General features: G+C 29.7%; 1 long non-coding RNA gene across 3 annotated transcripts; it reads right to left on the bottom strand.

The window, feature by feature from the left end:
- Positions 1-2,097: 2,097 nt before the first annotated feature.
- Positions 2,098-104,759, bottom strand: LOC132740477 (uncharacterized). Of its 3 annotated transcripts, none has more exons than XR_009627167.1 (4): positions 104,703-104,759; positions 54,156-54,196; positions 46,926-47,075; positions 2,098-2,177 (listed from the first exon to the last, which is right to left on the bottom strand). It is a non-coding gene; the product is annotated as an uncharacterized LOC132740477 (long non-coding RNA). The 3 variants fall into 3 exon arrangements; XR_009627165.1 differs by lacking the exon at positions 104,703-104,759 and adding an exon at positions 85,036-85,210; XR_009627166.1 differs by lacking the exon at positions 104,703-104,759 and adding an exon at positions 81,158-81,222.
- Positions 104,760-123,411: the final 18,652 nt, after the last annotated feature.

The raw sequence follows: 123,411 nt of genomic DNA, 5'->3' as shown, positions 1-123,411 counted from the left end.
AGCTAATCTTTTGAATTTTTTTAAATTATTTTGATAAATTTAAAATTCAAATTCACATTGACCGATCTATCTTAGCATTTATTGCATTTGTGATTAATAGTTCTCTTTGGAAGCAATTTAAAAGTAGATTATAAGTTAACCATCAGATTCTATTATTCAACTGTAAGTAAAACATCATCTTTCTCAACTATATCAAATACAAAAATAAATGGCAGGATGCCTTACAGCTTCGTTTAAGTACTAACTTAATCTTACTAGTGCATTAGGCATAATACTCAAAAACATTATTAACCCAATAGAGTTAATGACAGAAGTTTAAACAAATAATTTGCAATTTCATAAATGCGACAAAAGGCGAAAAATTATAAATAACTTCCCCACCCCCTTTGCTGAATAAGCAGCGCATCGGGAAAATAATCCAGGAACAGCTGTTTTGATTCTCTGACGATTGGCAGTTGTATATGACTTTGAGTTTAATGGTCATTTGTCCTTAACCACTGATAAATATGATTCATATATCACGCAAATTTGGTATCCGGTCATTTGCAGAGAAGTTGGTCAGTACTGGTTAGTTATTTGGCAACGCGGTTAGATGGATGATAAACAAAAAGAACATGTGATAAAATCGGAGTAAAATCATGAAAACAAAAAAACAAACAAAACCTAAAGATATCTGGCATATTTAAGCATATTTGTCAGTTGGTAAAAAACTGCGGGCTTCACTGTCATTAATTAATTGCAATAATTATAATATTATCACATTTATGTTAAAATCTGCGTACAGTCGGGAATTCAAATATAGAAACAAAAGCTAAAGATACCAGGCATTTTAAGCATATATTTCTATTAGTTTGAGTATTGGAAGAAAATCCTGCTGGTTTTAGTGTCATAAATTAATTGAAAAAATAATATTTGGTACTTACTTTGTTAACATTAAATTTGGAAAACAACCCTTTAATCGATATGTCTCAATAAGTTTAAACACACATTTATCAATGCATTTTACAACGATTACATTATTATCAAAATGCTTTTTGAAAACCAAAACAAGCGATTCTAGATGGACTGTAAGATAGACTACTACAAGTAGTAGAGTAAGTGGTATTATTTTATTTCAAAGAAAGAAAATCTTACGCAGACAACGGGTCTAGACTGAACATTTCCCATGTAACTTATTCTATGAATTTTATGATATCTTAAATGTAATGCAATTCTTAGCAAAATAAGACAATTTGTGTAATTTGCCTTTTGACATTCCAAGAATTTAATTTCAGAGCAAATGACCGAAGTGGTTAAATGTCTTAAATGGAATGCAGCATTTAAAGCAGCATGCCTCCAGATTCATGTTAATTTTCATGAAAAATTTAGAAATGTATTGAATTGTAAAATATGGTGCGCAGTGAACAAATAAAGTAATTAACATATTACAATCAGCACTTACAATCAAAGAAAATTACCAAAAAATCGTCAACATATGAATAACAGCCATTACCGCGTTAGCAACGCAGTGGAAATACGGTAATACAATATTGCAAAACCAGTCTTAAACTGCACATAACATGTAAAATATAACCCGGATCTTGGATAGTTTTTACATTTCATTAAAATGTATTACTATATATTGATTTCCTTGAAATATTTTGGCTCATCTGGAGGCGTGCATCTTTAATTGTTTACAATAATTTGAGACATTTCTGTGTCTACAAATGTACCATTTGACACTCTGATATTATTACTTCTGTGAATAACTAACGTGATTAGATTTTCTAATGTAACTAATAATGAACATTTGACAACGCAACCTCTTCTGTTCTATACACAAACTGACAGCTAATTTCCGCAGAATAGATCTTTATCTAGCGGCAGACAAAAACATGTAATTTTCTATAAGACGAAACTAAATTCCCCCCTTATCTAAAACAATTTTAATTCTAAAGAAATAGTAAACAAAAACGTTTTCTCTAAATTCTCACGTTAAAAATACGTATATTTTTACAGATTCTTGACCTAATATAAACATAATTTCAATATTTTGTTTTGTTTAAAGAATTAATAAGACTTTTAAATCTGCAAAAATGTTTAAATATGATAACAATATTTACCAATTAGGAAGGTACCGATACAATGTTTTCACCCAAGGGCAGCTTCTACATTCACCAAGTTTAAATTGTCACTATCTGGAAAAGAAGAGGGAAAATTTCAATTAATACAACATGTTTTCGATTTAATTATCTCATGAATGATTTTTGCTACATAAAAACAGAAATTATTTTGAAATGTTTAAAATAAAGCCAATGATACAAAAGATAATTTCATCTCTTTATGTTACAGTAGCGATTGAAATACGTACGGATCTTTCACTTCACATCATTTGCTTTCATGAACGTATTGCATTTTAGTCATCCACAAATAATAGATAGTTATACTAGTAACATTTGCTTTGTTGCCCGCAAAATTTAAAATTTTAGAATTACAGATTTCTCGATAAACTTTCTTTGTCTTTTCTATATATTGCCTTTTTGTGTAACGTCAAACGATCATATTTAAAATCGCAAAAAAGAACACATTACCCCGTCATAGATTAGAGTGAATGTAAATTTGTATTTCAAGAAGGAAAATAAATTATACAACAAGCATGGACTCTTCACTCTTTTTTGTAAAGTTCCTTTCATATTCATTTAAAAGGTTGCCTAAATTTGTTTATTTTTACAATGTGACCAACGTTTAATTTAATATAAACTTTATAAGACTGTTTCAGTGTTTATAAGCACCGCAGGGACAGTGTTCTGTTATAATTTAAGTGGATAATTTGGACCCACACTCATCAAATATTTACATAACAATTTGAAGTTGAAAAATTTTAGGGTGTTAGCCTCAATAACCGAACATTACAGGTTTTATATATCACACTGTGATACAACAACATAAAGCAAACAAAGTCAATCTGATCTAATGATAGTATCATATATAAATCAGGAAGATAATATACAAATTTATTGCATTATTCTTACAATTATTTGAAATATAAAGAACACAAAATCAGTAGTCTGTAAGCAAAATTTGTCTCGAATATTAGACACATTTTTGCCATTATCGGCGGTTGATATACCTAAGCGGCTATCCTGGATACTAAACCAGTAATTACCAATTCCTCTCCAAAGTAACACAATACAATCCAATATGATTTCTAAATCAGCGATAAGAGAAAGAAATACTATAAAACTCAATACCTAAGGTGAAGTAACACCGAGTAAAATCTCGCCCAAGGACCAAAATGACGACCCCGAAACATTAGATATCTAAACATTAATAACAATTCTTTTAGTCAGTTTCTTTTGATGTCGAGAATTCAATGCAGTCGAAATTTGCATTGTAATATATCAAATACATTCTCACATATCATATTTAAGCCAAAGGAAATTGATATATGATCAATAAAAACAAAAAGAAAACGGAGTGACATTTCTGTATAACAACAACCGTATGTAGCGCAATAAACTCATATCAGAAAAACATTCACATTTTGATCTCGCTAAAATAACAGATGATGATAACAAGCATGTGTTAGGCATAGTGACATGTCAGAAAATCTTAGAAAAAAAAAGTTTGTTTCCAATAGAAAGTAGTCGAGTGTTCATGCATTGTTTGTGTGATGTATTTTAAATCTGCGTTAGTTCAGGAAAGTTTTTACATAAAACATAAGAGTAAACAGTGATTAAAGCAAGTTTTATAAATCACCTGCTGTTATCCAATTAATGTCGATTACTCAACATTACAAATGGGCTTAACAAGGAAATTTTCAGACATTTTACAAAATGCTTTTGAACTCGACATTCATTTTAAAAACATATACTGTTGTTGATTAAATGGAAATATCTATAGAACACTTCATGCACTCCTATTTGCCAAGAGAAGATATAGTTAACAAAAAGAAAGAGAAAGTGCATCATGTACATATAACATATGATTGGAAGAGATCTGTGAAAGGAATATCAATATCCAAAAACAGATATTCCATAAATCTAATTATTTAAGAAATCACATGCATTTCATTACCATCTATTTAGATATAAATTTTACAAGTATAATACTCATAACTTAAGTTTAAAGAAAAACAATTTTGATTATTGCTTCAAATTGTAAGTGAAGAGTCACTTAATACGCGTAAGTAGGACCAACATATACTAGCAGGAAAGCCGAAAAAGTCTTCCTTAATTCAATGCTTTTTACATGCTTTTGTGCAATATTTTTATGTTTGTTTGTTTTTTAAAAATCATTTTTCAAAAATATTTAAGTCCAATTTAAACTGTTTTCTTGATTTCCAAATGAAAAGTCTTAAATAATTACAATTAGTATCGATTAATACATTATGTCACTGCACTCACTAAATGGTACAAATTACTATAACTACTGTTATTGTAGAATTATGGTTTTAATTGAGACACAATTTGACTAACCAATAGTTATAATATGACCATATACTTATTTTATTAACGAAATTCCACTGAGGTCCTGATTTTTTGCAGTTCTTTTTATTTTACACAATAAAAACGATTGTTATGGTAGTACGAGGTATGGGAATGACCTGAAAATTTGCACATACGTTATTGGGTCTAGACCTGCATTAAATTGTACAAAAATGATTCCAGTCCTGACACGTCAAACCATCTGCGGAGTCCCTTTTTCCGATGTATCGTTTAAACAAAATGAATAAAACGAAGCTTGAAAACATAATAGTGACACAATGAATGCCTACAGTTTATAGAAATAATTCGTGGGAACAAAATGCATACTTGAAAGCATTTTAATAAACACTTCTTCACAATTATTCGAAATTGAGGTTGACATTATTTCTTTCACTCACCAAAAATGAAGTGCACTGTCTGATTTAACATTCGTAAAAAATATTTTTCTCTACAAAATATAAGTATACTTTGTCACGATTCTTATTCATTAGTTGGACTTTTATAAATTTCTTATTCTTTGGTATCGATCGGATATTTGAAATATGGTATTGGTCTCTTTCGTTTTCGTCATAAGACGTTCATTCACAACAATGGCTATGTACATAACAAAAACATTTAGTTAACTTAATGCACATGTTTTCATTGTCAAGTTGAGCTGAATAAATTATATATTTTAAAAGATGGACTGTTATATTGGTAATTTACCAACATTTAATATTTGAAAATGTTTCGGATGAAAAATTAATCTGCCTAAAATATAAAAATACTACCCCACAATTTTTGTAAAATGAAAGTTTCTGGTAAAATCAAATGGATATTATTTACGAAATTATTCATTTATTAAATTATACATGTGCAATAATATTATACATGCATATGATAATAAAATGGAGTTGATCGAACTACATAAGTCGTAAATTCATTAGTTCATTGAACTTTTACTTCTTATCTCGGTTCTTAAGCACGGTCCTAAATTTTACGTAAAGAAATGTCAAGTTTTATTAATCACATGACTGAATAAAATAACAAAGATGGAAATTAAAAGTTATTTTCGTCCATAAACAGATACTCTTCGAAGGTTTTACGTTATGGGAAAAGTTCCAACAAATATTAACAATTTCCCAAGGCATATTTCATCCAAATCTGATCTGAAACTGTTCATTAATAAGGCCAAGAAGAGTACCATTTGCCTCAGTAAAGTGAAGTACTGTTGAAACTTTTGATAAAACTTATAAAACTTTTTTTTTTTATTTATTTTTTGTTTGTTTTTTTTTGCGTCTGTTTTTTTATCTGTTAAGTTAAAGTCACACAGGCACAATTAAGGTCATAATGCTATTTTCCAGCTCTACAAGAGAAGATAGGTCAGATAATTTCAGTTATCAGATAGTCATAATTGGTCAAGTAGAACAATTTACACTTAAAATTATTTGGATAACTTACACAGTGATCAAATATTTATAAACAGTTTGTGGTTAATCTATTTGCATAGGATACGACTCTATGAAATTAGATACAATATCTAAATATAACAATTTAAGTCTTCAATAATATAATGTCATTAAAGTCGGTCTGACCTGATGAGAACAAACAGAAATATTAAAGAGAAAGATACGCAAAGTTGAGACCATTTGCAGTACAAAGATTACGAAATAAAGTGTTCAGCTAACCAATATTGTCAGTCAAACCAATAGATAAAAACATCAAATAGTGAGATTCGATTAAGTAATCTTTACAAATAATCTAAACAACTTTGCAATCCGTATCATTTGTGTCATTATATGAATAAATTTTAGATGTTCATATCTAATATTAATCAAATTATTTTAGGTAAACACAGAAATACATTTGACATCTAAATATTTACATCGTTTATCAACAGACATATAATGTCAATTTACTTATTGAATGTTACTTTAGAAAAAGGAATGTAAGAAAACAATGACACCAGTCCATTGAAAAAAATGATACATGTCTATTCTTTACTGCTCATTTTAATATATTCCAAAAATATAAATTTTAAACAAACATCAACCTTATAAAAGAGAACAAATGCCAAAGGGCACAGTGCATACTTATAGTCTCATTGACGGAAAATAGATCTACGTATTTAAGTAGACATCTGATTATGCACATCATTATTTTGGACCATCAATGAGATTGTTTCCTTAAATAAACCCTTTGGAAAGAATAATTTTAATGGTTGATTTTAAAAAGACGTAAATAAATGTAATAATGTACAACCTAACATTGTACTGCATCATTTTTCCAGTCTTACAAGAGCATATAAAGAAATAATTTGATATTCTAAAGTACGATAACCAACTCCTTTAAATTCAAAAGCATATCAAAATCTTTTATTCTCACATTGATCTACTATCATATGTTATCATGAAAATATGGGACAAGATGACCAGAATTAAGTCAACAAAGGATTCCATGTACAAATATTTGCACAAAAATTATTGGCTTAACCAATTTCGAGGGGTAAATATCTGGAAAAAGCCTATATCTATCAAGCGTATATCATTTGACTTATATTATAAACTTAGGTCTTAATAACATACATGTACTTTATCCAGAAAAACGTATCTTACCAAACAATGGTTTAGAGAGCTATCATATATTCATATCTCATGTGTCTTTCATAAGGAATGAATCCTGTTAGCAGACGGTTCGATAACAAGCAATGCGACCTGAGGCTAAAGGAACTTCAATAACATATTTACAAGGAACACAAATAAATGAAAATTGAAAGTTTTTTAATGGATCTTTATCAGTCTTATGGAATTGGAGCCAGAATATATAAATCATTCAGCTAGAAGCGTACTTATGGACTGAATATATCAGTAAATAAAATGAATAAGAAAAAATAATAATTTCTCATGTTAAAAAAGTATTGCAACATTCAGAAGTAAAATGCTCTTTTCAATGGCATGAGTTTTTATATCAAACTATTTCCAAAAGACAATGCAAAAATCAATGAAACTTCAAACTTAGAAATGCACGTAAATCAACAATGCTTTTAAGAGTGAAATTGTGTAACTCATGTGAACGTACTATTATACGTGGATAAAACTAGTTTCCGAAATAAATTTATTTTAAAACTGCCTTTGTTTATTCCAATTGGAAAAAAATATGATTTTCAAATAAGAAATCATAAAAAATGGATGGCATTTAATTTCTGATTGCAGAATGATTTTCACAACTTATCAATCTTTATTTGCCAATTAAATAGAAATACCTGAATGAAAACAGTAAGCTAGCTTCTTTCATTCATGTACCATATATACCAAAAGGCGTTTTCGTACAGACTCATGTACAGACTCAATCAAACCGAGTCTGCAATTCTTATGTGATTTTGTTGTGATTAATGCTTCTGAGTGATCACTTTGTTTCCAGATTTTAATACTTAACAATAGCAGGTGTCAATTGCTGTGTGGCAGCTGTAAAAGGTTGCCCCGTACTTCAATTCACTGTTGTAATATTTTTCTGGTCCTTCAGGATCATTGATGCCAGCACTATTAAGTGTTGAGAATTGAGTACCGCTAGGGGCGTGAGGGATGTTGCACGCATTTATTATCCCTCATTTACAGACTCAATCAAACCGAGTCTGCAATTCTTATGTGATTTTGTTGTGATTAATGCTTCTAAGGGATCACTGTGTTTCCAGACATAACCGCCTCCGTGGTCGAGGGGTTAGAGTCGATGACTTCTAATCCAGTTACCTCTCTGGCGTGGGTTCGATCCCCGGGAGATGCTTTGGTAGTTTAGCGCGGAGGAAGGTAGTCTAGTACTGGTGTAACTCTCCAGGAACGATGGTTAGGAAACTACCCGCCTATATGACTGAAATACTGTTGAAAAAGGCGTAAAATGAAACAAACAAACAAACAAGTGTTTCCAGACTTTTATCCTTCAACATACACTATATTAAATACCAAAAAGTATTGATGTTGATTCTACATGTAATGCCAATAATGTATCAATTACTGTTATAAAATCACAGACAATGCAAGAATCAATATCTCTTCAAAGAAAAAACTACGAACTTCGAAAAGCACGTAAATCAACAATGCTTTAAAGAATAAATCTGTGTCACTCATGGGAAGGTTCTATTATGCGTGGATATAACTAGTTTCCTTTAAAACTGCCTTTGTTTATTCCAATTGAAAAAAATATGTTTTTCAAATAAGAAATCATTAAAAATGGAAGGCTTTTAATTTCTGATTGCAGCTTGATTTTAACAACTTATTAATCTTTATTTGCCAATAAAATAGAAAATACCTGAATGAAAACATAAAGCTATCTTCTTTCATGTAACATCTATACCAATAGGCGTTTTTGTAAAGACTCATGTACAGACTCAATCAAACCGAGTCTGTAATTTTTATGGGATTTTGGTGTGATTAATGCTTCTGAGCGATCACTTTGTTTCCAGATTTTAATACTTAACAAAAGCAGGTGTCTAGTGCTGTGTGACTGCTGTAAAAAGTTCACTGTTTTTAAAATATTTTAGTCCTTCAAGATCATTGATGCCAGCAATACTAAGTGTTGAAAATTAAGTACTGCTTAAGTCGATGCTAGGGGGCGTGAGGGATGTTGCACTCATTCATTATCCCTCATGTACAGACTTAATCAAACCGAGTCTGCAATTCTTATGTGATTTTGTTGTGATTAATGCTTGTGGGTGATCACTTTGTTTCTAGATTTTTATCCTTCAACATACACTATATTAAATACAAAAAAGTATTGATGTTGATTCTACATATGATGCCAATAATGTATCAATTACTGTTTTACAATCACAGTCAATGCATTTACATTTAATCGACGTGTGCAAACAATTTAGAGAGGGATACCTTTGCATTTTAGTAGCCAGGGGCTGCTGTTAAAACCTCTACATTAAAGAACAGTAACAATTTTACAAATTTGTTCATAAAATGTCTTAATCTTAAATAAGAATAAAATATCCAAATGTAGAATCCATACAAGACAGACATGATTCTTTTTAAAAATAATTAATTTGCCCATAATCATTTTCAAAAATGTCTATCTTTGTTTAGATAAAAGTGTGTTAAGTGTTTTAAATTAAAGACCACTTACTTATCCTGCAATCATTACAGTTATCCGTTCGCACTTTCTAATGAAAGGTCAGTCTTCTCGTTTTCTAAAATATTCGTTTAGTATCATTAATGCTTACAAGTCAGGGATCTAATGATTTCTTTAAGGTTCACTTTTTATTTTTTTTATTTTTTATTATTATATGTTTTTTCAAATATTAAATATATGAGTCATAATATACCTAGAGCTTAGACAGCAATTCTAAGCTAATTCACTGATAATTTTCCTTACAATGATATGAATAATAGTGTGAATCATACCATTACAATTTGTCTGCCACTATTGATGGCTTATGGGAGTTTAAAACATTAGAGAAAATGTGGCTGTTCATTCAACTCAATTCTTACCAAAAAGACATTAATTGACAGTAATCAATAACTGGCTTGCAGTCTCAGTTTTACGTCAAACAAAAATCAAATAGATCTAATTGAATATTATATGTCATCAACTATTATTTAATATTAATATTAATGGAACAAGGCATGAACAAATTAATTGAATGAGTTTCAGGAGATGGTCAGATTTGTTCTACCCCTCGGATTAATGTTAATACATGTAAAAGATCGGGGACTACATTTATGTCGGTGAATGTGCTATACAAAAAGCGGTGATGATCATTATTACAATAGTTCCAAAATATGGAATATATTTTATCTATTGTTTACATTTCGCATCCTAACTCTGTCCCTAAGGAAATTACCTTAAACTTAGATAAACATATGTAGTTTTTCACAAGTTTAAGAATAAAACAGTAATATGGCTTGTGAAAATGATATATTTGTTTATAATTCATTCATGATATGTACTTAAATAATAATAAGGTGGCGCGTATAATATAAGTGTAAGAATTTTTCAACCATTTACACATTTCTTTTCAATAAACATTATTTTTTATTTTGTTTTGTATTCACTGTACAACTTTAGTAGAGCCTATTCATTGTCAGACATTTTCTATCATAATTATCATAATGCATGTGTAATAAAATTTGTGATGTTATTACATATGTACAATCAAGGCTTCTTGTGATTGAATAATTTATGTGCAATATTTGATAATAGTAATTAATTTGCCTTTCTATTGTCATATGATAAATGCTAAGGATCACCATGCAAATAAGTCAGCTTTATGCCTTCTTTTTGTGCTATCATTAGTTTTTTTAAACTTAAATAGTTACTTTCTCAGAATATATTTACATGTTACAATTTACACTATACAGAAAGCAATTAAAATATTAAAAAAGAAAAAAGAATTAGAATGAAAGACAACGTGTCTTATGAAATTATTCTCCTGTCATACTTGGTATTGAATACAATATGGCATCAACACATGCACTTTCATGTTCACGTGTATTTCTTAATTAATGTTGACATTGAAATTGTATCTACAAGTTTTAATAAAAAAATCACATATCATTCAAAAAAATATTTGCAATAATTTACTTTTATGTAAATATTTTCATGCAAATACTACTAAGAGTACGAAACAAAACAAACTGTGGCAAGTTTGACATGAGCGGTAATTTGCATTTATAATATACATGCATATACATAAATGAACAGGCTCAATTATACGGATCTTGCACCATTTTAAATATTGTTGCTTTGGTCGTCCCCAAGGGTTTCCGTTTTAACCCTACCGATAGCCTGTAATTTGCTAATACAGAATAATAATGGATAAGTGTATTTACAAACAGGTATGAAAAAAAAAATACAAAATTGTATGTACATCGTATTTTTACCAAATCATCAACTGAAACTGTCTTCATTACTCGACATTATGAAATCATTCAAATGATGAATGAACTCTTCGGATGTTAGCGTAAATAAATTACTAAAATATGTCAAAAGCATAATGACAGACATGTCTACACATATATTCAGTTCATCAAAACTTCATACAGACGGCTGTTTAAAATTGGCAATCCTTTAAGTAACAAGGACTACACTAAAACACAAGACCATTTTACAAATTGAGCATAATAAGGATTAGTTTAACTATGGGTCAATTACTTACACAAACAACTAATTATTGAACCCCAATAACTCTTAACACATAAACTCACCTACTTAACGCTTACATCAGATAAATTTACTCTTCAGATAAAAAGTCAATTTAATCAATTATGTTCAGAGATGCAATAAATGGATGAGCATAGTTTGTACTTATATTCATATTCATGTGGTGATCACGCTCGTTTTAAATTTGATACATTTGTACATATCTTACATAGGTTAATCAGAAATAATGAATTGTATATACGTAAATGATGCATTTTCACTTGTGCTGGGAAGTTAACGTGACTCAACATGTGCCGACTTAATGTAATAATGCACAAATGACATTCCTGAAAAAAATTAGCTTATTTCACAGCAACATTAGGTGTTCATTAATTGTGTTTGAAAACTTCACTATTCGATCTGAGTTGAATGCATTTTGATAAATAATAATTCTCGTTGGGTTTTCTTCCTTTAATAGTCTTTTTAGATGTCATTAACTGAAATAGATCATGTTGAGGGTTTTTTTCAAGCTTGAAAAATATAATTTGTTCAAAGGATGTCTTAAAATTCATACTTCATTAATCACGCAACATGTTGTTTAATGAGAGACATAGCCAACCAAAAACAAAAAATAGTGTTAAATTAATGGAATAATTATGTTAACATGAAATATAATAAGTTTTAACCCAACTTACGTGTTATGTCACAACAAAATCATAACGTGATGTCATCCATTTTGCAAACAAAAACGACTTAGAAATCACTAATTTCTACCTAAATGTTTACTCAATAGAATAAAACCGTATATTTTAAACTGTATTTATCCAGCGAATCTAGCAATCCTTAATTGTATCGATGAAAACGTTTTAATTGCCATTGAGAATAAAGTTTGTCCTGTGTTTTCCTATTAGACAGTATCTCATGATTGACATTCCATTTCCAAGTGGTTAGGGTCAAGATGTAAATGTATCGAATCGGAAGAAATATCTGACTTGACTGATACAGTTTCATTGCATACAATCTTTCTTGACCGTCAGTTATAGTCATAGGAATGTTCAATATTTTGAATGAAATATTTTCAATTATTATACAACAAATCAAAGTATATTATAGCTGAAAGAACAACCATTTTGTCTGTACTTGATATAACATCATAAGCATTATTACATTGAAAACTGCTTACTTCTCATCCCCCGTGTGATTATTTATTTATGAAAACCTAAAATTGAAAAATGACATTCAGCAAGGTTGTTATCTTAATGAATGAATATTTTTTATAACGTTGTTAATTCTCCTGGTAAAACATAACGGTGTAACAATAATGTAATATAAATTGCATTTCTGTAGAACAGGCTCAATCAAACAGAGCCTGCATTATATTCAATTTTGTCGTTTTAGCCATTATTTAAGGATTCCGTTTTATCTTCTTCTGTATTTTACTTATCTGTCTTAATTTAAAGTAAATTGGTCTACAGTCGTCCATCAAGCATTTCAAATGTTGATAAAAATCTGAATGTTTTCATCAAATAATATTTTTGAAAAACAATGTTGGCAGACTTATATGTGATTTATAATGAATAATTTTATTACGAAAACGTTTTTTGTTTGTTTTAATAATAAAAACTAATTATATTCATCTGCTATGTATAGATATATTTTATGGGATTGTATATCTCACACCAACAGCATCATTATATTATTTTTTCTCGTTTTTATTTTGTCATGTCTGATACTTAATCATTTCAATATAACTATTTATGGTATTACAGATGTACTATAATTATAAATTCTATTTGAAATTATTTGTTAAGTTAAGTGTTTAATTAATCTGATAATATTTAATCTATATAATATCTATATATAATATATCATATAATATATAATATTATCAGATTTATTAAACACTTAACTTAACAAATAATTTCAAATAACAATTTCTAACTAATATGGAACTTGGCATGAAATCTGAAAATGAGATATATATATTATTCGGTCACTTATCAAGGGGGGTTAGTCTGACCCATTTAGTGGAAATACTAATATTATTATCAGAACATTTATTAAAGATGTAAGTTAAACCAATATTATATTAACTCTCTCAACTGATCAAAATATGATAGTTACTTTGATTTCAATGACCAATATTTCACATTTGATGTGCAGAGTGAGTAATGGCATTTCTGAATTGTGAATAATTATTAAATATTAGCTAGATGAAGGAAGGCTGAAGAAGTCTTTATAATGCTAATTTATATTTTTGTCAGTGTGATTGCATTTTTGGCTATGTTATCATTTCGATGCATGAACGCGTCGCAGTTTAAACACATATCAAATTGTGAGATTTGATAAATGAATAATTTCCATTTACCTACGATATCACTACTTGCAATGTGTTAATGTTGAAAAAATAAATACTTGTAAACATATAATGTAAATAAAACAATTTGTCTGATTTGGTACAATAAAATTATTTTTATATGCTTATATAAACAAGGTAAAGATATATTTAAATTACAATGTATTACGAAGGATGTTCGGAAAAACGTAGACTTTTTTCATAAAAACCAAACAGACACAGGAGAATCAAAAACAGTTACACTGATATGTTTTCAATGTACATAGATACGTACCATAAAGTTAGTATTAGGGTTGCAGATGACAGTGTCGTATATAATAATCAACACCTTATAATATATTTATATGTCATGCAAATAAATGATTTGCATGACTGCAATGTGATAAAATTCAATTTCAAACCAACTTCATTGTTACAGAAATCAGAGAAAATTAAAGAAAATTTGATAATGGTGGCGTGTTTTAAATCTTGTGTCTTTCAGGCAGTTTTATGATTTTCACTTACCGTATCCGTAATTTACAATTGCCATAAATCTATAATATATTTAAGTTGTTATATTATTGAGATGAATCTAATAATCAAAGCGATGGTTGAATTTACTTACTGTGATAAATTACATGTAATAATATTCGCGTGTTCATGGTTTATCTTGTCCTGACATTTCGATTTCAGACTTGAAATGCTTCAATTTTATCAAGATTTATCAACAAAATTTTAAATAAATTTGATTTATTGAAAATATACTAAATTGATCTTTAAAACATCATTCAATTTTATCATTAGATAAATTAATTTCATTAGCTACACCAAAGACATTATCATTATGTCCAATAACTGTGATTCGTCAAATAAAACAGAATAGCAATATGTTACCGAATTTATATCAAAGACAATTGCAAAGCTAATCTTTTGAATTTTTTAAAATTATTTTGATAAATTTAAAATTCAAATTCACATTGACGATCTATCTTAGCATTTATTGCATTTGTGATTAATAGTTCTCTCTGGAAGCAATTTAAAAGTAGATTATAAGTTAACCATCAGATTCTACTATTCAACTGTAAGTAAAAAATCATCTTTCTCAACTATATCAAATACAAAAATAAATGGCTGGATGCCTAACAGCTTCGTTTAAGTACTAACTTAATCTTACTAGTGCATTAGGCATAATACTCAAAAACATTATTAACCCAATAGAGTTAATGACAGAAGTTTAAACAAATAATTTGCAATTTCATAAATACGACAAAAGGCGAAAAATTATAAATAACTTCCCCACCCCCTTTGCTGAATAAGCAGCGCATCGGGAAAATAATCCAGGAACAGCTGTTTTGATTCTCTGACGATTGGCAGTTGTATATGACTTTGAGTGTAATGGTCATTTGTCCTTAACCACTGATAAATATGATTCATATATCACGCAAATTTGGTATCCGGTCATTTGCGAAGTTGGTCAGTACTGGTTAGTTATTTGGCAACGCGGTTAGATGGATGATAAACAAAAAGAACATGTGATAAAATCGGAGTAAAATCATGAAAACAAAAAAACAAACAAAACCTAAAGATATCTGGCATATTTAAGCATATTTGTCAGTTGGTAAAAAACTGCGGGCTTCACTGTCATTAATTAATTGCAATAATTATAATATTATCACATTTATGTTAAAATCTGCGTACAGTCGGGAATTCAAATATAGAAACAAAAGCTAAAGATACCAGGCATTTTAAGCATATATTTCTATTAGTTTGAGTATTGGAAGAAAATCCTGCTGGTTTTAGTGTCATAAATTAATTGAAAAAATAATATTTGGTACTTACTTTGTTAACATTAAATTTGGAAAACAACCCTTTGATCAATATGTCTCAATAAGTTTTAACACACATTGTCTTTTATAACGTCAACAGTCACAAGTTCTCAATGCATTTTACAACGATCACATAATTATCAAAATGCTTTTGAAAACCAAAACAAGCGCTTCTAGATGGACTGTAAGATAGACTACTACAAGTAGTAGAGTAAGTGGTATTATTCTATTTCAAAGAAAGAAAATCTTACGCAGACAACGTGTCTAGACTGAACGTTTCCCATGTAACTTATTCTATGAATTTTATGATATCTTAAATGTAATGCAATTCTTAGCAAAATAAGACATTTTGTGTAATTTGCCTTTTGACATTCCAAGAATTTAATTTCAGAGCAAATGACCGAAGTGGTTAAATGTCTTAAATGGAATGCAGCATTTAAAGCAGCATGCCTCCAGATTCATGTTAATTTTCATGAAAAATTTAGAAATGTATTGAATTGTAAAATATGGTGCGCAGTGAACAAATAAAGTAATTAACATATTACAATCAGCACTTACAATCAAAGAAAATTACCAAAAAATCGTCAACATAGGAATAACAGCCATTACCGTGTTAGCAACGCAGTGGAAATACGGTAATACAAATTGCAAAACCAGTCTTAAACTGCACATAACATGTAAAATATAACCCGGATCTTGGATAGATTTTACATTTCATTAAAATGTATTACTATATATTGATTTCCTTGAAATATTTTGGCTCATCTGGAGGCGTGCATCTTAAATTGTTTACAATAATTTGAGACATTTCTATGTCTACAATTGACCATTTGACATCAGTGAATAACTAAAGAGATAAGATTTTCTATGTAACTAATAATGAACATTTGACAACATAACCTCTTCAGTTCTATACACAAACTGACAGCTAATTTCCGCAGAATTGATCTTTATCTAGCGGCAGACAAAAACATGTAAACAAAAGCCCACCTTATCTAAAACAATTTTAATTCTAAAGAAATAGTAAACAAAAAAACGTTTTCTCCAAATTATGACGTTCAAAAATACGTATATGTTTACAGATTTTTGACCTAGTTAATCTAAACATAATTTCAATATTTTGTTTTGTTTAAAGAATTAATAAGACTTTTAAATCTGCAAAACTGTTTAAATATGATAGAAATAATTACCAATTATAAAGGTACCGATACAAGGTTTTCACCCAAGGGCAGCTTCTACATTCACATAGTTTAAATTGTCACTTTCTGGAAAAGAAGAGGGAAAATTTCAATTAATACAATTTGTCCTCGATTTAATTATCTCATGAATGATTTTTTTGCTACATAAAATCGGAATGGTTTTCAAATGTTTAAAATAAAGCTAATGATACAAAAGATAATTTCATCTCTTTATGTTACAGTAGCGATTGAAATACGTACAGATCTTTCACTTCACATCATTTGCTTTCATGAACGTATTGCATTTGAGCTATACTAGTAACCTTTGCTTGGTTGCCCGCAAAATTTAAAATTTCAGAATTACAGATTTCTCGATAAACTTTCTTTTTCTTTTGTATATATTGCTCTATTGTTTTTGTAACGTCAAACGATTATTTTTTAAATCACAAAAATCCCACATTACCCCGTCAAAGATTAGAGTGAATATAAATTTGTATTTCTAATATCCTGTACAAGAAGGAAAATGAATTATACATCAAGCATGGACTTTTTCACCCTTTTTGTAAAGTCCTTTCATATCATTTAAAAGGTGCTAAATTTGTATTTTTACAATGTACACGTTTACTAAAATAATATAACTTATAAGACTGTCAGTGTTTAGCATGCAGGACAGTGTTCTATTATAATTAAGTGGATAGTTGACACACTCATCAAATATTTACATAACAATTTGAAGTTTAAACATTTGAGGGTGTTAGCCTCAATAACCGAACATTACAAGTTTTATATATCACACTGTGATATAATAGTGTTTATGTTAAACAACATAAAGTAAACAAAGTCAATCTGACCTAAAGATAATATCATATATAAATCAGGAAGAGAATATACAAATTTATTGCATTATACTTACAATTATTTAAAATATAAAGAACACAAAATCAGTAGTCTGTAAGCAAGATTTGTCTCGAATATTAGACACATGTTTGCCGTATTTCGGCGGTTTATATACCTAACCGGCTATCCTGGAAACCAAACCAGTAATTACATATTTCTCGACATAGTAACACAAAACAATCAAATATGATTTCTACATCAGCAATAAGAGAAAGAAAGACTATGAAATTCAATGCCTAAGGTGAAGTAACAGCGAGTAAAATCTCGCCCAAGGACCAAAAAGGCGACCCAGAGACATTAGATATCTAAACATTAATAACAATTCTTTTAGTCAGTTTCTTTTAATGTCGAGAATTCAATGCAGTCGAAATTTGCATTATAATATTTATCATACATTCTCACATAATCATATTTAAACCAAAGCAACTTAATATATGATCAATAAAAACAAAAAGAAACGGAGTGACAATTTCTGTATTTCAACAACCGTATTTATCGCAATAAACTCATATAAGGTAAACATTCACATTTTGATCTCGCTAAAATAACAGATGATGATAACAAGCATGTGTTAGGCATATTGATATGTCAGAACATCTTAGAGAAAAAACTGTTTGTCTCCAATAGAAAGTAGTCGAGTGTTCACGCATTGTTTGTGTGATGTATTTTAAATCTGCGTTATTTCAGGAAAATTTTTACATAAATAATAAGAGTAAACAGTGATTAAAGCAGATTTTATAAATCACCTGCTCTTATCCAATTAATGTCGATTACTCAACATTACAAATGGGCTTAAGCAGGCAATTTTCTGACATTTACAAATACTTTTGAACTCGACATTCATCTTACACAACAAATAATGTTGTTGATTAAATGGAAATATATATAGAACAATTCATGAACTCCTATCTGCCAAGAGCAGATTTGTTTACAAGAAAGTGAAAGTCCATAAAACACGTATTTGTTTGTTTGTTTCATTTTACGCCTTTTCACAGCATTTCAGTCATGTAGGCGGGTAGTTTCCTAACCATTGTGCCTGGATAGTTACACCAGTACTAGGCTACCTTCCTCCATGCTAAACTACCAAAGCATCTCCCGGGGATCGAGCCCTCGCTAGAGAGGTAACTGGATTTGAAGTCATCGTCTCTAACCCCTCGATCATACACATATAAATGTAAGATATGTCTGGAACTAAATCTGTGAAAGGAATATCAATATCCGAAAACAGTCTTTCCATAAATCAAATTATTTTAAAAATCACATGCATTTAATTACCATCTATTTACATGTATATTCTATCGATATAATACTGACAACTTAATTCTTAACAAAAACTTTTTTAATTATTGTAACATGTAATCAAGTCGAGCTTTAAGTTAATATCATTTTATAAACAAAAGTACGATCGATGCATCCTAAAAGGCAAGCCACTGAGTTCTTCCGTTAATTCAATGTCTTTAACATGCTTTTTGCAATCTCTTTGGTTTTGTTTTTTTAATCTGTTTTTAGTATAAAATCAATTTGTAAATTTAAGTCCAATTTAAACTCATTTCTTGATTTCAAATTTAGAGCCGGATAAATTGTTTGCGCTGAGACATCCAATAAATTAAAGGCCATAATTGAAAACGGTAGACGGGTTTCTTTACCATTGTAGGACATTTAAAGGACACATTTTGCGGTACTTATCATTTAATTATTAGAAATTTCTTGAAAAATAGATTGCATATTCTAATGAGTATATGCATTCAATAAGATCTCCCTTGTCTGAAAATAAATCCACTTTCCTGTTTAACTGATATTTATAGAAAGTTATTCCCTATATTATAATACATCTTTCTCACATGTCTTTGTCTGTAAAAAAACACTAAGGAATAGCACACTTTAAAGATTAAAATAAATTGAATATTACTAAACGAATGAATTAAAAACGATAACAAAAAACACACACTTTAATATTGGATTTAGAGAATGTAAGGAATGTAAAATGTTTAGCAACTAAAGCTGAAGGTGCAGTTATATGTGTTGTAAAAGTAACGAAATATGAACAAAGAAGTATTTTGTCATCCATACAAAATACTAACTCACTATTATAAATATACCAATTGCCTAAATAACAAAATCAGTAAAAGAAAGTTCATGAGTATCTTTTGAAAACTGTTACAAGATACAAAAATGAAATAAGTTTTTGAGAAAAAACAATGATATCGTTTTCGGGGCCTCTACTGAAAATAATTCATTCAATTTTGAGAAAAACGTATTGTAGTTACCAACATTGATAGACCATGAATTTCGTAAACGAGAATACCAAAATCGTTGAAACTTATTTTCCGTCTTGAGCATTTTGGAAGATTTTCTTTATTTATTGGATATCTCTACAAAGTCTTCTTAAAGATAACTTAATGTTGACAGATTCAGTACTGATATTCTTTTGAAATAGTCAATAACTGACACAGAACGTTTATTTTATTAAGTAGCATTTGGAACATAAATGCCAAAATAAAATACTAGCACAATTAGACATACAATCATAACGAAAATATTACTTTTGAATTTCAGCTATTTTTATCATTTACGTCATTGATTAATAAAATATGACGTATTCCTTCGTAGGTCTACGTAAATAATAAGTAGGATTGTGATTGATTTTGTTAATGTGTGTATACCACACCTGCAACAAAAGTTATATATGTATATAACTATGCAAATAAAACAATTTTCAAACATCAAAGAATATGTAAAATTTTGTTCACACTATATTTAATCAGTAAATTATATGCATTCATTTCTTATTGGAAAATTTGACTTAGAACTTATAGAAAATAAATTTCTAATTACCTCCCTTTATTTACATGAAGTTTTAAATTCGGTAATATCTTTATCAATAATGCTTACTGGAACTTACAAAATATTGACAAATCTTAATGTGAGCATCATATTTATGAAATAAAACAATGAAAAAAAAAGTGCTACATGATCTTTTACTCAGCATTTTAGCACAATAAATGATAAATGAAAATTGGTCGGAAATGTATTGTTTTTTTCATACCATAAAAATTATATACGCATATGAAAGTATAATGTGTCACATATAATAACAGGACGGCCCTTGATCGCTCACCTAAGAAATAAGCCAAAAGGTCATAGTTGTTATAATTGTTCAGAAAAACTCACCCAGAACACTAAGAACTATTTCATATTGAAAGAATGACCAAATGATACATTTCGTTGTTGTTATTGATATCTGAAATCAGATATGGAGGATGTGCAAATAATAGAACAATCCTCTATAAAAAATACACAGCAATGGGGTAGTCTTTATTTGTGTGCACTGTCTGATTTAACATTCGTAAAAAGAATTTTTCTCTACAAAATATAAATATACTTTGTCACGATTCTTATTCCTTAGGTGGGCTTTTTTAAATTTCTCATTATTTGTTATCGATGGGTTATTAGAAATATTGTTTACTTCATAAGACGTTCATTCACAACAATGACAATGTACAAAATAAAATCAGTTAACTAACTTAATGCACTTTATTTTCATTGTCAAGTTGAGCTGAATAAATTATATATTTTACGAAAGGATTACTGCAGTACTAAATTTTACGTTAAAGAAATGTCAAGTTTTATTTATCGCATGACTGAATAAAATAACAAAGATGGGAAATAAAAGTTATTTTCGTCCATAAACAGATAATCTACGAGGGTTTTACATCTTTGGGAAAACTTCCAACGAATAAAAGCAATTTTCAAAAGCATATTTCTTCTAAATCTGATCTGAAACTGTTCATTAAGAGGTCATGAAGAGAACCATTTGACTGAGGAAAGTGAAGTACAGTCAAAACTTTTGATAAGAATGATAAAACATTTATTTTTGTTTTGTTGTCGTTGTTTTTGTGTGTTTTTTTCTGTTTAGTCACACTGGGACACACTTAAGGTCAAAATGGTATTTGCAGCTCTACTAGAGGTAAGATAATTTCAGTTATCAGATAGTCATAACTGGTCAAGTAGAACAATTTACATTTAAATTTATTTGGATATCTTACACAGTGATCAAATATTTGTAAACAGTTTGTGGTTAGTCTATTGGCAAATGATACAGCTCTATGAAATTAGATACAACATTTAAATATAACAGTGTTAGTTTTCAATAATATAAAGTCAGCAGAGTCGGTCTGACCTGTCGAGAACGTCAACCAGAAATATTAATAAAAAGGAAACTCAGAGTTGGGACCTTTGTACTTGTTATCTGTCGTAATAACGAAATATAGTGTCCAGCTAGCCAACATTGTCCGTCGAGCAAAAGCTAACTTAAAATAACTCTAAATGATATTTTTGTAAGTGTAATAGTAACAGAAAGAGCAAAAGAAGTCGGAAATCCGGGTGGTTTGATGTGCTTGCCATTTATGGTGTCAAAGCCAAAATAGATAACACTTTCCATGTCGGCATAATATGTATACCGAATAAATAATGTAGCTAACCTTTGACAATGTAAATATGAATACCAGATTTTGTTTAGCCCTCCCTTTTAAAAGAACTCCAATGAAGGCGAAAAACATAAAGTATAACATTTGAAAAATCGTACGTTCTTGAAACGAAAAAATGAAAAAAATACTATAGAAAACATAAAAGAAATGAATTGAAAATCGATGTTGCCCGATTTGAAATCAATTCGATAAAAATATACTTTACATAAAATATGGCTTTCAAAATTCTGTTTATTGATGGATTCAATGTAGTTATCAAAACAACACACTTTACAATCCGTATTTAACGTGTCGATTCTTTGAAACTTGTTTGCATGTAGTTATTTTACATTCATCAAATTACTTTAGATACATACAGAAATACAATTTTCAAGTTAATATCTACATCATTTTTCAAAAGACAGATACTGTCCTTTTACTTATTGAATATGAATTGGAATTTGCAGAAATATAGGTAGTTAAAGGACACAATGGTGCCAGAACATTAAACAATATTATGATACTTATCTATTCTTAACTGCTCATTTTAATATATTCCAAAATACAAGGGGGTTAATCCATGCGCGCGCATCCTTAAAGTTCTGATACCGCGAACACTTCATCGGCCGGTATTTCGAAGAAAAATGAGTGGTGTAAAGAAATCAGAAAAGGTATGACTTTAATTTGTTTTGCAAAGATGTCCTAACTTCTAGTTTTTATTATACAAAATGTCTTGAAGTAAGTCTTTCCTGTTTTGTCTGTATTTCGCGTTGAATGCGATTTTGATTCTGGATAGTGCGTACACCCGGCGTTGAAATGTTACAGAAAATGAGCAAATATCGATTAAACTGGCCGTTTTAAACGGCTGGAAGTTATTCTGTTGTAAAATCCTTTTCAAAAATATATTTTCAACCTTCGTTCCAATTCATTTGTACTAAAAAGTATTTAAACGCACTATTTACAGAAAACAGAGATTATGATATTGCGTACACTTTTAAAAAAAATCCAGATACTGCGTACACATGCAATTGATAGAAAGTACATTTTATTCGAAACAGTCTAAGGTTTATAAAATGATAAAACGGATTGCATGTGTGTCCCATTTGAAGATTTATTTAAAATCTACATCCTAGAAAATGTTTAGAATTAACATTTATTTATGCAATTTGTTTTGGTATTTATGTAAAACCTGGTGAATAATTGTCTATCTTGATAATGTTTTTATACTCTACATTTCAAAATAAATTACTTCTTACAGTCAAATTTATATTTATTTTCAGAAAATGAATGTGTGTCGATTTTGTGGTGAATTCTTTGCCATTGAATCTTCTCTCAGACAGCATGAGGCACGACATCGGCAAGATGGCCCCTACAAATGTGATATATGTAGTCAAGTGGCTTTTTCGGAGTACCATTACAAAACACACATGCAGCGCCATTCCTCTAAACGCAAGTACGAATGTAAATGCGGCAAATAGTTCAAGACATCTCATTATTTAAAACGCCATGAACAAAGAAAGAGCCAAACAAAGGAATTCAAATGTGATGAATGTGGCTTGGCCTTCTTTAATAATAAAGATCTTAGTGATCACAAAGATAAGCACGTAATAGAAAACGTCATAAATGCGGAAAGTGTGGCAAAACATTCAGGTATAAATGCAATCTTTACAGACACTTCATAGGCAAAAACATGGTAAATTAAATTGCACAAGAAAATAGCATATATTTGTAACTTGAAGTAAAAACGCTTGCAGCAAGTTATTTCTTTGGAATGCGTTCATGTTACACGAACTTTTAACTGTCTTTCCTTTTCATGTGTTCCCTAAGAGTTTTGATATGACTGAATAGTTTTTTACAAATACTGCACTTGAGAGGATCTTTACTTGCATATGAGAGATGGGACGAAATAGCTGCTTTGCTTTGAAACTTTTTCCCACAATGTTCATATGTAAATTCATTTCCATCGTGCATTTTGGAGTGTCTGTAAAGATTACATTTATACATGAATGCTTTGCCACACTTTCCACATTTATGACGTTTTCTATTCTCGTGCTTATCTTTGTGATCACTAAGATCTTTATTATTAAAGAAGGCCAAGCCACATTCATCACATTTGAATTCCTTTGTTTGGCTCTTTCTTTGTTCATGGCGTTTTAAATCATGAGATGTCTTGAACTATTTGCCGCATTTACATTCGTACTTGCGTTCAGAGGAATGGCGCTGCATGTGTGTTTTGTAATGGTACTCCGAAAAAGCCACTTAACTACATATATCAAATTTGTAGGGACCATCTTGCCGATGTCGTGCCCAATGCTGTCTGAGAGAAGATTCAATGGCAAAGAATTTACCACAAAACCGACACACATTCATTTTCTGAATTAAGATATAAATTTTACTGTAAGAAGTAATTTATTTTGAAATGTAGAGTATAAGAACATTATCAAGATAGACAATTATTCACCAGGTTTTACATAAATACCTAAACAAATTGCATAAATAAATGTTAATTCTAAACATTTTCTAGGATGTAGATTTTAAATAATTCTTCAAATGGGACACCCGTGCAATCCGCTTTATCATTTTATAACCTTAGACTGCTTCGAATAAAATGTACTTTCTATCAATTGCATAGTTATGTGTACGCAGTATCTGGATTTTTTAGAGTGTTCGCAGTATCATAATCTCTGTTTTCTGTAAATAGTGCGTTTAAATACTTTTTTAGTACAAATGAATTGGAACGTAGGTTGAAAATATATTTTTGAAAAGGATTCTACAACAGAATAACTTCCAGCCGTTTAAAACGGCCAGTTTAATCGATATTTGCTCATTTTCTGTAACATTCAACGCCGGGTGTACGCACTATCCAGAATCAAAATCGCATTCAACGCGAAATACTGACAAAACAGGTAAGAGTAACTTCAAGACATTTTGTATATAAAAACTAGAAGTTAGGACATCTTCTTTGCAAAACAAATTAAATTCAAACCTTTATCTGGTTTCTTCACACCACTCGTTTTTCTTCGAAATACCGGCCGATGAAGTGTTCGCTGTATCAGAACTTTAAGGATGCGCGCGCATGGATTAACCCCCTTGAAATAGATTTCTCATGAATAAGAACAAATGCCATATGGCACAGTGCAAACTTATAGTCTCAATTATGGAAATAGATCCATAGAAACAAGACGAATTCATTTTAAGTAGTCGTCTGATTACGTACATCATTAGTTTGTACCGTCAGTGAGATTCTTTCCGTAAATGAATCAAATAAATCAAATGGTTGATTTTAGAAAGAAAAAAAACTTTATCTTTGAAAAATATTAACATTAAACAATTTCTTTTGTAACATTTCAGGCAATAACACGCTTAACGCTGATATCACGTTTATTGCATTTTGTTTGAAATGTTATTGAAAAATAAGTTTAACAATGTAAGTGTGACAAAACACAGCAGAATTCAAGCAGTAGTCATTTACTGTACAATCACGTTTTTTATAGCTTTAATTCCACTTTATTATTTTCATCATTATTTTTGGTCTTACGAGAGCAAATAAAGGTATCACTCGCAAGAGTACTTTTTATTACAATTAATATTACAAAAAGAAATATTTAAAGACAATAAAATATCAGCTTTGTAATAACAACATTCATTTTACTGTAAAGTTTTGATTGCTTTGAAGAGTAAAGTACACACATACATGAATGTCAAATAGAGCGAAAAAAAGACCTGGCTTAAAACAAGTATGCAAAGCTGCCAAATACAAATCAATACTAATAAATTGAATTTAAGGTTAAAATGATAAAATAAAATAACAATATTAACCCTTTCCCCCATGAGCATATTTTGAAAAATGGCCGTTTTCACTGAAAAGCCTCCTGTTACAAGTTCAAACTGCTATGAAACTATGAAAAATGCTTCAATACTAATCAAACTTGGCACAAATGTTGACTGGACCATTGCCTTTGTAACTACATGCTCAGTCTTTAATTTCCTGTTACCATGGCAACGAGGGGACATCTCAAAATTGCCAAAAATCACTATTTTGCCTCGATTTTTTCCATCAAAATTTATTTCAAAGTGCTGCAACTGTTCAAGGGATTGAGATAGTGTCAAAGGCTTTTCAGCGTTGGTTAAACGTTACATTATGATCGACCTGGTTTCATTTTTACCCTCTCACAAGTCTAAAATTTTCTTGGCGATGAGGGGTACTCCGCCCCCCTTCAAACCCCCCTAACAGAAGGGGGCCACACCTTCTGGCAACACCCTGATGTATCTTTTGGATGGGGGGCGGCGCCGAAAAAGTGCTCATTTTTTTAAGCAACATTTCTCAAACGAAAACTTATGTTTGGGGTCCAAATAGGACATTTTTTCACTATTTGAGGCTTTAAAGGGGGGGGGGGGTCGAAAGTGCGTTGTTTCGCGTATATATGTGGTAAAGGGTTAACAAAAAATGATGAAAAACTTTGGAATCACCTAAAAACTAGTTTTTCCATGTTAACATGTCGTATTTCACCCAATTTTGGTGAAAAATCGATGTTTTGTAACATTTATAATTTTTTAGTTAACCCTTTCCCCCATGAGCATAGTTTGAAAAATGGCCGTTTTCACTGAAAAGCCTCCTGTTACAAGTTCAAACTGCTATGAAACTATGAAAAATGCTTCAATACTAATCAAACTTGGCACAAATGTTGACTGGACCATTGCCTTTGTAACTACATCCTCAGTCTTTAATTTCCTGTTACCATGGCAACGAGGGGACATCTCAAAATTGCCAAAAATCACTATTTTGCCTCGATTTTTTCCATCAAAATTTATTTCAAAGTGCTGCAACTGTTCAAGGGATTGAGATAGAGTCAAAGGCTTTTCAGCGTTGGTTAAACGTTACATTATGATCAGCCCTGGGTCATTTTTACCCTCTCACAAGTCCAAAATTTTCTTGGCGATGAGGGGTACTCCGCCCCCATTCAAACCCCCCTAACAGAAGGGGTCACATCCCCCTTCTGGCAACACCCTGATGTATCTTTTGGATGGGGGGCGGCGCCGAAAAAGTGCTCATTTTTTTAAGCAACATTTCTCAAACGAAAACTTATGTTTGGGGTCCAAATAGGACATTTTTTCACTATTTGAGGCCTTAAAGGGGGGGGGGGGGTCGAAAGTGCGTTGTTTCGCGTATATATGTGGTAAAGGGTTAATATATTTATACATTTATGGAAAAATAAACAAATTTTGATGCGAAAACCAATAAGCATAAGTCTAGGGACTCGTAAACATATTTGAGACTGAAACACGTGGCATTTCAGAAATGCATCAATGACAGATGAAATGTGTGCATGCCTATTCAATATCCATTAACTTTTTAATGTCAACATTTTCTGTCTAGGCTTATGGCATTATATTGTCATTCGTTTTAAAACCTTCACTTTCCATGTCTATGATTATATGAACCATTAAGACGTAAAAACAAATTTAGTAAATAAATAATTCCCTTATTCTTAAATAATTGTTTAGATTGGCTTTCCAAGCATGATTTTCAGTCATAATTTAAGTAATACGTTTTGTATTATTTAAAATATGTTTATTTTTTCACATGCACGTTACAATAATCAAACAAAAATATTTAAGAAAATATCGTAAAATATTAACATATTTTGTTGCAAACTGTCGTATGATCAAAGTGAAGCCCCTGAAAGTTAATTTTTAGTGCAAAACGGAGCAAGATATTAAATGAAACATATTTTGTTTACGAAAAATATTAAAACTTTTAAAACTCACGGTATAATCCATTCGGGGCAACATATTCTATAAAAGCTCTAAGAATCAGTGTTGGAATTGGCAGTTACATGAGATAAGTCCCATGATAACGATTTGTACACATTGTTGTACAATATGAATTCAGTGAAAGTAATTTAATTGTTATAATGAAATAAATAAACAATTACAACAACTTACTAGAAAATAATACAAATGACTTGTTTATCTATTGTTGACTGAAAAAAAAAGTTGTACAATACTGAACAATGATCAAAGAATAAACAATAAATTCTGTCAAATTGAACTATTATAGAAACCTGACAATTAAAAGGCAATAAGCCATATACTTGTCAATTAAATCTACATTTTGATACTAATGAGTATTTGTATTAATTCTAAAGATTGCTTTTTAATTTTTATAGCAACATAAATGCTAACATTTATCTTCAGTATGTCAATTTAAAGTGTCTGCTTTATTCAAATATAACCATCACAAAGTTAATCTGAACCCCCAAAAATGAAAGTCTGTAAAAGCAAGAACGAATACATAAATCATAAATATGGATGTGCAAATATTGCTTAATATGTGTGGAATAGATGGATTAAGTCCATGCAAATACTGATTTATAGAAGCATTATTTGGTAATAATAATCAAAAATGTGCATTTTGCCTCATCCATTCTAGTTAAGTAATATTTTATATAAGTATGTCAAGAATTTGTATCAATTGCTTGTCATTTTAATGCTAATCTAAATGATATTTGCATGTGTGATTAACATGCTCTTTTGCTTTAACTAGCATATATATATTTGTTTGTACTTTTTGTAGACGTGGAACTGGCTAATCAAGACATGCAATAACACAAGCAAAATGGTGATTGATATCAAACCACATCCTTGATTTTATACTCCAGGTCATTCAAACGAAAATCTAGGAAGCGGCTTAATGTTGAAATTGTTGCAGTAAGAAACGATGAGATAATTCGATAAGCTATATGCATATCTTGTACAACATATATTCGACATTCATTCTTTAATTCTTGTGTAACTATGATAGTCAGAAATGATGAGAAAATTCGATTACCTAAACGCATATCTATTTCAATAGTAATTGTATAAACACAATGAAATTCTAGTGACACATCGGCAATTAAATGAACAATATTATCTTCAAAGAGTAAAATTTTCAAAATATTGTATTTTTTTAGAAAATATGCAGTTAGCACTTTTATATTGGGTTAAGTATCGCATGTTCGTATGCTATTGAATGTGAAAGGTCATTGTCAATAAATCGAACATTTTTATAGTTTTAACTTGCACTTTCTAGTATCGTTCATGAACGGGCTCAATCAATTTTTATTTTTTGTCGTGTTGGACTTTATTTAGGGATTTTGTTTTTCTCTATTTTAGCATTGACCTTATTAACGACTTCGAATAGTAAAGGCTTTAAACAGATTTTGTTTAAAAAAAACAATAAGAATTAAGAAATAAACGATTTGAACAACATCGTTTTCTTAATACCGACTACTAAAAGGAAAATTAATGTTAAAGAGAAAACATTGTTTGAAGAGAGGCTTTATCCCAAGTCTAAGATTTTGGGACCCGTCGTGTAAACAACACTTAAGTATTATTCTTCTAACAAAAATGCTTCTTTGTCAAAATGAAATGCACCATTTATAAATGTCAATATTGACATATATGTAGTACTAATAATATTGTTTTGATGAAAGAGAAATCTCTTTTCTGGGTTATACGTTAACGCTCCATTTAAACAGAAGTGTTTTTTTACGGTTTGTTGCTTTCTATAATGCCGCTTTTCAGATGATATGCTAAGATAGCAAAAACGTTTCATCATTACATATTGGGAAAAAGTACATCTTAAACTTTGGTCAGCTTAGGAAAAATTTCCCCTGTAATTTATTATTTAATTAATCTGAAAATAGTACTGTTTATAAATGTTCTATTTTTAAGGCCAACTTCTGTATCAGAAATCAGTAAAATCTGGCTAATATTGAGTTAGTATTACGCTAAGACTTTGACGCGAGACCTTCACTGTGGCACTTTAATGCAATTCAATGAAAAGCTGTGTAGGTCAGTCATAAGAATTGATATGTGATTTATTTCTTAAAGTTTACTTTTGAAACGTAAATGTGATTTATGATTTCAGAATGGAAAGAATACACGGCAAAAAAACAACATTAATTTAATATTTACTTTACATATTATTTAAGGATGCTTATGCTACTCACGTAATTAATATTGTTTAAATTAAATCAATAGTGTACCGATTTTAATCCTTCATAGATCAACTTTATGTCAAATGACAAGTAAATTATCATGTTCTGAACCTAAAGCCAGAAAAAAACAACAGAAAAACAAGAGCTGTCACAGGAGACAGCGAGGCTCGACTACTAAAATACTGGACAAAACTATGAAATTATGTTGAATAATGTTTTAAATTAAAACCCATTAAATTCCAAGATCAAGGGGAATACTTCAAGAAATAGTCTCGCTAGAGTTATGAACCTTGTCACACAACATGTGTGTAATGATAAGAAATATATATTTGAAGTTTTAAGTAGATACCTTAAAAAGTAAAGAAGTTATAATGTTTCGTAAAGAAAATCCTAAGTTCAAAGAGAGATAAATCTGTAAATATTGCTTCAAAAGTTTTGAACATTGTCACATAAAATGTCACTGATGATCAGGAATAAGTATTTGAAGATTGAGGTAGATACCTTTAAAACTTCAAAAGTCATAGTAAAAATAACATTTTTCTATTAAATAATCTAAGTTTATGGGGAGATAATTCTTGCAATATTGGTGCTAGAGTTATGAATCTTGTCACATAAGATGTTGATGATAATAAGGTACATATATTTGAAGTATTAGAATGATCCCTTAAGAAATAAAGAAGTAACAGTAAAAAAAGTATTTTTTCAGGAAATTTCTAAGTTCAAGGGGAGATAAACCTGAAAATATTGATGCTAGAGTTATGAACCTTGTCACATAAGATGTGGTTGATGATAAAAAACATATATTTGAAGTATGAAGTTTATCCCTAAAGAAAAAACGAAGAGGTATCCGAAAAACATAGTAATTTTAAGAAAAATTCTAAGTTCAAGGGGGATAAATCTGAAAATATTGGCGCTAGAGTTATAAAACTTGTCACATAAGATGTGGTTGATGATAAGGAGCATGTATTTGAAGTTTGAAGCTGATACCTTAAGAAATGACAAAGTTATAATGAAAAATATTTCATTGCACCAAAACTTTAAACTGAAATCTGGACCCGGACGCCCACTTCACCGCCGACGCCGGGGCGAATAGGACAGCTCTCCATATACTAGTACTTCGTATAGTCGAGCTAAAAATAAAGCAATAATTTCGCTTACAGTACAAAAACAATTGAATCAATAAAGATATTACTAAAAATAATTGTAAGCAAGAACATTTCTGTCTATGATACGTATATCTTTATATCAGTTAATTTTTTTTAAATAATATAAATACCTAATTTTCTGTAAATGCCATATACACTTTTCTCATTTTAATTGAGTTTTACACGCATTATGTGATAAATCAAAAATTTGATTTGGTCCCTTTGAACAAACGGTGTATTATGGAATAAACTTATAAGTAAAAAAGTAAAATCAAAAAAGTAAATTATAACTATAATCCTTATTCAACAATTTGATTTATTTGAATTAAGATTAAAAAGAAAATTCTTACGACATATGTTTTTCTGGAACATAATAAATGTATATCAACCTCTTAGGCTTATGTCCTTACAAAATTGAAGAGAATTTTCCTGAGATCTAATAAAAATTGCTGCATATCACTGATATTTAAATTCTGAAACAGTTGCAGTACGCGCAAATTCTCTTTATTTCACCCTGGGCAGTTGCAATGCTATATGTGCTAATTCATTTTATGTCACCCAAGACAGCTGCAATGCTGCAAAACTCTATCTCTCATAAAAGATGGCATTGATAATTATCCTTGCTCAATGTCATTTAGATCTAATGCACGATAAGCAACTAACTTTTCGACACTATTGACAATTTGTGTTAAGTCTTACTTTTAACTTCTACAAGAATTATGCATCTCCCTCCAGTATCTTGTATTTGTTGACATTTCCAATTGTAAGAAATAAATGACTTGCTCCATTAAGATAGAGGGAAGTATCGCATAGATTACGGCAAAGTGACAGAGGCTGTTTATCTGGAATAATTGACCCACATTTTGGTCACGTCAATGACTATCTATTTAACACGGTTAAAAAGCTTATGAAAGGTGGAATTGTTTGTGATAATTTATTCAAATGGAAAAGGAATATTATTTCCGAAAAATGCCATATTTTTATACTGTTTGTATCATAAAAGAATCAGACGTCTAACCAGATATAAGAATGATTTCTAAACAATGGAAGTAGGACATCATAAAGTAAATAATGTCTTCGTGCATAAAGTTGTATAACGATTTTAGCCGATTTTCTTGAATTCCGATATTGCGTTTGGTGACAGCATTGTTCCATCTCAGGTTACAAATTAAAAGAAGTGAAGTGTTTGACAGATTTGTAATTTCGGTAGTGTAAAATTTCTGAAAAAATGATCCGTAATTATTTCAGTCAAATCAAGTTAAACTTAACGAATTGCAAAAATTGTTGTTCATAAAATCTTCAAAATGCAAAACAATGTGAAAAGGTTCAGCTGATAAACTGTAAATTTGGGGTTATTCCTTTTTTTAAAAAATTTATTTTTACATCTTTTTTTTGATTGAGGAAAGGGAGCTTTTTATCATTTAAAAAAATAAAAAAAAAAGTATGTTTTTTCCTTGAAACTAATTGAAAAAAAGAAGTTTATGCATGTTTAAAAAAGCTAAAGTTTTTTGTTTTTTGCAGAAAAATTACAATTTTACCTTACAACAAGGGAAACAGCTTAAAAAATTTTAAATTAAATAACAACAATAAGGGAATAAAAAATTGTTGTTTTTTTTATGAAATTTTATAAAAAATTAAGGTGCAAAAATTTTTTAGAAAGGGTTTATATATTTTGTTCTTTAGAAATGACAAACATTTCTTTATTTCTATTCTTAAATGAATTAAGAGCATGTTTAACAATTATTATCACCTGAAAAAAGTACGGATTGATTTGAAATTATATTGCCATATGTAAGAAAGTGGTAATATGACTTCGGTACAAATTACACAGTCACCATAACTGTACTTAATTCCAATATGCAAAAGAAGCAAAAACTTGCTCAGCTCTATGGCCAATGTGTTACTTTAGGAAACGACACTATAATGGGAAAGTTTTAAAGCAATAATAGTTGAATCATTTTTTGGCGTTCCATGGGCCTTAAAGTAATAACCAAAACACTTTGAAACAAATTGAGTAAAATGAAAAATTACACTAGTTTTAAGGCATTATCAAACATCCAGTTTAAACACTATCTAAACACCTTATATTATTTGCCGTAGCACTATGCTAGTTGAAAAATAAGTCATGTTTTAATTAACAAAAACATTAGTTATATCTAAAATAGTGTAAAAATACAGTTAACTCTTATTATAACGATATCGATTAAAATTATACACCGCTTATGATGTTGCCGCGGCCCCAACACTTGTATTCAAAATGGTTGCTTTTCGGATACAACGATATAAATTTGTATCCAGATTTGTAAACACCATCGATATTAAGTATTATAAAGTATTAAGTCTTAAAGATTAGATAATTTTCTTTATACCATTTTCTAAGAAGGTTTCATTCAATTCAAGAATTTCGGAACTCCTCCTTTTTAAATTGTTAACAAACATAGATATAGTTTTTCTGACAGAAAAGCTCCTTTGTCCAAATATAGTATTCCATTAATAAAATGTCAAATGAAGAAATAGATGTGAAATGACATTGCGTTGCTGAAACAAAAACTCTTATCTGGGTGATACGTAAATGCTCCATTTAAATGGAAGTGTTTTTACGGTATGACGCTTTCTATAATACTGCTCCTAAGAAAATTTTCTAAGATAATAAAACGTTTCATCATTACCTATTGGGAAGAAGTACATCTTTAACTTTGGTCAGCTTAAAAACTATCCTCTTTAATTCATCATGATTTAAAAATGGTACTCCGTATAAAGTGTGTGTATATTCAAACTGCTACCATGATATATATAAAAAAAATAAGGTATTCTATTTTAAAGGCCAACTCCTGTCATATTAATCAGTCAAAATTGGCTTTTATTGAGTTTCTTTTAGCCGCTTTGACCGCGCCACCTTCACTGACATACTTTCAATCCATTCAATGAAAAGCAATGTAAGTCAGACAATACAATAATCAAGCGGTTTACTTCTTAATGTTTTCTTTTGAAAAATATATGTGATATATAGCTTAAGAATAGAAAACAATACACGGCAAAGTAAACGAATTAATTGTAAAATTAAAAATTTACTTTACAGATTAATAAAAGATGCTCCTCGTGTAACCAATATTGTTCACATTAAACCAATATGACATATCTAAATCTTTAGAAGAATAAACAGATGCTGTTTATTAGTAAATCGATTTTAATCATTAGTATCTAGCTGATAAATGTGATTGACTGTCAATATGCATATTGTCTCGCGTCTTATACATGTACTTATAAGAGATATATTACAGATAAAATGAAGTATTTAGTGGACCGAGTTTGAAATATATCTGTTGACAAGTTATAAATACGGAACCCTTAAGCAAATGAAAAAAAAATGTAATAGTTCATCTAATTTGAGGGAAAGATGAAGATATGATATTTTATTAAAATAACCTCGGCAAATATGTACTGATAATGTACTTTATAGAATGAATGTTATTTCTTGCGGCAAACATCAGCTTTATATCAACTGACAAGTTGATTCTAGTGTACTTTATCTTAAGTCAGAATGAAATAAAACAAGGTCGAATGTAAATAGTTCATCAAATGGAGGGATTGATGAAGATTGACATTTTATAAGAATTATCTCGTCAGATATGTATCGATAATGCATTTAATAGAATGAATTGCACAATGTTGCATTAATTTGTTAGATATTTCTTACGTCAACCAACTGACAGGCTGATTCTAGTGGACTTAACCTAAAGAAAGAAAGAAATAAAGCAAAATGTCGCTTACAGTACACAAACAATTTGGATCAATAAAATTATTGCTCAAAAATATTTTTAAGCATGCACATTTCTGCTAACGATATGCATTTCTAAAATTCATTTCAATACTTTGTCAACGTTAAGGTAATCATTAAACCCTCCTCTTCTGTTAATACCAAATACACTTATTTCATTTTTAAATTAATTCATTTTTTACATTTCAGCATTTTGTGATAAATAAGGAATTTGCTTTGCTATCTTCGAACAATTTAAATACAAACGTACTATTATGGAATAAAGTTATAAGTCACTTGCACGGATGTAAGTAAATAATTACTTTACTCATTATTCAATAATTTGATTTGTTTGAATTAAAATAAAAAAAAAATACTTACGACAGGTGTTTTTCTGGTGGAAATTAAATCAATATCAACCTCTAAGGCCTGTCCTTACAAAAAGAATTATCCTGAGATCTAATACGAATTGCTGCGTATCACTGGTATTAAAATTATGAAACTGTTGCTGCAATGCGCGCAAATTCTCTTTATTTTACCCTGGGCAGCTGCAAGTGCTGCATTTGCTAATTCATTTTATGTAACTCAAGACAGCTGCAAAACTGCAAAATTCTGTCTCTCAGAAAAGATGTCATTGATGATTGTCCTGACTTAATGTCATTTAGATCTTATGCCCAAAAAGTAACTTACACTATTGACAGTTTGTGTCAATTCTTACATTTGACTTCTACAAGAATTATGCATCTCCCATCAGTGACTTGTATTTGTTGACATTTCCAATTGTAAGAAATAGATGACTTGCTCCATTATCTTAGAAGGAAGTAACGCATAAGATTACAGCACAGTGATAGAGGCTGATTATGTGGAATAATTGACCCACATTTTGGTCACGTTACTGACTATCTATTTATTTAACACGTTTTAAAAAGCTAATAATAGGCGTACTTGATTGTGATGATTAATTCAAATGAAAAAAGAATATTTTTTTCGAATAAGAGAGAATATTTTTATACAGTACGTATCATAAAAGAATCAGATATCGAACCAGATATAAGAATGGAAGTAGGTCATCATAAAGTAAATCATGTCTTCGTACATAAAGTTGTAAAACAATTTTAGCCGATTTTCTTGAATTCCGATCTTGTGTTTGATGACAGCATTGTTCTATCTCATATTACACATTAAAAAAGTGTTGTGTTTGACAGAATTGAATTGTCATTTTAGCAGTGATATATTTCAGAGAAAAAAAACCGTAATTATTTAAGTCTAATCAAGTTAAACTTAACCCAATGCAAATGATGTTGTTCATAAAATCATCAAAATGCACAAAAGTATGAAAGGATTCAGCAGATGAACTGGTCAGTTGGTTATTTCCGATTAAATTAGGTTACATACATTCTTTGACTGCGAGTAATGGCAGCTTAATCATTTCAAAACAACGAATTCGCAGGTCATGCTTTACCCTCGAAATCTAACTAAAACAAGAAAGATTATGCATGTCTTGAAATGCTTAGTTATTTTCTTTTGCTATAATATTATAAATTGTGCCTTACAACAATGATACACCTTCACGATATTTAATATCATAACAATATAAAAAGGAATAAAAACAATTAAGTGTTATTCTCATTAACAGGACACATGCATATCTTAAAGGTTCTTAAACCTTTAGAAATGAGGGCAATGTTTTCTTTTTAGAAATGACAAAAACTGTTGAGTTCTTTTTAAAAAAACCGGATTCAGAGTATGTTTAACGTTCATTACCTGAAAAAGTGGGGAGATATGAAATAATGTGTCTTGGAAATTGCCATATGTAACAATTTGGTATTTTAACTTCCGTACTTAAGCTAAAGATTGTTCAGCTCTAGGGCTATATTTGTAACTTAAGGAAACGACACTAAAATGTGAAAGTTTTAAAACAATTATGGTTAAATCAATGTTTGGCGTTCAATGGACATTTCAATTACTAGTATAACCAAGGCACTTTTCATACAAACTAAGTAAAATGACAAATTACATTTAAAATTTAGTTTTAGGGCATTATCAAACATCCAATTTTAAGAGGTAAAAATAGTTGAATAGCTTGTTATACTATTTTGAACTAAGCAAGATAAAAATCATTTCTGATATACATTTGATTGTTATAACTTAAGAATATACGAGGAGCACATAATAAAGATGCAACATTCGTACCTGTTAAAACTATTCGTATTCCAGTGCGCAATTCTTTCTAAGACATATCTAACATGTCTTTGATTGATCAAATCAGTACAATCTTTCTGCCCATTGTTAAAGATCTCTAATATAGAGTCTTATTTGGTTAATAACTTACCAACATCATATCCTAATTAGGCAAATCAGTCAAATTAATTAAACAAAAGATGTTAAAAAAGGCAAGATTCAGCTAATGAAAATGGTCAATTGGTTATTTTCGATTGAATTTGTTTCTATGCATTCTTTGATTGCGAGCAATGGCAGCTTAATTATCATTTCAAATTATTAAAAACACACATCATGCTCCCCCCAATAAAAGAAACTTTAAAGGGTTATACATGTCTTGAAAGGCATAGATAATTGCTTTTGCTATAATATTACGAATTTTGCCTTACAACAATGATACAACTTTAAGCTATTTCATGTCATAACAATATGATAATGGAATAAAAATAATTGTTATTCTAATAAACAGTACATATGCATATCTTAAAGGTACTTAAACTTTTAGAAATGAGGACATGTTACGGACAAACATACATTTATTGTGTTCTATTTTAAAAATGGATTTAGAATATATTTAACGATAATCATCTTAAGAAAGTAGGGCTGGATATGAAATACTTTGTCTTAAAAGATGCCATATGTAACAAATTTAAAGTAGTATTTTGACTTCCATTCAAAATACTCAATCACTATTAATGTAAATACTAAATTCCAAAATGCAAAAAAAGCAAGATATTTTTCAGTTCTATGGTCAATTAGTAACTTTCGGGATACTGTAAAACAGCACTAAAATGGAAACAGGTTTGGAGCATTAATGGTTGAATCATTGATGGGACTGAAAGGGCTTTAAAAGTTATACCAAAATACTTTTGAAGAAAAACCTTATACATGTATTATTATAATGACGAAATACATTTAAGGCATTATCAAACAACCAATACTAATATATGAACATTTTTATTAAATTTCTTTCGTTGTTTATTTTTATCTATCATAAATTCATAATTTAGCAACATAGTTTTTATATAAGAGATTTCCGTTCAATCCTAATTTATGATTAGATAGAAATGATGTGATTAAAATAAGGTAGAGAACGTTCACAATTGCAAAATTTTAGTAGTTACAATTTTTTATATATTTGTACTAGAGGTTATAAGTATTTAATCTGCATCCAATTACTTACTAAGAAAGAAAGAATAAATTTTGTGTTTTAACATATTAGATGGAATTTTAAACAGAAAGTTTCATTATATATCTGTAGACAAAATCTTACTTTTGAATCTGATTGCTTAACAATATAGAATTAAAGAGGTAAACAATATTCAAATAGTTTGTCATTCTATTTTGAACTAAGAACTATGTTAGTAGAAAAGTAATTCATGTTTAACAAAATTAAAAATAATAATCAAAAATAGTTCTTTCAGGTCAAGTACATAATAATTGTTTTATTTTATTAAAAATAGTGCGGAATATAATAGAATAATCTAGTATAAAAATGCGTTTCAGTAAGAAACTAGTGTAACAGTAAACTTCACTTATAACTATAAACTGCTTATAACGATATACCGCATATAACAATGATGTTGCCACGGTCCCGACTCTTGTTTTAAAATTGGTTGCCTCTTGGATATAACGATATAGATTTGGCGGTCCCCTGAATATCTTTATAAGCAGAGTTTACTTAAATAAAATTTGAATGAGTGTCTCATAAAAAATAAATATTTTTATCATTTGTGATAAATAATTTAAGAATATTCGATCAAATTGGAGCACATATTAACGATCCAACGTTCGTGCCCGTTAAAACTATTCGTATTCCAGTGTGCAGTTCTTTCTGAGACATATCTAACACGTCTTTGATTGATCAAATCAGTACGATCGTTCAGCTCACTCTTAAAGATCTCTTTAATTGCTTAAAACAATATAGAAGAACCTAATTTGATTAATAACCTACCAATATTATATCCCAATTAAGCTAACAGCACAGCATCATCCATGTCTTCGGTTAATATATTTCTACTATTTTTAAACCAAATTCAATCAAATTCCTATAATCCTTCTGCGAACTACATGTTACTTTACAGTTTACTAGTTTAAGCGGTAACAACTTTGCCGTTATCAAGTAAATTCTCTGTTTACGGCTGCAACTGAAAAGATGTTCCTCTCTATGAAATACTATTGTTACTTCTCGTCTACACGTAATCTATCTCGTTACAAACATTAACCACCGACTTGTAAACACCATCGATAATTATTATCAATATTTTATATCCTGTTGCTGCAAGAACTAATGTACTTTTTATACATATAAATAATAAAAGTGTGTGCAAACTTATTTTCAATGACAGAAAGAATAAGCTATCGGCAAAAGAAATAATATAGAAGCAATAATATACGTAAAACACAAATAATTAAAATACAAAGGGTACATGCGGATAAACGGTGACAAATGATGTTTTTCTTTGATATAACTAATATATCCATTTGCAATCCTGACTATTGTGTTTTCTTTTTTGTTTAATTGACTGTTTGAACATTTATTGTAAATGAATATTTACTTTAAATTTTCAATAATACTAAAAAATAAAAGCCTTTGAAAAATGCAAATGAAAAATAAAAATAAAAAAAGAAAATTGAAAATTTCCTTTGAATCGTCAATTATAAAATACTAAATTTGATTACTTTTAAAAGGTATTTCATTTCAATGTTGTAAATAACATAAATATTTAGCTTGCAGACAATTACATAATTCAGAATAAATACCTCATTCACAAGTTCATTATTGGTTTAAACAAAGGTATTGTGATTTAGATGTCTCATTGACATTTAACAGACAACAGTGATATAAAATATGTTTGTTTTGTTTGTTTTTACGGCGTACCAACACAATTTAGGTTATATGGCGCAGAAACAGGAACTATGATTTTGGCTAAACTCGTGTGTTACACATAAAAACACACCAGGGGGTCAAGGTCACCTTGCCTGCTGGAGCTAAGAGGTTCATGGACTCAAGTTGTTCGAACCAATTTAATTGCCTCTGACGATCACGCAGGGGTAAGCGATATAAATAAGGCTTTTGTTAGATTATGCTTTTGTCATATACAGGAATTGTACAAAACATTGTTGTAGTATTCACCTATTCGTTGATTTTCTTGACAATGGAAGGTTAGATATGTTATCAATGTTATTGTACGGGGTATGTTATAACGTTTGTCGTAGAAAACCTTTATTTAATGTAAAATACGTGATATTTCATTTTATAGATGGAACTATCTATAGATTTTTTATTTAAAATTATCGTCGTAGAAAACAAGTTGATTGCTTTCTTAATATACTTTGATATTTTAGTGACGCACTCAGAAACATCATTCATCATATTCAAACACGCCAGACTAATGTAGTAGAGTATTGCATTGATGGCAAAAAGCATTTTCTATAATGCGACAAATAGTTTCTGGTTAAATTAAAAAGGAAGCATTCAAAGATAGACAACATTATGAAAAGGAAATAATACAACTTAGGTAATGTAAACATCTTTTGAATAAAAGGTGACATATTAATATTGAGCTAAATGTTCTAAAGGGTATTAAGCTATATCTTATGTAATATTTATATGAAATTTATAAACATTAAAAAAATGTTGTTTTTATAATATCTTTGTCGATTCTACAAAATGTTTTAACGTAAAATGTCTCTGAAATTTAACACACATGAATATTACATGTAAAAAGAATAATATATTCCGAACCAAATAAGTATGCTGCTATTGTAAAAAGGCTTTAACAATTACATCGCGCATGTGCCATTCTATGTTATTTTCTACGAACATGTTTTTTTTATACAGGCATTCGGAAGTATTATTTTTTTTCTTTTTTAAACAAGCCCGGCTAATAATTCTTAGAGCAGATATACTCGTATAGCTTTTTATATACATGTAACTTAAAGACATGTAAACTACTTTAGAAAGTAATGTCAAATAGTGATAGAAAATCGACAAGACTTTAAATTGAGTACTTGCTTTTATATGAGTTAAGAAGAGCGGAATAAACTAGGAATTGATGCATGGTTTTATGTTCAGAAATGCATTTGCCTTGATTTGATGAATAGAGAGAAGTTACGCAGTAAATTGAAGCAGTGTTCTCGCAAAGTTCAAAGTTTTCAATACGCATAAAACAAGATATAATAACAAACAACATGCAATAATAAACAACATATAACAGCTTTCATGGGATATGCATTGAAAAAAATGTAATGAGTTCCACTGTGATATATATGTTCAAATGTAAGTCACAATGCGAGAAGTGACAGACAGTTATCGGAATTTAAATCGTGGTATCAGTCTAAGAATGTCGCATCCAATTGATATTTTTAGGCCAAAACATTCCAGTCCCATAATTCATTTTGACTCAAACATACAAGTCGAAAGTAAATTACAATAAAATTATTGTGTTTTTTTTTCATATCTACCATACCTATTTTGCACCATGTTATCGTGACCTCAATATTATATCCATTTGTCCGAATATATCAATATAATATGTATTGAACAAAATGACAAACAGGGGCAATGAAATCATGGCATAAAACAAACAGGACCTCTGTATTGGGTCAAACAGTAATTCTAATTCGATTCAGGGGTAGGTTTAATTAGATAATCATGTGGCAAAGCAAATTCAAATGTATCTTTAAACTAAGTAATTTTGATACTCTTTAATGCCTAGAAATTATACTTTCTAACTTGCTAGTTTAAAAAAATCAAAGGAAGTTCATTTTGTTAGAAAAATTATTTGTACACAGTAAGTATAACTGTAGAGCACTATCGACATCATAAAAGTTTAGCGATAAACAAAAGGTTAGTCACTTGTGTGTACAATTTTACCCGATTCACCTGATAATAATAACACCAGCTCAACAAATAGTCAATATAAATGTAAACTCAGCAGAATAAATTTTCGTAAATTAAACTATAACTGTTTCAATCAAATCATGATAAAAATCCACCATAAAACAATGTTGTGCATTCAAATGAACGAAAAGGAAAACCATTAGTTCTTTGACAAGCTCTTTCCTATTCTCGTTTCATATGATAAACTGTTCGATTGATTATTTCCGATTAAACTATGTTATACAAATTATTTGATTGCGAGCAATGACTACTTGATTACAAAATGAAGAAGCACACGCCATGCTTATCCCTGACAATTAATCTAAACTTTAATGAAAAGATGAACCTTTAAACATGTTAACATCTGTAAGACTTTTAGTAATTTCTTTTTGTTACAATTTACGTAGTATCTCAAAGATACTATGTCAAGATATTTATTATTTTAAATACATGTATATATATATATTATATATACATGTATTATTGTTCTTTAAACAAGGAATTTCCATTTACAGTAACAATACATTGTCTATATTGAGACATACAAAAAACCAAATGTGATGAAATTCGATTCACATCGTAATGAAAAAGAAAAAGAAAAAAAGATTTAAGTGAGGATTTAGAGAATGCTTTTGTTTTACTTCGGGTTCGTACACCAAATGCTATATGTACATTGTCTTTATGTGTTTGCTTTGTCACGACTTGTTATGTGCTTTTAACCTTCTCGAACATTTAAAAAAAAGAACTTAATACATATTTTATGTTTCATTTGTAAAAATATATATGACGTTAAAAAGTTAACACAAGGTTTAAAAAATACAGAAGGAATTTTGACAGGTTTAAAACTTTTTCGACATACTCGGTATTTTGAGTAAAGCGAGTTTGAGCTACAAAATGGCAGCTGATTTGTTCTGTTTTCAGACCAACCGTGTTAAATACTCATTTGAATTGAAGGACGTCACAATACTTGACACCGACTTGTGAAAAGATTTTTTTATCTGAGTCAAAGGGTAGAACACCATAATAATATAAAGTTCAAGTTCAAAATAGAAGAAAATACTCTTTAAGACAAATAATCAAACTGAAGCTTTGCACGCAATGTGGCACCTAAAATTACATTGAGGACATTATCAAACATCTTATTTGTGAACATTTAATTAATTTTTGTTCTTTTCTCTATTATAATTCTTTGAAAACACAGGGATCAGATCATATATATATTTTTATCTTTGTACGATATTGTATAATTATGGCAGAGAAAAATCATGGTTACTTCTATCTACCTGTGCAGCAGAATACAAATATTTTATCAACTACCTTTTATCGAATTTCGTACTTAGACTAATGGACTTGCTGTTTTGGTATAATTATTTAGTCACACGAAACGTCATTTCCAACATTTCATCAGGTTCCCTAACATAAGATCTTCCTTCCAAATATCATTTTAATTCCCCGTTTTTGGACACCCTATTCAGTGTTCATGGAATGGTATGGAAATGTAGCATTGACTATTAAACCGTAGGAATACATCTTTGCCTGTTTTTGATATTATGTCTTAAAGATGAATTTTGCAAACACCGGCGCTAGAATGCATGTACGACAGAGTGCACACACTAATGCCAACAATTAAATGTTGAATTGAATCGAACCTGAAATATTTTCAATTTTGCCATGTTTGGCAATCTTTGCGGTTTCCATTTTGATATATGCTTAAATATTTGGCTAAATATGACCATGAGATAAATATTTGCTTCCGTGTTTGTAGACTATAATTTAATAGTACGACAACCAAGTCTCACAAAATCAGGTGACTACATACCAAAACAATCTCTTTTATTCAGAAATGAAAATGTATCCAATGATTCGTCTACTAATCTTTTAAAAAGATATAAACCAAACACAAGTTGTCCGATTACTTACTACATACAGTCCAGAACTTTTAAAATCGTGAAACCTCTGAAATCTAAACTTATGGCTAGCCCTACAGGTGTTCGGTTTGAATTTTCTTTGTAAATCATAAACTACGTTTACCGATATCAACGTTAAGATATTATATTTTAAAACTCTAAAAAGCTCAGTCTATAAACACAAATGCAGCTGAAAGCTTTGAATACAGTTTAACTATACGTAAGTAAGCTCGTAACTAACATATAAACACTATGGTTAATTATATACGAAAGACCGGTAGGGCCATTTCAACTTCATGAATTCCGGATTTCAATCTTCATGAATCTTCATGAATCCACAATTTAAACTTCGTGAATTCCCGTTTTCAACATACGGAATTCACGAATTCACGATTTCAGCTTCATGTATTCACGATTTCAACTTCACGAATTTACGATTTCAACTTCAAGATTTCACGATTTCAACTTCACGAATTGACGATTTCAACTTCAAGAATTCACGATTTCAACTTCACGAATTCACGATTTCAATTTCGTGAATTCACGATTTCAACTTCGAAAAAATCAATTTCATATTTTTATCTTTCATTTCTTTTATAAATAAAATTGTGTGTTTTTTCCATGATACAATGAAATAATAAAATTTAAAATATAAGATCTAGATAATTCAGAAAAAAATGTTTCATTCACTAGTGTTTTTTTTGGATTATAAAAAAAAATGTAGTATTGTTATTTTTATGTCTCATTTGGTCCTTTTAAGACAATAATAGTAATGATGCCTTTTAGATAAGACTACCATGACTGTGACAGAGCACAAATCATAACTGTTGAATTATCTCTTTCTGAGATTGTATTGATAACGGGAAGGAATGAGATGTTATCATACGTTATTAAATGATGTGGTATTTATAGGGCTCTACCAAACAGAAACCAAATTTTTATAGTTGTTATTCTCATTTGATAGATTGGGATATCTTTTGTTTAATTAACTAGTGTCGAGATGGACGACATGTTGATTGTTTTGATTAAAATGCATTAATATCTAAAGGCACATTAGCCCTAAGAAATGCTAACGTTCATTGTTACTATCGTGTTACAACTTTTAAGTTACTCATTGGTCATAAATTTAAAGATGAACTATATTTTGCTTATTTTGCCCTTTTGCAATTGGAATATAACTTTTGTGGAGTCTTTCGTTTGCATTTTGCTACCTTTTCAACAGATTATTACACATTTAGTGAAAATTTCTTTCATTAAATAATAACTTATATTCTCTAAATCAATTACTTAGACATTACTAAACATATTTTTGACCCTCCTTTAGATTTTTGTTTAAATTCTGTGGCATGATGTGCCTTTAAGTGATACAGAAAAGACCACCTACTTCAAAGTGTCTCCCAAAAATAAAAAATAAAACTTCAACCAATTTTTTATTTACCCAAAACAAATAGTGAACGTAATAAAATACAAGGCAAAAAAGGGAATATTAATAAAAAATAATAACCCGTGAAATAAAACGTGACGTTTTAGTCATGAGCAAAATGATATAATACAAAATTTATGCAAATGTAAAGCTTATAGTCTTCTATATCGTTTGCTTATTCATATTACTTTATGTTTACATTGCAATTCTCTTTCTTATCAATTGCACACGGAGAAAAGTGTATCAAGTCATGTATACGAGCAGAATATTCTATCAGGTTTAATAGCAAGTAGAGTATTCAACAAGTTACAAATGCCCGCAATATCAAGAACAGATATCCTCATTCACTTACAGCAATTTCTTAGTTTTACATTTGCTTAAAATATTAAAATTACTTCCGCAATATAAAATTACATTAACCAATAGAATCACTTTAACTTTTAATGTATTCCTTACTTTTTCTATTTTTGAGAAAAATAAGAAATTGGATTGTTTAGCACGTACGATTGAAATATATTTCACAGAATGAACTGAATATTTTCAAGAATGGAACTAGCTACGACTGCAAATATAACAGCAGTATGTTGACGAGTGAAATATATTTTTATCTCACATGTAAAAATAATCGAATGTTCTTATTAAAAGTCTTTTTTATCATTTCATTTTGACAAACATATGTACTTTCCTTCACGATTTTAATTCGCCAGAGTTCCAATGATGAAAAGTAAATTTTTAAAAATTTCTCGAATTGTGCTACATTTTTAGCACGATATGTCCAAATATTCATGAGTTACCATAATCATGTACATTTTACTAACAATGATGTTTTTTGAGGAAATTTCATTTATACATGATAAATTATTTTCACCCGCATTCAAATAAATTTTTGTTACTGCAAAATTATATTTTGATAGTTTCACTGTGAAATCATCAAAACATGATTGCAACTATTCTAAAGCGTGTAATAAATGCAAATCAGTAAAATCTTTCAAATATTTTATTTCTTTTTTATTTGTGGTGTTATACAACATATCTCAAGTGATTCAAGAATAACATAAGCCGCGTCACGACAAAACCAACATAATGGGTTTGCGACCAGCATGGATCCAGACCAGCCTGCGCATCCGCGCAGTCTGATCTCGATCCATTCTGTTCGCTTACAAACCCTATAACACGTAGAGAAACTGATAGCGAACAGCATGGATCCTGATCAGACTGCGCGGATGCGCAGGCTGGTCTGGATCCATGCTGGTCGCAAACCCATTATGTTGGTTTTGTCGTGACGCGGCTCACATAATTTTAAGACGAGAAAAACTTACCAATTGTGATAATTCCTTCAATTTATCTTCAAACTTATTCTTAATTCAGAAGAGATTTACACCTACTAGTAAACTGAAACTCAACTGTCCTGATTTAACGAATTATACATTCACTCCCTTTTTAGTTTCACAAAAGCTTTCCGTTCCGATCTGAAAATGCAAATGTGAACCACTTTGTCTTAAAATATATTTTATCTAGTTTATCTACTCGTATTACTTGATATTGACATTACACAGATGTGTATTGTTAATTGCACGCAAAGAAAACAATAAGACTTGTAAATGTATGAAACAAATATATCTAGTACAAATTTTACTGTCTGAATAATACCACTCGTTTTTAAAAGCACAATTACAACATCGACAACTTAGAGGTATATTTCGCTTTAGAAATATTTTTGTCCTTGAAGAAGAAAGTACGGCGGCACAAAGGTGACATGTATGTGTTTTTATTTATCTCGTTGCATGTAAAAGTAAGTTGTTAAATTTAAAAAATCATAATATATATTATGTTTTCTGATTGGTTAATTATTTCGTTCGCACGACTTAGTTATCTCGATCCAACGACTAAGTACCTCGTGGCCACGACATAGTATCTCGTGGCCACGACTTAGTAACTAATGGCCACGACATAGTATCTCGTGGTCACGACTTAGCTATCTCGTGGCCACGTCTTAGTAACTCGTGGCCACGACATAGTATCGCGTGGCCACGACTTAGCTATCTCGTGGCCACGACATAGTATCTCGTGCGAACGTGATAAATAGAAACACACACGTCACCTTTGCGCCACCGTTAGAAAGGGCAAACGTAGATTTTTAATGGATTGTGAACAAGTGGGATGCTGATCATATGAAAAAAATGGTGGTAGAATGATTCCTGTAGCAAAGTGTCAAAAGTTTAAAATTTGTACTAAAAGATTATCATATAACAACTATTGATATTTTGGCAAAATATTGTTCAACATTTTTCTTTGTCATATTGTTTAAGAATGCGGAGTGATGCATAGTATCTATTTTCTTAAACTATGCTTTGAGCAATACCTGTTTATATTGCATATGTATGATTCATAGAATATAATGCTTTCGGAACTTAATTAAGGAACTGATATCATTAAAATCAAAATGATATAAATCATTCTTTTCTTTTGACAGCAAACTTCAATTAATATGTAGAGGTTAGGTAGATCAACTTAAACGCAGAGAAACAATTCATTTTGATCAACATCATATGAACTAGAGAACGCTAATGAAGAACAACATTTTGTTTATCTTTAAATCTTTGACAAAGCTCATATTATGTATGAGTTACAAATTGAATTGATTGCCAAAGCTGTCGAATTGGTTTTATTATGTTTCGTTCGTGTGTGTGTTTTGTGTTTTCTTGTTGTTGTTGTTTTTTGTTGTTTTTTGTTGTTGTTTTATTGTGTGTTTTTTTTTTTCAAACAAAGGTATTCAATATTAAAAACAAAATATAATGATTAAGGTAAAAAGCATAAAACGCAGGTGTTCAAAACTTCCCCATTTTCAGCTTATGCAAAGTTATGTCAATTGAAAAGTTCTGTCTGCATGGTTTATCTGCATTTTTTTTCACATTTTTATTAGTAAAAATTTATTGTTATATTGTTACGACTGTATATCTATTTACATAATTAAGATTGATATGTTCATCCTCACCTTCATACTGATGAGACATATATATCGCGTACAATAAAGACATATCAACGACATTTTTATTCATTTGTTCACTTTCCTTTACTGATGATATATAATTAAAAATGTTCCTAATAAAATTGCTATTATGTGATCATGGTTATTTCTTCAGTTTTTAGTATCGGACACTTGTTCGCAAAGGTAATTCGGTCAGACTTTGCTTGCTTAATAAAGATATATACATTCCAGAAAACAATTAAAAAGGCAATATTTATGATAAAATTTAGCATGATCATAAAGTATGTAAATTGGAAAAATAAAGCCTAAGGAATTACTAATTATTTTGGCAATTGCAAATATATAAATATACATAAATACCTTTATTTCATCCAAACCTATCAAAACATTTAAAATAGTAAATCCTTATGTTGCTCAACCCAATCTTCTTTACCAGAGGAACCATTATCATTTGAGCAATGATAGAATTGTTAAATTATGCTATTACAATTTGTTTATCATGAATAATGTAGTGTTAGATTACTTTTATATCCCTGTATTGATACCTTTGATGATTAATTACACCATATAGCTTTTTAAGAGATGTCGGATAAAACCTCACATTTATTGGTTCAGGTAAGTTCGTTTTCAGTTCAACTATTGATCAGGCTTGAAGGCTTGTGTTTCTTTTTGTTCTTGTTTTCTTTTTAAAAAAACTTTCAGCTAACTGGAAATCGTGGTTAAACATGGTTTCTGAATGAATTATTCAGGTATAAAAGAGTTACGATAAATATTATTGGAAAACAGTAAATTCGTGCAATAAAAACAAAGTAAAATATACAATGTCTGATGAATAGTACAGCTGAATGCAATGTCGTAAGCAGTATTTAATCATAAACACAGGAATTGATATCAATATATATGTTCTCCCTAGGTATATCTTTCACTGAGTCAATGAATGATAGTTTAAACGTATAGGTTTGTTTTAAGGTACATTTTAGATGAGAACTGTAACGTGAAATATCACCAACATAATTCGACACTGTACGCGTCGCTATATAAATTGATTATAGAGATATTGAACTAACATGTTAAGGTCACAATATGTTTTTGTGTACATCAGGGACTTTAATTCTGTGTGTAAATGTATTTTAATTTATTAACTTGTTATGCACATTCGACATTTTAACTAAAGAATTTTCTCAGATATCTTATATTGTCGTTACATGACATATAGTATCAAAACTGAAGGTTAGGTACGAAAAGACAGATTTCAGGGGAAAATATAACATTATCATGGCGATTTACTGTAGTTCATGGCCTATATATCTTAAGAATTTCCCCATGTGTCTATGATTTCCGACATTTATATATCAATAGTTACCTTTTGGCCTGCATGACAAACCGCTATGCTTAGAGTACAAATGCTTTCAAAACATAATCAGCTAGGTAGGGAATAACAGTTTATCTTAAGGAACGGGAATGTACGGTTTGAAATGACATATACGATTGTATATTTAATTAGATACGAGTAAATACCTTTACCAATAAAATTACAATAGCAATAAAAGTATTTATTTGTTGAATAAAAATGAACATGATATTCCCGTTAACTTGTACTTGTTAATACTTGAATATTAATGAGGAAAATGTTTTTTAACTTTATTAATCTAAAAGCAATTATCGAAAATAACCCTATTTTTTAATTTTTGGAAACATCCTTCTAGTCATTTTATTAAAGTTACAAATATTGATATAAATAGAAAGAAAACTATTAGCATTGACCCATTGAATGATTGCTTCAATTAAATTTATATGTTTTTTGTATTTGATGCATTACAGACTCCATCTATTAAATTATACACATTAAATGTTTGTTAATAAAATGAAAATTGAAACAATCTAAGATGCAATAGCATAACTTTTTATCTATTTTTGGCATAAGTAAACTGAAAACCAAAGATTTTTAGATGCATTTTTAGAACATAGTTTATCAGAAAAGGTAATTCTTTTGAGTAAGTAATTAGACAAAATAACATTTATTTTCATCAAATAAAACATCAATGCAGGTAAAGTAAAACTTCATATTCTCAAAGACACTAGCTTTATATATCCCAATGATGGATGTCACAGGCTGTGTCGACGACCTCACACAGACTAAATATACCCACTCCAACTCGTACGGATTTGTTAACTACATGTCTGACTTATTTAAATGGGCACATGTTCGAGTTCTATAAACGTGCAGAATACAATACCGTTATTGACTAGACTCCAAATTAATCGACTCCTAACTTCTATTTGAAAGGTTTTAATTTCAAAGTAGACAAGAACATGGCACAATCCAGACAGATATAAAGACTTCGTGATGGGTTTATCAGATTAATTCAAATTACAAAAAAAGACACTTTAGAAGCATTCTAAATATCAAGAAAAGATTTAATAATTTCCAACTTCAATACATTTTAAGATACGCAACTGATTATTTAAAGTGAGATCATCATTGAACATTGCCAGCCGTTTTACGCACATACGTTCTCTGAACGATTTTTCATTTAATATGTAAATAGTTATCTAATTTTCATTGTTTAAGAGGTGGTTATTAAATATATCATATTCATCATGACACTTCAACCTAAATAAACCTTATTTATTAAGTCATAATATATTTCGTTTTATGATTATCCGTTTCTGAAAAATATATTTAAAAAAAACTTATATACATTGAAGTAATAGTATTTCTATATCAGTTCTTCAAAATGTTCGTCTGTTGAATTTAAAAGACATAGCAAAAGATACAAATGCACTGTTAAGGAATTATCGCCATCATCTAAAAAAAACTATAACACAATACTGCTCTAACCAATAAGCAGTTTTTACAATAAGAATCATTTTTTTCAGTTTACATAATTAACACATTCTACAAATAATGGCATCTCGATAGTTGTAAGTCTGTTCTCAATTACAGGTGTATCACTCTTTTGTTTTTGCAACAGACAAATAAATTAGAAATGTTCATATCAAGTTTTATAACAAAAACGGTTACCTTTTCATATTTTCATACTTCGACACATTAAAGGCATTAATTGTTATATCGGTTGCAATAAATTGCAATAGTCTAGTTTATATAATTTTATTTGAAAAATTGACAATTCTTGTTTAATTGTAAAACAATCCCTGTTTTGAGAAGAAAGCTTTCACTTTAAACATTAAAGATAATCATAGTTTAATTCCATTGTAAAACAATTCCCTCATGAACTATTAAACAATCTTTGCTATCATTACCCTCGATGGACCTTCTTGATGAAGATTTAGTAAAATCTGAATGTAATAAATGATTTTTTAATTCGCTTTAAACTTAATTTTACCGCTATAAACGTAAAACATACATGCAACGAAACAACGGTGTATATCATGTGGGAGTATCTCATAATAATTGAATGACATTATTCAGCCGATCAGCTGGGATTAAAACTATAAGAGCAAAATAAATATCATTGTTTTATAAATTCAAGACCCGTAAACACTTGTTAAAGTATCGATAGACTGTGAATAGATATCAAGGACAAATGCAATACCTGCAAAATATTTACATTAAGATTGTATTTTAAATTATTGTTACAAAAATAAATATTATCATGATTTTATGACATGACATAATCAAGATTCTTAGATAACATTTCATTATTATTAGAACTTTTATATTTACTCAGAAATTATGACAAATTGATCCAGGGTGTTTTGATTAATAATTCTTATATTTTTATACTGCTATTTACTACGGTTTTCCTTGTTATAGTTGTATTGATAAGCATCTGCAACATAACAATATTTTAAAGGCAGACACATTATGCCTCAGACACAAATGATTTGTTCCCTTTTCAGAAAATGCAAACAAATTAGCCTGAATAATGGTTATAGAGCACGTTTATAGCTTTGTCATAAAAATAGCAAAATGTAAACAAAATTATAGTATTTTGACATCCATACAATATACCAAATCACTATAACTGTACTTATTGCCTAAAAAGCAAAAGAGCAGGTAATTGGCCAATGAGCACCTTTCTAGACTATAGAGTTCATAAAAAGAAAACGTTTGCCTTTAAGGCAAATTTAGCTGCACCTTGATACATGTATATTTTCACGATGTTTACCGGATTAAATATTTAGAAAAGTAAATATTCATTTATCTAAACTATATATCGAAATGATTAAAGAATACAGAAAATGCTTACCACATGAGAAATATCCGTCAATAGTTGACCATGACATCTTTGGTATTGAATTTAAATGAACTAGTCAAAGTCATATTGTATAAAATCTACATGAACTTGCTAACTGACATTACAACCGTTTTTGTTTAACTAAACCTAAAGTTCATATGACACAGCTGCAAATATCAAGTTAATTGTACAGTAAATTGTTTCCTTTATCTTATAACAAATCTAAAACACATTTTAAAGATGTTAAATAATGCCCGAAGAGCATGTTAGACGTATAACAACTCATGAAAGAAGCAATATAGCACAGTAATGTGTCTTTAAGGTAGCAGAGTGTAAACAAAGTAGTATTTTGACTTCCATACAAAATAGTTATTCACTATAAATAATATACTAATTGGAAACAGAACAAAAGAGGCAAACGGTATTTCTTTAGATGGAAAATGAATTATTGTGTTGCTGTTTATTTTGTTGTTGTTTTTGTTTTGTTTTTTTTTTGGGGGGGAAGGGGGGGGGGGTGGTAACCGTAACAAGATACTAAAAATAAATGTTTTAGAATAAGTATTTGACAATTGATTTGTACGATAGCATTTCTGGGAATTAATTACCAAACTATTATTTTTTACTAAAAGCAGACATACCGTAAACAAACTAAACATAAGAAAGTTTGAAACCACCATACAGAGAAAAATAAAAACATTTTTTAATAATTTAAATCCTTATGGCAGAAAGTGAATAACAAAGAACCAGTACATTTAATCGTAGGGTTACCGTTGATGAAAAGAATATTTATCATTTCACATTATGTTGAACTTGTGACACAACGACATTATCAAGTCTTATCTTGATGTAGCAGCCATTATTTGATAAAAGATAGATAGATGTTGCACATTAGTATTTAAGGACGGTACAGAAGGTAATGCATAACATATATGAAATACTTGTAGTAGTTAAAATATACATACAATGTTCTACCTGTTCTACAGCATGGGAATGTTTGTTATGGTGTGTGCGTGAATGATTTTAAAGCTGCATGCCTCTAGATTCAAGCTGACTTTTTAAATTTTTGATATTGTTAAGTCAACGAATAAAGTAATTAACGTATTGCAAACAACACTTAAAATCTACGAAAGTTACCAAAATAGGCAAGAATATATAAAATCCCATACTACGTCATTCACGTAGTAAAATATGACGAAATCAGTCATTAATTCCTAGTACATTTTTTTCGAGGTTTATTTTCTTGAAATAATCTGAATCATCTGAAGGCATGCAGCTTGAAAAACATTTGTGACTTCAAATTTTATATACTTAAAATATTCTAGAAAATTCATCTATTATAAAATAATATATTCACTTACCAAGACGTTTTCGGGAGCGATTCAAACTGTAATTCTCACTTCTGAAAAAATAATACAATATAATTGTGAGACTAAATTACAAACAGTGAATATTCCATTAGCTTATCGCCTCTGCATCAATCAGTTGTTGGTAACATCTTTATGAATTTAAAACAATATGGCGCACGTTACGCAGTTGCATTCTTCTTGTTGTTATTTATTTATTTATTCTTATTTATATGCTACGGATCAATACACAATAATTATTGAATATCATCACCATGTTTTGCAAGACTAATCACCGACTAGTAACCATATAACATAAATTTTCTGAATTATTTTCGTCTCGTTTATACCAAATGTATGCATTCATTTTCCATAAGATTGTATTTCTAAAGTAAGTAATGGATACTTTCTGACCACTTCACATATTATCTAATTGCAGGGGACGACGACTGGTAACCAATAATGTCTATATCTTAGTAGTGAATGAATGCATACAGCAATGATGTCACGACATAACGTATCAATTTCATATCCTTGTACGTTATTATTTTAAAAGCGGACTTCAAAGTATTGTAGCAATCCACTGAAATTTACTATGAAGTAATCCGGAACGTGTCAATTTCGGTTAAAAAACTTTTTTAAAAAGTAAATAGAAAAAAAATCACAAAGAATCGTCTCATTACTAGATCTCAACTAGATCTCAACACACTTCGTCAAACGAATGAAAAAGTAGGTATGTATGTATGTACCCATTTAATTCGAACCTCTATTTTTATATTTGAAATATACGTAGCACTTGGCCATTTTGTTTTTCTGATAAACCGTATAGATGTTCATTCACTATATATATATATTGCACAAACATGATTGAAGTCATGAATGTAATGTACAGATGTGAATCAGTGTTGGCTCATGAGTAGCATTCGATTTGTAAGAAAATGATGAAAAACATTTTTTTTTTGCTTAAGACGTTCGATGAAATTTTCTTAACGAGTTTTCTTCTTTTTCCTTTTGAGGAAGGAATTTGTTTGATTGACAAAAATGTCATGTTGACAAAATTTTGATTGCTTTCTTTAAATTAAGTTAAGATAATTTTGTTAACAATCACTTTCCCTAATTCAGTTATTTCATTTGATGTTTCTATGTATTTTTTATTATATAATCTGATTGCATCTGTCATGATTTAAAGCAGGTTTGATAATATTGTACATGTACTTTGTAGGAGTTATCGCGACCTAAATATGTCAAAATTAAATGAATATTGAATTGATAATGTGCGAGTAAAATCTTTGAACGATGTTAGGAATATGATTACCATATTTTAAAAGATGTGAGGAAAAAAGGACAATAATTTTATAAAACGTAGTTATCCGTTCTTATCATTTTCTTGAATATAAAAATGTTTGACTTGTATTGCATATGTATATATGTAAATGTATATATTCGGGAAATAAATATGTTTTAACTAAAATATGTGTATTAATACATGAGGTTATGCTGCCTTTGCTTTTAAGGTTAACATATAATTCGCATACGTTTATATGAATAAAGTTTGATCACAAATTTATTATGTACTACATATACGTACTAGAAACTGTTTAATACACATACATAGTTTTAATTGATGTGGAAAAACGAAATCAACAAGTTTATCAAAATATCTTTTTCAAGCATACGAATAAAATATCAATCATCGTGAAATATAAAATTAATCGTAATATTTTATTTTGTAAGAATGAAATTTTTACAAGAGTCATCGTATAACAAACAGCTGATGACCTTAAAAGAAAAAAAACGACAAAGAGTTTTAGAATAACAGATGCCTGTTTGATAAGAAAAGCTTTTTTCATACATTTTACAAGAAAAGTAAGATTGAAATATGTGTATTTAGAGGACCTTTGCACGTGATCCTTAAAAATATGACGTAAAATATTCTAAGACGCTTGCTAAATTGACTTTTATTTTGATTTCTTTAGGGTTTTATAATTAGCCATGCAGACTTTTGATTCGAAGTTTGCAGGCATTATCTCCCCTGATAGACATAATCTTGTCCAAGATAGAAAAAGAATTATTTATGTAATCATATTCTTATTAACTTTACATTGTAATGTAATGTCAGCACGATATCGGGTAACCAAAATCAAGGGACAAAATAATGCAGTAATAAACATTTAATTTAAAGCATAATAAAGCGCAATGCTTTTTCCATGTAAGTATGCGTGTTTTATTGATATTCAAAGTAGATAAACGAAATCGCTGTACTTTGTCTTGCAAGCCTACACAATTCAATTGTACCCTGTTTAGCGATTACCATTACATGTTTCTTCCGAACACTGTACTTATTTTATCTTTTAACGTGTAACCTCCCTGCGATTACAGAAAGTAGACATGTTTATATACTGTGATATAATGTGAAGTAAAAGACGTATTTAAACCTATTGATAAACTACTTGATTGTTTTAAGTGGTATTGGGTTCAGCTTTGTACAAATTTGTCTTCTAAGTGCAGTCGCGGTACATGGCAAAAGCTAGATAATTTCTTCGGCATTGTATTCAACCTTTAAAAGTAATAAATTTAAAATAATAAATAAATAAATTTATAAAAAGCCATTTTAAACAAAATTGCGTGTGTTAGAATTACTATAATTACAAAACGTCATTCTAAATCATTCCCTTCTCATTTTTATTTAGAAATACATTGAACATGTATATTTTTACATAGAGATCCATAAGCAACATTTTAAGTTAATATGTAGATCTTTTCTAAACTGACTGATTGTAAAAACAAATGTTCTATAAAAATGGTTATGTTTTAAGATGAGGCCACTATGTCGATTTTTTCTAAACAGACTAATAGCAAAAAGAAATGTTCCAGAAAAATGGTTATGCTTTAAGATGAGGTCACTTTATAGTAGCTATTCATTTAGAATAGCCCAATTTATCAATGTATTTATCTATTATTGTCTTATTAATGTCTATTTTAGACATTGAGTAACAAAACAATATTAGTTTAAGCTACTTTAAAACATTTATTGTAAACATGTTGTACAAAAAAGACTGTCCGAGTTAATTCTTTAAAATATCATAAAAGTTATTAATTTTCAATATTGTAGAAAGCTGCCACTAAAACACTTATCTAAAACAGTATAATATAAGACTTAATGTGGAGAGAAGTTTAACATGCTTGCTTAATAAAGATGATTTTAAACACCAAACCACTGATGAAAATGCATGTTTACACGACATTTAATATATAATTACTAAAAAATATATTTTTTTCTAAATCGGCATAAAAGAAAGAAAATACCTTTGTTAAGTCCAAACTACACAAATATGTTTATAAATGCAATGCAATGTGTTCTTACATGTAGCCAACACATTTACGATATCTTGTTTTGTCGGTCCTAATCATGTTTGAAGATACGTTTAATATATATATCTATTTGAATACTTAATAATTTTGAAAATGATAAGCGAATCAGTGAGATAACTAAAAGTGCAAAATAAATATTTTTGTTCTTTCAATAAAGATCCTTACAGTCAAAACACTCCACTTTAAACTTGTGAATTATCAATTCTATAAAATTAGATATCGCTTACATTAAATTTGCGTGCAAAATATTTACTTTTGGATAAATCTTATTATTAATGACATGTGACAAATATCATTTTTGTTATGACTATGTTTTGATTTTGTTTGATTATGTGACAATCTTGTATCTTTCCATGATTCAATATAATAAGTTTAAGAAAATTAATATTTACTCAAGAAATATGGAATATTAATCAAGTGTTTTGCACCGATATTGCTATTTTTACTAAAACAGTTGAAAAAAAGAAAAGCGGAGATACTTTCTGTGATAGAAAATTGCAGATTCGGTTGTTTTAAGTCTGTAGATTTACCACTGAGTTAACTTATTTTTTAACACATGTGTTATTTTGCATGTCATGACATCTGTAATATTAGACATTAAAAGACGCTCGCACTATCTAATTCATTATTATATAATTATTGTCTTGTGAGCCATTGAATATGACGTGATATATTTACCAGCAGCTGACATATCGTCTCGGACAATATGATGTTCTGCCGTTGAATATATACATCTAACTCAATGGCTCACTAGTTAACAATTATGCTATTATATAAATAGGCAAAGATTTAAACAAATTCACAAAAAGTAAAACGTTTCCAGAGGTATGTGATATTAAGTATTTAAAGAGTCTGCATTTCACTAAACGGATCTTGTGTTGAACCTTACTTGGGTCACGACCCATTTTCCTCAGATTACAACAGTTTATGTAAGTTGTGGAAAGCGGATCGAATAGTGATTTTAAATAAATTTAAAATTTAAATTTTAAAGAGCTGAAATAAGTAAAACTTTAACTTGTCATTTCAAACCAAATGTACTGTGCTACATCACGTGGTTGAAGGCAAATTTTTGACAAATTTTAAACAAAATATGTCTTTGTCACTCCTCACGTAAGAATAGCGGAAGACGCAAACCCAATAGAACGCCGAAAACGACAGAACTTATTTAAGAAATTTGATAAAGCGTTTATCACAAAATAATAGGTTGCTTGTTTAGAAAGTATAACTAAAAGAAAGTGTAACACTTGCTAAATCGGAAATTTAAAAATATCATTGCTAATATTTTATTTTATCATCGAATATGGCTAAAATAATGTAAAAATAATAAAGATCAAGATTATTTGTCTTTTTGTCTTTTTTCCCTTTTTATTATACCCATTAAGTATTCATACAGTGTCTACGTATAGCCGTTATGAACACCTCTCCCAATGTTGTAAAATACTGTCTGTTTATTGACTGTCATTTTCTTGCCATTCAATAATGAAGAAATCTAGTTACTGTCACTCGTCTGGAATAAATGATGATAAGAATATTTGACATTATCCCAGACTGACAGAGACAATTTACCAAGTAAAGCGGTAAATTATACAATTTTTACCATATGAAATTCTTCTGTTATCTCTAGGTGCGTTCAGAAAACTAGACGCCCTGATTTTCTGAAACAATATCTTATCGTAGGGGTAATACGTCAACCTTGTAAATCTGAAATAGATGGAGATATGGATTGACTGAAGTGGATATCTATGAAGATAATATAAAATTGTTCCAATTTCAAATTTTTTCCACTTTCTCTTCATTTGTTCTTATACATACTGAAATACTTATTTTCCATATTATCTCATACTTTGTTACTATGTACAAATTCACCGTCTGCACTCGGGTCCTTACTAGAGTAAGAAACATACATGGATTGTAAAACTACTTATCTTCTACACTATAAAAAATGAAAAAAAGAAAGAAAGAAGGAAGGGAGGAAGAAAGAAAAGAAAGAAAGAGACAGAAAGAAAAAGAAAGAAAGAAAGAAAGAAAGAAAGAAAGAAAGAAGAAACAAAAAGAAAGAAAGAAAGAAAGAAGAAAGAAAGAAAAAAAGAAAGAAAGAAAGAAAGAAGAGAATCACTCCCAACATATCCAACATCAAATACTGAATGTCAATGCTGCAAATGTCAACAGAGTATGTTTTTGTTCATCAATCATAATTGATTAATAAAAATAGCAATAAAATTCCGACAAGTCTCTTTTACTACAAGAAGTAAATAATTTGTGTGGACAATAAAAATGTTAAAATAATCATATTGTAGCTAATGGTATCTAAAGTTTCCTCTGTTTTCTTTCCCAAAATGGACATTTAAAGCTTATTTCTATGAGCATTGCCTGCACAAATATTGCTACAGAGAGTTTAATTCTTCATAAGCTGATTGAGCATCATTTGCAATGCAATCAATAATAAACTAACTTAAACAGACAATTAATTTTACTTCAGTTTTATGTTTACTTAGCAATTCTACTAGACAGTCGTCTTTGGTGCACAATTAGTATCTTTGTTTTGAAGTGTGTATAGTAACGTAAGTGGTAATGCAAATTTCTAAGCCAGTGTTTGTTTTGGATGATAATCAGTTCTTGAATGACTTACATGATACGTTGTCGCAATTTTAATTGTGATATAATCGCACTGACTTTAATGGCAGGCAGACTATGGTATATTGCTTTTGGAAGTTTTAAGTCAAAAACCTTCTAAAATACACAGGTATTTAGTCTCTATGAAAACACTTTATTACTTATTTATATCTAAAGCATTGCAAAGAAACATTGTGTCCATGCTAACCCGTAACTGTAGACAATAGATTAAAATAAAACATATTGACATTTTAGACGTTGACAAAGTGATCCACATCAGGCAAAATATATTTCATTAAATATTGATAACTATTTGTCTCTTACAATCTACATATTTGTTTTCGGACACGCATATGTGTTTAGGCAATATCTACTAAAAGGGCAAAATTGCCGTCAATTTACAGGTGAAAAATACCAAGAAAATATGAAAACAAACACCAAAAAAGAATGGCGGCACTCAATAAACGCATACCTAAAAAATCCCAGCATTACCGGACCACCGGCAAGGATCCAAGAGGCACTAATGCTTAAATATGTATATTCTAGACAAGGTATGTTCATGAATTGTCAAAGACATAAATATCCGTTGTGCTATGATTGTGAATAAATTTATTCAATAATTCGTTAATGACAAACTTGTGTTTAGATTTTTGGCAGATATAGTGAATATTCCAATCTTGATTTCTTTGTGGAAATAAAGACAGTAGTATTATTGAATGACTGTAAATGTCTCTATGTCTTTATGATCAGCATATTTTGTTAAACGTCTGTCAATACTGACAAAATCTTATTATTTCAATCATCTGGTATATTTTTGGAAGGAAGCAATTAACTATATCCTCAGTCAGACGGAATTTATGTATCAAGTTATGCGGTAAATTATATAAACTTAACAAATATATATTATATATCGAATTTCTCATGAGAACATAGACAAATCAAATTGTTCCAAGTAGTATGATTTTTTTCTGTCTTGGCTAATGAACATGCGTAGGTATTCATGCTTAAAATTGCAGACAGGGTGACACACTGTTTACTGACACCCCGTTACTCGCAGTTGTTGGTAAATGAATAGTATTTTTTTTTCAAGCTATTTAACTTAGTCTGGAAGTGATGATTTACTTTAGGTCTATTTCCTGTTTTCATAATCGAGTTTCATGTAACATTTGTGTCGCAATACATGAAGCAAAATCTTCATACACATAAGATAGAGAAAATAAGAATGCCTAAAGAAAGTCCAAAACGGCAAAACTGAAAATGTTCAGACTCGCTCTGATTAAACCTGATAGGACGGTACTGTAAAGTACAAACTACCGCCCACTCCCCCTAGCTACGGCTTAAGGAGAATTCAACATTTAATATGAAAATGGTAGAATTTTGAATTAAGGAACATCCGTAGATACTTTTATACTGCAGTTATCGTGGAACCTTCAATTTGACACGTGTCATTCCATATAAAGCGGCATATGATCCACAAGAAATAGAAAGGGTGTGCCCAAAACGAGATAACAATGGAATTTTGAAAGGGGAACATACGCTTACGTATAAAGAAAATTTGAATTTCTATATTTAATTTAGTATGCAAAACTTTATTGTAGTAACAGCTTGCAAGAGTACCGTTTGATTTGTTTACTGATTTATTTTAAAAGCTGGATGAATCAAGATGAATCGAGATTGTAAGTAAGACTTCATATCCTTATACGCTATTACAATAGAAAGCAGACTGCAAAGTATTGTAGCAATTCAATTGACATTTACTATGAAGTAATCCATAAAATGTCAATTTTAGTTATTAAAAACTTTAAAACTGTAAATGAAACAAAATGCACAAAGAAAATTGACTTTACTAGATCTTAAACGCTACTTAAAACGAATGAAATAGCATCGTATATGTACTCATTCAATTCGAATTACTATTTTTTACATTGCATTTGGCCAAAATGTTTTTAGATACCCTAGGTGTTCATTCACAATTCATAGTGCACAAACTCGATTTAGTTCATGAATGTAATGTATAGATGTGAATCAGAGCTGGCTCATAATGTTTCTATGTAATCTGGTTGCATCAGTAATGATTTGAAGCAGGTTAAAAAATCTTGTACATGTACTTTATAGGAGTTATCGCGACCTAAATATGTCAAAATCAAATGAATATTGAATAGATAATATGCGAATAAAATCTTTGAACGACGTTAGGTTTATGTTAACCATATCTTTAAAGATGTAAGGAGAAAAGGAGAAGAATTGTGTAAAACTTAGTCTTCCGTTCTGATCCTTTTCTTAAATATAAAAATGTTTGATTTATATTGCATATGTATATATGTAAATGTATGTATTCGGGAAAATAAGTATGTTTAAACTAGAAGATGTGTATAATAATTGAGGTAATGCTGCTTTTGCTTTAAAGGTTTACATATAATTTACATACGTTTATGTGGATAAAGTTTGGTCACAAATTTAATTTGTACTATATATACCCACTTAAAATTGTTTTAATCAACAAAAAAATGATTTAAATTCTGTGGTTAAACGAAATCAGATCATTAAAATATCATTTACAAAGTAACAGACGCAATCTTAAATAAATCATGAAATATAAATAAGTCAAATAACTTTCATTTATAAAAATAAATGTATTACAGCAGTCATCATATATGAAACAACTGATTAGCTAGTAAAAAGAAAATACAACAAAGTGAATTTATGTAGACAATCAGGTGCCTGTTAGATGAGCAAAAGCTTTATTCTCATAAACATTACAAGAAACCAGATTACAGATTAAAATATGTCTATTTAGAAGATCTTTGCACGTGATTCTTACAAATATGACGTATAAGATATTCTAAGGCGCTCGCTATATTGTCTTTTAGTTTGATTACTTTAGTGTTTCATAATTAGCCATGCAGACTATGTATTAGTGTTTTGCAAACATTTTCTCCCCTGATAGACATAATCTTGACTAAGATAGAAAAATAATTATAAGATCATCATATTCTTATTGACTTTACATTGTAATGTGATGTCGGCATGATATCGGGTAACACAAATCAAACGATAAAACAATGCAGTAATGAATAGTTCACTTCAAGTATATTAAAGCACAATTCCTTTAATCATGCAAGTATACGTGTTTTGTTGATATTCAAAGCAGATAAACGAAATCGCTGTACTTTGTCTTGCAAGCCTATATAATTCAATCGTACCCTGTTTTGTGATAACCATCACATGTTTTTTCTGAACACTGTACCTTTTTATCTTTTTTAAAGTACCCTCCTTGCGATTGCAGAAAGTAGACTTGTTTATATACTGTGATATAAAGTGTAGTTAAAGACGTATTTTAACCTATTGATAAACTACTTGATTGTTTTAAGTAGTATTGTGTTAAGCTTTGTGAACACCTTGCCTAACATTAGCGCGCTTAAACGCTATGTTTGTATAAAGCGCAAATGACGTCACGTCAAAGTGTTATTACACTATTGTAAAATCGTTTTTATTGAATGGCTTTATTACACTCCTGCGTTGCAGTTTATGTGATAAAGATGACTTTAAACATCCAATCACAGATGAAATGCATGTTTATACGAAATATAAAATATAATTAAAATGTGTTATTGCGCAAAATATATTATTTTTAATCGGCGAAAAGAAAGAAAGTACCTTTGTTTAATCCAAACTACTCAGATATGTTTGTAAACACAATACGACTTTATGCTATATACATTTTTAGCAAAGGAAAAATTTATCTTTTGAGAAATGTTGAAATTGTGAACTGATCAAAATTCAAACATTTAATCATGAACACTTACGTTATGTGAGGCGTGTATATGTTTTTACCTATATAGATAAATATAATGAATTGACATACATTTAATTTAAAAAAAAGATATATTCTACATTAAATAAAATGTTTATATTAACTTGGCTGTGAAAACAGATTTAAGTGTTTCTGAAACATGGACGACGACCTGTATGCATTAGATGACAAGGTTTAATGCACAGTAAGGCTATATATTTAAGAACCTTTGTATAACAGTTAAAGTTAAGATCATTTCATACTTTATTGTCTTTTTTTTTCTTGCATTGCACTCGTTCTGTACAAAACTATGCGTTTGTGTTAAAGTCATCTTACATTTTGTATTGATTATATTTGTGTGGTCTGTTCGAAATATCAAAAGAAAATATATTCATAAGATAAAAATTCTAATTTAAAATGTAAAATTACAATTATTTTAATATGATTGAAAAACTTTAATCGTTTGATCGAATGTTAACTTGTAAACATGCATTGAAGTCTGAACATTAGGATTTTCTAGCATATAAAATTTTAATAGACTTTTTTTAGATTTTCTATTTCGTGAGCTACAAACACTGTATAGCTTGGTAAAGAATAAACTTGCTTCCGATGAGATATTATGTTTATTATATAACCCTGGCGATGTTGATCAAACACTATAATGTGTTATGTGATTATTCACCATGTGTAAATGATTTGAGCACTTATTTATCAAAATATACTATTACGTTTGACATACCATGTATAATTAATTCTATAATACTTGGAATTTGAATCCATTCAGTACACATTTAGACAAGTAGCTGGGGAATATAATTCAATGTGAAGAACGGAAATGTATACTTTGCGAAATACCGGTAAATTGATATTCACGACGAAAAACATGTCTCCCATATGTAAATACACATGCATTTACGACTTTGAGTTATTGTATAGAAATAAAAACTATTTGTTTGAGCTAAAAAATAGAGACTCTTTGAATCGGGTGAATAATAAAAGATAAGCATAAAAATGCTCACAATACAACAGTTCAAATGTAGGAAATCAAAGAAAAGATCTTAATGATATATTTTGGTTTGTCAAAGTACTCATATAAAAATGCCAAAAGCGAACTGCTGTTGCATTGTTTATCACATGATTCGATTGTTATAATAATAAATTGGCAAAACACAATGACATTATGCAAACAATTAACCAATAGTCTTGTAATTAAGCATTCAATTGTCAAATTACTGCCGTCTTAGATCAGATTAACTGAGATTACAGAGAAAAATCACTTTAGAATTTCTCGTGAGTAACTCTTAAATACTATAAATAGCTTTCTTTTCATCTGAAAATGACTTTCAAGGAAACACACAGCAACTTATATTTAAACAAAAATGAAAAGACAGATCAACAAGGGAGGCATATATTATTGCATATATTTTATCTCGTACGATGAAACTTTGAATATTCTTTATCTTATTTGTTAGATAATGCTTTCTTTGAAATGTATATCTAAATAACGGATTACTTTCCGCCGTGTTTCTTTCAACAAAAAATGTATAATTGTCGTGCCATCTAAATATACGGACAATATTTGTCGGTCAAACGAAACTGCATCATTAAATGCTATGCACAGATAACATTAAACACTCCATTAACTTTGTATTACAAAAGCTTACATACATGTGATCGATATACTGATATTAGATATTATGAGTATTCACGGACTAAAAATGTGGGTATATTTCAATACGAGTATACGGCATTGCGGGAGTCGATTTTATTATCATTGTGTTTTCATAGATGCAATCTTTCTTTCTTTTTTTGTTCACAGATGCAATTAAATTTATGTAAATATGTTTTGCTATAAAATTGTTATAACGGTTTGTTTGCACTGAAGTTATATTTGTAAATTTGTATTGTATATAATATGTATAAAATTGTATTTCTTATAAGTAAACACATCATAAATATTTTGAACAAAGTTTTTCATCCTTTTCATATCATTCATCAAAATGACGTATGCAAATATTACTGTAATCTTTCATTTTTCAGCGTTTTTTTAACGTTTCTGACAATCAACAATGCAATAATTAAATCATTGATAATGAAATAAATATTTATGTTTGAAAATTTCAATTTTGACTATTAAAATTACGATTAAAAGAAATATTTCAAAGTACTTATCAAAACGATCACTAAATTAAAATGTCAATTTTTGTTCAATAAAAATACGAAAAACAACTTACCTTTACGTTAAATATATTTTGTTACACTTGTTCTTGTCATAGTTCCAATAAACATCAAAAATAGAAATAATTTTAATGTTATAATAGTTCAAAATTTACCCGTCAAAGTGTTGCTTTTGTAAAAAGTCTTAGCAAACGTGCTTTTGCTGGCATGACACTTTCTAGTATTTATTATTTTAGCAAAATAAATGCGAAAATAATACCTCTCTATTAACACGCCGCAAAGCAATATACTCACTCACTACTGTCCGATAATCTTTAACTAACTATCCCACTAATTGTTGGCAACTCCTATAGGTTGAACAAATACACTTGCTTGTAGGTTAATCATTTATTTGCTCGTTTGTTTGTTTGGTTTGATTTTACGGCACATAAACACAATTTAGGTCATATGGCACCAAACTGGAAAGGTGATTTTTGTCTAATCTCGGGAGATACAAACTTAAAGCAACACCAGGGGTCAAAACCATCTCACATGCTGGAGGTAAGAGATGCATATACTCGAGAAATTCAAACCCATTAGTCGCCTCTTACGATTTAGCATTTTTAGGTCATTTTGCAAAATAAAATGATTAAGTAGAAAACAACGTAAGAGAATGATATGAAAATTTGAACACAAGTTATTATTTCAGGCTACTTCAAAAGATTTACAAATATCGGTAAATTATTTCCAGGTCCATCATGCCAAAGCAAACTAAGTGAAGTCCCTTTAAGAAATGCATGAACATCTATAGAGTACTTATTATGTTCTATACAAAATGGAGCTTATGTAATAACTTGTAATAACATACCATTTTCTTGCATAAATATGTAGATCGAAGGCAATCTTGACTGTCAGTGCATTTAAAAAAATTGTAGCTGTGACAATTTATCATTTCTATCCAAAACAATCACTGCATGAATGAGGAGACATTAATCTTTATATATTGATTTTTAATTAATCATTTGTATATCCTAACCTAAATGGACTAAATTCATGAAAACGATTCAACATGCTTTACCTTTCACTGTTGTTATCTTTAAAGATAAAGTTTGTCCTGTCATTATGTGTGTAGGGTAGGAGAGAATCAAACAGTTAGTAAAAAAAGAAATATTTTTCACACGAAGAAAGATCTGTTCTTGCATATAATAATACGATATCTTGTTTTTGTCGGTCTTAATCATGATTGAAGAATAGAGGAAAACGGAATCCCTAAAGAACGCACAAAACGACAGAACTCATCACAAAATAATAAGTTGCTGGTGTAGAAAGTATTACTTAAATAATGTGTAAAACATGCTTAATCGTAAATTTAAAACATCATTGTTTCCATTAAAAGTATTTGTTCTGATTTTATCAATAAACAGGCTATTTTTATTTTTCATTCTTTTATTGTCGACAGCCTAATACAACTTTATATCCTTGCAATATGCCATACGGTTTAACGATTTCCCGAAATGAATTTAAAATTACTAAAACGGGGGATGCTGTTTGTGTGCAGAATACAATACCCATCGGTTACTAAATCATTAAAATTGATATTTTTTAAGAAAAAATTACAAGCGAAACTTAATTTGGCACTTTAATTCACAAATAATCTATCAAAAAGAAATAAACGTAAAGTTTGAGCAAGGAACTCAAAAATGATATTTGAAGAAGATAAGCGTTTAATTGAAATACATTTAATTAGAATTCACATATTCAATGGTGATGAAACATTAATGCTCAATCTAAAACTCGCAAAAGAACACTGTTTTTTACGACAACTACTTTCTTCAAAATTAGACACATTATTTTATATTCGGTTTATATCATATCCTAAAACAGTGAGGCATAAAGATATCGATACATATCCGTGGTGATATTTAATCCCATATTATGTAACCGTGGATTGCATTGACATTTATTTCCACAATTTTCCTTACATTATGTTTTCAAAGTTTGTGCTTTGTCATATGATCGCTAGTCCTTATGGTTAAGTTCATATATAAACCTTACATTTTATTTTATTATCGAATATGGTTATAATTACATTAAAAAAAATAAAAGTCAAGGTTATTTATCATTTCCCCTTTTTTATTATACCCATTAGGTATTCATACAGTGTCTACATATAGCCGTTATGAATACCTCTCCTAAGGTTGTGAAGTACTGTCTGTTTATTGACTCCCATTTTCTTGCCATTCAATAATAAAGAAATCTAGTTACTGTCAGTCGTCTGGAATAAATGGTGATAAGAATATTTGACATTATCCCAGACTGACAGAGGCAATTTACCAAGTAAAGCGGTAAATTCTACAATTATTTCCATATGAAATTCTTCTGTTATCTCTAGGTGCGTTCAGAAGACTGGACGCCCTGATTTTCTGAAACAATATCTTATCTTAGGGGTAATACGTCAAAATTGTGAATCTGAAGTAGATGGAGATAGGGATTGACTCAAGTGGATAAATATAAAAACAGTATAAAATTGTTCCAATTTTAAAATTCTTCCATAGATTTACTGAAATACTTTATTCCCATATCATTTCAAAAGAAAAAATGATAAGAAAATGAATTATACATTTAGTTCAACAATAAAGAAAAAATATTTCACATAATAAAACAAATTTTATAGACCTATATAGTAAAGTTATAAATACAAAAAAAGAACAAAGCCATATCTTTCGAAAGCGCCTTCAAAGAACCTGAATATCACCTTTTATAATAAATAATAATAATAATAATCATGATGTAGCGTAATAACGTTTCAAGCGACAAACAATACATTCACACACAGTTTTACCTCACAATTGAGAGGGCAAGATATCCATTTAAGCGAAGGGGGTAATAAAATTGACATATTATATTATATCACAATAACTGTTTGGTAATAAACAATATTTACTGGAAAAAAATGTATCTATGATGAACACTTCCGACAAGCTATGTCATAGCTAATATGTTACATAGATATTTCATTTACAGAATAATCTTACACGTGAATTAGACAATATGCCATGCGTGTCCATCTTCTTAAAAGTGTAAAATTAATGTTTACAAGATGGCATAAACACAAGTTTTAAACTCAAATTATTTCAAAATAAAGCACTTAAAATATCATAGCAAAATTATATAAGTTTTATAGACGTTTCGTTCAGCATACCGGTATATCATAAATCTAATTAATAAATCATGTCAATCTAATTAATCTACTTAATTACAATAATATTTTTAATAGTTTCTCCCAATGATTTTTGCTTCCCAATCTTGGCGCTACATGACTAAAACTGAGTTTTACAGCGTAAACAATAGAAAAACAACTCTAACGTCACATAAGGATATATAGTCAATAAATCATGTACTATAATATTGAATATATTGATACAATTTAGTTTATACAAATTACACTATTTCATCCGAGATGTGCACTGTAAACTAAAAGATATTGAATAAACATAAGGCAGAAAAACGCATTGCATTGTCATTTTAGACAATCACTTCCAACATCAAATGCAAAATGTAAATGCTGCAAATGTCAACAGAGTATGTTTGTGTTCATAAATCATAATTGCTAAATAAAAATAGCAATGAAATTCCTACATGTTAGCACAAGTCTCTTTACTACAAGAAGTTGACTATAAAAATGCTTAATTAATCATATTGTGTAGCTTCTGGTATCTAATGTTTCCTTTGTTGCCTTTGCAATAACGGGCATTTAAAACTTATTTCTATAACCATTGCCTGCACAAATATTGCTACAATTTCATTTAACTTTGTCAATTTTATTCTACATAAGCTGATTTAGCATCATATGCAATGCAATCAATAACAGACAATTAGTTTCTCTTCAGTTCTATGTTTACTAAGCAATTTTATTAGACAGTTGACTTTGTTGCACAAATAATATCTTTGTTTTGAATTGTATATATTAACATAACTGGTAATGCAAATTTCTAAAGCAGTGTGTATTGGTTGATAGTCAATTCCTGAATTAAAAAGAATAAAACTAGTATGATATGTTCTTGCAATTTCAAATATGATATAATCACAATGCCTTTAAGGGCAGCCTATGGTATTTGGCTTTTGGAAGTTTCAAGTCAAAACCTTCAAAATGTGAAAGAATACACAGTTATTTGGTCTCTATGAAAACAATTTATTACTTAGTTTATATTAAAAGATGCAACAGAAACATTGTTTCCATGCTTACCCTAGAGTGTAGATAATAGATTTAAATTAAACATATTGACATTTTAATAATCGAAAAAGTGATCAACAACTGGCAAAATAATTTATTTTATTTAATATTGATAACTATTTGTCTCTTACAATCAACATATTTGTAATCGGACACGCATTTGTGTTAACGCAATATTTACTAAAAGGCCAAAATTGCCGTGAATTTACAGATGAAAAATACAAACAAAATATAAAACAAACATCAACAAAGAATGGCGGCACTCAATAAACGCATACCTCAAAAATCCCAGCATTACCGGACCACCGGCAAGGATCCAAGAGGCACTAATGCTTAAATATGTATATTCTAGACAAGGTTTGTTCATGAATTGTCAAAGACATAAATATCCGTTGTGCTATGATTGTGAATAAATTTATTCAATAATTCCTAAATGACAAAAATTTGTTTAGATTTTTGACAGATATAGTGAATATTTCATTTTTTATTTCCTTTGTGGAAATAAAGGCAGTGGTATTATTGAATATCTGCAGCTGTCTCTATGTCTTTATGGTCCGCATATTTTGTTAAACGCCTGTCAGTACTGACAGAATCTTATTATTTCAATCATCTGGATAATATTTGGAAGGAAACATAATTCTATCCTAAAGCCCCAAAAGGGGAAAATTTATTTTTTTTTAAAGTTTTGCGAATTATATAAATTAAAAAAATAAAATTTTAAATATATCAAATTTCCCCCATGAGACATGGGAAATAAAATTGTTCCAAGTGATAGTTTTTTTTTGTCTTTGTTTAATGAACATTGCAAAAGGTATTCTGTCAAAATTGCGGACGAGTGAAAAATTTTTAGGGGCCCCCTTTTGGGTTTGTCCCGGTTTATAAAAGTTTTTTGTCTTTTTTTTTAAACTTGTCTGGAAAGGGCTTTTAAATTAAAGGTAAAATTTCCTGTTTTTCAAAATAATTTTTTTTTGGGTTTTATGAAAAATTTGTGTTGCATTAAATTAACCCAAAAATTCATAATTTACTTTATAAGAATGGGAGAAAAAAAGAATATCTTAAGAAAGTCCAAAACGGCAAAATTGAAAAAAATTTAGGCTCAATTTGATTGGGCCTGTTCATGGACGGTACTGTCAAGTGCAATCTACCGTCCACGCCCCCTACCCACGGCTTAAGCTAATATGGAAATGGTAGAATTTTGAATTGAGGAACATCCATAGATATTTTTATACGGCAGTAATCATGGAACATTCAATGTGACATGTAAGTGTCATTCCATATAAAGCGGCATATGGTCCCCAAGAAATAGAAAGCGTGTGCCTTAAACGAGAAAACAATGGGCGGAACCAAACAAATGAAATTTTGAAAGGAGAACATACGCTTACGAATATGACGTTGCATAAAGAAAATTTGAAATTTCTATTGCAGGCGTCACACTGTCCCGAATTTGGCATCAGATGGACACACGAATAAGGAAATGTTCAAATTCGGATCTGATCGTAATAACATCGTGCCATTCGTGAGGGCATCTTTTGCCATCGTATGATCCCTGGCTGATTATTACAAGCTCCGGCAGCAACTTCGTGAGCGGTTCCAAAATCTTTGGCATGCCAAAAAATTGCCCGAAGACATTGCGAAGGTTCATTTTCGTGTTGAATTCGTATGTCAATTTTGCCCTTCGTAAGGCCGTCGTGAAGCCATCTTGTCAAATCGTGTAGTCTTCGTCTTTTCTTCGAGTGATCATCGGTGCAATCTGACATTTTTAGCCTCAAGAAGACAATACGAAGTAAACACGAAGATTCCCGATAGTCTTAAAAATGGAACAAGACTACGTGAAGCCCCCACAATACCGTCGTGTCGCCATCGTATTTTGGTACGATGCCATCGAGATGGGACCACGATGAGTCCGAAGAAAGCAATTTTTAGTGGCTCAAGCGTTGCATGTTTATCATGGTTGACATATAAACGGCTAGACCATCTTCCTCATCTGTCACTCTTGCACATCTCTACAGAGACATCAAAAGCTTCCATTATTTGCAATTAACTTTTATTTTCAGTTTATTTCCTGCAGAATTACATGCTTTGATAATGCGTCAACCGAGAAAAAGAAGGCAGCAGCATTGCTACTTTTAAGACACCTTGGAAAACATAATGAGGCCCACAGGCCCACTTTGAGTGGTATGATAAAGTTTATCAAATATGATAAACAAGATCAACAAGAAAAGGCAACGTTCAATGAACGCAACCCCAACACAACCAAGCAACAAGAACCAAGTAACACAAAAGGACCCCCCCCCCCTAGAAAAACGGACAGGGCGCAAGGTAGAGCACGGATAGGCTTATCAGTTAAATGATACCTAAGACGAAATAATGGTAAACGACAAGGAAATCAAAGAAAACAAATAAATGAATGATTTTATTAAATAAATAAAACTAGGGGCAAAAAGGGGAAATACTTAACGTAGACGAGAAAACACCAACAAGGGCGCCGACAAAAGTGTACCAAAACAGTATGGAATAATAAAACAATGCATCTGAGGAACAAAGAGGCGGGCCGCCTTGAACCGGTGTCAGCAGCATAAGCACTGCTGGGGAGTTTAAACCGGTTAATAGTGCACCAAAATCACTCTTAGCCCTACATGTTTTCTATAAACGTGAAGGGTTTGAAATTAAAATGAATCCCCGCCAAAAATAAATTTTGTTTATAACAGTGTTTTGATGGTTTTGCAAAAAAGGTAAAATAAGTAAAACAAACTTTAAAGGGCCCAATTCTTCCAAAGGTCTTGAGCTGCCCTTTTAGATTTACCCCCACTTGGTCCAGATTTTAAAATAAAAAGAAAAAAGGGAAATTTGTTTAAAGGGTGTTAAAACATTGAGCGGTTATCTAAAATATGATTTAAAAACCTTTTGGGGTTAATTTTTAATTTTAAAGGAAAAAGGGCCCAAAAATTAAAAAGATTTTGGGAAAAGTTTGAAAGATAACTCCCCTTTTAAAAATTCATTTTTGACACAAATAAATTTTAAATTTAAAATAAATTTCGATTGTTTTTTTTGAAAAATACCCACGAAATTTAAAAAGGGGGTTCCCCTTTTTGGTACTTGTTGGTAAAAAATTTGCTTTTTAAAACCCTTTCCCCGTTGCAAAAAGTTTGGGGTTTAATTTTGAGAAAATTTACCCGTCAGTGTTGCTTTCCCCGGTACGTTTATCTAAATTGGTTTTTTAAATTCATAATAAAAAGTCGTACTTTTATTAAAATTTTTGTGTAAATTGATTGTTTTTTTGATAGAAATATGAAGACCCAAAAAATTAAAAGTTTTAAGGGGGTTTTTAAATTGCCCCAATACTATGGCAAAAAAAATTTGCCGGGGTTTTTGGCCGTGGGGTTTGTATACCCCGGGAGGTGAATACAGGGACCCTTGGTAACCGTCAAAGGATGTACTTCAAAATACGCCGTCGGGTCCTATTTGGGGATTTTCGTTTTTTCCTGGGGAAAACTTTTAAAAATTGATTCTTTGAGGTGATTTGTTTTTCCCGGTTTCTCGGGGGATTCCCCCGGTGGGGTGTTTTGTATTCGGATGCCCCCCGCTTTGCCCTTCGGGTAGGAATCGTAATTTTTCGGGGCTTTTTAGAGACTGTCGCCCCAAATTTCGGGGCTATTTTTTCCCCAAAAAATTTTAAATTTTTATATTTCGTATGCTACTGGTTTTGTAAATTTTTGGGGACATTTGTGCGAAATTGCAAAAATGAAATTTTTAGAAATGAAAAAACAGTTTAGGGTCGAAATTGGTACCATTTAAATTGTTTATATTTTTTTTAAAGCTATTGATCTTTTTTGGGTTAACACCAAATTTATATCATGTAGTTTTTTTTTTAAGCGATGAAGAAATTTTGTGCATTTTTAAATTAAATTTTTTTGAGAAACCCGAAACTTTCCCAATTTGGTTAAAAACCTTTTTAAAAAAAGAAAGTTTTAAACGAATTCAAAAGCCTTTCCCCATTACTAGTTTTCCCAAACACTTTTTTAAAAAGAATGAAAAAAAGTGTAGGGGGTTTCCCCCCCTTTTAATTCAATTTCTTTTATTTGAAAATTGATTTGCTTTTCCCCCAAAAAATTTTTTGGTTTCCTATAGATGTTATTCTTTTTTTTTACAAACATGACAATTTAAATGAAGGTTTGTGAGCCCAGTGGGGTTTTATGGTGTTTTGTTGGGAAGGGAATTTTGAAAATTTTTTTGGGCCCCTTAAAAAGTTCGAAATTTTTTAAAAAGTTTTTTTTTTCTTTTTTTTTTTGGGAAAAAAAATTTCCCTAGTTTGGAAAAAATTTTCTTGTTCGAAAAATTTTGATTGCTTTTTTTCCCAATTTTTAAAAATTTTTATTTAAACCCAAATAATTTTCCCCAAATTCGTTTTTTCATTTGTTATTTTTCTATATTTTATTTTTGAAACCCTATGGATCTGGATGATTTGTGCATGTTTGATTCTTGAAAATATTTCCCGTTTGCTTTTTGGGAAATGAATTTTTAAATCAATTAATATTTAAATTTTAGGGAAGAAAAATTTTTTGACGTTGTTGGTTTTAAAATCTTTTTTTTAAAAACTAATTTGTAAGGGAAGGGAAAAATTTTAAAATTTTTTCCTTTTTAATCTTTTCTTAAATACTGTAAAAAAATTGTTTTTTTGTTTTAAATTTTTATATATGAAAATGAATATTTGGGAAAAAAAATGTTTCAAAAAAGATGTGTTTTTAAATGGGGTAATTTTTGTTTTTTTGCTTTTAAGGTTAACAAAAAATTTAATTTTTGTTTTTTTTTAATTTTTTTTTAATTTTTTTTAATTTTTTTTTTTTAATTTTTTTTTTTAATTTTTTTTTTGTATAAAAAACCCCACTAAAAAAGTTTTTACCAAAAAAAAATTTTTTAAAAATTTGTGGGTTTTTCTGGAAAAAAAGTTTTTCCCTTTCGGAGCTTTAAATCCCCAACAAAATCAAAAAAATTTGCGCCCTTTTTTTAAATTTGGGGTCTGAATGGGGGGATTTAAAAAGTGAACCCCTCCCCCCCCGGGCCCGGTTGAGGTACTAAATTTCAACATTTGTGTTGTTTAAATTTGTCCGAGGAAAAGAAAATTTAAACATTTAAAAGTGAAGTAGGGGGAAAACTTTTTACGGCTCCCAAAGGCACTTGACCTGCTTTTTGTGAGAAAATTTTGGGAAAACAAATGATCCTGGGAAACCCTTAATCACCAAAAAAAATTTAAGAATTGCGCCCGGGTTTTTGATTGGTCTGAAATGGGGGATAAAAAAAGGGTGAACCCCTCCCCCTAGCCCCGGTTTTCCCCCGGTAAAAAATTCTAAACACTTTTTTGGTTTCAATGACCCCGAAGGCCCGGAAATTAAAAATTTAAGTAAAGAAGGGGGGGAATTTTTTAACCCTCCCAAACCCGGATTGCCCTGCTGTTGTGAAGTACAAATTCGGGGCCAATGATCCCGGAAAAAGTATAAAACCCCAAAAAAAACATAAATTGCGGGAACGGTTTTTGTTGAGTCTGAAACATGGGGGAAAATGAAAATTTGAACCCACCCCCCACGCCCCCCACCGGCTTGAGGGGTTTACTAATTTTTCCAAACTTTTGTTTTGGGTCCCCCAATAACCCCGGGGGCCCAAAAATTTTAAAAACCACTGATAAAGTGGGGGGCAACTTTTTGGTTTCCCCCGGCCCATTGACCCTCCCTGTTGTAAAGTAGAAATTGGAAACAATTATCCCCCCGGAAAGTTTAAACCCCAAAACCCCAAAAAAATAAAAATTGGGGGACTCGGTTTTGTTTGGGTTTCTGTCTTGGGGAATTTTAAGTGGTTCCCTTTGCCCGGGTTGGTTTGGCCGGTACTAAATTTAAACACAAAAAAAGTTTGGTATAAATGACCCGAAGGACAAAAATTTTAAAAACACTGAAGGAAGTGGGGCCCTTTTTTTACGGCTCCCCCCGGGCCCTTGACCTGGTTGTAAAGTACAAAATTCTGGAAAAGTGACCGGGGGCCCTTAATTACAACAAAAAAAATAAAATTGGGGGATCGGTTTGATTGGTCTGAAACCATGAGGGAAATGAAAAATTTGGAAAATCTACGCCCTAGCCCCGGTTGAGGGGGAACTCAATTCCAAATTTTTAAAATTTTGTGTTGGTATCAATACCCCAAAAAGGACCCAAAAAATTAAAAAATTAAGGGGTTCGGGGAATTTTTTAGGGTTGAACGGAATTGACCCTGCTGTTGTAAAGTACGAATTCAAAAAACCCAAATTTGTTTTCCCCCCGGAAAGCTTTTAAAACAAAATTTAAAACTAAGAATTGCAGACTTTTTTGATTGAGTTTGAAATGAGGGTTTGGGAAAAAGTGAAATTTCCCTCCCCCGCCCCTAGCACCGGCTTGAGGGGGTACCCCTTTTTAAAACTTTTGGGGTTGGTATCAATGCCCGGGGACCCGGAATTTAACCTGAGTGGTGGGGGAAACTTTTTCCGGTGCCACCGGCTTAAACCCCTTTGTGTTTTGAAGTACAAAATTCTGGAACAAAGGGTGATCCCCCAAAGCATTTCACAACCAAAAAAAATTTAAAATTCCCAGATCGGTTTGTTTTGAGTTGTACATGGGGAAAATTGAATAAGGGGAAATTTCCCTCACCCCCCCTTGAGGGTTAAACCGGTCTCTTCTCCCTTTTTGGTTTTTTCCCCAATGCCCAAAGGGGAAAAAATTAAAAAACTGGTAAGGGGGGGGATTTTTTCGGCTGCCAGGCTTGAACGCGTGTTGTAAAGGTACGAATTTTTGGAAAACCCAAATTTGACCCTTTTCGGAAGCTTAATAAACAAAAAAACTAATTTTTGGCAACCCCGGTTTAGTTGAGTGCTGACTTAGGGATAATGAAAATTTGCGCTTTCCTCCCGCCCTAGAAAAGGGGCTGAGGGGGGTTACTAATTTTCAACATTTTAAATTTTTGGTATAAATGTTTCCAAAAGGACCAGAAATTTAAAATTTAAGTGAAAGGGGGGGGAAATTTTTTGGTCCCCGGTTGGGGTTTTGGGGTAGTTCTAAAAATTTCCTGGGGTTATAAAAAAAAAAGGATTGCGATGGGAAAGGGAAAATGGGAAATCATTTCATTAAATTTAAATTTAAAAAGTCGACAAAATTTCAAAAATAAACATAAATATAAAAAAAAAATTTTAAATTAAAAAGGGAAAAATTTCTTAACACCCTTTCTTTCGTTTAAGAAACAAAAAATTTTGTAAAATTCCCAAGCCCCCGCCCGGGGGTTTTTAAATAAAAGCTTAAATTGTGCTTTTCAAAATTGGGGTAGGGTTTTGGGCCCTTTTCCATTTCCAAAAATTATGTCCCCCTAGTTTGAAAATTTGTAAAAATTTTTTTTCTTAAAAAAAAATAAAAGGGAAATTTTAAAAATTCTTCATGTTTTTTTTGACCCCCTAATGTGCCTTATTGGGGGTGGGGGAGCAGGTTGTGGGGACTTAACTTTTATTTTGGATTTTGTCCCAAAGTTTTTTTTTAAACCCAATTGTTTGAAAAAAGGTTATGTTTGGAAACAAATTCCCCCAAATTAACGACTTTTGTAAATCTTTGCCCCCTTAAGTGTGACCTTAAATTGGGGTAGGGAAAAAGATTTTTAAGGTGAATAAAATTTTCAATTTTTGTAAAGTATTTGTGCCAGAAATTTTAAAACCCCTTAAACTATAAGAAGTTCTAGATTCGACCAAAATTTCCCCTTAACAGACTATGTTAATTTTATCAAAGTTGGCCTTCCCTTGGGGAAAGGAAAAAAAGGTTTTGCGCATGCACATCCTTTTTAAAAAGTGCCCTATTTGTGCAAAGATTTTAAATTTCCTTTGATCTATAAAAAAGTTTTAAAGGACCGGCAAAAAAAATATACCCTGTACGACTTTTATAAGTTTTTACCTCCCAGTGTGACCCTTGCCCTTGGGGGTAGGGTGAGGGTTTTTTGCGCAAAAATTCATTGTTTTGGGGAACTTTTGGAAGTTTTTAAAATTTTCATGGAAAAGTTTTAAAACTAAAGGGGCCTTATCTTGAAAATTTTTTAAAATTTGGAATAAAGAAAGTACGACTTTGCCCCTAAAAAGGTCTTTTTGGTTTTTGGGCGAAATGAAAAAGTCGTTTTTTTTTTAAAACATTTGTCCCAAGTTATTCAATTCCCCTTGATAAATGCCCAAAGTTATGGCGAAACAAAATTTTACCCGGGGTAACAGACAAATTTTTAAATTATTTGACCCCCAAGTGTTGCCCTTGCCCTTGAAGGTGGGTGAGGGTTTTTTGGAATGACCTGTCTTATTTTTGTAAACCTTTTGGGAAAAGTTTTTGGAAAACCCCTTCATAAATAAAGTTAACCGAAAGGAATTCCCCTCAAAAAAAATTTTAAACCTTTAAATAAAGGGGGTACGCCTTTAAAGGGGTAGGGGTTTTGGTTGTTGGGCCCTTTGCAATTCTTTTTGTTAACAAAATTTTTGCCAAAGATTTTTCCTTTCAAAAATGAAAAATTTAGGGCCCGGGACGAAAAATATCCCCTGTAACAGACTTTTGGAAAAATTATTTAATAAGTGGGGCCCTTGCCCTTGAAGGTTTAGGTGATTGGTTTTTTCACTTATTTTTTGTAAACTTAGGGAAGTATTTAAAAAACCCCCTTCCCTTTTGATAGAAAGTTATGGCCCGGACACGACAATACCCTCAATGGGGCCAATGTTGCCCTTAATGAGAAAGTACGCCCTTTGCCCCTTGGGGGGTTTGGGGGGTTTGGTTGTTGCCCCAAATGAAATCTTTTTTAAAAAAATTTTGTGAAGTTTTTTTAAAATTTTTTCAAATGAAAAATTTTATGGACCGGACACGAAAGGTTGAGGAAAAGACGGGACGGAACGGACGGAGGGAGACCCTATTTTTTTTCCCCTTTTTTTTTGAAAAGGCAGGGGCAAACGTGAAAAAGCTAAAAAAAAAAGGAAATCAAAAAAAAAGTAAATTTATGTGGGAAAATCAGTGCGTGTTAGTTTGAGCACAAGCTTTTTTAAAAATCACAGAAACCAGATTAAAAATTTTTTTTAGAGGCTTTTTTAAAATATGACATAAGATATCCTAGGCGTCGCTTTATTGCTTTTAGTTTGATTTCTTTAGTGTTTTATAATTAGCCATGCAGACTATATATGAGTATTTTGCAAGCATTATTTCCCCTGATAGACATAATTTGACTAAGATAGAAGAATAATTATAAGCTCATCATATTCTTATTAACTTTACATTGTAATGTAATGTCTGCATGGTATCGGGTAACCAAACTCAAACGATAAAATAATGCAGTAATCAATAGTTCACTTCAAGTATATTCAAGCGCAATTCCTTTTATCATGCAAGTATACGTGTTTTTATTGATAAACGAAATCGCTGTACTTAGTTTTGCAAGCCTATATAATTCAATTGTACCCTGTTTTGTGATAACCATCACATGTTTCTTCTGAACACTGTACCTTTTTATCTTTTTTAAAGTACATTCCTTGCGATTGCAGAAAGTAGACTTGTTTATATACTGTGATATAAAGTGTAGTTAAAGACGTATTTTAACCTATTGATAAACTTCTTGATTGTTTTAAGTGGTATTGGGGTAAGCTTTGTACAAACCTTGCCTTTAAGTGCAGTTTCGCAGTTGATGGCAAAAGCTAGATACATTTTTTTTTGTAATTTCTTCGGCATTGTATTCAACTTTGGTAATTAATATACATTTGAAAATTGCGTATGTTAGAATTGCCATAATTACTAAACGTCATTGTAAATCATTCCAAACTCATTTTATTTAGAAATAAATTGCAATAGTATATTTTACCATAGAGACCCTTCAGCAACATTTTAAGTTAATATGTCGATCTTTTCTCAACTGATTGACTGACTGATTGTCAAAACAAATGTTCAATAAAAATGGTTATGTTTTAAGATGAGGCCACTATGTCGATCTTTTCGAAACTGACTAATAGCAAAAACAAAATGTTCCAGAAATATGGTTATGTTTTAAGATGAGGTCACTTTATTGTAGCTATTCATCTAGAATAGCCTAATTTATCATTGTATATATCTATAAATGTCAATTATCAATATCTATTTTAGACATTGAGTAACAAAACAATAATAGTTTAAGCTATTTATTGTAGATATGTCGTACAAAAAAAAGATTGTTCGCGTTAAGTCTTAAAAATATAATAATAGTTATTAATTTTCAATATTGTCGGAGCGGCCATAAAAATACTAATTTTAAACAGTACATGTATATTATTAGACTTAATGGGAGGAAAATTTAAACATGCTTGCTTAATAAATAGAGGATATTGAATGCGTATAGGTTTAATACTAAATTTATTTAACGAGTTGAATAAAATTATATTATGCGAGCCTCTGGCGAGCATAAAAAATTGTTTTATTGAACGAGTTCAATACATGTAGCATTGAATCTACACGAATATAATATTCTATTTATCAAATATATAAAACTAGAACGGCAAACTGTTCAAAAGAGTCATTTTTCATTGACGCCCTATAGTGTAAGCGCTCACATTAACGCGCTTTAACGCTATGTTTATATATAGCCCCAAATGACGTCACGTCAAAGTGTTATTACACTAGTGTAATATCGTTTTTATTCAATGGCTTTATTACACTCCTGCATTGCGGTTTATGTGATAAAGATGATATTGAACATCCAACCACAGATGAATGCATGTTTATACGAAATATAAGATATAATAAAAAGTGTGTTATTGCCCAAAATATATTATTTGAAATCGGCGAAAAAAGAAAGACCTCGACATACCTTTGTTAAATCCAAACTACACAGATATGTTTATAAACATAATGCGACTTTATACTATAGACATTGTAAGCAAAGGAAACATTTATCTTTTGAGAAATGATAAAATTGTGTACCAAAATTCAAACATTTAATCATGAATACTTACGTAATGTTAGATTGGCGTGTATATGTTTTTTACGTATAAAGATAAATATTATGATCATTGACATACATTTAATTTTGAAAAAAAAAATCTAAATAAAATATATATAATGTTTTTATTAACTTGGCTGTGAAAACAGATTTAAGTGTTTCTGAAACATGGACGACGACTTGTATGCATCAGATGACAAGGTTTTATGCTCAGTAAGGCTATAGATTTAAGTACCTTTGTATAACAGTTAAAGTTAAGATCTTTTCATACTTTATTGTCTTGCATTGCACTCGTTCTGTACAAAACTGTAAATACCTTTTGTACAAAACTATGCATACCTTTACGAATTCATGCGTTTGTGTTTAAGTCATCTAACATTTTGTATTGTTTATATTTGTGTGGTCTGTTCGAAATTTCAAAAGAAAATATATTCATAAGATAAAAATTCAAATTTAAAATGTAAAAATTACAATTCTTTTAATATGATTTAAAGACTTTAATCGTTTAATCAAATGTTAACTTGTAAACATGCATTGAAGTCTGAACATAAGGATTTCTAGCATATAAAATTTTAATAGACTTTTTTTTAGATTACTATTAAGTGTGCGAGAAACACTGTATAGCTTGGTAAAGAATAAACAGGCTTCCGAGGAGATATTATGTTTATGATATAACCCTGATAATGTTTATCAAACGCTTTATGCTCTGAGATCATGCACCATGTGTAAATGATTTTGAGCACTTATTTATCAAAATATACTATTCTATTTGACAAATCATGTCGAAATAATTATATAAAACTAGGAATTGGAATGCATTCAATACACATTTAAAGAAGTAGGTGGTGAATATAAGTTAACGTGAAGAACGGAAATGTATACTTTGCGAAATAAAATGATATTCACGACGAAGAACATGTCCCCATATGTTAAAACCCATTTACGACTTCGAACTATTGTATAGGAAATGTAGGGAATTAAAGAAAAGATCTTAATGATTTATTTTGGTTTGTCAAAGTACTCATATAAAAATGCCGAAAGCGAACTGGTGTAGCATTGTTTATCACATGCTTCGATTGTTTTAATAATAAATGTGCCAAACACAATGGCAATATGCAATAAATAAATGAATTATTTGACCTTTTAGTCTTGTAATAAAGCATTCAAATGTCAAATTACTGCCGACTTAGACTAGATTAACTGGGATAAAAGAGAGAAAAAAATCGCTTTAGAATTTCTTGTGAGTATCAAATACCACGAATAGCTTTCTTTTCGTCTGAAAATCTTTCCAAAGATTATACTGTAACTAAATATTCAACCAAAAATGAAAAAAGAAAGGTCAAAAAGGGAGACCACAACTTAGTGGACAACACATAACCTAAATCTAACTTAACGTTTATTATGCTCCCACTCGACTAAAACATTGTTTATTGCATACATTCTATCGCACACGCTCATAATTTGTATATTTGTTCTTTAATATATATGATGTTTGGTTTTAAAGACACGAATGTTTTTCCATTTAGTTTCTTTCACCATAAATTGTACAATGATCGTGTCTTCTATTCTAAATGTCTTGAAATTTCAAGCAATATTTGTCATTCAAACGCAGCTGCATCATAGATAACATTAAACACTCCATAAACTTTGCATTACGATAGCTTACATATATTTGATCAATTAACTGATATCATGCGTATTCACAGAATAAAAAATGTAGGAACAGTCGTTTATATTGAGGATATTTGTTAAGTGTAAGATCGGAATATATTTCACCGAGTGAGCACCAAAAGGTATATTTCACGAGTGGCACAGCCACGAGTGAAATATGAACTTTTGGTGTTCACGAGGTGAAATCTATTTCGATCTTACATTAAACTAAACACATTTTCTTTTTATTATATGCACAGAAACGTTTAAAAAGACATTTTAATCTAGTACTAAATGAAAAGGGCGCCAAATAATAATACAACGTGACGTCATTTATTTGGTTTTCAGTACTGAGAACGCTTGTATTTCACTGAAACAACGTAACGGGCTCAAATATTCAAAACAGTGAAATTATCAAATTGATAATTTCACTGTTTAAAACAGTGAAATTTTCAGTTCTTATTTCACTGATATATTTCTATAAACCACCGAAAAGCATGTAATAAATATTATTTAATTTTATTGTCATCGTATTTTCTTACATGTAATTTAATTTATGTAATTTATGTTTTGTTATAAAATTGTTATAACATTTTGTTTGCACATAAGTTATTTTTGTATTGTATATTTGTATTGTATATAATTTGTATAATATTATATTTCTTATAACACATCATAAATATTTTGAACAAAGTTTTTCATCCTTTTTATATCATTAATAATATCATTAAACAAAAAAAACAATGCAATGATTTAATCATTGGTAATGAAAATAATATTTATGTTTGAAAATTTTCAATTTTTGTTCAATATTTTTTTTCGATGAAAAACTTATCTTTACTTTACAATATATTTTGTTGTACTTGTTCTTGCTTTAGTTCCAACAAATATCGAAAATAGAAATATCACCATTCATGTATCTTTGTAAAACAGTGCCTGTTTTGCGAAAAAGGCGTTCAACGTAAAAATTAACGATAATCAAAGTTTAATTCCATTAACAAACACTGCCCTCATGAAAAATAAAACCATCTTCACCTGAGATTTTTGCTATCATTAACCTCTATGGATCTTCTTTATTAAGATTTATTATGATCTGACTGGAATAAATTATATTTTAATTGACTTTAAACTTAATTTTATTGCCATAAATGCAGCAAAACAACGGTATATCTTATATGATAGTATTGCATAATATTTGAATGACATTATTCAGCGACGTGCTTCATATATCAAGTTTAAAGGATAGGCTGGGATCAAAATTATAAGAGCAAAATAAATATTTTTTTTATCAATTCAAGCCCCGTAAACACTTGTGAAGTATCGATACACTGTGATAAAATATCAAGAACAATTGCTATACCTGCAAAATATTTACATTAAGATTGTATCTTTAATATTTGTGACAAAATAGATATTATCATGACATCAGGTTGATTTTATGACATAACATAATCAAGCCTCTTAGATTACATTTCATTATTATTAGAACATTTATATTTACTAAAGAATAATGAAATATTGATTAAGGAGTTGGATCATTAATTCCTATATTTTTATATTGCTACATGTATTCCGATTTCCGATTTCAATCCTTGCACAGTTGTTGAATTAAACAACATCTGCAACATAATAATATTTTAAAGGCACATAATGCCTAACAAACGATTGATCTGTTTTATTTTTAGAAAAGGTAAACAAATTTAGTTTTATAGCATATGAATAATGGTTTTAGAGCATGTTTAATGCTTGTCACCTGCTTAAAATATTGCTGAATGTAAAAATATTTGGTTGTCATAACATTGGCAAAATGTAAACAAAATTATAGTATTTTGACATCCATACAAAATACCAAATTACACTAATTGTACTTAATGCCAAAAAGCAACAGAAGAAAAAGATGGTTTAGGTAAGTGGCCAATGAGTACCTTTCTAGACTAAAGAGTACATCAAAAAACGTTTGCCTTTAAGGCAAATTAAGCTGTCCCTTTATACATGTATATTTTTACGAATTTAACCAGATTAAATATTATAAACAGTTAAATATTTATTGATTTAAAAAATATGTCGAATAAATTAAAGAATAGAAAAATGCCTACCAAATGTGAAATATCCATCACTAAATAAAATTTATCCTTGACCACGACATCTTTAATATTGAATTTAAATGCATAAGTCATAGCTGAATTGTATAAAATATACATTTCATTCAATGTTTATAACCATTTTTGTTTACAATAACTTAGGTATTTCATCTAAAGTGCATATGACACAGCTGCAAATATCAAGTTAACTGTGCAGTAAATACTTATAGTAAATAAGTGAGACCTTAAAGCTACATTGACAAGTTTATGGTAGATTTTAAAAAGTTTTTTTTGTGGGGCCCCTGCTTTTGGGTTTTTAAAAAACTTTAAATTAAAATGGCCGGTTGCTGAGCAAAATTTATCGTTTTTTCGCTTTCGGGAAAGAAAGAAATGTATAATGTTTTAATATTTTTTTTTGGAATTAAAAATACTACTATTTTAATTTTTTGTAACATTTTGACAAAAAATTCATTTCACGCTTTTTCTTCGGGGAAAAATGCATCTGAAAAGCCCCAAAACTTTTTTTACATTTTGGGAATCAGTTAACCTTTCATAAAAGGGGAAAAAATGTATTTTTTTTCTGAGGAAAAAAAATTTAACCTTTAAAATATTATAATTGGGTTTGGGAACAAAAAAAAGAAATTTCAACATCTTTTTAAAAAAAACCCAAACCCTTTTAATGGTTTTTAAAAAAACCTATGAGTGTAAAACAGACAATGTGACAGACTACAAACAATTAGAGGCAAGAAAATTTAAACTATACAGCTACAATATTTATATAGTAACTACAACTTTGAATGTTGAGCATTTTTTTTAAATGATGTTTAATAATCACAGAAGGGTATGTTTAACAACTGATGATCAGTAATGTGTCGTTAAGGTAGCAAAAACATGTCTCCTATATGTAAAAACACATGCATTTACGACTTTGATCTATTGTATAGGAATAAGAAATATTCGTTTGGGCTAAAAAAACAGAGTCTCTTTGAATCGGGTGAATAATAAAAGATAAGCATTAAAAAGCTCACAATACAACAGTTCAAATGTAGGAAATCAAAGAAAAGATCTTAATGATATATTTTGGTTTTTCAAAGTACTCATATAAAAATGCCAAAAGCGAACTGCTGTTGCATTGTTTATCACATGAATCGATTTTTAAATTTTAAAAATTTGGAAAAACCAATGACATGATGCAAAAAATTTAAACCCAAAAATTCGAACCTACGTTTTGTAAAAAAGGGCTTTTCAATTTAAAATTAAACTCCCCGATTTAGCCCGTTTTTACTGAGATCAGGATAAATAACTTTAAAAATTTTTTTCCGTGAAAATAACCGAAATAACAAAAAGTTTTCTTTCATAAAGGGGAACAAAGCAACTTATTTTTTAAAAAAAAATGAAAAGAAGATCAAGGGGGAGGCATAAAATTTTTGCATATTTTTATCTTAAATCCCTTTTTTTTGAAATGTATATTAAATAAGGGAATTATTTTCCCCCGTGTTTCTTTCAACAAAAAATGTACAATTATCGTGCCATCTAAAAATACGGACAATATTTGTCGGTCAAACGAAACTGCATCATTAAATGCTATGCACAGATAACATTAAACACTCCATTAACTTTGTATTACAAAAGCTTACATACATGTGATCGATATACTGATATTAGATATTATGAGTATTCACGGACTAAAAATGTGGGTATATTTCAATACGAGTATACGGCATTGCGGGGGAGAGTCGATTTTATTATCATTGTGTTTTCATAGATGCAATCTTTCTTTCTTTTTTTGTTCACAGATGCAATTAAATTTATGTAAATATGTTTTGCTATAAAATTGTTATAACGGTTTGTTTGCACTGAAGTTATATTTGTAAATTTGTATTGTATATAATATGTATAAAATTGTATTTCTTATAAGTAAACACATCATAAATATTTTGAACAAAGTTTTTCATCCTTTTCATATCATTCATCAAAATGACGTATGCAAATATTACTGTAATCTTTCATTTTTCAGCGTTTTTTTAACGTTTCTGACAATCAACAATGTAATAATTAAATCATTGATAATGAAATAAATATTTATGTTTGAAAATTTCAATTTTGACTTAAAATTACGATTAAAAGAAATATTTCAAAGTACAATGTACTTATCAAAACGATCACTAAATTAAAAAGTCAATTTTTGTTCAATAAAAAATACGAAAAACAACTTACCTTTACGTTAAATATATTTTGTTACACTTGTTCTTGTCATAGTTCCAATAAACATCAAAAATAGAATTAATTTTAATGTTATAATAGTTCAAAATTTACCCGTCAAAGTGTTGCTTTTGTAAAAAGTCTTAGCAAACGTGCTTTTGCTGGCATGACACTTTCTAGTATTTATTATTTTAGCAAAATAAATGCGAAAATAATACTTCTCTATTAACACGCCGCAAAGCAATATACTCACTCACTACTGTCCGATAATCTTTAACTAACTATCCCACTAATTGTTGGCAACTCCTATAGGTTGAACAAATACACTTGCTAGTAGGTTAATCATTTATTTGCTCGTTTGTTTGGTTTGATTTTACGGCACATAAACACAATTTAGGTCATATGGCACCGAACTGGAAAGGTGATTTGTGTCTAATCTCGGGAGATACAAACTTAAAGCAACACCAGGGGTCAAAAACCATCTCACATGCTGGAGGTAAGAGATGCATATACTCGAGAAATTCAAACCCATTAGTCGCCTCTTACGATTTAGCATTTTTAGGTCATTTTGCACAATAAAAATGATTAAGTAGAAAACAACGTAAGAGAATGATATGAAAATTTGAACACAAGTTATTGTTTCAGACCTACTTCAAAGGATTTACAAAATATTACAGGTCCATCATGCCAAAGCAAACTAAGTGAAGTCCCTTTATGAAATGCATGGAAATCTATAGAGTACTTATTATGTTCTATACAAAATGGAGCTTATGTAATAACTTGTAATAACATACCATTTTCTTGCATAAATATGTAGATGGAAGGCAATCTTGACTGTCAGTGCATTTAAAAAAAAATTGTAGCTGTGACAATTTATCATTTCTATCCAAAACAATCACTGCATGAATGAGGAGACATTAATCTTTATATATTGATTTTTAATTAATCATTTGTATATCCTAACCTAAATGGACTAAATTCATGAAAACGATTCAACATGTTTTACCTTTCACTGTTGTTATCTTTAAAGATAAAGTTTGTCCTGTCATTATGTGTGTAGGGTAGGGGAGAATCAAACAGTTAGTAAAAAAAAGAAATATTTTTCACACGAAGAAAAATGTGTTCTTGCATATAATAATACGATATATTGTTTTTGTCGGTCCTAATCATGATTGAAGATATGTTTAACTTATACATTTGTATATCTTTTTTAATACATATTGATTTTGAAAATGAATGATAAGCGAGTGAGTGAGATAAGTATGAGGGCAAAATAAATATATGTATTCTTTCAACTTAGATCCTGACAGTAAAAACACTCCCCTTTAAAGTTGTGAATTATCAATTCTATCAAATAATATATCACTTACATTAAATTAACGTCGAAATATTTACTTTTGGTTAAATTGTATTGTATTTAAGTTATGTGACGAAAATCAATTTTGTTATGACATTTGATTGATGTTATGACAAATTTAAATCTTAACAAAATTATATTTAATTAGTATTAGAAAATTAATATTTACTCAAGAAATATGGAATATTAATTAAGTGTTTTGCACCGACAATGCTATCTTTCAGAACAGTTAATAAGATACTTCCTGTGATAGAAAAATGTAGATTCATACAGATATTTTTTAAAAACATGTGTTTGGGTTTCATGTCATAGAAACTGTTTAAAGTTAAAAACATTTAAAGGGTTCTTGCATGCTTTCCCCTGATTTTTTTATTTTTTAATTATTTACTATTGAGTAAATTTTAATATGGAAATTTTATTTTCCAGCAAAATGACATACGCCCCGGTCAAAATGATTTTTTTGTCCCGGGGTAAAATCCATCAAAACTCAATGACTCACTAGCAATAAAATTTTTTTAATTTTAAAAAATAGGCTAAAATTTTAACAAAATCACAAAAAGTAAAGCTTTTTTGGAGGTCTGCGATACTAAGTTGTTTGAAAAGTCTGCATTTCACTTAACGGATCTAGGGTTGAACGTTACTTGGGTCACGACCCATTTTCCTCAGATTAAACCAGTTTTAGGTTGTAGTAAGCGGACCGAGTAGTGATTTAAATAAGTTTTTAGAGCTAAAATAAGCATAAACTTAAATTCGTCATTAATCATCAAATGTACTGTAACATTACAAAAGAATGCTACAAGACGTGTTTTTTATATTTGAAGGCTATTTTTTGATAAATCTTAATCAAAATATGTCTTGTCACTCCTCTTGTAAGAATAGAGGAAAACGGAATCCCTAAAGAACGCACAAAACGACAGAACTCATCACAACATAATAAGTTGCTGGTGTAGAAAGTATTACTTAAATAATGTGTAACACATGCTTAATCGTAAATTTAAAACATCATTGTTTTCATTAAAAGTATTTGTTCTGATTTTATCAATAAACAGGCAATTTTTATTTTTCATTCTTTTATTGTCGACAGCCTAATACAACTTTATATCCTTGCAATATGCCATACGGTTTAACGATTTCCCGAAATAAATTCAAAATTACTAAAACGGGGGATGCTGTTGGTGTGCAGAATACAATACCCATCGGTTACTAAATCATTAAAATTGATATTTTTTAAGAAAAAAATTACAAGCGAAACTTAATTTGGCACTTTAATTCACAAATAATCTATCAAAAAGAAATAAACGTAAAGTTTGAGCAAGGAACTCAAAAATGATATTTGAAGAAGATAAGCGTTAAATTGAAATACATTTAATTAGAATTCACATATTCAATGGTGATGAAACATTAATGCTCAATCTAAAACTCGCAAAAGGAACACTGTTTTTTACGACAACTACTTTGTTCAAAATTAGACACATTATTTTATATTCGGTTTATATCATATCCTAAAACAGTGAGGCATAAAGATATCGATACATATTCGTGGTGATATTTAATCCCATATTATGTAACCGTGGATTGCATTGACATTTATTTCCACAATTTTCCTTACATTATGTTTTCAAAGTTTTGTGCTTTGTCATATGATCGCTAGTCCTTATGGTTAAGTTCATATATAAACCTTACATTTTATTTTATTATCGAAATATGGTTATAATTACATTAAAAAAAATAAAAGTCAAGGTTATTTATCATTTCCCCTTTTTTATTATACCCATTAGGTATTCATACAGTGTCTACATATAGCCGTTATGAATACCTCTCCTAAGGTTGTGAAGTACTGTCTGTTTATTGACTCCCATTTTCTTTGCCATTCAATAATAAAGAAATCTAGTTACTGTCAGTCGTCTGGAATAAATGGTGATAAGAATATTTGACATTATCCCAGACTGACAGAGGCAAATTTACCAAGTAAAGCGGTAAATTCTACAATTATTTCCATATGAAATTCTTCTGTTATCTCTAGGTGCGTTCAGAAGACTGGACGCCCTGATTTTCTGAAACAATATCTTATCTTAGGGGTAATACGTCAAAATTGTGAATCTGAAGCAGATGGAGATAGGGATTGACTGAAGTGGATATATATATAAACAGTATAAAATTGTTCCAATTTTAAAATTCTTCCATAGATTTACTGAAATACTTTATTCCCATATCATTTCAAAAGAAAAAAATGATAAGAAAATGAATTATACATTTAGTTCAACAATAAAGAAAAAATATTTCACATAATAAAACAAATTTTATAGACGTATATAGTAAAGTTATAAATACAAAAGAACAAAGCCATATCTTTCGAAAGCGCCTTCAAAGAACCTGAATATCACTTTTTATAATAAATAATAATAATAATATTAATAATAATCATGATGTAGCGTAATAACGTTTCAATCGACAACCAATACATTCACACACAGTTTTACCTCACAATTGAGAGGGCAAGATATCCATTTAAGCGAAGGGAGGGGGTAATAAAATTGACATATTATATTATATCACAATAACTGTTTGGTAATAAACAATATTTACTGGAAAAAAAATGTATCTATGATGAACACTTCCGACAAGCTATGTCATAGCTAATATGTTACATAGATATTTCATTTACAGAATAATCTTACACGTGAATTAGACAATATGCCATGCGTGTCCATCTTCTTCAAAGTGTAAAATTAATGTTTACAAGATGGCATAAACACAAGTTTTAATCTCAAATTATTTCAAAATAAAGCACTTAAAATATCATAGCAAAATTATATAAGTTTTATAGACGTTTCGTTCAGCATACCGGTATATCATAAATCTAATTAATAAATCATGTCAATCTAATTAATCTACTTAATTACAATAATATTTTTAATAGTTTCTCCCAATGATTTTTGCTTCCCAATCTTGGCGCTACATGACTAAAACTGAGTTTTACAGCGTAAACAATAGAAAAACAACTCTAACGTCACATAAGGATATATAGTCAATAAATCATGTACTATAATATTGAATATATTGATACAATTTAGTTTATACAAATTACACTATTTCATCCGAGATGTACACTGTAAACTAAAAGATATTGAATAAACATAAGGCAGAAAAACGCATTGCATTGTCATTTTAAACAATCACTTCCAACATCAAATGCAAAATGTAAATGCTGCAAATGTCAACAGAGTATGTTTGTGTTTATAAATCATAATTGCTGAATAAAAATAGCAATGAAATTCCTACATGTTAGCACAAGTCTCTTTACTACAAGAAGTTGACTATAAAATGCTTAATTAATCATATTGTGTAGCTACTGGTATCAAATGTTTCCTTTGTTGCCTTTGCAATAACGGGCATTTAAAACTTATTTCTATAAGCATTGCCTGCACAAATATTGCTACAATTTCATTTAACTTTGTTAATTTTATTCTACATAAGCTGATTTAGCATCATATGCAATGCAATCAATAACAGACAATTAATTTCTCTTCAGTTCTATGTTTACTAAGCAATTTTATTAGACAGTTGACTTTGTTGCACAAATAATATCTTTGTTTTGAATTGTATATATTAACATAACTTGTAATGCAAATTTCTAAAGCAGTGTGTATTGGTTGATAGTCAATTCCTGAATTAAAAAGAATAAAACTAGTATGATATGTTCTTGCAATTTCAAATATGATATAATCACAATGCCTTTAAGGGCAGCCTATGGTATTTGGGCTTTTGGAAGTTTCAAGTCAAAACCTTCAAAATGTGAAAGAATACACAGTTATTTGGTCTCTATGAAAACAATTTATTACTTAGTTTATATTAAAAGATGTGCAACAGAAACATTGTTTCCATGCTTACCCTAGAGTGTAGATAATAGATTTAAATTAAACATATTGACATTTTAATAATCGAAAAAGTGATCAACAACTGGCAAAATAATTTATTTTATTTAATATTGATAACTATTTGTCTCTTACAATCAACATATTTGTAATCGGACACGCATTTGTGTTAACGCAATATTTACTAAAAGGCCAAAATTGCCGTGAATTTACAGATGAAAAATACCAACAAAATATGAAAACAAATATCAACAAAGAATGGCGGCACTCAATAAACGCATACCTCAAAACATGCCAGCATTACCGGACCACAAGTATCAAAGAAGCATTGTTGCTTAAATATGTATATTCTAGACATGTTTGTTCATGAATTGTCAAATACATATATAACCGTTGTGCTATTTTTATGAATAAATTTAATAAATAATTCCTAAATGACAAAAGACAGATATAGTGAAAATTTCATTTTTGATTTCCTTTGTGGAAATAAAGGCAGTGGTATTATTGAATATCTGCAGCTGTCTCTATGTATTTATTGTCCGCATATTTTGTAAAAAAGTCTGTTTAACTGAAAAAAGTTTTTAAATTTTAATCCCTCTGGTTAATTTTTTGGAAAAAAACATAATTTTTTTATTACCCCACACCCTTTTTTGTAATGTTAAATTTTCCCCTAGGCCCCCTGGGGGTTATTTTTACGTTAAGCAAGGTACAACCCTGACTAAGAAAATTTGGGAAAGTTACCAAAAGGTTTAACAGTATTTTTTTAACAGTATAAAATCTGGTTTACTGGTCTATTTTCCCAAATGAAAAAATTAAAAGGGGCGCCATTTTTTTTCTTTGATTTATTCCTTAAATTTTTCCCCGAAAAAGTATCACCAAAGGGAAATGACCCCTTACAAAATTGTTCTTTGCACTCGGGTATAAATATCTTTTTGTTGAATAGTCAAAAAGTTAACATCCGTTTGTTGAATAGTCAAAACGTTAACATCCATTTTCAACGGAAGTAATTGTAATGTGTATAATTTTTTGTCAAACTGGAACATGCAGACGATTATCACAAAGGATTATTTAACTATTTTAATCAGTGAAACGTTACAGAGAGACATCTGTAGGATATCATCGTTATTTTGTAAATGCACTCTGTCATAAACCATGCGAAGAATGGATACAGCAGGATCAGATTTCACAGATCATAACCTTATAAATGTGCTAGCGTTTTGTTTTTTAACTAAAACACAGCTTATTGTATGTTTATGACTGGTAGATATCATCACTTGCTTAAAGAATAAAAGAAAAACAGCTTCTCAAGTAGGCCTGCAGTACACTTCAAACTTGCAAGGTAAGGACAGTTTAGTAATGGCTACTCTTGGTTTATTTAAGATACAGTTCAATTTTGTTTACAAATTCAGATCATCACAGTAATTGTTCGGGGTAATAAAATAAATAACACATGGGTTTATGTGTAACAATAAAGAAATATCATCCCTTGTACGCCTCGGGTCACAGTATTGTCCTCGGGATGATATTTTTACTGTTACACACAAACCCATGTGTTATTTATATACTATATCCTCAGTCAGACGGAATTTATGTATCAAGTTATGAGGTAAATTATATAATCTTAACAGATATATATTGTCTATCTACTTTCTCATGAGAACATAGACAAATCAAATTGTTCCAAGTAATATGATTTTTTTCTGTCTTTGGTTATGAACATGCGTAGGTACCCATGCTCGAAATTGCGGACAGGGGGATAAACTGTTAACTGACACCCCGTTACTGGCATTTGTCGGTAAATGAATAGTATTTTTACTAGCTATTTAACTTAGTCTGGAAATGACGATTAACTTAAGGTCAATTTCCTGTTTTCATAATCGAGTTTTATGATACATTTGTGTTGCAATTCATGAAGCAAAATCGTAATGGACGGTACTGTCAAGTGCAATCGACCGTCCACGCCCCCTACCTACGGCTTAAGTTAATATGGGAATGGTAGAATTTTGAATTGAGGAACATCCGTAGATATTTTTATACGGCAGTTATCATGGAACCTTCAATGTGACATGTAAGTGTCATTCCATATCAAGCGGCATATGATCCCCAAGAAATAGACAGTGTGTGTCCTTAACGGCCGGAATCAAACAAATGGGATTTAGAAAGGGGAACATGCGCTTACGAATATGACGATGTATAAAGAAAATTTGAAATTTCTTATTTCTAAATTGTAATTTAGTACGCAAAACATTGGAGAAACAGCTTGCAATTGTACCATTTAATTTGTTTACTGATTTATTTTAAAAGCTAGATGAATCTTAATTGTATGTATGACACATCAAACCAATTTCATATCCATGTACGTTATTATTTTCATAGCAGACTGCAAAGTATTGTAGCAGTTAAATTGACATTTACTATGAAGTAATCCGTAACGTGTCAATATCAGTTATAAAAACTTTACAAAGTAAATAAAACAAAAAACACAAAGAAACTTGACTTTACTAGATCTTAAACACTATTTATAACCAATGAAATAGCATCGTATAAGTACTCATTTAATTCGAATCAATCCCTTTTATATTGCATTTGGCCAAAATGTTTTTAGATACCCTATGTGTTCATTCACGATACATTGTGCACAAATACGATTTAGTTCATGAATGTAATGTATAGGTGTGAATCAGTGCTGGCGCATGATGTTTTTATGTATTTCATCATGTAATCTGATTGCACCTGTCATGATTTGAAGCAGGTTAAAAAATCTCGTACATGTACTTTATAGGAGTTATCGCGCCCTAAATATGTTAAAATCAAATGAATATTGAATAGATAATATGCGAATAAAATCTTTGAACGACGTTAGGTTTATATTTACCATATCTTTAAAGATGTAAGGAAAAAGGAGAAGAATTGTATAAAACTCAGTCTTCCGTTCTGATCCTTTTCTTAAATATAAAAATGTTTGATTTATATTGCATATGTATATATGTAAATGAATATATTCGGGAAATAAATATGTTTCAACTGAAAGATGTGTATTATTACATGAGGTAATGTTGCTTTTGCTTTTAAGGTCAACATATAATTCGCATACGTTTATGTGAATAAAGTTTGATCAAATATTTATTTTGTATTACATATACCCACTAGAAACTGTTTTAATACACAAACAAAAGTTTAAATTCTGTGGGAAAACAACGACATCAACAATTTCATTAAAATATTATTAGCAAACTTACAGGTGAACTATAAAAATAAACCATGAAATATAAGTAAATCGAAATACTTTTATTTATAAGAATAAAAGTATCACAGCAATCATCGTATAACAAACAACTGATTTAAAACGAAAATACAACAAAGTGAATTTATGTAGAGAATCTGAGCAAAAGCTTTATTCTCATAAACATTACAAGAAACCAGATTGAAATATGTCTATTTAGAGGATCTTTGCACGTGATTCTTACAAATATGACGTATAAGATATTCTAAGGCGCTCGCTATGTTGTCTTTAGTTTGATTTCTTTAGTGATTTATAATTAGCCATGCAGACTATATATTAGAGTTTTTCAAGCAAGCATTATCTCCCCTGATAGACATAATCTTGACTAAGATAGAAAAATAATTATAAGATCATCATATTCTTATTGACTTTACATTGTAATGTGATGTCGGCATGATATCGGGTAACACAAATCAAACGATAAAACAATGGCAGTAATGAATAGTTCACTTCAAGTATATTAAAGCACAATTCCTTTAATCATGCAAGTATATATGTTTTATAAAATGATATTCAAGCCGGATAAAACGGAAATCGCTGTACTTTGTCTTGCAAGCCAATTCCATTCAATTGTACCCTAATTTGCGATAACCATCACATGTCCGTCTAAACACTGTACCTTTTTATCTTTTTTAAAGTACCTTCCTTGCAATTGCAGAAAGTAGTCTTGTTTATATACTGTGATATAAAGTGTAGTTAAAGACGTATTTTAACCTATTGATAAACTACTTGATTGTTTTAAATGGTATTGGGTAAAGCTTTGTACAAACCTTGCCTTTAAGTGCAGTTTTGCAGTTAATGGCAAAAGCTAGATACATTTTTTTGTAATTTCTTTGGCATTGTATTCAACTTTGGTAATTAATATACATTTGTAAAATTGCGTATGTTAGAATAACCATGATTGCTTAACGTCATTCTAAATCATTCCAATCTCATTTTATTAAGAAATGAATTGCAAAAGTATTTTTTACCAAAGAGGCCCATTAGCAATAGTTTAAGTTTAAGTTAATATGTCGATCTTTTCTAAACTGACTGACTGATTGTAAGATTAAATGTTTCATAAAAAATGGTTATGTTTTAAGATGAGACCACTATGTCAATCTTTTCTAAACTGACTGACTGACTGATTGTCAAAACAAATGTTCCAGAAAAATGGTTATGTTTTAAGATGAGGCCACTATGTCAATCTTTTCTAAACTGACTAATAGCAAAAACAAAATGTTCTAGAAAAATGGTTATGTTTTAAGATGAGGTCACTTTATAGTAGCTATTCATTTAGAAATGCCTTATTTATCAATGTATAAATCTATGAATGTCTATTATCAATTTATCAATGTCTATTTTAGACATTGAGTAGCAAAACAATGATAGTTTAAGCTAGTTTAAAACAAATTTATTGTAGATATGCCGTACAAAAAAAGATTGTTCGAGTTAAGTTTTAAAAAATTAATAATAGTTATTAATTTTCAATATTGTCAGAGCTGCCATAAAAATACTAATTTTAAACAGTACATGTATATTATTAGACTTAATGCGAAGAAAACTTAAACATGCTTGTTTAATAAATAGAGGATATTGAATGCGTATAGGTTTAATACTAAAGTTATTGAACGAGTTGAATAAAATCATATTATGCGAGCCTCTGGCGAGCATAATACATGTAATATTGTTTTTATTGAACGAGCTCAATATATTTAGTATTGAATCTTCACGAATATAATATTCTATTTATCACATATATAAAACTAGAACGGTAAACTGTTAAAAAGAGTCATTTTTCATTGACGCGCCTATAGTGTAACGCTAACATTAGCGCGCTTTAATGCAAATGACGTCACGTCAAAGTGTTATTATACTAGTGTAAGATCGTTTTTATTGAATGGCTTTATTACACTCCTGCATTGCGGTTTATGTGATAAAGATGATATTGAACATCCAACCACAGATGAAATGCTTGTTTATACGAAAAATAAAACATAATAAAAAAGTGTGTTATTGCCCAAAACATATTACAAAAATGTATTTTAAATCGGCGAAAAAAGAAAGACATACCTTTGTTAAATCCAAACTACACAGATATGTTTATAAACATAATGCGACTTTATACTATAGACATTGTAAGCAAAGAAAACATTTATCTTTTGAGAAATGATAAAATTGTGTACTTCAAACATGTAATCATGAATGCTTTCGTAATGTAAGAATGGCGTGTATATGTTTTTTACATATAAAGATAGATAAATATTATGATCAGTGGCATACATTTAATTTTGAAAAAAGATCTATTCTAAATTAAATAAAATGTTTTTATTAACTTGTGAAAACAGATTTAAGTTTTTCTGAAACATGGACGACGAATCGTTCTGTACAAAACTATGCATATCTTTTGTACAAAACTATGAATACCTTTACGAATTGATGCGTTTGTGTTTAAGTCATCTTACATTTTGTATTGTTTATATTTGTGTGGTCTGTTCGAAATATCAAATACACATTTAAAGAAGTAGGTGGTGAATATAAGTTAACGTGAAGAACGGAAATATATACTTTGCGAAATAAAATGATATTCACGACAAAGAACATGTCCCCATATGTAAAAACCCATTTACGACCTTGAGCTATTACATAGGAAATGTAGGGAATCAAAGAAAAGATCTTAAAGATATATTTTGGGTTGTCAAAGTACTCCTATAAAAATGCCGAAAGCGAACTGGTGAAGCGTTGTTTATCACATGCTTTGATTGTTTTAATAATAAATGTGCAAAACACAATGGCAATATGCTATAAATAAATCAATTATTTGACCTTTTAGTCTTGTAACAAAGCATTCAAATGTAAAATTACTGCCGGCTTGGACTAGATTTACTGGGATATAAGAGAGAAATCGCTTTAGAAAATTTCTTGTGAGTAACAAATACCACGAAGAGCTTTCTTTTCGTCTGAAAATCTTTCCAAAGATTACACTGCAACTATATATTCAACCAAAAATGAAAAAAAGAAAGGTCAAACAGGGAGACCACAACTCAGTGGACAACACATAACCTAAATCCAAGTATATTATGCTTACACTCGACTAAAACATAGTTTAATGCATACATTCTATCGCACACGCTCATAATTTGTATATTTTTTCTTTAATGTAAATGATGTTTTGTTTTAAAGGCACGAATGTTTTTCCATTCAGTTTCTTTCAACACAAATTGTACAATGATCGTGCCTTCTAAATGTCTTGAAATTTCAAGCAATATTTGTCATTCAAACGCAACTGCATCATAAAATGTTATGCATAAATAACATTAAACACTCCATAAACTTTGCTACATATATGTGATCGATTAACTGATATCATGCGTATTCACAAAATGAAAAATGTAGGTCGTTAATATATTATAAAATTTTATCATAATTGTAATTTAATTTATGTTTTGTTATAAAACTGTTATAACATTTTGTTTGCACATAAGTTATTTTTGTATAGTAATTTTGTATGGTATATAATTTGTAAAATATAATACTTCTTATAACACATAATAAATATTTTGAACAAAGTTTTTCATCCTTTTTATATCATTAATTAAAAGGACGTATGCAAATATTTCTATAATTATGTAATAAATCATTTTTTCAGCGTTTCTTACAATAAACAATGCAATAATTTAATCATTGATAATGAAATCAAAATTTATGTTTGAAATTTTCAATTTTGACTGTTGCTTCAAAATTAAGATTAAAAATATATTTGAAAGCACCAATTAAAAATGTTCAAAATATCAAATACACATTTAAAGAAGTTTTGTTTGTTTGTTTGTTTAATTTTACGCCTTTTCCACAACTGAAATAAGCCGAAATTTGTTAACAAATTAATAATATGAGACAATGTAAAGAAATTTGTCTGCGATTAAAATGAACTGTTATGCACTTAAATGTATATAATCAATTGTCTAAAATGTCTTTGTTGTAATGAGAGTTGAGAAGAATTTTTAAATCTATCTATATTGGTAAAAATGTATTAAACATTGATAACAATTTGTCTCTTATAATCAACACATATGTAATTAAACAATCATATGTGTTAACGCAATATCTTCTAATATGGCAAAATGGCCGTCAATTTACAGATGAAAAGTACCCATAACTGTAGATAATAGATTTAAATTAAACATTGAACAAGTGATCAATAACAGGCAAAATAATGTCATGTATAAAGTAAGTTATAGAAGTGTTTCCATAGAAACCAAATACCTGTGTATTCTTTCACATTTAAAGTGATAATGAAAATGAAAATATTGATATTTTTTACAGAAGGTATCTCCAGAAATTGTCAATGACATATATATCCGTTGTTTTTTTATTGTGACAAAATTTTGTTTAGATTGGTAACAGACATAGTGAATATTTCATTCTTGAGTTTCCCTTGGGAAAATAAAGGCAGTGGTATTATTATATGTCTGCAGCTGTCTCTATGTCTTTATTGTCCGCATATTCTGTTAAACGTCTGTCAATACTGACAAAATCTTATCATTTCAATCATCTGGTATATTTTTGGAAGGAAACATACTTACTCTATCCTCAGCCAGACGGAATTTATGTATCAAGTTATGCGGTAAATTATATAAACTTAATAAATATAAATTGTCTATGTAATTTCTTCTGAGAACAAATCAAATTGTTGCCCAGTAATAAGATTTTACTGTGTTTCCTTATGAACATGCGTAGGTATTTATGCTTAAAATTGCGGACTCCGTTACTGAAAGTTGTCGGTAAATGAATATAATTTTTCTAGCCATCCAACTTAGTCTGGAAGTGATGATTCACATAAGGTTAATTTTCTGTTAACATAATCGAGTTTTATGTTACATTTGAGTTGCAATAGGCCCTACATGAAGCAAAATCGTAATAAATATAGAACAGAGAAAATAAGAATGCCTTAAGAGTCCTAAACTGCAAAATTGAAAATGTTCAGGCTCGGTTTGATTTAGCCTGGTCATGGACGGTACTGTTAATTGTAAACTACCGGGTCATGGACGGTATTGTCAAGTGCTATCTACCGTCTACGACCCCTAGCACCGGCTTAAGTAACTTTCAACATTTTAACATGAAAATTGGTAAAATTTTTAAGTAAGGAACATCCGCAGATGATATTTTACGGCGTTTATCATGGAACCTTCAATGTGACACGTGTCATTCCATATAAAGCGTCGTATAGTTCCCAAGAAATAGAAAGCGTGTGCACGTAATGAGAAAACAATAGGCAGAACCAAACAAAATGGAATTTTGAAAGGGGAACATACGCTTACGAATATGACGTTGTATCAAGAAAATTTGAAATTCTATATCTAATTTAGTATGCAAAACAATATTTACCTATTTATTATAATAGCTGGATGAATCCAGATTTTGAGTAGGTAAGCACCCAAATTGCTGGTAGGGGTAAATAGGGTGAATCCTGATCGCTGTTTAGGGTGCATCCAGATTGCTGGTCAGAGTGCATTAAGATTACTAATAATACTAGTTACGATGCATCAGGATTGCCTGTTTGGTGACAACCAAATTGCTTTCTAGTAATATGGCTAAACCATAAGCAGTTATATAAATTCACCTTAACCAGAAATCTGCTCTGTAACCTTCAATCTAAATGCACTTTTCCAGCAATCAAGATGCTAGCATTATGGTTATATCCTCACCAAATATACCGATACCCTGACTTCGATCTCGATTTCCCCTAAAAAGCGCTATAGATGTACCCTGACTAGCAATATCTATGTAACCTTAGTAGCAACCAGAACGTACCATAATATGGATTCACCCAAACACATCCTTACTAGAAGTTCTGATGACTAACCATCAAAATGGATACATCTTTACTAGCCATCTGAATGTACTGTATTCGGAAATCTTTGGCACCTAGCTATGGTAAATTTATATCCATATCGCTAGTAAGATAAAATTTATCATGCTAATAAAGGTACACTTAGATTGCTAGTTAGGGTACATCCAGGTTCTTATTAAAGGTTCATTAAAAAGCTAATTAGGTCAGATTGTTTGTTAGGCTGAAGTCAAAGTGCTTGTAAAGGTACATCTAGATTAAAGCCTGATGTATCTAAGTAGGTCAATATGTTTTCAAAAATTAGTTGTTTTCATATTCAGGCATATATGAGTATAATATTTTGTTTCTAATATTCTCTGGTGCAAAACAATGTGACATCACATTTTTTCATATAAACATTCTTGCTTAGATTTGCTATTAGTAAATGGATGCTGTTTTCTCACCTTTTTCACCAAAATAAACATAGTTGTAAACAAGTAGTCGGAAATGTTATCCATGTATAAATATTCCCTAAGCAGTACTGCTTAAACAAATATCAAATAGGATCCCTTGCATATATTCTTTAACAAAATAAAACGTATTTGTTTTGAAACATGTAATGAACAAACAATAAACAGGGATAACCCAGTTTGTGCCTAAAAATAAAAACATAAATGAAAACGAAACGAAAATAAAATAAACTTTTACCTACAACGTAAGCTTTTGAACCATATAATGTTTCTGAATTTTAATGTTTAATAAATAAAAATAAAAATTTATTTATTCATTTATTTTGTTAATGGCCCATTTTGCCTTAGAAATGCATTTTTATTTCTCATTTTTTTTTGGTATCTTGTTACAGTATCAATAAAAGACTTGTCACATAGATGAACTATCTTTTGCCTTCTTTGCTCCGTGGCAATTTGTATGATTATAGTGAATTATAGTGAATTAGTATTTTGTATGGGAGGCATAATATCACTTTGTTTACATTTTGCTACCTTTATGACACGTGACCTCATGTTCAGCGCTACTTTATTAACTTATAAAACATCTTACATGCTCTAAATCCATTATTAAGCATGTGTTTGAAAATTATAAACATTTAAAATAAATATGAATTTCTGAGCCATAATGTGCCTTTAATTGATAACACTTTATTTTATTTTTGAAAAAAGGAACCAAATTGTACAGCCTGGTTCTTGAATAAATGCTGACAGCACACCAAGTTGAAGTTGTCTAGTATTTAAATGGGGCTTCCAGACTTTACTACATTTGTATATCTTTAAGATAATGAATATTTGTTGTTATTTACTGAAAGCTTTTAAGTATCTCTTTGACAGGCATGAGTTTTACTTGTTACGGTGTGTTTATTTACTGCCATTTTCTTGTTGTTTAGTAATGAAGAAATCTAGTTATTGTCCGTAGTCTTGAATAAATAATGAAGATAAAATCGTTTGCCAGTTTATAAGGTTGACATATATTATCTAATCAGTAAAGAGCTAAGACTTAAAATATATTTTGTTTTATGATTCATACTAAATACTAACTACGTATTAGAATTCATTATATTACAGACCTTCCATTATAAAGCAATAAACCTTTTGTAACTAACACATTTACAAACATTTTGTTACTTATTTTATACAAGAACTATCTTGATGATAGTTTTTTTTTATAATGTTCTTACACGTTCTTTTCTGTCATCAACGTCAGTCGCTCATTTAATTGTTTTATCAAATTTAACAATAAAATAGTTTTACGTAAATAAATAACAACAGAAAACGCTTTATAACTCGTGTATTTACACTTTAATGGCTGCCTGAAAAGAAATACATGTAAACGAAATTAACCATTTATTCCTCGAAACACGCGATACATATTTTTTAATGTGCCGTTTTGTTTCCTTGGTGCATATCTTATCAGAAATTTCAATAACCTAATAGTACCACAAAACATTGTTCATGTCAGATTGACAGATATTGTTTAAAGATTAAAAACGAAATGTCCGTTTCACGCAAAGACATTTGAGTGAAAAAAAATATATAACAACGTACTCGATTTACCTTTTGTTACATTATTGTAAAATTATATACATATGTATCAGTTTATAAGTTTTGGTTCACTTTAAAGTTTTGTTGTTTTTTGTTCTTTTTTTTGTTATTTGTTGTTTTTTTTTTGTTATTGTTGTTTTTTGTTGTTGTTATTTTTATTTAATTTTTTTTGAATTCATAGAAACTGAGTTTACGTCCGATTTGAATATAAACATTACTGTCCAAAGATAGTTCTTATGTTGTTATGACTCGGGTTAGCAGATAGCATACTTGATTTATTTACCTTGAATCAAAACGAATTACATTTAACCTTTGATAGCAAATGACAGGGACTATGTTGATTCTATTTTTTTCCAAAGATACATTTGTAAGATATCCAGTACATGAGTAGTTTAATTATCATTTGAAAGCATCAATTGTGTATAAAGCAATTCATAAGGCCAATGTATTTGATGAACCTGTGCTGCGTTTCATAGAAAATCCGAAGTCTGAAATCAGTCTTTAATCAGTCCAAAACACAATTTTGTATTTATTATTCTATTATTCTATATTCTACAATAACTACATTTTTAACTCAGTCCTAAAATGTGTTTAATAACCTAACATTTAGGATGAACTCAGGACCTTCTACAAAACGCAGTCCAGGCGTTCACAAAACAAGAAAAAATATTTTTATTCTGTCGATCTATTTTATTCTTCTTCAGATCATTAGTTTATAAATATTTTCTTCCTGGACAAATTATATGCATATATTCAAATATGTACACTTTGAAAATGGATTTAAAAAAAGATATTAAATCTTATTAATCTTCCCCAAAATAAAAAGAGAATTTACGGAAAACATTAGGAAGTACAGATATAAGAGGCCGATGTGGTTTTTTGTCTTTCTGAAGAAATTGGGCGTTGCCATGGTTATTATTCAGACCGGAAGTGAAAAGGTGACGCACATCTAAGGAGCGATTTGTAGTATATATATTACAAATCGCTCCTTAGATTGCGTTACACACAATCACATAATTATTCATTTTTATTTCGTTATTTATTAAAAGGAACTGACCTCGAACATTCACAGCCCCTTCTTTTCTATAAAATTATGTGTACTCACCTCTTGGACTGAATACTTCGACAGCAAAGGTTTACCTCTCAATTAGTGCAAGTACTTATGAATCTGTAATGAAAATAACAAATGATTAGCTCATACTATCTTTTAAGGATAGTATGTATTGTGAAATTTTGCCTAAAATATCTAGATTAATTGATTGTCTTTCATACAGTCGTGGACCGATTGTATATCATTTCGTTTTATTTGAGCATCACACTTTGGTGATCTATTGATGAATTTTTAAAGCATGCATTTATACATTTGAAAGTTATTTACAGTACTAAGATTGCTTACTGTATGAAAGTTATAAATACTGTAAAAACGATGGTATAACGGCAAGCAAACTTTACTACAGTCAAGTAAAAATGTGGACGACAAGTTAAAAATAAATAAATTGCAAAAAAAAAAAACATTCTTCTCTGACTTAACAAGATAACCAGACAAACTGCCTAATATTCAATAAAAGCTTAAGGATTGTTGCAGTCTCTTTTTATATATAAAGAAAGAAAGACTGCACCGATTATAAATGGGAAAGGTTATCTTGGTAAAGTTAAGATGAATTAGAGTTTTAGATAAATACACACGATTCCTTTGATTCTCGAATGTTTTTCGTTTGTTTCGTATGTAAAACAAACAACAATAAAACTGATCTTAAGTCCGGTCGGTGCATAGGTGCAAAAGTGTACTAAGGTTTTCTTTGTGATAATGTTTTCTTAGAGAAATTGCACTACGTGAACCTATTGAAAGAAGATATTAAACGTAAGGTAAAAGAATGTGTTGATGTTTATCATAATTACCGGAATCAATTTTACGTATATATTTTCATTTTTGATTTTTAATAGATATTATACAAAATAAAGAAACGCAAATCATGACTCAATGAAACACATACATGTTCTTTTATAAAGTCGTGTTTCCTAATTATACCTCTTGTGTTTAGTAAAGTACAAATATCTTTTCATATTATTTTTTCAAAAAAAAAAAACGGAAAAAGAAGTCCATATCATTTGCTTACAATTTTTTTTATAAATAAGTTTTTAAATGTCGGTCCGAAAAATAAATTTACGTAATTTTATACTAAATATAAATTTATATATGACCCCAATTTGTAAAAATTGAAAAAGAAAAAAATTAAGACACCCAGGTTTTTCTATTTTATACATTTATATTAAAAATCACTTTTGTATATATGTTTATGCTGCTAATGATGGTTTGTTACATACAAAATATTATGGTTGGTAATATCTACTAAGATTTTCCTTATGAAAAACATAAGAATAAAATCCATTCAAAGTGAAATACTCATTATTTACTATCAAATGTTTCGAAATAGGAAAGTTTCAAAATATTGAATGCTAGACTAACAGTTTTTTTTTTAATTCGGAAATTGCCTCTTGTTTTAATGTTTTCCTTAATTACAAGGTAACGAAAAAAATCAAACACTTAATCCGGGCTATGAGTAAAAGATCGAGTACGATATCTATTTTATACATTTTATGGAATTCCATAATATATATTTATATTTATTTCCAATTAAAGGAGCTCCACTGGGGTCCAAAATCTTGAAAACATAAAATCTGAAAAAATTATTTCCAGTCCCATCATGTCAAAAGAAACGTCGATTTGTTTCACTTATAGAAAATATTTAATTTTTATGATTCTTATGGTATTATTTTCTTTTTAATAAGGCACATTTTAATGTCTAGATTTCGGCCATTTTCTGTTAATCCGTTTAAGTCACTTACATCGCTTATCAAATGATGTATTATTTTAATGACCCGACATTTCAAAGTACTCTACATTTCAAAGTATGCCTTCAAAAGAGTTTTGAAAACAGTAATCGAATAGAAAAAAATATGAGAAATAGACAAAGAAGTGCATGTAACCTTAGCATGTGCTTATCTATTTAACAAGTCTGACAGTTGCTAATATTGGTGAGTTTTGATATGTTCCCTGAAATGTCAGTCGCAATATCATTATCGTAAGCAGTGCCTTAATATGAAACATCTGTCACAGAAAATACGAAGGAAAAGTACAATTGACTCACGATATTTCGAAATTCAAAGGACCAGGTATTTCAGGTTTGGTGTTTTACGTCACACGAACACAGTACAGGCCAAATACCGACTTTCATGCTTTACTGGCGGATCAATTCCTCAGATGCCCCTCTGTACATATGTCAGGTCCAAACGGGCGTCTGAGTAGAACCTTTAGCGTTTCGTAAAGTTCCTTTCTCAACAGACAACGCTTGCGCGGCTGTAACCTGCAGCGGTGTGAAGCGAGCGGTTATAAGTCAACGACTTTATGTCCAGATGTCCAGATTTTTAACATAGAAATAGACTTAATCAAACAGAATTTTCATGATATTTGTTGTTTTTAATGTTTCCAATGAATCAAACTTTTTTGAGATTTTTTACCAGCATTAGATACTTTAGTTTTATGTTACGTCAAACCTTATTATTTTATACCGACATTTTTATCCTTTTTAAACAAGAGCCAGATGAAATATTTACGAAAATGTTATTATTTTATTGTTACTCAATTTTTATTATTGATATAGGTTGTCTAATAACAGAACGCTATGCAAGTACAGTTTATGCAACTCCTTGCTGGAATGTGCAATAAAAAAGAGAAATAAAAATCTCCCTAAAGAACGCCCAATACAACAAACTTGAAAATTGCAGGCTCGGTTTGATTAAGATCAATGTTCAAAGAGAATTGTAAGTAACTACTTTTTAAGTAACAATATTTTACACAAGAAATTTCTCTCCTTTTTCTGACATACACTACTTGGAGGAATTAAATATTAGCTTGTTTATGATTAATGTTACCACTGGGATGTTTTGTCAATTTTGTATAAAGAGGAATTTTCTTTCATTAATCTAATTTAAAGACGAATAAAGGAAATTGTATTTATTCATTAAATCATCAATTATATTTTTATTGTTTAAGTTGAAAAAATGCGTTATTTACACATTCATTTTTGCATATTCTCAATGTCCAAATGGCGACACAATGTAACTTATAACTATTAAAAAGATTATGAGCAACACTAACTTAGTGTCATTTTGCTGACTATTTGATCTTAATAAAAATTATTATTAAAATAGAGAGAAAATGAATCCTGATGAACATCTACACGGTAAAATTGAAAGTGTTACAGGCTCGGTTTAATTGAGCGTGTTTTGGACGGTACTTGAAAGTACAAAGAACCGTTAATGCACACAAGCACCGGCTTAAATAGTTTTCTACATTATAATATTTAACCGTGAGGTTTTGAATTAAGAAACAGATCGTATTCACACGGCGGATATCATAAAACCGTCAAGGTGATACTGTTTGTCATTTAAATAATTGATATACTATGCTCATTTTTAGTAAGATATTTAAAACACAAAAATTTATTAAAATCTATGAAATTCTTATTGAATATGTCTAATTTGAAAAAAAAGAAAAAAAAACTATGTATGACAAGCTGTGTTCCCTATTACAGATCAAGTAAAGTTGGTCCCTCCCAGTTTTTTAATGACACTATACCATGTATTCATATCGTGACCACCCTTTGTGGTTAAAATTTTAAACATGTCTTTGTGTGAAGTCAAACCATGTTTATTTTATATTTACAAAGAGACTGTATAGCAATTATTAATATTTTCCAATAAAACTTTGAGCATAGTGTATCTTTAATGAAAAGCAGCGTATGGTTTCAAATTAAAAAAATACGTGGGCACTAAAAGAAAAATACATACAGCGAAACTAAGTAGATAGGAATTATGAAAGAAAAACGGAGGTTAAAAACAATAACGAAGAAACTGATTGTAAGATACAAAACGAAAATGTTTGCAAAAGCAAAATATATAATAGGAATGGTAGTTTTTTATCAGGTTTTAAGGGCAAATGAAAAATTTACTCCGTTGAGAAAGATTAATTGCTAACAATATGAGTTTTATATTATTTATTCTAGCATCATCCACAATATTTTAAAGTTTAACCTGGTTATATTTTTATTTATTATCTATACAGTCAATATCCCAAATACAAATTAATGTTCATGTTATTTTCGTTTACAGAATACCTTAAAACAGTGACCACGAATTGTGAACGTATTTAGCAATAGAAGTCGATATGCAAACAATATATAGAAAATTCTTAGTGAGAAAATAAGAAACTTGTCAACACTATCTAGATCAACAAAGAGGAAAGGGATGTTCAACAAAAGAAGTCTCCGTCAACACCGAATCTAACTGGACCACTGGTAAGGAACCCAAAAATTATCATGTAATGATCACGATGTTCAGAGCGTTTATAAAAGCCCTTAAACATGTTGTCAAAATAAGTGACATTGCAAAACATTTTGGTATAAGTTATTGGATAACATGAACTGAATTGTAATCAACTAGAACAATGAAATATTGAAAATTGGAATTCATAAGGAAACTCAAAAACAACAAAATTGTAAATGCTGCAGGCTCAGATTGATTGGGTCTGTTCATGGACTAGTAGCATGTTTCTTAAGAAAATGTCTTAAGTTTTATTAAACGTTTTGTCAGAGTTTATTTGAAATATACAAAAATTTGGAAAAGGGGTGATCTCTCGTAAACAATGAAAAAAACAATATAAATCTTTAGGACACACTTAGTTTGACTGAAATCTTTTCGTCCAGTCTTCAACAATCAATCATCCCGAAAGACCATAAAGACCATAAAAATACAAAAAACTCTCAAATAAAGTTAGCAATTTACCGATAGGTAGCATGGCATTTTTTGTCTGCTACAATGTCTTCTTGTCGTGAGAAAGTAGAACATGACTAAAATTATAAGTTTCCTGTCTGAAACTAGAGTATTAATAATGACTCAGGCAACAGTTGAAAAGGTTTTACTGAAATTGTTACCTATCAGAAACATTTTGTTAAAAAAAAGATTTATACATTAAGGTAATTGATATAATAATAGTACGTATGTACGTAAAAGGGAAATAGAACATTTCGATATCATCAGCACAGATTATTGTCAGAAATATTTTACAACATAAGTAATTAAGATGTACTTTTACATAAAAAAATAATCATTTTACAATAAAAGTGCATATTAGTTATTTTTTCTTAAAAAAACTGTATGGCATCAAAACATAAAGTACAATCACCACAAAGCATTTGAATACGTCATTGTAACATTAAGACAAGCACTTTTACGCTACGTGTGTGGTCTTGACATTTTTCAAATTATGAAACATGCTAAAATACATGAATGACCAAACGTTTTCATAATTTTACTGGCCAGAATCTATTGAGACCGTTCTTTAATCTATTTTCTCGTTGATTTTGATCTTTGTGCGAAAAACATAAAGATAAATGATATAAGATGACAGCTGAACATCAAAACATCTTATCAAATTTGTCTTGAGAGAGGCATTTGATCATTTGAATACCGTTTATTTCCTCCATTTAACTTTTTTTACCTGCTGATCATAATTTTAATGAACACAAGACTGTATAAAAATTATCATTTCGGGATATGTGTACTAACAAAACTAAAAGAACAAAAAAAGATAATCTTGTATTGGCAGCTAGTCCTATTAAGTGTTTAACACTGTCTTTATTTTAAACTTGATTATGCGTTAATGGCATGTCATTATGAATTATTCGCAAATTTCCTAAAGATGACAAGAAAAGTAGATTAAGTAAAGTGTGTATCATGAGTAAAAAAAGGAAAAAAAGAATGACTTAATATGTCGGCTTTATTAGTCTAATTAGGGATGTTGCACTTATTCATTATTCCTTATGTACAGACTCAATCAAACCGAGTCTGCAATTCTTATGTAATTTTGTTGTGATTAGTGCTTCCGAGGGATCACTTTGTTTCCAGATTTTTACACTACTTATTGCATTACATAGTTTTCCTCTAAGCATAAACTTTAACAAACGTTATTTTTAAATACATGCTATGCTCATCTTTGAGTTAAACTTTATCTAGAATTTTGAATCTATGATCTCACTAAATTGTTTTTGAATAATGATAACAACTGTGATGAGAGCTACATCCTATTAGGTCAATAAGTGTCTTTCATTAAAACGTCAGTTTTTTTAATGACACTATATTCTATGTTCACCATAGTGTATAGAGCATGGTAATTAATGAAGCTACTGATAATTGATACAAATACATGCAGTCAGTGCTGATATGTGTTAGGACAAAAGCATGAATGACTTTTTTATTCAATATTTTATCCATCGTTAAAATACAAATTTATAACTAATTCTCAAAGCATATATTTTTAGAGAAAAGTGTAATAACCTTGTTGTTTAAGGTGGTCTCAATTTTTGTTAAGTTTACCCTCCTTACACTTTACGTATTATAAGGATATTATACATTTTTGAGTGCATTTGACAGTACCAGCTATTAAACCTATATTGGACTAGGCGCTTAACGAGTCTGACTTTGTTTTGAAGCTGTGTACGAGTCCAATAGAATCAGTAATGTTCTCAATAATATAGAATGACCTCTTTATTTTCACTTTTTCTCTTGGCATAACTTTGTTGCTTCAAATATTGTTATAAAAAAACCCGTAGAATTGTTAGTTTTCCAGACAAACACTGATTTTAGAAATTATTAACACTATACTATGTATAAATATAATTTCAAAATAATTTAATCTGTACATTACACACAATGGAAACGTAAATAGAGTACTCTTTTAGTCCCGACAAGTCCGGAAATTATCACATAGTGTTTGTGTCAGGTGCCAATATCATGACTAATATTATTGTTACTATCGTTGTCCAATTTTCTGGTACAAAAAAAATCTCCTACAAATGATAGAAAATTGCCACTAAATTGATACATGGAATTTCTAACCATGCGATTTTCTTATCATTATCTTCTGCTAAGAAGAAATATGATATTGTTCAAATGTGTCTTTATGAGTTTCTACAGAGTTAATATTATTTACAGTTATACCGATTTGATGGAGAAGAATACTACACATTTAAAGGCAATTGTTTTCCAATTGACAATTTTCTATTGTAAGACGTAATTTGTGAACATTACAATATAATAAAATCGAATTGGGGTTTATCTGAATAATTAAAACGAATATTTTTGCACCAAAACAACATATATGCCATAAGCAGTCCAAAATATCTACTATGATAAATTAAATTAGTTAATGCAAACATGTAGCAGTTATTCATGTCTTTGTTTTCTTTTTTAAATATGTTATACTTTCCAATTTTAAGAAATTTTTCACAGATAAAAATGGTTATAATGGTTGTAAAAAAGGAGTTTCTGTGTAAGCAAGGTGAAAGGTTGTCAAAGGAATGCAGAGCAATACACTGCATATGTTGTGTTTGTTTCTTTGTGTTTAACGGTGACACGTACACATTACTGGTAATACTGCGCCGCCGAGCACTTTAAGTATGGCTAAAATAAGTTTGTACAAGTGAGTTAGTTAAATCTTAGAATACAACTTTACTTCATTTTAGTAATCGATCAGGATTTTGGATATAACTGAGGCAAAAGTTCTCGAAAGTGAATTGACTTGGTTAAAACTATCAAAGGCAGAAATATTACTTTTACAATTGTTATTTTCAATACTCACAACTATTGATATCATCTTGACCACAATTAATCTAAGAATTACAAAATGGATACACTCGACAGGGAACCAATGATTAGTCTGATAGCAAGGAACCAATATAATACTCGTATCGATACAGTTCGATCACAGACGCCATGCTATTTAGATAAATGGATTAAGATGTAAAAAGCTCTGTCAGTTTACATTAAGAGTACATTTATAAAATAACAAATAGAATAATGTGGTCTTAATGCATTTTTCATCAACACTTTTTTATCATTGAAACAAATTTTCATGGACTTATAAATGTACTTTTATTCATGTTAAGACGTTTTTTATCCGAATAATGATATAGAGAGTTCATCAAAAAGAAATCGTAACTCGTTGATTTTTTACAAATATTTTGTTTAGTACTCAATAAATAGTTCAATAAAGTCTGAAATAAATAGGTTGGTAATATTATTTAGCTGTTCCAATAACGACGTGAGCATTTTAATATATGTTACGCTCATGATGAAAACATTCAAATAATGTACTAAGACAACAAATTAGATATATTTTGACATTTGAACTGAAAAACATGGTGAGTTTTCCGTGTCAATTGTTTTTATATGCGTAATATAATTCATAATTTAAGATTGCAAACGAAACTTGTATGTTCCATGATAGTATGAACAATATATGTTCTGTATACACGTATGATGAATCATTTGTTATGATACCTTATTTTTAAAGATATACTTTTGTCTTAATAAGCAGTTCCAAAACAAGTTTCATATCCGCTTTCATATAAAATGCACTCAACCATATTCAGTTAAGAAGAATTTACTGGCATGTTTAGGAAGGTATGAAACCTTATGTTCCAAATGAAATATAAACTCAAATCATCCGGAAAAAAGAAAGTTGAAAAAAAGAAGAGAAATAAGCAAAATATACTAATAACAGTGTTTTCTGGGTCTGATGAAGACTATAAGAATGATTTCCCATGAACATTTAGCTGTATAGTTTGTCAGAGAAGTCCAAATCAGACTGTATTACTCTGTCATAATCTGCTTGAACTGGGTTCCCATCAGTATAATGTTGTGATGTTTGTCTCCCAGGTCAACATCAAATTGTATTTCTTGTGTCATAGTCTGTTTATAAGTTACTGCAATAATTATCAAATACGTTTTTGGAAAGTCTGGCTGAACATGGTTGGTAAGCTCCATTCAAATGATTATTATAATGATGAAAGAGACAGAGAATTGTAAAAAATTTAATCGTCCCCTTTGCACATCATTTCTGTCGCCAATACACAAATGACATTTAAAACAAAAACAAGAACCACGCCTAAAAAAGTTCTTTAATGCCAATAACATGCTGTCTCCCATTAATGATACTAAATGGTATCATTACGGTTATCAAACGTAATATTATTTGTGCGAAAATAAGGCAAGAGAACAATTGGAATTAATAACATGTGTTATAACATATTGGGTATCTGTTGGATCACTTCATTTAAAATAACCATTATAACTAGGGAAGTCAAAGGAAACAATCATAGGTAAGCCAAAGCAGAAAGATCTCAGTTAAAGAAATACTAGTATCACCGTCGATTCAATATTTAACATATATCAATATTAAAACGTACAAAAAAGTAGCCAACAATATCGTTCCTGGTCAGACTGCATATATGTGCAAGATGGTCAGGCTTTATACAGATAACAAATGCTTTTTATTTGAGTTCAAACAGTTTCAGGGCTAAGCTTGAACGCTTTGTTTAACTAACCATGCATTTAGAAAACTTGAAAAACCGTACTATCTATAGAAATACATTTCCTATATTACATAACTCATTAAAAGTTGCCCACACAATTATTTTGTATGTACGCTAATAAATGAAAATGAGACAATTGAATAAGTATATACATGCAATGTTGCTATAAACTATAATACTATCAAACATTTACTTATTCGTTGTTTTAATAATCAATTTATTTTAAAAAAAAATTATGAAAGGAAATCGTTGAAATATGTCTTTTTAAAACCAAAGTTTGTTTAACAATGATTTGACTTAGTATCATCAATATATAACCTAAAGGATTTTGCAGATCAATAATGATATAAAGCAATGTGATGATAATTTATAGGAAATATATTTATATGCTTAAAGCTGTTATCACATTGTACATAAATACGTGGATATATATTCCGAATTTGTGAGAAAAAAACAGTGTTTTAGTAGAAAATCAAAATATCTAGTAATCTTAATGGAGTATAAATAAGTAAAACAAACATTGAAAATATGTTGTTTTTTTTCACTTTGATTTCATGAATGTTCTCTATATTTAACATTTATTAATAATTTATTTACTTGTCAAGAATAAATATTTTATAATTCCATTAGGTCAAAAAGTACAGTGTAGTCCTTTTAAATGTCATTATAATTTGCAACATTTTGTTTATGAATACATGTTCAAATCAATTGGAATTTTTAGAGTACTCTTGACATTTTAAACAACAAGTTTTAATGAAACGTTCCGGCTTTAGGTTGAACAAAAAGAACATGAAATAGCAGTTATCACGTTAAAAATTATTTTCTTTAAAAAGCCGACTCGAGTGAGATTTTTTTTTCACATGACTGGGCTGAAAAAGAGTTCTTCAAAGTTTACTTATGTTCATAATGTAGGTCTGTACCAGTCACTCAATATCTCATTTGTTCTCTCAATTGTTTCAAAATTTATTGTGTAAGTTGACTTAAAAATGGAAAACGTTTGGACGCTTTTAACACAATTTGGCTAAAACTGCATAATAAATCCAGTTTTTTACATCTTATTATTATGTGCCCTTATTGATTTTTGTTTATTTAGTTAATATTTATAAACGTTTAATGTACTTTAAAAGATCATTTATTCCAGCTCATTTAGTATTGTAATTGAATACTGTTCAAGCCGGTGTTAGTGGGCGTGAATGATGTTGCACTTTTTCACTATCCCTCATGTACAGACTAATTCCAACAGTCTGTAATTTTCAGTTCTTAATGCTTTCAATGGATCCCTTTTTTGCAAGTTTTAGTGGAGCTCCTTTTCAAGAATTGTTGAATATCAGCTATATACTATTTTATAAGACACTATATATTGTTACAGCAGATATTGTTGATAAAATCATTACTTACGAGTCTTAACTTGATTGATATACAAACCAACATTCCCCGCCTTTCATTGAATTACGAAGTGCCTTTTTCCTAAATCAAAATATTTATCCTTTGCACTGATTTCATCAAATCAATCTAATAAATGGAAATATAAACTCTTAAGAGAAAACAAATCAGCAAAAACAATACTCAATAGAATGCCAATTACTTGCTTGTCTGATTCTATTCTGGTATCTATCAAAAATATAAATGTCTTATTTCCCGTGAGGTGAGATAAAATGCCTTCCTCACAGGTTGGTATGTCAAACATGGCATTTTCATTACGGCATACTTCCCATTTCAATTCTAAAATGACCTTATAGTATAAGCTAATTTCAAATATTTTTATAATTCATAATGTTTTTTAGTATTTGGCAATTGGAATAATCATTGTGAATAAGCTTTTTTTGTGTTTTGTTTTAAAATAATAGTTTACATTTTGCTACATTTACCACAAATAACTTCACGTTCAGCGATTCGTCCTCACAGTTGCTAAACATCTAACATTTACCTCTTAATGTTTTTTTTAAAACATTATGTAACAGATGTTTGACATTACTTAAGAATCAAAAGAATATGCATTTTTGAGGCAGAATGTACCTTTAATTCTAACTTTAATATTGATAATAATTATCAGAATTCTCCTTACAAACAGAAATGCCTATACTTTGAAAGATTTCCATAAATACTTAATATCCTGTTTATATTCACAAGTTATTAAATGCAATATTGATGTCCTTGATATACTCTGTATGCAACCAAATTATATACTAGCTAAAATTGATTTTGCTCTTTTGATGATTTGTTTTTAATTTGAGTTAATTTTTCAATCCGTTTCGTGATAATTACTATTAGAATGTATTAATATAATAATTTACCTAACTAATAGAAAAACAATATTTTTCTCCTTCACAATTTTACGATATATTGATAAATAAATTAAGATTTACAGAAATTATCTACAAAATACTTAAACAGAAAAAATAAGTTTCTCTGTAGTAGACATATTTATCACTTAAAAGTCGCTGACTACAGATTGTGTGTTCTGAAAGAACATTAATCAAAATTATTAACCATGTTCACACTGTCTAGCCAATACATCAGCAATGACAATTATGAAATGAAAATTATGGAATTCTTGTCGATTATGTCTTTACTGAGACAAAATTATACAGTTTCTCCTTTGATTTTACGTCTAAAATAGATATAAACAAGAGCCATGTCAACATGGCCATCCCCCGCCGAATGTGTTTGCTCATTGGAAAATGTATATGTAGTAGAGCAGAATAATTCATTTTTAAGAGGTCCTTTGGTAATGAACTGATGGCTGAAGTGATTACATATTTGAAACCTTTGTGAATACTGATGGCTGAAAAAAGCAAAGGACAATAACTGAAAAATAATGCAGGGTAGCTTATCATGCTTGTGTGCTGCACCCCTCATCAGTAAAATCTATCCACCTATGAAGTTTGAAGCTGATACCTCAAATTCTTTTTGAGATAAGCCGCAGACAAAATAGTATGACAAGAACAAAGGACAATAACTCAAAAATAATATAGATAAGAGTTATCATTCTTGCGCACATCATTCCTCCTCAATTAGATATATCCACCTATGACATTTCATGTTGACATCTCAAACACTTTTGAGTTATGCTCCACTCAGGTGAAAAAAAGTATGAAAAATAACAAAAGGCAATAACTCAAAAATTATGAAAGGTAGAGTTATGATTCTTGTGCACTGCACACCTCCTGAGTGAGATCTATGCACCTATGAAGTTTAATGTTGATATCCCACAGGCCTTTTGAGTTATGCTCTGAACAAAAATTAAATTTGAAAAATAACAATGTTCAATAACCAAAAAAAGTATGCAATGTAGAGTGCTCATTCTTGTGCACTGCACCCCTCCTCAATGAGATCCATCCACCTATGAAGTTTCAAGTTGATACCTCAAATTCTTTTTGAGATAAGCTCCGGACAAAATAGTATGAAAAACAAACGAAGGGCAATAACTCAAAAATGGTATAGGGAAGAGTTATCATTCTTGTGCACAGCATTCCTCCTCAATAAGATCTATCCACCTATGACATTTCATGTTGACATCTCAAACACTTTTGAGTTATGCTCCACTCAGTTAAAAAATAAGTATGAAAAATAATAAAGGGCAATAACTCAATTATTATCTCCCGGCGGGGGGATAATAAAGAATCCCTAAAGAACACATAAAATGAAGATATTGTAAATGTTGCAAGCTAGATTTGATTGAGCTGTTCATGATTGGTAATGGAAAGGCGCAGTTTACCGTCCAAGCCCCTTATCAACGACTTAGGCAGTATTCAATTTTCAACGTGAATGGTAAAATTTGGAAATATGATTTAGCGGCTTAAGCTGAATGGAAGCATATTTTTTTAATATCAGACCACGGATATATAAATCCGTGATCAGACCTAGGGAATATTACAACACTTTTAGTGTATTAGTATATACCGCTGTGTATATTTACAACATCGAATATATATCTTACCAAATATATCACTTTGTTAGGAAGTTAATTTTGGTCCGTTTACAGGCAGGTAAGTTAATAATTTATTTTAATTTAATGTCGGAATTATACACATTTTTTTTCAGGAAAATATTTGCTTCCAGATGTGAGAATGACAAACTTGTAAATATTTGTTGTTTTAGTTTGATTAATGTCAATGCACTGACAAATATTAATTCAAAATTTCATTATTTTAAAGAATTCTGAATTGAAAATACAGTCATCCTATGAAATACAGGATTAGACTCCTTCAACATTAAAATATAATGGAAAATTGTGAAGAACACTAAAAAATATTTGCTACGGATGCCAATATAGGGTTAAAGCACGTTTTTTCGTGTTATAACGTCTGCAGAGTCCCGAGGAACGGTTGGTGCCCGAGCCCGTTAAGGTGAGGACTCAAACAGTTCCGAGGGACTCTGCAAACTTTATAACACGAAATAAACGTACGTTGACGCTATTATAGCATAAAATTTTGAAAAAGATTCATGATGTATATTTAATACAAAACACATACATTAAATCCTTGTGCTTGGACGGTATTTATCCAAGTCTACATATTTACGTATGCGTTTTATTTTTCCGGGGCCAACTACTTGGGAATTTCAAATGCTCAGAGCCGTTCGAAAATTCGAATTTTAATTGATTTAACAAAGCTTATCATTGGAGATTTATCAACTCAAGAAAAACATTAAATTACTCTGCCCAAGACAAATAATGACCCTCAGAAATTCTTAGAATGATTTCAAATTGACGGTAGAAAAATATCAGTGACATCAGTTTCAGAATCGTTTGTGTTTTTTTTTTTCAAACTCACAAGTTTATAAAAGAATATCAGGCACTAAACATTATTCTCTCAAAGAAATAAAAAATATATTTATTAATATAAACATTAATAAAACAACATTTTCTCATATTCATTTTGTGTTATTTTGTTTTGTACGTTAATTTGAGGGTTAAACTGAATAAATTTTATTTGTTTACATTGACAACTGTTCGTTTCTTAGAAAGGGCGACAACCAAGATTAGCGTCGATGTCTATACTCCGTATTTCCGGCATAGTTTATTGAATGCTGCTCGCCGTTATGCGATTGAGGCCCCGAATCAATAATATCAATATAACACTTTGGCAAACAGGCCAAAATCGTCATTATTTTTTGTTTGTTTACTTGGCCCTATATGTATTGCGCATAGGTAAAACCGGGCTATAACAAGAGCTAGTGACTATGTAAACACATTGTTTTGGTCCCGTTATAACATGGGCAAAAGAGGGGAAAACAGTCGATTTGCTATAATATTTATAACGCCAGGTGCCACTGTTTTATGTTTTCTGTTTTGCTTAAACAATTAAAACAATAAAGCATTTATTTAACCTGTGTCTATCATCAATTCAACGTACAGGTTTCCCACACCCATATAATTATTTTTTTACATTTTGTACTTTTGAAGTGACAGTTTAAAACAGATTAACGTAAAATATGCAATTATGTGTGAATATTGGAAAGACTTGTTAACTTTAATCGGGACGGACATTTTAAAATAACATTTACAACACACATGACAACATGGTAACCGTTATATTAATAAAAATAGTATAATAATTTTGTTTATATATATTTGTAACAAATTAATCTCAAAGGTTCATAGACATTCAGATTGTATTTACATATCCAAAGACTTAATATTATTTGATGTTTGCTTATATCTAAACCTATATACGCTTTTTGTACTGTGATGAAATATTATCCTTGAATAGAATAGAAATGCGTGAATTTATCATAGGAAAAATATGCCAATTATGTTATTACACCAGCAAATACTGAATTTCGGTTATCTATTATTAGTTCTGATCTTATCTTGTTTATTTCTAGAAAGTAAGTATTTTCGATAACAAATGCCAATGCCAGTAGTACTTTACTAATTAGCCTCGTTTATAAATAACATATTAATAGTTATTATATTTATGTTATCAACAAGGCAAATAATCTGATTAATATGTAAACATTGTGTTATAAGATCGAGTTTTATGATTTTGTTTGTTTGTTTGTTTGTTTCATTTTACGCCTTTTTCAACAGTATTTCAGTCATATAGGCGGGTAGTTTCCTAACCATCGTTCCTGGAGAGTTACACCAGTACTAGACAACCTTCCTCCGCGCCAAATTACCAAAGCATCTCCCGGGGATCGAACCCACGCCAGAGAGGTACCTGGATTAGAAGTCATCGACTCTAACCCCTCGACCACGGAGGCGGTTCGAGTTTTATGAAAAACAAGGGCATTTAACATATGTTGTTTAAAAGGAAAAATGCATTACATTTAGTAGTTTTGTTAAAAAAAGATCTTAATATATACAAGATATGATAGCTCTTTATCTTTATTAATGATCAAAAGGCATAAGATAATTCAACTAAATAAAAATAAATATATAGCTAAAATGTATCATTCCAGAAAAAACTGTAATAAAACATCAAAATTAAAAACATTCTCGTGAAATAAAAATGATAATATTATCATTTTCTGGGAAGTTATGGAATTTTAATACGCCGTAAAAATATTTCATTTTAAATGTCTCCATAATTCAAACATGATTACATTAAAGTACGATGTGCATTTAAATGTGCTAATATATTGAGCAAATAAACATGCTACCTAGATAACTTTTTTAGAAGATATTACTATTACGAGAATCTTTTTATTTTAGTATCATTTTTTCATTATATATATATAAACACTTACCTGCATGCGCATTGACAAACCGTTTTAGAGAAACACTTTAATATCAATATATCATATCCTTTAACCTAAATAATTCTAAACTGATTCCACTACTCGCCGAATTAGAGACGCTTGCATTAGAATAATTTCTTCCATTAATAATGTTTTATCACACCACTTAAAGTTACCATCCTTACCCGATTCCACAATTAAAGATATCGTATGACAATTGCTTTAAAATTATTATTTATCATTCCATAACAAAATTAGTTTACAATGAATCTAAAACATTTTAATTATGTAAAAAACTGTATGATAACCATTTTGATAATATATCAAAATTAATTTCAAACACCTTTATTCTGTGAAAAGAAACGGTGATTTATATTCAGGCTAGTAATTTATTAATTGTGCATGAAGCATTATTCACATTTAAAAACAGTTCTTTAGATATCTGTAAACATGTTATTAAGCTGTAATGAAAAATGTAAATGAAGATACCTCCACCTCGGTTGTAAATCAACATAAAAAACTAGTTTAATTTTAATCATCGTCAATTTAATCTTTAATAAAAATGAATATAATAATGTTGAACAAGATTTATTTGGTAAAATGTTTATAAAGATGATATTAAACTTAAGCATTTCGATTAATAAAAAGGATAGTTAATGAAAAATTGATAAAGTGTTTAAAAATTGATATATGAATAAGATAAATGGCATATTTAGACTTATCTGGCTATAAACGTCACAGTATTTGATGAAACGTTTGATAAGCTAATAAAATAATTCTTTTTAATGTGTCCATAAATCTAACCGCCGAACTATGTTTAAAGGCGTTTCTTTTACAATTTATGTTTACAATAATTTCGCTATGAGTAAAAATAGTTTAACTATTGTAAGCTTGAAATGTAATGACATACAATGTCCAAATTGTATGTTAAAAAACGAGAACAGTTATATCTTTAGTGATTTAGGTGTATTTTAACATTATTCAATGTTTTGTCATTGACAATGTATTGCGAAAAGATGGTGTTAGTAACTCGAAGATTTTTTTTGCATGTACAAATAGGTCTCAGCCAACGTTGGGTTCGAACTCGCGAACATGGCACGTTAGATTGTTGTACATTTTCTTACGCATTTGTTTCCGGTTGCAGTCATAGAGATCGAGGTAGGTTACAAACAATACTTAACAATTGTAAAAAGTGAAACACTGTTCCATTTGTCCTATAACAGAATGAGATAACATGTATTTAATTTTCTACAAACTTAAGTTGGGAATAATTTCTTAGTTTTCTCATAGCAAATAATTTGAACATATCGAATTTATCTAGATTTCAATAGATTTGAACGTTGATAGAAAGAATACATTTCGGGGTACCTGTTATATGGTTCGCTGTAAATTTATTTCAATCAAATTAAAATACCAATCCGTCAATGTGTGAAATATGCACTTTGTCATTATTTGTTTCTGGATTTAAATATTCACCTTACAAATAAATGAATCTTCATTTGATTATATAAAATATTCACTAGGAAAGAAACCACGACTTCGGACAATTAGTGATAGTGAATTATTTTAAGTCTGACACGAACATCATCTTTGAATTAACTTAATAATAAAAAATAACACCTAAATAGTATGGTTTTGTTTTTGTTTTGTTTCGTTTGACGGCTTATCCACAAATATAGTTTACATGGCGCCGAAAAGGGTAAGGACGTTTTGGCTAATTTCAAGTATTACAAACTTAAAGCAATACCGGGGGTCAAAACTATCACACCTGCTGGAGCTTAGAGATACATAGACTACATTCTCCAGTTATTCGAACCCTCTTACGATCACGCAGAGATAAACGCTGATTATATTTTGAATGCACAAATCCTTAGCTACAATGGGGACCTTAATAATAAAGTACAAATTAATTTGTAGTCTATTAAACTAATTTTACAGTTAAGAGTCAAAATGTGTGAAATTGTATAATTAAATTTTCGTTGAAAAATGATTAACAGTATGATATTTGTGTCACATTAACATTACCTATAATTTTGAATAATAAAGACAACTCTAGGAGAATCGATGATATACACAAAATTAATGGAAATAAGTTATCAATTTAAATGTACTCTTAAAGAAGGTTTGCTCAAGATTAATAATCAATTTACGAATGAATTTTACGCAAATAAATGAATTTAATGAATTGCATTAATGTTCGCTATAAATTATTTTGAGTACAATGTATTTAAAAGACAAGTAAGTTATATCTTAATGTCCTGAATTTATGGTTGTGCTAAATAATTATAGTTTTTAATTTTTTCAATTAACTGTATACCTAATGAGCATATTGTGAAAAATGGCCGTTTTCATTGAAAAGCTTCCTGTTACAAGTTTAAACTGCTATGCAACAATGACAAATGCTTTAATACTGATGAATCTTGGCACAAATGTTGACTGGACCGTAATGGCAACGGAGGACGTCTCAAAACTGCAAAAGAAACTTTTTTGCAATGTTTTTTCATCAAAACTGATTTCAAAGTGCTGAAACCTCTCAATGGATTTATATAGAGTAAAAGGCTTTTCCGTGTTGATTTCATGTTACCTTACAATCGACCTGAGGCAATTTTTAGCTCGTCAGATGTTCAAAATTTTCTTGGCCATGAGGCGGAAGGGGGCACATCTTCTTCTGGCAACACCTTGATGTACCTTTTTGAT

The sequence above is a fragment of the Ruditapes philippinarum genome, unplaced genomic scaffold (genome assembly GCF_026571515.1).
Source record: "Ruditapes philippinarum isolate M1 unplaced genomic scaffold, ASM2657151v2 ctg550_1_1_1_1, whole genome shotgun sequence".
Taxonomy (NCBI): domain Eukaryota; kingdom Metazoa; phylum Mollusca; class Bivalvia; order Venerida; family Veneridae; genus Ruditapes; species Ruditapes philippinarum.
The sequence above is the reverse complement of the archived record's forward strand: the minus strand, read 5'-3'. Positions and strand labels throughout refer to the sequence as shown.